This window comes from Corythoichthys intestinalis, chromosome 11, assembly GCF_030265065.1.
Source record: "Corythoichthys intestinalis isolate RoL2023-P3 chromosome 11, ASM3026506v1, whole genome shotgun sequence".
Taxonomy (NCBI): Eukaryota; Metazoa; Chordata; class Actinopteri; order Syngnathiformes; family Syngnathidae; genus Corythoichthys; species Corythoichthys intestinalis.
In genome coordinates, this window is record NC_080405.1 from 11,433,953 (window position 1) to 11,574,610 (window position 140,658).

General features: G+C 39.1%; 6 protein-coding genes across 9 annotated transcripts; all 6 read left to right on the forward strand.

The window, feature by feature from the left end:
* Window positions 1–5,385: 5,385 nt before the first annotated feature.
* spon2a (spondin 2a, extracellular matrix protein) lies at window positions 5,386–39,569 on the forward strand. 4 transcript variants are annotated; one of them, XM_057850362.1, is made up of 8 exons: window positions 5,386–5,461; window positions 9,511–9,592; window positions 11,060–11,168; window positions 18,556–18,784; window positions 23,238–23,458; window positions 37,448–37,639; window positions 37,777–37,948; window positions 38,893–39,569. In XM_057850362.1, exons 4-8 carry the CDS (start codon window positions 18,556–18,558, stop codon window positions 39,078–39,080), a joined length of 1,002 nt encoding a protein of 333 aa, XP_057706345.1. In that variant the 5' UTR covers window positions 5,386–5,461; window positions 9,511–9,592; window positions 11,060–11,168; the 3' UTR covers window positions 39,081–39,569. The 4 variants fall into 4 exon arrangements, with proteins under 4 accessions (XP_057706345.1, XP_057706348.1, XP_057706349.1 ...); XM_057850363.1 differs by having other exon boundaries at window positions 5,400–5,461; window positions 9,516–9,592; XM_057850365.1 differs by lacking the exon at window positions 11,060–11,168.
* Window positions 39,570–49,040: 9,471 nt separating this feature from the next.
* On the forward strand, window positions 49,041–55,939 carry atp5po (ATP synthase peripheral stalk subunit OSCP). Its single transcript, XM_057850370.1, has 7 exons — window positions 49,041–49,147; window positions 49,443–49,493; window positions 49,579–49,689; window positions 49,768–49,897; window positions 51,620–51,732; window positions 51,830–51,916; window positions 55,659–55,939. Exons 1-7 carry the CDS (start codon window positions 49,079–49,081, stop codon window positions 55,767–55,769), a joined length of 672 nt encoding a protein of 223 aa, XP_057706353.1. The 5' UTR covers window positions 49,041–49,078; the 3' UTR covers window positions 55,770–55,939.
* A 376-nt stretch (window positions 55,940–56,315) lies between these two features.
* LOC130924053 (UPF0461 protein C5orf24 homolog) lies at window positions 56,316–57,966 on the forward strand. Its single transcript, XM_057850371.1, has 2 exons — window positions 56,316–56,496; window positions 56,698–57,966. Exon 2 carries the CDS (start codon window positions 56,701–56,703, stop codon window positions 57,370–57,372), a length of 672 nt encoding a protein of 223 aa, XP_057706354.1. The 5' UTR covers window positions 56,316–56,496; window positions 56,698–56,700; the 3' UTR covers window positions 57,373–57,966.
* Window positions 57,967–59,635: 1,669 nt separating this feature from the next.
* Window positions 59,636–110,516, forward strand: nsd1a (nuclear receptor binding SET domain protein 1a). The gene is made up of 24 exons (XM_057850347.1): window positions 59,636–59,786; window positions 60,529–60,676; window positions 64,476–65,257; window positions 72,613–72,754; window positions 72,830–73,002; window positions 75,179–76,898; window positions 76,973–77,097; window positions 84,284–84,521; window positions 84,587–84,684; window positions 86,011–86,103; window positions 86,183–86,371; window positions 86,458–86,550; window positions 91,282–91,405; window positions 91,506–91,706; window positions 93,798–93,977; window positions 97,772–97,928; window positions 101,429–101,634; window positions 101,709–101,821; window positions 101,898–102,167; window positions 102,233–102,349; window positions 104,467–104,608; window positions 104,689–104,795; window positions 105,291–105,489; window positions 109,426–110,516. Exons 3-24 carry the CDS (start codon window positions 64,493–64,495, stop codon window positions 110,106–110,108), a joined length of 6,135 nt encoding a protein of 2,044 aa, XP_057706330.1. The 5' UTR covers window positions 59,636–59,786; window positions 60,529–60,676; window positions 64,476–64,492; the 3' UTR covers window positions 110,109–110,516.
* A 1,796-nt stretch (window positions 110,517–112,312) lies between these two features.
* On the forward strand, window positions 112,313–127,419 carry slu7 (SLU7 homolog, splicing factor). Its single transcript, XM_057850348.1, has 14 exons — window positions 112,313–112,614; window positions 118,761–118,914; window positions 118,983–119,063; window positions 119,150–119,314; window positions 119,486–119,551; window positions 119,641–119,772; window positions 120,424–120,521; window positions 120,763–120,830; window positions 120,952–121,091; window positions 123,971–124,132; window positions 124,205–124,306; window positions 124,388–124,468; window positions 126,791–126,916; window positions 126,990–127,419. Exons 1-14 carry the CDS (start codon window positions 112,460–112,462, stop codon window positions 127,167–127,169), a joined length of 1,710 nt encoding a protein of 569 aa, XP_057706331.1. The 5' UTR covers window positions 112,313–112,459; the 3' UTR covers window positions 127,170–127,419.
* Window positions 127,420–131,621: 4,202 nt separating this feature from the next.
* On the forward strand, window positions 131,622–139,106 carry c1qtnf2 (C1q and TNF related 2). The gene is made up of 3 exons (XM_057850369.1): window positions 131,622–132,000; window positions 132,139–132,396; window positions 138,293–139,106. Coding segments are annotated over exons 1-3 (861 nt in total). The 5' UTR covers window positions 131,622–131,999; the 3' UTR covers window positions 138,895–139,106.
* Window positions 139,107–140,658: the final 1,552 nt, after the last annotated feature.

A 140,658-nucleotide genomic window follows, 5' to 3' on the forward strand; every position in this document is an offset into this window, starting at 1 on the left:
CTCTGTAATTGCTATTAGCAATAGTACACGCAGTATTTCTTAAGGATTTAGTGTAGGTTTTCGGACTGTGGACTGAATATTTGGAATTATAAAGTATTCCTATGGGAAAATCCTGCTCGACTTATGACCATTTCGACTTACAAACAAGGTGCTGAAACGATTTAACTTCATATGTAGCTGTACCACTGTATATTTTAATCTGCATACATACTGTACATACAGAGATCTGAGATAATATTCAAAAAAAGAACCAGAAAATTCATTAACTGCTCATTTTTATTAAAAATTGGGTAACACTTTATAATAACTATCCGTTTTACTAGTTAATAGATCATTAGTAAACTGTTGATAAATGATTTATTGTTGATTTGTGAAGTATTTGTTAACAGTTTGTTAAGCATTTACAGGGTATTCTTAACTTGAAACAAAGTTTGTGTAGAAACGTTTCAAGTTTTTGTGTGTAGCGTTTGGCATTTCTATCTTTCAGGTTAAGAAATGCCCTTTACTTCAAAAGAAAAGGCATTTTTATAAGGCATTTTGCAGGCAGCGCTCATGTTACACATTTATGAAAATCTGCCATAGAACCAACAAATATTCAGACTTTTCTTTGTATATTTAACCAATGAAACTTATGACCTTCAATATAAAGTATATATAGTTTTATTAAGATCCATCAACTAGCATGGGCATTTAGAATGGGGTCAACCATATTGGAACACCCTGTAAATGCTTACCAAACTATTAACAAATACTTCACAAACAACAATAAATCATTTATAAACAGTTTACTAATGATCTATTAACTAGTAAAATGGATAGTTATTATAAAGTGTTACCAAAATTGTGCAGAATAGGAAAAACAAGCAATACAATTGACTGCATTGTGAACGGAAGCTTAACAAACTCAAAAACTCCCAAAACTTTGCTTGATTAATAGTGGATTGCCAGCAACTATCAAGTGCATACCACTACCTACTGTACACAATTGTGCAGCACCCATCTGAAGGCCGCTGCTCTCACTGTTTTATTTTATCTTGTTCACCTGCCTAATCTTGCTTGTATTCGTGTTGCTGCCTCTAGTGCTCAATCATGGTATAGTCGCACAGGGCTTATTGATCGCTCCAGATGTATGAAAACGGAACTATCAATTCACAATGAGGGAAAAAAAGAAAACAATAGAAACGTAACACAGGCCACAATTTGAAGAGTAGTACAGTAAAAAGTACAAATATGTGCTGTAAAATGTAAAAATTACCACTTCATATTTGTACTCAAGTACGGATACACAAAAACGTACTTAAGTACAGAAACAAAGTACTTTTACTTTGTTACATTCCACCACTGATTATAGCTGCTCTACTATTGGCTATTGCCTAGCATCGCATCATCCTGGCGCCCAAGTGGCAACAAGGGACCTCTACTGTGTGGTATGTGTGTATCCCAACGTCCTCTTCATTTACCCTTTGTGTTCCGACAGCTTTATGTGAGTGTATTAACTTTAATTCCTTATTCTTTGTTTTTTTCATTATGCGCAATTCTCATTTCATTGCTATTGTGAAATATTCTAAGTGTTACATGTTTTGATGCATTTTTATGCTTCATGAAAGATTTATGTCTGAATTTTGGGGGGCTTGGAGTGGATTAGGGTATTTACCTGAAAAACACGTCTCTTCTTATGGAATTTTCAGTTTACGAAACTACTTCCAGAACCAATTTATTTCGTAAGTAGAGGTACCAATGTAATCCGAAACTTTGAGCAACCATCTTTCACATTGAGGTCAATTATACTTGTTTTTTTTCACCACTCATATACACTGCTGGCCAAAAGTATTGGCACCCCTGCAATCCAGTCAGATAATGCTCAAATTCTCCCAGAAAATGATTGCAATTACAAATGCTTTGGTAGTAATATCTTCATTTATTTTGCTTGCAATGAAAAAACACAAAAGAGTGAGGAAAAAAAAAATTAAATCATTATCATTTAACACAAAACTCCAAAAATGGGCCGGACAAAAGTATTGGCACCCTTTGAAAAATCATGTGATGCTTCTCTAATTTGTGTTATTAACAGCACCTACTACTTACCTGTGGCAGATAACAGGTGGTGGCAATAACTAACTCACACTTGCAGCCAGTTAAAATGGATTAAAGTTGACTCGACCTCTGTCCTGTGTCCTTGTGTGTACCACATTGAGCATGGAGAAAAGAAAAAAGACCAAAGAACTGTTTGAGGACTTGAGAAGCAAAATTGTGAGAAAGCATGGCAATCTCAAGGCTACAAATCCATCTCCAAAGACCTGTCTACCGTGTGCAGTGTCATAAATAAGTGTAAAGCCCATGGCACTGTGACTAACCTCCCTAGATGTGGACGGAAAAGAAAAATTGATGAGAGATTTCAACGAAAGATTATGCAGATGATATAAAAAGAACCTCGACTAACATCCAAACAAGTTCAAGCTGTCCTGCAGTCCGAGGATACAACATTAGCCACGTTTACATGCTGACTTTTATTCATACCGATTCAAATCATTCCGAATGGAAATTTCAGATCAGCTGTTTACATGTCACTTCATCTATTCCGATCCATCGTTTACATGCGTCTGCCTTTATTCCGAAAGGACGTTTGACAACTGCCGTCTGTATGCGCAGATTAATCAAAACAAAGCGTCACGTTGCAAAACATGGAGATCGATCGTCAGAGTGCTGCTGTTTTAACTTTAACCCACTTGTTGTGTTTGTGGGGTCGTATCCGCTTCTGCTGTTTTGCTCTTTTGCCTTGTAGTAGCCGGTTGTCAGCGTTTTCCACCGATTTCTAATCAGGTCAACGCTCCGGTCTATTCCGGCTTCGTGTAACCTCTCGTGAACTTTTTAAAATAGTTCACCGTTCCTCGTTTTACACCCGTCTAAGCGAGCAATTATATTCAATTCTTTTAAAGTTTGAATTAAATACAATCTTTCCGCCGGACTCTAATTAGGTGCGCTGTGCTTGGAAGCCATGTTGCAAGTGACGTTACTTACGTCACCAAGTGACGTCACCACGTCAGTACGGAGCATGTGCAGAAAGAACACAACCCGACACCATTCCACTTCCCTGTTTACATGATATAATTTTACTTCTAATCGGTTTGGGAAAAGGAATATTCCACCCCTGTGAATCGGAATGAAATTCCATTCGGTTTGGGCCTGTTCATTCCGAATGAGGTGTTTATATGGAACACATTTATTCGGTTTGAACAAATATTCCGATTGTAATTGGAATATTTGGCTCCATGTAAACGTGGCAAGTGTCAACCCGTACTATCCGTTGGCATCTGAATGGAAAGCGACTCTAGGAAGATACCCAGGAAGACCCCACTTCTGACCCAGAGACATAAAAAAGCCAGGCTGGAGTTTGCCAAAACTTACCTGAGAAAGCCAAAAACGTTTTGGAAGAATGTTCTCTGGTCAGATGAGACAAAAGTAGAGCTTTTTGGGAAAAGGCATTAACATAAAATTTACAGGAAAAAAACGAGATCTTCAAAGATTACAACACGGGTCCCACAGTCAAACATGGCAGAGGTTCCTTGATGTTTTGGGATTGCTTTGCTGCCTCTGGCACTGGACTGCTTGACCGTGTGCATGGCATTATGAAGTTTGAAGACTACCAACAAATTTTGCAGCATGATGTAGGGCCCAGTGTGTGAAAGCTGGGTCTCCCTCAGAGCTCATGGGTCTTCCAGCAGGACAATGACCCAAAACACACTTCAAAAAGCACTAGAAAACGGTTTAAGAGAAAGCACTGGAGATGAGTCCAGCAATGAGTCCAGACCTGAATCCCATAGAGCACCTGTGGAGAGATCTGAAAATGGCAGTTTGGAGAAGGCACCCTTCAAATCTCAGAGACCTGGAGCAGTTGGCCAAAGAAGAATGGTCTAAAATTCCAGCAGAGCATTGTAAGAAACTCATTGTTGGATACCGGAAGCGGTTGTTCGCAATTTTTATTGTCTAAGGTTTTGCTACCACGTTTTAGGCTGAGGGTGCCAATACTTTTGTCAGGCCCATTTTTTGGAGTTTTGTGTACATAAAATGATAATGATTTGATTTTTTTTCATTCTCGTTTGTGTTTTTTCATTGCAAGTAAAATAAAGGAAGGTAATACTATCAAAGCATTTGTAATTGCAATCATTTTCTGGGAGAAATTGAGCATTATCTGACAGAATTGCCGGGGTGCCAATACTTTTGGCCAGCAGTATACAGTACCTATACGTATGAACAATTCAAGTTCATTATTTGTAGTAAATGAATTTTTGAAAGTGAAATTAGATGATTTCCATCAGCACATCTGATGATCTCTCATGTCACAGTGGTTGGGGATTAATGATGGCGCGAGCTTGATCCTGGAACAAATTCGTCCATTTCATATGATTTCCAACTGTACCATTTGCTTTGAAAGGAGGTCGTCCAGCATTCAGGACCGGATTGTGTTGACCTCAGAGAATCCACTCTATTTTTACGTTCTGCCCGGAGGTCTGGAAGGTTTGTGGAACTGAAGCGTTGAACTAATTGATTAGCTTCGGTTTCCCTTGCGATGCTTCACTGACTTGGCTCCTGTGACCATGACGTGAGCACACCGTTGACAGGAAGCAACCTGAGAACCAGTTTGGACTTTTGCCTCATTCACGTAGTCTAGTGTGTGTGTACTGTAAATGACCAAAGTGTTCCAAGTAATCATTAAGATCTAAATGCCCACCATTTTGTGCCCGTGGACACTGGGGAATTCAGACAGTGAGTCATTTTGAGTGTGGATCTCATTAGTTTGAGATGCTGAGGTCATTGACATTCATCAGCAACGTGGGCTTTTATTTTTTTCTTTACGGATACTCTTACCTATTTTATAGAAACATTTCCACGCGCAGCCTCATTTAGTTTTGAGCTTTGACAAGATGATGAGTGAGGGGCGGCCTGTAACAAAACCTCCCTAGTTGTCCATGTGTGTAGCAGCTGTAGGAATTGGTGACAACACGTCTGACACACGCGTGCACGCGCTGACCTGAAGAAAAGCAGCTCCTCAGCTGGATCTGCCACATCATTCAAGGCTCTTTCTTCTCCGATCGGTAAACAAAAGCCGTTTGAATTTCACGTGTCTCCTGCTATATTTTGATCCAACCACCTGCACACGCATACATAATGTAAAGCGGTGTGGTGTTGATTAGTTTGTCATGATGAAGGTGATGAAGGAGCGGGACAGTGGACAAGAGGACCCCCCTTCCCATAGAAGGAGAGGAGGGGGAGGAGAAAGGCAGAGAAGGAGGTGGGAGACAGCGATGAGAGAGAAAGATGGGAGGAGAGTGTGGGGGGATGAAGCCGGTAAAGGTTGATAAAAGTTGCACCAGTGACAGCTTAGGCAACACGTGGATCTCGGGTTCTCCAAGAAGTGTATCGAACGGGTGACTCAACCGCTGACTGAGCTGAACCAACGCAGGTAGGACATATGAGTCTTCATTCATTCCTATGCATATGACAGTTTATTTCATCCCCACTAGGGATGCCATCTGGGGCTTAATTTGGAATTCCACTCAAGTGCATGCAAAGTTTTCACGTTGCACTGTGAAGAGTCTAAATGAATAGCACTGTTTATTTTTGTTATAAAAACTACTACATATAAGATTAAAATGTTTTTTTTTTTTTTTTTTGCGTTGATGCATAATGTTTGCACTTACAATATGTTTCTCAAGCATACCTGCCACCATAATGTCAAAGATCAAGTCAAAAATTCTATTGCATGGTTTTTCTAAAATTTGTCTACATTTTTTTGTATTTTTGTACTATAAACACACACGCAAATGGGCCGGACAAAAGTATTGGCACCCTTCGAAAAATCATGTTATTTTTCTAACAGCACCTGATACTTACCTGTGGCACATAACAGGTGGTGGCAATAACTAAATCACACGTGCAGCCAGTTAAAATGGATTAAAGTTGACTTAACCTCTGCCCTACAGTAAATGTACCTACATACATAATTACTGTGTGGAAGCTATGGAATCTGTCTATGGATCATGGCTTATATCAAAAATATCTTTTTTTTCTTCAGTTACATTGGACAGATTAATGATAACGGTACAGTGATCCCTCGTTTTTCGCGGTTAATGGGGACCAGAACCCGCCGCGATAAGTGAAAAACCGCGAAGTAGTGCCCCACTCCCCCCAAAATATTTGCGTGCGTTCAATGTATTTCTTCAGATTTATCATTGAAAAGAGATACATATAAGATGTTTTTTCCTCAAAGTGTAATTAAAAACTTTTATGTATACAATTATTTAGATAAATGGTTTTCAAGCACTTCAAATTTAATAATTACGATAAGTTTTAAACATGTTACTGTCCCACCAAATTATTTTTAAACAAGAAAAAATGTGGACGCCCAATCTATTAAAAAAAAAAGTTAAAAAATGCTTGTCTTTGTTCAATGCTTCATTGAGGGAGTCCACTCAAGCTGTTCACTTACACACAATGAGTTGCCACAGCAACTGTTTCACAACTTAAACGATGTTGATTCATGCGGCGTTTTGAAGTTACGGTTTACCAGCGTCTCAGGCAAGATCAAAGCTTAACTGTCTGTCAATCATCGTTAACTTTAATAAGAAACTCCAGCGCACTCACGACCTGACTGACAAATAGCAGAGAGAGGGAGGGAGGGAGAGAGAGAGACTACGCGATCGGCTCAGAACAGCTCATCTGTATTTTTTTTAATCTGAAAAAAATTTGCGATGGACTGAGGGTGCGAAGTTTGAAGCGGGAAGTTGCGAGGGATCCCTGTACACCGACTGAGCCAAATTCATAAATTTTGGAGGATCAGTCATTGGTCGATTACTAAAAATAGAACCGAGCTTGTCTGCTAATCGTATGTAGTGTCATTTAGCCACATCAGTCTGGTAGCATTTGGCCGTGGAAATTTGTGGTTATCAATTTTAGTATTTTAGTGCACTTGTTGGGTATTTTCATACTTTCACAAGCCAAACATACAGTGGCGCGGGAAGTGGGGTGCTGAGGGTGCTGCAGCACCTCCTGGTGTTGGGGAGGGGAACAAGGTGTTTTGGTAGATTAATTTTTTTGTTGTTGTTGAAAATAAAACATTGAAACAGTAGCGTATTTAACTTTAATTAAATATACTGTATGTGTTGAAAAAAGGGTGTTTTTTTTTGGTAATAACATGGACACCACCTGACACCTTGCTTGCAACCAGGTCACGTTGAATAAGGCGCTATTGGAACGGAAAAGTTAACTGTTGACAGAGGAGGTGTTAACATGGCGCAAAAACGGATTAGCGACATTTCTAAAATTCAATTCGAGGTCGAAAATGAAGATGAATATGATGGTTTATAATAGTGTCCAGTGAGGAAAAGTTAGCTTCAGATTTAGACCATGGAGAACTTCAAATAGGGAGAAACACACTTGCATTGTAGCTATATTATTGTTTGTTGTTGCTGTCGCTGCCGCTGTGCAGAGCGATGTTGGATATTCGTGGGCAATTTATTTGAGTGTGGTGAAAAGTGGGTGTTAAACCGAGGCTTATTGGACCTTTTAGTTTTCAAATGTGTTTGTGTGTCATTCTGCCCGCTAACTGCGAGGATTTGCATTATAATACACAGGCGCTTTTTATTTCCAATACAATAACTATAACACACACCGTAGGTGAAATAGAACGCTGTCTTTGTAGAAGCCTAGTAGTAGTACATAAACTATCCAGCATGCATGGTACTGCCATTGTGCACGCCTTGTTTAAGAAAAAGCACGACCATGACAAATTTGAACCGAAACAGCTGTTTTTGGCTGGGAAAAACAAAATCAGATCCTCAGCACCCCCTGCTGTGAGTGACTTCAAGTGCCCCTGCCAACATAACGTTAACGTTTTAACGACAGCCGCGCTTTGCTACGTTAACATTGGGAGGAGTGGAATTTGCTTTGGCGTTCCATATGAGTCACTGTGTAATAACGGTTTTGCGGCCGCTAAATGGAATCACTTTTCTTTCCTTTGTGAAGGAATTTAGTCAAAAAATAACTGTTGTTTAGGGAATGCTCACATTTGGCACGCATGAAGTTATTAAGATACATTTCCTCAAACCTTGTGATTCTCTTTATGTAAAGCAAAAATACTGCTGCATTTTATTTTTTGGTAAAGGAATATATAATTTTGGACGCTAATATAACATAATATATACTGTATAGCTCATTTGATAGATCAGGATTTGAAATTGCTGTGTTTTTGTAAGGCATTCATGATGTTGTAAACACTTATCGGGCACCTGCTTTATTTGTTAACATTGTGAATTTAAATATTCACCAACTAAAAAAGACACTGAAAAAAATGGATAAAAAGAAATAAATCATGTGTTTAAAAACATTGTTAATACTGCGGATTGACTGGAAGAAGTCAAATGGTTTTAGTGCCTGATAGTGAGAGGCACATGCTCCATTTAAATTCGAACATATGGTACCAGATATGGTTCCTTGCCCAAAAAATGTCTGCAAAATCCATAATGTGCTGATGTTGCACATTGCTCAACTTAATGAATACTGACCAAAGCTGTCAATACAGATTTAGCAGTATTGCTTTAAATTTGAGTCGATTTCTTTTGGGGTTCCTAATGTGCTTGCAATGCTTGCAATGGAGGCTTTGAAGCACTGCTGTTTTTTTGATGTTTTTTTTCACGTTCTTCTTTGAACTCTTGCCCGCTCCGTCATTGTTTCCCTTTCACTGCCTGTATGAGGCACAGTCAAGTTCTGTTCCAAACCTGAGTGTATTTATCTCCCTCCGTACGTCAACATTGGCCAACTTTGAGCACATCTGAGGGGGAACGCGGCGACTGACCCTTCTGACATCTCCTTGTTAAAAAACCAACATCTGAGCTGACTTTGCACGTGTGCAAAGGCCTGATTTTGCGTGCAGAAATCCGGGCCTTTGTATAAGAGCTGAGGTCAATGTGTGTATTATCTCTGCATGACTCTGCTGTAATTACACAGTGAAGGGGTGCCCATGAGGCGGCACATTTGGCCCCACGCCACATCCCCGCTTTTACTATGTCTTCTGTCAGGGGGAGGGGAGAATTGTTTTGTGCGCTGATCAGCTCTCAGCGTGTGTGTAAGAGTGGAATTAAAATAAGCACACCCCAAATACAGTCAAGATAGTGTAGTGGCTTATATTCTTAGCTGCAGTGACAGTCATCCGTCCTTGTCATGTCTGTGTTGACTGACGGAGGTCTGTGTGTCAGTGAGGAAATTCATGAAATGTCTCTTAAGTGTGTTATAGTGTTACAAGCTCACAGAGAAGGTCAAAAGAATATGATGGTTGTTGTTGCCGCCGAGGTCACGTGACGGCAGCCAATGGCCCTAACAGACTTGCTTATGCTGTTGAAAAAGACAAATTGCGCCGACAATGTTGCGGCCGCGTGATTTTCAAAGGAACGTGTGTGTGAGTTGCGAGGAAAAACAGCCTGACAGGACTGACCTCCTTTTCCGTCTTCAACACAGAACAGACAGGACAGTGGCTGTTAAGGAAAACCTCTGACTCCAGGTGGTGAACTTTGATTAACCTACATTGCTGAAAATCCAGGTCAGAACCCATTTGTTGTTACACTCACGCGCTCACCGTTTTGCCCTTGTCTGCGCTCTTTTCCTTTCTGCCACTGGTTGGATTAATAATGTTGTGAATAAAGATAAAATCTTACAGCATGTTCTCGGGTCTCCATATTGCTCATTCCTCTTTTTCCAATTATGGTAAAGTGTGTCCTGACTCCTGACTGAAGAGACTACAAAGTATATAGCAAGCTATAAAACACAAAATGAGATATCAATGGAGGTAGAAGTGTTCCTCGAAGATCACCCTGCTAACTGTAGCGTTATATTTTTGCCACTATTCTTATCGAGCATTGATAGATTTCAAGCACATAGAAATATATTGAGCGAGCAATAATAGATGCAGTAATAGATTTTGAGCACAGGAAATAATACTGAGAAAAAATATATATATATTCTCTGCTTTATAATTGTGTTTCCATGTTGCATGTTCTCAACCCCTGTTCTCGCTAGTTTGTTTTCTCTGCGCGCTGAGTTTGGTACACACGTTACAATGTGCCACAAAGCCAACCAATCAGAGACCTAGCGGAAGTACATCTTGGCTGTTTGTCAAAAAGCCCTCTTTTTCCGGGCGAATGCAACAAGTGATCTAATTGGAGGGCAAACAGCCAATCGGTGTACTTCCAACTGAGCAGTTACAATACGGTGACCATATTTTGATTCCCAAAAAAGAGGACACTCAGCCCGGCCTCGAGATACTTCAATTTTACTCGCACTCAAAGCTGCCTTTATCACTTAAGTAAATGGCGGAAAACACTCAGGTGACTTGAAGTTCCTCTCTGAGACCCCCAATTTTAACTTTCAAAATTGTCCGATATGCATGTGTGATACATCATTGGAAAGCTTAAAATCTCAATTTTCTGGGGAAAGAAAAATTTTAAACAGGAGTGCATTTAAAAAAAAAAAAAAATCTGTCTCTCATGGTTGAAGTTTACCCATGTTGACAATTACAGGACTCTCTAATATTTTCAAGTGGGAGAACTTGCACAATTAGTGGTTGACTAAATACTTATTTGCCCCACTGTAACATAAAACACGTACTCACTTCGTCATCCGTCCAATGGTCTCTTTATTGTCGGACTTGTTGTGCCCATTCTTCAGGATCTTTTGGAAATCCAAAAAGCCTCACACCACTCTCCCTGGTGTAGCAACAAATGCCTGCAGCACAAAATCAGCTGAATCTGCACTGCTTCTGCATACGATAATGACAATATGAGTAATGGCTGTATTGTGACATGTTAGTCCGCTGACGTCACATTTGCCTTCTTCCTTAAGCCGAGACGGTGGCTGGAAGTACCCCATAGTCGTAGCGTGGGATTAAAAAATTGAATAAATACTAGTATATCGATCACTTCCACACACATCCAAGCAGTCCATTTCATTCAGGAGCATACAATACCGTGTGTAATATGAAATAAACATGCTTTTTTTGTGTGTGTCACAGGCACTTTAAAGGGTTGATTCCGACATACTTGGAAATTCGGGTTACTCACCAGCCTAGGAACGGAACTTGTTCGTAACCCCAGGAATACCTGTACTTCAATAGCCTAGATGTGAGTATAAGCAAAGGAAAACCGTTAATTTCAAATTTATAACAGTTATTACACAAAAAAAGTAGGACTTATGTGTTCGAAAACAAGCCATTCCAAATGATTACTGTAAATGCGATTTTATTTTACTTTATAGTTAAATGCAACTGAACTGTCTTGAAAAAAAAAGTACTTTACTGAATTTTAAAGACTTGTAGAAACCCAATATGGTGCCTTTTTTCATCCTTCTGCTGTGAATTTGAATTAGTTTGTCACTTCTAGATATTCAGTCGCCGCCAACCCAAGAGGGAGTCGATGGTATCCACACTTCGAGAATCACTGTAACCCTGTACAGTGAAGTCCTGTTTATTGCAAGGGACACCCACCAGATACCCCCACAATAGGATAATATCTATGCTTAACTTCTTTGCCATTGCTCTCTGATGCATTTTGACTGGGTCAAATTTACAATTTAATGCTAACATACAAAGGAAAATATCTCAGGCCAATGAAAATTGGCATACATGTCACGGTACGGTTTGTGGCTTAGCATCTCACTGTTTGTTCTTCTTCTGCTGGTGAGGCGACCAAATGACATATCTTTTGTGCGTCTCCATCCCGCAAGCATTTTTACAGCAGTCTTAAAAGCACGACGTGCTTCATACGCTCATAGTGGAGCCCGGAATTAATAAAAGACTTGTGACGTGCAGGCCCGCGCCCATGAAAAAAAGTGTCAAGAGATGGAGTTTTGCAGCTTCAAGGACCGAGTAACACAATCTGACCCCTTGAAATAGACTTCAGGGACAATGTGCTGAAACGCGTGCTTGTTTGTGTGCTCGTCAACTTGACCAAATTTAACTGAGGGCATTCTGCAGCTGCTCCTAGATTTATAGTGCAGTAGCACGCAGAAACGGCGCAGCGGGTCGTCCAGAACCGTCACTCTCTTGTTTTTTCATCTCATGCGCTCACATGCATGGTGAAAAACTCAAAACATCTGCATATAATACGGCAAAAAAGTATGATCACATTACCTGAAGGATGCTTGGCCTGCATGGAGGCAGCAGAATAAAGGGATGCTACTTGTGTTGAAGAGGGAGAAAGGAGGAACATGGGTTATTTGAGGGAAGAACGAGAAGAGAATGGGGGTTTGTAGAAAAGGAATCAGTGGCTACGTTTACAACAATTCTTTCACACTGCTAACCACAACAATAAACACATTCTTGAAGTATTACATCCCCAAAATGAAGTACTTCTCAAATTTTGGGGCACACCTCCATGGGGGGGCCATACTTTTTTTTGCCATACTAGTATAAAGTGTAATTGCACATCCACTCAGTGGGTGGCAGCGGCGCTCTCAATTTCAGAGTGTGGGCAGTATTTTTTTAACCAAACAAGAGCGCGCGGTAAAGAGCAGGAGATACAAAGAGCTAAAATGAGGAAATATGACGACGCGTATGTTGCGTTTGGCTTCACTTTTAATACAGTGGGAGATGAGGAAGGACCAGTATGTTTACATTGTCTAAAAGAGCAAGCGCAGCCCATCCACCCTCCTGGGGCTAAGCAAAGGGGTCGTCGTCATCGCCCCGGGATCCAGGGTGGTCTCCCGGGCCATCTGCGCCCCCATCAACTAGCCTTCAGGGATGGAATAAGGTTACGCGCCACCACAATGCTACAATGTACCTGACTTACGTGATTTTGACTTTACGACGCCGGAGTCTTGTCCGCCATTTTGCCTCCAGTCGTTATTTATTTTATTATTTTTTTTCTTGAGTAAACAGTACCTTGTTGTACCTCACAGTATCATATTTTTAAAATTTTATTTTATTAATATTACTGTTCTGCCCTTTGGCGAAATGTGCATTTGACTACAGTGTTGACTTTTGTTTTGTAATGCATACTTTGAAGTTTGCAGTTAGTACTTCCGCACCCAAGCAAGAGCGCATGTGCACACGAAGAAGAACATATTTGCGCACACGAAAAGAACGCACACAAACATGAAGAAGAGTGCATTTGCGCCGACGAAGTCACGCAGCCGAGCGAGAGAGGGAGGTTGAAGATTATAGCATAGACTTCATAATGATATTGACAGGTCAGATTCGACCTTCAGTGCACCACGTCTTCAAGTAGGGGGCCATCCCACAATCTGCTTTAGTTATTCGCAGTTGGTTACAGCGATACATGCAGCGATCCAACGCCGGATTTATGTTGAAAAACTACAAAAGCTGTACCGCATACAAAGAGGAAGGATTGTTTCAGGAGTGATTTGTTCGAGGATTCAAGGTAGTAATTATATTTTTCGTACCATGCATGCATTTTGAAATGTTAAGAAAAAAATTAATGGGAGCAATTAGCCGCTACAGCATTGGCATGATACTTCGCAATATTTACTTTTTTTTTGCTTTTAACCAAGAATCAAGACTCTTTTACGTCCATATCTATAAAAAAATTCAGGGATTTAAGCATTTATTCACAAGAATTTTTAACAGAAAAAGCTCTTTGTTTACATTTGGCGACTTCTAATTTCCATACTGACTAGCCTCATAGTTCGCAATATTTACATAAAATAAATGCTACCTGCACGTTTTTTTTGCTTTTCACCAAGAATCGAGACTGTCTATAAAGAATTGAGGGATTTCAGCATTTATTAACAAGAATTTTCAACGAAAAAAGCTCTTTGTCTGTGATTCCACTCGGTCATCTTTGACGGTCACGCCAACAATGCAGGCTCGCTATTAATCTCGCGCCTCGTCAATATCACTATGAAGTCTATGATTAGAGCTTAGCTCGCTGTCTAGTTAGGACTTAGCTCCAATGTCTTGACGAGGACAGTACAATTACGTATAATACATGTTTTAGGATAGTTATTTTTAGATTTAGGGGGTATTTAAGGGTAATTAAGAGGTTAATTGCGATTTACGCGGAAATTCAGGTTACATCGCCAGCGTAGGAAGGGAACTCGTTCGTGACCCGGGGACCACCTGTAATGGTAGAGAAGAAAACTAGATAGTGGATTAATTGAAAGAGAACTGATGTTGATTGTTGGATGAACAACACAAAATGCCTTTGCAATGTTTAAATAAGTTCATTTAAATGAGTTTAAAGCATGTTGGAGGTGTAAAACTGCAATAATAATAATAATAATAATAATAATAATATATATACACTACATTGACCTTCCCTTGCAGACTGTGACTCATTTATGAATTTAAATGACACCATTCCTAATCCATAGGGTTTTTATACGACATTTGTCCACCTTCTCCAGCTGTAAAAATTTAACCCTTCTGAGAAGGATCGCATTTGATTTGGGATGTTTTTATAAAAGGTTTTGACCATTCTTTCAGAGGCGCATTAGTAAGGTCAAACACTGATTTGTCTGACAAGGCCCGGATCACTTTTTTTTTTTTTTTTGCTCTAATTTGTCCCCAAAATGTTCTATTGAGGTCAGGATTTTATAAAGAGCAGTCATCTTAACCTGCATAAAGAAATCTATGTTTCTAACTTACATTGTACACTGGTGCAAAGTTATTTTGGAACAGGAACAAACTTTTCCCACAAAAATGAGTGCATGGAGTTGTCAAAAGTTCTGGCCCGGGGAAAAGAAGACTGGGTTCTTCAACATTTTCATGCTTCAGAAAATTTGTGGGAACAGTTTGGTTAGAGTCCTGTGTGTGCCAGTACAAGGTCCATAAAGACACGGATTACAAATTTTTGTGTTAAATGGCCTGTAGAATCCATTGGGCCAAGGTCAATGTGAAGTGTGTCGTTTATTGATATGCTCCTGCCAAGAATCGATAAATTGTTTTAAAAAGGTGTTGCTGTTTAGAAAAAAAGGAACCAACAGGTTGCTAGCAACATTTTCCACTAGAATAGTGTCTATGTTCACTCATTGACTGTCATTGACGGTGCTAGAGATCCAATTCATTTTGGCTGGTAGGAGTGAATGAACTCATTCCTTCACTTCCTTTGACTTGGAACTCATGTCAAAGTAAGTAGACACACCCAAACAAAGCCACATAAAGCCTCTTCGGTGGAGATAACAGCAAAGAATAAGCATACAATTGTGCTGGAACATGCGAAAAGATGTGGTGAAGAATGTCCGAAGCAGAAGCAGTGAATAAACAAACGTTCACTCGCCATCTCCCTGTCAAATTGAATTGGACTTCTAGCAACGTCATTAGCACTGAAACCAGAGTATTCACTACCAGTCTTCTTGGTTTTGGAAAAAGTAGTGAAGTAAAAAGTAGAGATACCTGCTTTAAAATGTAGTGAAGTAAAAATAAAAAGTACGGCATCATATTTGTACTCAAGTAAAGTACAGATTCATAAAAATATACATAACATTCCACCACTGCAAATAAGTGAATGTTGTTTCACTGCCACCCTCCTACTTCAAATTGATTGGACGTCTACGAATGATAAACTCATTTCAATTCACAGCAAAAGGATGAATAGAGCTTGTTGTTCTGTTGTATTGTATAATATCATAGATTTCCTGACCCATGTATCGATAATTGCTGCATCGCCATATCGTGAGATAATCATCGTGGGCCTTGTGTCGCAAATCGTATCGTATAATGAGCTATCCAGAGGTTCCCACCCCTTATAAACACACTCCTAAACCTTGGAAAAAGCCTTCACAGAATAGTTGAAGCTGTTGTAGTTCCGAAGGACAGGCCGACCTCATGCTAAAGCCTATAGATTAGGAATAAAGTGTCACTTGTGTTCATACAGTGTATGTGAGTCAAGGCAAGTGAGCAAATAGTTTTGACAGTATAGTGTATATCCTGCAGAAGTGGGTAGAGTAGCCAAAACTTTTACTCAAGTATAGGTAGCGTTACTTCAAAATGATATTACTCATGGTAAAGTAAAAGTAGTCATCCAAAGAATGTACTCAAGTACAAGTAAAAAGTATTTAGTGAAAAAAAATATTCACGTAATGAGTAACATTGTGAGTAACTGCTTAAGATGCTTGATTTTTTTTTTTTTTCTAAACAATGGTATTTATTTTCTCAGCACAGTTATCTATATGAACTGTTATTATTATACTGTACTATTACATGACCACATTCAACCAAAGAAATACAAAAAAAAGAAACACTGAGTTCCAGAGAGAGAAAAAAATCTACAGAAATGAAGCATTATTCATCCAAAGAGGATGGTACCCTCTAGTAGAGAAGACATATTTCCTATTATGAAACTAAAAGGATCATATCCGGTTTTCCGTGGTCAATCTGTGCCATATAAAAACTCCACGCTTTCAAATCATGTTGACGATGGTGCTTTATGTCAAAAATTTGATTTTTTACAGTGCTTTAGAGACTCCACGTGATTGAACAGGCTGGCTTGATCATAGAACAGCAAGAGTCTGATTGGTATAATGGAGTCATGTGATTATTGTTGCGACATGTCAATGAGAAAACTGGTTTTGCCACTGCTGGCATCTGGAAGAAAAAAAAGTAAGATATCATATTTAGAATAAAAAGCAAAAACATATCGACTAGTGTAGCCCAAAGTAGCGAAGTAAGAGTAGTGTTTCTTCTTCACAAATCTACTCAAGTAAAAGTACATTTTTTTCTCAAAAAGTTACTCAAGTAATAATAACTCTTTACTACCCACCTCTGATATACTGTAAGATAATATTTTTACAGCAGTCACTGTGAATCTATTTTCATATTCACTCTTGATGAGCAATCAAGAACATCACAGTTGTTAACTCATTCACTGCCAGTGACGGTCAAAGATATCCAATCCATTTGGACTGTGAGGGCTAGGAGTGATTGATTCATTCATTCAATCGAAATTGATTTGACATCAGTTGCAGTCAAAGGCAGCGAATGAGTTAAGCCATCTTTCATGAGAGGATGTGCAACAAAAGTCCTCGAGTCACAATTATGAAAGGCAGCGCTTGCCTTTTGTCGAGCTTGGACATGATGAAAGGTCCAGTTAACCCAAATATATAAGCATCAAAGAGTCAGAAATGGTGGCCAGCACATGGTCAGTCGTTGAGGTCAATAGAGCAGCACAGCAGACTGGATTTGAGTCTATCATTAGGGATGTTATCTATGTTGTCTTATTTTGGTATGGCATCAGCGCCACTGTAGACACATACGCACACACAGCCAAGGACGATAGAGGAATTTAAAAAAAGGCAAAGCAGTTCATTCAGTTCACAAAGCTTAAATAAGATAGATGAGGTGTTTTGTAGAGCTCACAGCAGGATTTCAATTTCAAGCCTCCATTGATTCTCCTGTATCAGTTACCTGAATGTTCATGATGACATCATCTATTTATGTGCATGATGATTTTAAAAGATGTGTCTTTATAATGATCTATTTTCTTGCTATTTTTGTCTCGTCCCAACTTGCCAGGCGTTGAAAGTGTTAAATTAAAATGACAACTAAGTGTGTTTTTGAAGTGTATTAATAGACTAGGCCAAGTCCTGTGTTAGTGTGTAACCTTTTTTTTTTTTTTAAATTCCTTTATACACTTGGAAATTTGTAGAGATCAATTTTTTTTACGAACCTGTGAGCAGGAGATTGAACTGAAATGTGAATTCCCCGTCAAGCCATCTTGGCCTCATTAATGAATTAATCCGCAGTCAACACTCCACCCTTAACAGCCATATGTAACACCATCACCCAATGTCCAATATTCATTACATGCAATATACAGTACTATGTGTAATACTTACAAAGTGCAATATTCAATGCTTCACTGTCAACTTCTGCAACTTCTATTCACGCATATTCTATATGCAATACCTAATTATGTGCAATATTAATCTGCAATATTCAATGCCTTCACTGTCAACTGCTGCTACTTCACTTCAATTATTTGCACTGCCAGAACATAGGACTACCTCATACATATTTCATATTTATTTAGATCTTATACATTTATTCATGCAAGCCACTTTCGAGATTTTTACTTGTGCAATATTCAATGCCTTCACTGTCAACTGCTGCTACTCACGTCAATTATTTGCACTGCCTGAACATAGGACTACCTCATACATATTTTATATTTATTTAGATTTTATACTTTTATTCTTGCAAGCCACTTTCGAGATTTTTTCTTACTTGTCCTGCACTGTAAAGGGAGATGCTCCACAATTTCATTGTACAACCGTATAATGACAATAAAGGGCTATTCTATTCTATTCTATTCTATTCTATTCTATTCTATTCTATTCTATTCTATTCTATTCTATTCTATCAATGAAGTTGTGCAATGGCTGACTCATAAACATACTGACTCAAAAACAAAACAAGGCATGAAAACAAGAACTTCCAGGGACTGAGAATGTTTTTCTTTCTTTAAAGGAATTACCTTTCTTCTCAGAAGCAATAAACTATTATTTAAAAGACACACTGAGCTATTATTTGACCCTATTTCCTGTTGCTTTCAGATGATGTCATCACAACATTCAAAGACCATTTGGCTGAAGCAGCTTCTGGTTGTATTCTTGAAACTCTGCCTCACTTGTGCCAGTTCTTTGCGCCCACTCAACGGGACCGAATGCACAGCCAGAGGTCCGGCTTCCTATATTGTAGTATTTACCGGTCATTGGAGCCCACAGGCCTTCCCCAAGCAGTACCCACTGTTTCGGCCCCCTGCCCAGTGGTCCAAACTAATAGGTGAGTACATATTGTATGGCCATGAAATGCCACCTCTTGAATAACCTGCTTAAGGTTTGTTGTGAATTAACCTTGTTTTCACCATATCAATCACAAATTAATCCTTTTCCAGTCTTAATGTGCCACAAAGGAGTTTGATCTACTTCCTTTGTTATTGCCTAGATTGTGTTGTTTATTCAGAAAATTCAACTGAACAGAAGAGGGTTTATAGAGAGAGTGTGAAAAAAAAGAACAGAGGGAATCGTGATACAAAAACTTCAAGTTATTGCTTCCATAGGAGGGGCACAAAATATGAAATATGGTTCACTTACTTATTTTTCCCCCTTCTGTCATCGTTTGCATACAATCCTCATTAAAATATAAAAACTTGCAAATGTTTGGGTAGTTGTAGTTAAAGTAGACACTGTTTTTTCATCTGTGTGATTCTGACAAAGATCAGATCACATTTAATGGTGATTTTATGCATAATGTAAGAAAGTCCAAAAGGTTCAGATACTTTTTCATACCACTGTAGTAACCAACAGGATAGAAAGATGAAGATAGATCAGATAAGGGTGTGGCAGAGCAGGGTGAGTGCTCAAGCAATTAGTTATGTACTGTATAGAGGGGAGCCCAGTAAAATGACAAAGTATCTGTGAGTATTAGTGAGTGTGCATATTACTTTTAACTATGCACTTGCTAATTATGGCACCATTTGCAAGTCAAACAGGAGCAAGATATGCAGAGAATGTGTTCCCATTCATATTCTTGAAAAGTACCATACCAGTATTCATTCGTTCTACAAATAAAATACCATTTTCAATTTTCATGATAATAAGGGACAAAGCGCGTCCCTTGTAAGCCTAATACAGGACGCATAGTTTTGTTTCTGAATATGGGACAGTTCCGTTTTTCAAGGGACGGTTGGCAACCCTAGATACAAGATCCATGATAACGATTATCTCACGATATAGCGATAGAACAATTATCAATACATGGGTCAGGAAATCATTCTACGATATTCTACAATACAACTAATAAACTAAAAAAATGGTTCTTTTCATCCCTTTTAAGTGGATTGAAATGACTTTATCACGTGTAGATCTCCGATCCGTTTGAAGTGGGAAGGTGGTAGCGAATGAGTGAAGTTCATTCCTTGCCATCCCTACAACTTCAAATGGACTGGATGTCTACGGTTGTTAATGGCAGCCAGTGAGTTAATTTTGGGGCATTTCAGGTTATTTGCTGACTCAAAATATACAGGAAGTGACCGCAAAGATGACCGCAGGCTGTGAATGCTCTGGTTCAATTTATTTTGACTGGGAGGACAATTGAACAATGTTCATTCGCCTCCTCCCAGTGAAAATGAATTGGATGTCTAGTGCAGTCAATGGTAGCCAATGATTGAACATACAGTGAGGAAAATAAGTATTTGAACACCCTTCGATTTTGCAGGTTCTCCCACTTAGAAATGATGGGCGGGTTTGAAATTTTCATGGCAGGTGCTTGTCCACTGTGAGAGTCAATCTAAAAAATAAATGAATTAAAAAAAAAAAAATCCAGAAATCACAGTGTACGATTTTTTCTAAAATAATTAATTGGTATTATACTGCCGCAAATAAGTATTTGAACACCGGAGAAAATCAATGTTAATATTAGGTACAGTAGCCTTTGATTACAATTACAGAGGTCAAACGTTTCCTGTAAATTTTCATCAGGTTTGCACAGACTGCAGCAGCGATTTTGCACCACTGCTCCACAGGGTTAGGGTTAAGGTTACCCCCCCCCCCCCTTAAAATCCCACAATACATGGCCCTCGTCATCCTCTCCTTAATATAGTGCAATCGTCTAGTCCCATATGCAGAAAAAAAAAAAAAAAAAAAAAAAAAGCATGATAATACCACCCCCATGCTTCACAGTAGGGATGGTGTTCTTGGGATGGTACTCATCATTTTCGTCCTCTAAACTCTATGAGTGGAATTAAGACCAAAAGGTTGCATTTTAATCTCCTATGACAACATGACTTTCTCCCATGACTCCTCTGGAAAACTTAAAAGGGGGAAGAAGGGGAGCCTTCCATGCCATGCATCATTTTAAACCATGATGTCTTAGTGTATTACCAACAGTAACCTTGCAAATGGTGGTTCCAGCTCCTGTCATTGACCAGCTCCTCCCAGTTCTTGGCTGATTCCTCACCATTCTTAGGATCATTGAGACCCTACGAGATACATCTTGCATGGAGCCCCAGTCCAAGGGAGATCGACAGTCATGATTGGCTTCTTCCATTTTCTAATAATTGCTCCAACTGTGGATCTTATATCACCAAGCTGCTTGGCAATTGCCTTGTAACCCTGTCCAGCTTTGCAGAGGTCTACAATTCTGTCTCTGGTGTCTTTGACTGCTCTTTGGTCTTGACCATGTTAGGAATTGGAGTCTTCCTGATTGTATGGGGTGGACAGGTGTTTATATGCAGCTAACCACCTCAAACAGGTATAAATGCCAGACTCAAAAATCCTAACTCCATTCCACTTATCTGTTGGACTTTTTAAAGGTGACTAACAAGTCTTTGAGGCTCACAATGCTAGCTAATTGACAGATGCTCAAAAATTTATTTGAAGCAGTATAATACAAATAACTCATACACTGTGATTTCTGGATTTTTTTTTTCTTTAGATTTTCTCTCACAGTGGACAAGCACCTACCATGAAAATGTCAAACCCACCCATCATTTCTAATTGGGAGATTTTGCAAAAATTGCAGGTTGTTCAAATGCTTAAGTTCCTCACTGTAGACGCTATTCTAGTGAAAAGTTATGCTCTCAACCGGTTGCCCCCCCCCCCCCCCCCCAAACAGTGAAACCTTTTTAAATCGATATATCGATTGTTGGAAGAAGCATATCGATAACCATTTGGGATACAAATATTGTGATTTATCATCATTTTGATATATTGTCACACCCTGAGTTCAAATTGCCTACAGGGCTAGCATATTTGATGTCTTCGCTGTCAGCATGCACTTTTGCTCACAGACATGAGCAGTGGCGCATTGCTAATGAGTTAAGTGGTGAGGAGCAGACGACCTAAACACTACCAGATGGGTTTCTGTGTTTCTCTTACTGTCTCCTGACTGTCCAGGCATATCTATAATATTTTCATTTACCCTGCAACACTCCCTCACATTTCCACTGGTTTACCACAGCGCTGGCCATAAAGAGCGCAGCGGAGGTTTGGGGCTGAGAGAAGGTGGGTGATGACTGTCGGGGCGTGGTCGGGTCAGACCTCACCTCAGAACTCTGAGGCATATTTGGAAACAATTCCAGCTCTTCTTTGTGTTTTCCCCAAGCAGGGCTGGATGGCAGATGTTTATGCATGTGTGTATCCATGTGTGTTTGTGCCAGACCACGGTTATGCGTCAGTGCCTGTGGCCGCAGCGGCGTTCTTCAGTTTCAGCCGCACCGGTCCTGCTTTGCCAAAAGATGATGACCTACTTACTTCATGAAGAGGCAGGAACCAGATTTTGAGCCATCTGTAGTGGCAACAGTGTGTCATCAGTGGATTTAAGAGGGCATAACCCAATCCAATCCCATCAAGATGTTTGGTTTAAGGCTCCTTTATTGACGGCACAAGGACACTGCTAGGGGAGAATGGAATGTGTCAAAAAATGACGAGATGCCTTAACATCTTAGTGGGGTTAAAAAAAACAAAAAAACGTGATGGGTTATTGAATTTCAAGGCCTTGATGCTTGTGGGAACCTTGTTAGGATGGAAATGCAATTATGGGCATAAGTAATGACAGCGCTGGGAGAAACAGGATAGTGTGTAAAGTGTCCTGGTCACGTTGTGTGTGCGCTTGGGTGCTCTGTATGCATTAATACATGTGTCAAGGGTGTTTAAGAAAGAGTGCCTGCGTGTGCGTGTGTGTGCACCTCGTAGAGTGAGGTAAGGCAGAACCATCAGAGCATTTGTCAGCGTGTTTCTGGCTAACCCCGCTCTGGCCTTAAAACCACAGTTTCAGGCCAGTGGTTCTGTGGTTTTCAATAAGAAACTCCGTTTTAACCTAAATTTGAGCCCTTTTGTAGATCGCCACAATTGAGTATGGGAGTGTGAAACTAATGGTTGATTTTGCCCGAATAATTGGAAAAAAAAAACCCAATGAGATTGGGATTTTTGTTGGAAATGAAAGATTTGTTTACCTCAACCTCTAGCCATCAAACCACTGGTTTTATCTGCGCTCAATGAAGAACATATGCAATCATGTCGTGGCGATGGGTTTAGGCAGTTTTTCGGGGAATTATCTGTTTAAATGCAGGAAGCTGGATTCAGTCATTGAAATACCTACAGACTCCAGTACAGTGGAAATGATCTCAGCATCTGGCAGAGGCTCTGAAGTCCTTCACTGACATTGGGAAACATTCCAAAGAGTAAGAATCTCACTGCTGCCTTCTCTCCTTTCTTGTGTGTCTTTCTCACTTCAGCGGTGAGCCATAATCGCCATTTTCGGCTTTGGGAGGAGGGCGCTGAGGCCAGCGAAGGGGTGCAGAACTTTGCCGAAGTTGGCGTGACGGTGGAACTGATGAAGTCGGCCAAAGAGGCGAGGAAGAGACGCTCAGTCGGCACCATGTACCGGACGGCCGGCATCCCGAACGGAATCGGGCACAGCTCCACGGAGCTTCTCATGCTGCCCAGGAACTCACTGGTACTTGCAGCAAAACTCATTCACAAAAGCGCACACACATGTTCAGACGGCGTAAAAAGCCACATTTCCTACAAATGGTCCAGTTCAACTCAGAACGGAATGGTTTGGAGCCGTAAACTTTGAGCACCGCAGGGAGTGTTGAAGGAAAGGCAATCGCTGTGTCAGCTGTTTTAATAGTGTGGCATCATAAAAGTATGACACAATGTTACTGGGCTGTAAAGCCTGTTTAAATATGGCATTTATTGTTTAACATGAACACATTTCAAGCCCGAATCTGAGTCAGCCAACTTACTTTTGAGCAAGGTCCGATTTTCACGTCTCCTCAGGCAAAATCATATCTTTAATTTCTTCCATTAGCCCAGTCAAAAAGGACTGTATTGCAAGACCGCATGCATAAACAAGAATTTTGGAGTCGGGTGCTGCACGGTAGTGCCGTGGCCCACTTCGCCAGGAGTTCAGCGCTTGGGTCAAGGGCACCTCTCCAGCAATGACATACTGTATTTCAATCTGTAGCTGCTCAACCCATTGAGGATTTCCATTTTTCAACCTGTCAGTTCTCACTTCTCAGCCAAGTCTTTGTAACGAAAACCTAGCGACTGTGTTCTCTGAGAACCAATCAATTACTGGCAATCACTGCTTTGGGGCAACCTCGCACTACTGCTACCATGCTACTCATTTGTATCTCAACAATAGGGCCCCTGAAGGTGATATACAGTGTTGTTTTTGGCAGCCCTTTTAATTCCTGTCTTAATCTTAGTCTTTTGGACGAAAATACTTTTTAGCCTTAGTCATATTTTAGTCGTTTCATAATGTTTTCGTCTTCCAGTAGTTTTATTCAACAAAATCTCAACAAATTCCGTCTAGTTTTAGTCGACAGTTACTCAAAATATTTTCGTCTGTAAAATTAGAGGATTTAGTCCAAAAATAAAGAAAGGTTTCCAACATTGTTCGTCACCGATGACGATAATGAAAATATTTCGTCAATGAACAATTTTTTCATGATGATGATGTTACGGTGATACGCTGAAAACATCTCTTGGGAGACTAAAACATGGACACCATTTTTTGTCTGACGACACGAGAACAAGAAGAAAATTCACTGTAGTTTCCATCATAAATTCACAATGTGTGATATTTTCTTTATTGTATGTGTAGTTAGCACTCATTTAGCAGTGTTTGGTCGCCTCCCCCTCGCCTCACACACACGCTTATTTACCAGTCGGTGAGTAAGCCTGTGCCCATTCCAGGCTTATTTCGTGAAACATCTGTGTCATATTGGCTAGATATGCCATTTTGCTTTAGCCTTTAAAGGTCTGTGCTGAATGATCATTACATACTAAAATAACTTGTAGCGTTAGCATAGCGTTCACATTAGCATTACCATTTAGCGGGGTGACTCGGTGTCTTCTTAAACTCTTGGAAAACATTTTACATACAGTTTGTCGCATCCAAGTGAGTTTAATTAACTGTTAATAATGTGCTTTTTTCCTGCGGGGTGTGTATCATCATCATGAAAATGGTGATGTCCTTGTAGACTCTACAGTTATGTGCTCGTCTGTCATGTTCATTGGAAATTGTTGCAAACCTTTTATTTACTTATTCATGGACGAATACTTTTGAAGTTTATAGACGAAAACATTTGGAAAATTGTCGACTAAAACTAGTCAAAATTAGTCTGAGTTTTTGTTGACTAAAACTAGATGAAGACGAACATATTTTGAAATGACTAAAATAGACTTATGAGCAGGGGTGAAAGTGAGCGGGAACGGTCAGAAACGCAGTTCCGGTATAAGATTCACGGCAGGAACGCAGTTCCGGTATAAGATTCAGGGCCAGAATCCTGTTCAGGTATACTGTGCTTTGATTCCGAAAATATGACGGCATCTGTCAAAACGCTATGTAAAAAATTTTTTTTAAATACAAAGCTGCCACACATGCATTTCATCTCCAAGAAGAAAACAATCTACCAACATCAGATTTACATACACAAGTGTTAACAACAAGCATAATAAAGTGCTTGTGTAGTGTAATCCATTTCCAACGATATTTATCATTTATTTTATTCCATAGACGGCATTGAGGTTTCCCCAGCTGCTGTAGTTATCCGAGTCTGACGATGACGAGTCACGTCAATGTGCTAATGCACGCAGCAAAGAAAAACGCCTGGACTCATTTATCCGTCCAATTGGCTGAAATACTGACATGTGATCACCAGAGATAGTTAGCTCTGATTGGTTCAAATGTGCTTGTTTTCTGAAACTGTGAAAAAAAAAGGGCAATGCAGCAGAAAATGGATCAAATCTTTAAGAACAAGGAAAGTTGAGGAGGCTTATTTATCATATTTAGTTTTATTTGCTCTAATGGGGAAGTGCAGAACATCTTAGCTGTCCATGTGCACTTTGGACTTATATTTGTTCATTTATGTTGGGCTACTTATTAATTTCCTTATGATTTAAAAAAGTAAATGTTTGCGCGATCTTCAAAACATATTCCATTTCACTCTGCATAATATAAGTCTTTTGTACTTATTTTTCTGAACGTATGCTACTTATATCTGTATTATTAAAAAACACAACAAAAAGTAAATGTTTACATTATCTTCAATTTTAATATACATCCTATGTTCTTAAATAGTTAAAATTGAGATTTGGCATTTAGTATGTGAGGAAATGAGGGAAAATGAAAATTCGGAGATGGAGGTTGGGGCTCTCGCTGTTTTTGTTAAGTTTTGTTTTGTAACTCATTAAAAAAATACAATTTGGAATGAAAATCAGTTTTTGTATGTGTTATAGAAATAACTGAGCAGTAGTTTTGACCCCCCCCCCCCCCCAAAAAAAGTATAATATAATAATAATAATATAAATAAATAAATAAAAATTTCCGGCTCTTTGGCACCTTCACGTCGGGGAGTTCCGGCAAGAAATTCTAACCACTTTCACCCCTGCTTATGAGTATTTCGTCCAGAAGACAACACAAAACAAAACAGCTCTGTAAACTGAAGTCCATGTCCTAAAGCAGCAAAGTATAATCAACACACTGGCAATCAGTCTCAGTCTTCAAGTCAAATGAGATTTTTTTTTTTTTTTTTCTGTACACCAGTGTTGTTTTTGGCAACCCTTTTAATATTTTGTCTGAGTCTTAGACTTTTGGACGAAAATACTAAGTCATATTTTGGTCATTACAAAATGTTTGGTCTACGAAATCTCATACAAATTTCGTCTAGTTTTAGTCAACAGTTACTCAAAATGTTTTCGTGAAAAGCAGTTTCAAACAATTTCGAATGAACATAGATGAGCACATATTGTAGCATCTACAAGGACAACGCCAACTTTGTAATGATAATACACACTCAGCAGGAAAAACAGTACATTATTTTCAATTAAACCTACCTAGAAGCCACGAACTATATGTAAAAAAAAAGTTGTCCAAGGGTTAAACGTCTTCCAGACTTACTGACCAGAAAAAACAAGTGGTTCTGCTTTAGACTGGCCAGTGTTTTTTTTATTTTATTTTTTTTAATTCATTTCATTTCAGGCAGTTACATTCATCTTCACAAATACAGTTCTTTGCTTTCAAGAAACAACAGAGAAAAAAAAACAACAACAAAATGCCTGAAAGGGAGCGGAACGAAGAAAACTTATTAAATCCCACCCCGACTTCTCAATTATCATGCAGACAAATAAAATATTTTCCTGCAACCTGTTTTTGTTTTAGTTACATAGTAGACATCCTCCCCCGATACATGTAACGGAAGAACAGAACCCGCAATGGCGATTCCCTCAGTCAGCAAGAGGATACTCGCTATTCTCAAGCTAATGCTAACGTGAATGCTATGCTAATGCTAGGATTACATTTAGTGTCTGATGATCACTCAGCAAAGACCTTTAAAGGCTAAAGCAATATTTCTTATTCTCTCTTGCCAAGATAAGAAAACAAGTCTTACCATGCTTCCAAACAAGCAATATGGAGCGCAGCCTAGCTTGACAAACATAAACTCCGGTGGGGAGGGAGAGGCGCAACACATCTCACATGAGTGACATGACTAAAACACTGCCTCGATGCTAGCTGACGTACTCTATGTACTATTTGAAAATGTCAAGCATTGTGAACATATAGAAAAGAGGCAGCATTTTAGTCTCGCAGTCGTCTGTCAGACGAAAACTGGCATTCGTCTCGTTATGTTCTAGTCTCCAAAGCTACATTTTTAGCTCGTCATCATCATGACAAAAATTGTTCTTCGCCGGAATATTTTCGTTATCGTCATTGTTAATGAAAACAACACTCGTGATATATTAGTACCATTATCTTGGTACCTTTCACACCTTTTAACAAAAGAAAATGTGTGCACAGTCCTGTTGAACTGTATTACCGGGCCTCCGTGACCACTGATTTCCGCCTGCCAATCAGACTTGTGTTTAACCAGCGCTGAGGCCCTGGAGCCACAAACGCCCACGTGCATCCTGCGCAGTCTGGGCTGTGCACGCCTGACGCCTGTCCCACTGAATTCGGTCAGATTATGAGATGACTTAAAAGCAATAGTCATCAGCTTTCTTGCGAGTCTCATTGCAAGATAAATACAGATAATTTCTTGGAAATTCTGGTGCTGTAAAAGGTTTTGAGACAGGCTTTACTTACCCAGGACTATATTTACGGTAGGTATGAAGACTGACACCAATCTGATTTTTGGTTGTGCAATAAAAAGGCACAACCATAAGTCTACAAAGATTGTGTAACACCTCAGGAAATAGAAATGACCCCACTGTGATAGCTTTTTGTGTACACAAGTGTCAACACTTGTGTTATGTCGCACTGGTGTGCCAAAGTCGGGTAGTGTTACAGGATTACTAGACACCGACGGGACCTGGAATCAGATGCGGTGCAGTATTGGTTGACTATAGTAATAAATATCCGCTTTGTGCTAATTTGACATTAAAATATTTCTTTCGCAGTAATAAGAACATGAACATTTCTGTAATATTGAGTTAAAAGTTTTGGATTTTTTACAATAATTTAATGTTATTTAATCAGATTTTTTTTACTCGGCTAATTCAGTTTTAATTTGTTTTTCACTGGATTTGCTAGTTTTTATGAGTTTTAGTTTTTCTTAAAAAATCTTTTAATATTAATGTTGGTATTTTGTTTTAGTTTTCATACGTTGAGTTAAAACAGGTGACATTTAAAAAAAAATTAGTTCAGTAATTTTGAGGATTTAACCATAGCTGGAGAGCAACGCGTTACATGTACTCCGTTACATTTACTTGAGTAAATTTTTGAGGAATGATGTACTTCTAAGAATAGTTTTAATAAGCCACACTTTTTAGTTTTATTTGAGTAGATTCGTGAAAAAAAAAAACGCTACTCTTACGCGACTACTTTGGGCTACACAAGAGACGTTATCTTATTCCTCTTTATTGTACTTATTGGATTTATTATTTTTTTTGCCAGTGATGCTAAGAGTAGCTCTACCAATTTAACCAATGAGACGTCGCAAGAATAATCACATTATACCAATTAGACACAAGCTTACCATTCTATGATCACGCCGGCCTGTTCAATCCCGTGGCGTCTTTAAAGCACCGTAAAAAATTAATGATTTGACGTAGAGTGCTCCCCTCAACATGACTCGAAAGTGCGGATTTTAACCTCTCTCCCAGTTTTATTTGGTACCGATTGACCACGGATAACCGGAGATGCCATCCTTTTACTTTTATAATAGTAACTACAAAAGAAGTATTCACTATTCAAACTAGGAACTATTTTCTCCACGAGAGGGCACTCATGCTCTTTGAACAAATAATGCTTCATTTCTATCATTTTTTTTTTGTCTCACTTTTTTTTCAATTTCTTTGATTTAATGTGGTTTTGTAATGGGTTATAGCACAGTATCATTGTAACAACAGTTCATATAGAAAATTTTCTGCTGAGAAAAAAATACCATTGTTTAAAAAAAAAAAAAAAAAAAAAAATTCAAACAATAATGTAAGCAGTTACTCACAATGTTACTCATTACTTGAGTATTCTATTCACCAAATACTTTTCTACTTGTACTTGAGTACATTTTTTGGATGACTATATTTACTTTCACTTGAGTAATATTATTTTGACGTAACACTACTCTTACTTGAGTAAATGTTTTGGCTACTCTACCAACCTCTGCATAGCTGCCTAAATTGCAAAACGTGTTGTAAGCAGTGGTGGTTCTGGGATTTTTCTGGAACTGGGGCCAACTCTCCATAACATTCATTCATCTTCTGAAGGGCTTCCTCACAAGGGTCACGGGGGTGCTGGAGCCTATTACAGCTAACTCCAGGCAGAAGGCGGGGTACACCCGGAACTGGTTGCCAGCCAGTCGCAGAACACATATAGACACACAACCATTCACGCGCACACTCACACTTACGGATTATTTGGAGTGTTCAATCAGCATACAATGCACATTTTTTGGGGGATGTGGCAGGAACTCGGAGAAAAATGCTTGTCTTTATTGAATGCTTTGTTGAGTGAGTCCACTCAAATTCACTCAAGCTTTGACACTCACACTGCCGAGAACAACTTCTCACTTACACAATGAATGACTTGCCACATCACACTTCAGACTAGTGTTTAACAAACCTAACGATGGTTAACACATTTGTGCCTTTGATCGTAGAGCTACCGAGTCGTCTCTGGCCAGATTAAAGCTACAAACCTGTCAATCAGTGTTAGCTTTAAGTACCAAATGGCAGCTGCACTGGTGACCAAGAAAAAACGTTTGGTCGCATTGCTTAGCAGGAGGGAGAGTGAGAGGCTGTGGCACAGTACAAGCATGAAGCACAAAAACAAGTTTGCGTGTTTAAAATAAATAAATAAAAAATTAAATATCGCACATCCTTGCGAAGCGAGTATTGCATATCCGCACAACGCAATGACGATGTTCAAACGATATATCGTTCAGGCTTACTCTAGAAACATAATTCTCTCATTCTCTCTCACTTCAGATAACAAGGATTCACGGATTGTCATGCTGTGTGCTAAAATGGAACAGGGGCACTTCGGGGACATTCAAATTAGCGCACTGTGGCCCCACCCCTAAAACCGCCACTGGTTAAAAATCATCACCCTCTTAAAATGAGTATTTTTTATAATAAAACATATTCAATATATTCTATAGATGTATATACTGGACTGTCTCAGAAAATTAGAATACACAATATTCTAATTTTCTGAGACAGTCCTGTATATTGTTCTATGTAAAGGACGTCAGACAAGGTCGGCCCCCCACATTTTTACCACGCCAAATCTGGTCCCCTTTGCAAAAAGTTTGGACACCCCTGCTTTAAATGGTGGATTAATGTACAGGACTGTCTCAGAAAATTAGAATATTGTGTATTCTAATTTTCTGAGACAGTCCAGTATATTATATAATTTTATATAATAAAAAATATTTTAACTATAAGTTCCGTAATACCAAAATTTTCGCACTAGAGGGCACACCTGACTATAAGCCGCCACCCGCCAAATTTGGCACAAAAACGGCATTTGCTCATAGATAAGCCACACTGGACTATAAGCCGCAGCTGTTATATTAGCCATATTATGAGATTTACACCAAAAGATATTAACCAGTAACACTTCATTTGACAGCGGCATCATACGACTGTCACAAGACCAAATGAACCACCATGAACCACTATTCATTGCTTCTTGAAGCTTCATTTGGCCATCATTGCTCCTTTGGGGGAGACAGTCAACCTCTGCTGCTACCTGCTATTAAAACAGTTGCTGTCCAACATGCCTCCTTGCATGCATTGCCACGCTACAGATATAAATAACAATCAAAGTTCATGTTCTGTGCTAATTATTTTTTCAATTAATGTTCCAGTTGTTTGATTAATTGCTATTTATGGTATTTGGTAACCCTTTATATGTCAGTGGGCGCCATAAAACTGTCATAATTATGACACGACACTGTCATGAGCATTATTGAATGCCTATAATAGATGTCATGCAGTGTTATCCGGCAAATTATCTCACTTTTGAATAGATGTAAAAGATCCCAGCTGGACATAAATGGAGTTAGCGACATAATTTGCCGGATGACACTTAATGACATCTGTCATAAGCATTAAGTAATTCCCATCATAGTGCGATGTCATAATTATGACGGTCTTATGACAGTCTTATGACGTCGCTGTCAAATAAAGTGTTACTTATTGACCCAAATAAATCAACAAATAAGCCGCAATGGACTATAAACCGCAGGATTTTAAATGAAGGAAAAAAGTCGCGGCTTATAGTCCGAAAATTACGGTAAAAATGTCAACAAATGGGTTCAGGGTTTTTTTTTGTGTTTCCTGAAAAATGACAGTGTCATAGATTTAATAAGGCATCGGTATACTGCTTTAAAATATAGGAAATGTATTTCATTTTTAAATTTCAATTCTTAATGATATTTTTGGGGATTGCAATATAAATTACACTTTAGATTCAATATGTGGACACTAACAGCACAATTAATTTCAGCAGGTCAGCAAATATCTTGCAAGGTACAAGCCATACAGTAAGAAAACAAGCCCAGGCTATTTCTTAATAAATCGGTTCAGGAATTGACTGTGGGACGAAGATTGCAAATTTGATTTCCTGCAACTTTGTTTGTCACGACTAGGCTGATCTACTAAATTTGAATTACAGAGGTCATTCATGGACTCGTTTGTGGTTTGGACAAAATTTGAGTGCTCCGGTTTAAGGAAAAAATCGAGTGTTAAACACTAAAAAATATATATTGTAGGCACAGAGGTTAGTATTGAAATAAAACTGTACTTTATGTGTATAGTATAGCCCATATGGCTCATTAATAAGAGTGACAGGGGTGTGTTTTTACATGTCTGGTGACCTACATATCTTTATTGGTTATTCCACTGCCTGAACTTCGGAGCCATGAAAATCATAAACAATATCGCACGAGGACTTTTTTGTTGTCAGCTTTTTGTGTGTCTGCAATGCCTGTGGCTGCTTTCAAATGGGCGGAAAGGCAATGCGGGGTCAGACAGTTGTGTGGTTTGTAGAACATGACAGAATGTTGACAGCACCATCTATCATTCAGATTTTCTGCATGCATTTTTTCTAAGATATTCTTCCTCTGTGAATGTACAAAGCCACAAATGTCCGGATGAGCTTCCTGGTATTTATATATATATTTTTTTCGTTACTTATTGCAATTGGGAGTCCAGCTGGCACACAACACTAAATAGCTGTAAAATGAGATCCACAACTGGGACCGAATCTTCGACATAGAACCAGTCACGCGATGGTCTTGAGATGACACCTTATTGAGTTGACCCAATGTTACTGGCTCAAGAGAATCATTCTTGCTTGTTGAAGTCACAAATGTTTGCCCTAGCATTACCCAATTGTCCAAAACATCCTTTCCAAACCATCCAAAACAACTGATGTCAAGCCATCCTATTCCAAGTAGCTCCTCAGGTATACCGAAGTTCTGCTTTTTGGGTGTCAGCCAGTCCAGCATGTGATGACCCCAAGGCCACTTCCTGGATGAAGTCATAAGCTCACGCGAAACATTCATCACATGAGGCAGCCCTCTACAAGTTAGACGAGAGGGGACATACACGTGCGTCTGGTTTTTTGTTGTTGTTTTTTTTCTCATCGGCTTTAGGTTCTCCCAAGGGGAGAGTTTTGTTTTTTGTTTTTGTTTTTTTACTATACAAAGATGGCCAAAAGTATTGGCACCCTTGCAATTCTGTCAGATAATGCTCAATTTCTCCCAGAAAATGATAGCAATTACAAATGATTTGGTAATAATATCTTCATTTATTTTGGTTGCAATGAAAAAACACAAAAGAGAATGATTTTTTTTTTTTTTAATGATGACATGATCATTTGACACAAAACTCAAAAAATGGGCTGGACAAAAGTATTGGCACCCTCAGCCTAATATTTGGTAGCACAACCTTTTGACAAGATAACTGCGGACAACCGTCTCCGGTATTTTCTAGGAGAAACTGAGCATTATCTGACAGAATTGCAGGGGTGCCAATATTTTTGACCAGCACTGTAGGTTTCTAACGCACCAAAATCCCTCATAACATGAATAAAATTGAATCCATGCGCGGTCTAAACCCTTATGCAGACCTCTCCCAAGGCCAGTAAATCCTAAACATAACTGTCAGACTTGTTTTATTGAGCAATCAAGAAGGGAGAGATCATAGTCTGTCACTCCTGAGCTACAGATGTGCATTCATCTGCTCAATCGGGGTAGTCAGTTAGCCCCAATACGAGTGCACTTTCATAGCAAGAGGTAAAAATAGTACATTCTTTGACCTCCATCAAAGAATCAAAAGATTCCACCACTACCAAACAGTAGTATTCTACATATTAAGTTGTGTTTTATTTTTGCCAGAGATGCACACAGTGGCTATAGCAGTTTCACCAATGAGACGGCGCAACAATAATCACATGACTCCATTTTACCAATCAGATGTAACAATACAATCACATGACCACACACAAGCTTGCAGTCAGTCTGAAGTCATATGATCACGCCAGCTTGTTCAATCATATGGCGTCTTTAAAGCACCATAAAAAATAAACTATTTCACGGACAGCACTGCATTATTGCATCAACATTACTCGAAAGCGCGTATTTCAACTAGTGATGCACGATAATGCATTTTTCAGCCGATACCAATAACCGATAATTTCCTCCTCTTTCCAACCAATAACCGATAATGTCAAGCCGATAATTTTATTAAAAGATTTATGTAAAATTTTAAAGTATACACAAGAGAAAATATTACTGTGCAAAAATATAATTGCTCTTTTTTCCAACATCAAATGTGAACAAGTAGTAAATTCCAACATCTAAATAAAGACAGATTGTCCGACATTGTGTAATGGTAAACTTTTGGCAACAATTACTTAGAGTAAATACATAAGTTGCACAAAAATGCCTTTAAAAGTAAGCCATTCCTAACGTATAACATTACTACGCAGCAAAAACACAACTCCTTAAAACTAGTTAAATTTCCTTGTTTTCAGTGTAAATCTATTGGAAACAAGTGAAATTAACTGCCAGCACTTCAAGTATATTTCACTCATATTTCTTGAAGAAAAATAGCCAGCTGAAAATAAGCTTAACAGCCTTATTTTAAGCAATACATTATTATACATAATCCTAAAAAAGAAAAAAAAAAACATGTCAGAAATGTTCTTTATTCAAGAATATGTATGGTCCAAAACATTATTTGAAAGCATTTTTTTTCCTGATTTAGGTGAAAAATGACATTTTTTAAAATATGTTTGGGTTTAATAAGAAAAAATGGCAATATTTAGTTCAAGTCAGTGGAATAATCTGGCGCATTCATCTGTTAACTAGTCTTCAACACTCAAACAAGATGGGGAAAATTATTTCACTAGATTTAAGAAGAATGATCTGATTAAGACGCCATAAATTTAAAGCGTACTGAATGCATTACTGACTGGAGGACTTCTTTGTGTGGTTTGGTGCATGTTATAATGATCAACTAACCACTGTGCCGTCATGATAAACATGCTTTCTTGACATCACTTGTGTAAATGTCCGTAGTAAAACTGATGTGATTGGCATGTCTTTCACGATGAATCGTGGTCGTATAAAATGCATTATTTTTTCATCCAGGGGTTTGGCTTTCGGGTCATTTCGGGAATTTCCTCTCGCCTGTGCCCTTCAATCCGCCCGGCTGCCAAATTAGCACCCGCGCCAGGCCTGTGTCTTGAACCGGAGTGGCGGTGGCAGCTAAGTTCGTACCGGATATCCGCCCGCCCCGGCCGGCTCGCTGCGGCGTATTCGGTGCAGGGCTCTGCTCTGCTCTGCTCTGCCCGCCTAGGGCGAGGCGGCGGCAGCCTGCCAGAGCGGCGGGCACCGTCGGAAGACAGCTACTTGTCGACTATCGGTCTCGTGAGGTGTTTAGCCATAGATGGGAGTTTACCACCCGCTTTGGGCTGCATTCCCAAACCACACGACTCTGGGAGGACCGCAGCGTCTTTGTATCGTCACAAGCCCCGTAGCTTCCTTTATAGTTTGTGTTTACAATAACTTTAGCATTCGTGCTAGCAGCAGCCTCGTATTCGTTCCAAAAATCTTTGTGATGCAGTTTTAAATGGCTGCTGGGTTAGTGGTGTTCAATGAGGACGCTTTCTTTACGCCTCGTGGAACTGTTTTGTAGATGGCGAGAGCGTGGTTTATTTCATTTCACACACGGGAAAAGCAACGCACGCTAGTGAGAGTGCCTCAACACTGATGTCTAACACCGCCTCCTCTATGACGCAGTACTCATGAACCCCTCCTCCCACAGGGGCTTCAGAGAGGGGAGGGGTTGAGCAGGCGGCGGTGGAGAAGTGGAGAAAACTGCTTGGTTGCGCACATTTGGAGGCTAAATCAAGTATATAATTATCGGATTGCATTATCGGTTGATTTTTTAAAAATCTGTATTATCTGTGTGACGTCATAATTGCCATTATCGGCCGATAATTATCGGTAACCGATATTATCGTGTATCTTTAATTTCAACCTCACTCCCAATTTTTATTTGGCACCAAACGACCACGGAAAACTTTAGATATGATCGTTGTAATTTCACAGCTACAAATCAAATCAGAAACCTTGGCATAATTATTGGCTCAGACCTAAAATCTGACAGCCATCTAAAGTTCGTCACTAAATCTGCCTATTACCACCTAAAAAATATAGCCAGAATTAACGGGCTTTTGTCTGAACAAGACATAGAAAAACGTATCCACGCATTCATTTTTAGTAGATTGGACTACTGCAACGGTACGTATATTTACGGGTCTTAATAATAAATCAGTCAGGAAGTTGCAGCTAGAGTCCTTACAAATATAAGGAAACTGGACCATATTACACCAGTTATGAAATCGTTACACTGGCTTCCAGTGAGTCAAATGATAGACTATAAAATACTACTGCTTGTCTACAAAACAACTTAATTTCCTTGGACCAAAATACATGCTTGATTTGTTTGATCCCTATGAAGCATTTAGACCCCTAAGGTCGTCTGGAGCTGGTCTCGTGAATGTTCCAAGAACATGAACCAAGTAGAGTGAGGCAGTATTTAGTTGCTATGCTCACCTCCCAAACAAGTTACCTGAAGGTCTGAAGGTTGCTCAAATTGTTAGCTCCTTTAAATCAGGGTTAAAAACGCTATTTTTTTACCACCGCATATTCCTAACATATTTTAAATTTCAAGGTATTCACTTTTTATTCATTTTTTTTTTTGGTTTTATTTCCAATTTCAATTGATTTTTTAAAATGTGATTTTTACGTGTAATTCTATTTCCTGTTTCAATTGTATTTGTTTTTAACTTTCTTTTTGATTTATTGTGATTTTTATGAATAATTTTATCATTGTGGATTATCATGTGATGTAAAGCACTTTGAATTGCCTTGTGTTGAATTGTGCTATACAAATGAATTTGCCTTGCCTTGCCTTCATGTTTTCTCCCCTAGATGGAAATTATGCCCTTTGGATGGGTAAAGTTTCACTTCTGTAGATATTTCTAGTCGGAAATCGGTGATTTTTTTTATTTGCTTGGCCTAATAGTGTCTTGTAATACGTTATAGTACTGTATGATAATAGCAGTTCAAGTAGATGTTGTTGTGCTGTGGGATAAAAAGACCATTGTTAAAAAAAAAAAAAAAAAAAGACATTATTTCCAGTTACTCCTTACTTGAGTATTATTTTTACCGAATACTTCTTTACTTGTAGTTGAGTACATTTTTTGGATGACTACTTTTCCTCGAGTAATATTATTCTGAAGTAATGCTACTCTTGAGTAAAAGTGTGGCTACTCTCCCCACTCTGCCTCTGGCATTACCGAATTCTTCTTGACAATTTGAGAGATTTATTGATATCTGGAACTAAATGGGAACCACAATATTGTAAAACACTTCTCGGTGTGATGCAGGCACCATCAAAGTCTTATGTTATTTTTCAGCTGTCTCTGATGGTCAAGATGATCCCCAGCCCTGACTGGTTCGTTGGTGTGGACAGCCTAAACCTTTGCGAGGGCAGTCACTGGAAACAGGACGTGACCATAGACCTGCAACCTTATGATGCAGGAACAGATAGCGGCTTCACATTCTCCTCCCCAAACTTTCCCACCAGCCCCCGAGAAAACATCTCAAAGGTAAATCAGCTTCTGTACAACCTGTTCCTACTCACATATAACAGTAATGTGTTTAAATGTAAAGAAGAGCTGTTGGACATGTGTTGGCTCTTTCTGTGAAGTATGCCTTATTATATGTTTTTGTTTCTGTTCTCCAGATCACCTCTCAGATGCCAAACCACCCTGCCAACTCCTTCTACTATCCTCGTCTAAAACAACTTCCACCCATTGCCAGCATAAAGATCATGCGGCAGAGCAGATCTCTTCACCGCCAAGTGCCAATGTCCAACCATATCCTCCCGAACTCCATAAGTCCTCAGAGATTCTCAGGTGAGCCCAATAAGATAAATTAAAATGTGCACAAATGAACACAATATTGAATGATTGTCAAGAACAGGCAAGTTGAGTAACCTTAAAGCAGTGCCATAGACTTGATGGTCAAGTCTAAGACAGTTGTTCTGAATTATTTTCAGTTACGATATGTCAAACATATTGCCGTATAGTGTCATAACTGACCGTTACCATTCTGCACAATTAGCATTTGTCATCAGAATATCCAAGTCTGTCTTTTCAAAAATGTCGCTGTTGCTAACAGAAGACACTGGGAATTTAACCCAGATTTTGTCATCAAGAGAAACAGAAGACAATGAGCTGTTCTCCCAGTATGAATACTACTCATTATTAGCTAGTGTCACTCGAGGTCATTGATTTGTAAACTGCTGACATTTCACCCGTGAGTTAGCAACAGTATACCAATTGTACTGTATGCACAATGAACATGTACTTTCTAAAAACAGCTGCAGGATACAAACACAAAGGAACAAAATTCTCACATCCTCACAAATATTTTGGACTATCGCAATGCATCCCTTATGGTAGGATAATAAACATTCATCCATCAAATTTAATTATCAGATATACTGTATACATTGAGGACAGCTGCGGCTTATAGTCCGGTGCGGCTTATCTATGAACAAATGCTGTTTTCGTGTCACATTTGGTGGGTGGTGGCTTATAGTCAGGTGTGCAATATAGTTCAAAAATTACGGTAGATTATTTCTTTTGATCTAACTGCTCGTTCAAAATTCAAATTGTGTTTGCATACAAGCAGTCTTTTTCTTGAATACACACAGGATTCTGATTATTATTATAAATTGTATTGATATACATGAATACTGGGAAAAAAATGTGCTCATTTTAATTTCCATGCTCCCTAGTTAAAAGTAAAAAAAATTTTGTTTCATCAACATTTCTCTGTTTTTCCACTAACTCAGTGACGCCACTGGACTGTGAAGTGTCTCTCTGGTCATCCTGGGGCTTATGTTTGGGCCCCTGTTCCAAAGGCGGCATCCGCCATCGCACACGGTACATCCTTCTACGGCCGGCCAATGCTGGCGACCCATGCCCTGAGCTGGAGGAGCAAGCAGAGTGTGTACCACACAGCTGCATGAAGCTTCATTAACCCAAAGAGCACATTTGCTGCCAGTATTCAACACTGGGACTCATGTTATTACTGCTGGACTGAGAAGCCCTCCTGCATTATACCCTAGGTAATGCAAAGGATTTTCCACCCTGTCAAGACTGCATTTATTGTGTTGCTTATGGTTTCAGTGCTTAATTTTGCTTTGATTGCAAGTGTTGGACCAACAGGGAAAAAAATCTATTTTGATGTGCTGAGGTGGGCAAAAGTCAAATGCATTCAAATATGTCTTTTGTAGCCTTCATCATGCCAGTCAAGTGCACAGTCACGACACAACAAATGTAACAATCACACCCACATACAATTAAAAACATACACCAAATTCCTCTAACTGACCGCTAGGTATTAAGGTATAACTTAACCTAAGCTATACATGCTGGACACGTGCAGCTCTGTTCAAAATAAGCAAAAAATGGCTTGAATCAGTAAAGAAGCTGGTTTGTTTTATAATAAGATGCCATTTTTATAAAGATAGAGTATTTGTACGTTGTTGTATTTTATTATTTTATTGTTGAAGTTTTGTATATACTATGTTATTGTAACTCATGTATTACTCGTGAATAAAGTGGAGTGTTTTACAAACTACGATGCATCTGTGCGACTTTCAGTGTAGGGGTAAAAAATTATAGTGAAAAAGCCTCATTTTAGGTTTATGTTCAACAATATAAATTTCCACATTCATCTAATATCTGTATTTTGGACTGCTTCTTATCATATTCTTTTCATATACAGTGGGGCAAATAAGTATTTAGTCAACCACTAATTGTGCAAGTTCTCCCACTTGAAAATATCAGAGAGGCCTGTAATTGTCAACATGGGTAAACCTCAACCATGAGAGACAGAATGTAGAAAAAAAAAACCTTTGTTGGCAATAACAGACGTTTTCCAAACGTTTTCTGTAACTCTTCACAAGCTTTTCACACACTGTTGCTGACCCCGTGGCGTCAAAATGATAACATGAACGGTGAGCAAAAATCCCAGAACCACACAGGAGGACCTAGTGAATGACCTACAGAGAGCTGGGACCACAGTAACAAAGGCTACTATCAGAAACACAATGCGCCGCCAGGGACTCAAATCCTGCACTGCCAGATGTGTCCCCCTGCTGAAGAAAGTACACGTCCAGGCCCATCTGTGGTTCACTAGAGAGCATTTGGATGATCCAGAAGAGGACTGGGAGAATGAGTTATGGTCAGATGAAACCAAAATAGAACTTTTTGGTAGAAACACAGGTTCTCGTGTTCTGATCTGTGTAAAGGAAAGAATGAATGGGGCCATATATCGAGAGGTTTTGAGTGAACATCTCCTTCCATCAGCAAGCGCATTGAAGGTGAGACGTGGCTGGGTCTTTCAGCATGACAATGATCCCAAACACACAGCCAGGGCAACAAAGGAGTGGCTTCGTAAGAAGCATTTCAAGGTCCTGGAGTGGCCTAGGCAGTCTCCGGATCTCAACCCCATAAAAAAATCTGTGGAGGGAGTTGAAAGTCTCTGTTGCCCAACGACAGCCCCAAAACATCTCTGCTCTAGAGGAGATCTGCATGGAGGAATGGGCCAAAATACCAGCAACAGTGTGTGAAAAGCTTGTGAAGAGTTACAGAAAACGTTTGGCCTCCGTTATTGCCAACAAAGGGTACATAACAAAGTACTGAGATGAACTTTTGGTATTGACCAAATACTTATTTTCCACCATGATTTGCAAATAAATTCTTTAAATATCAAACAATGTGATTTCGTGTTTTTTTCTCTCCACATTCTGTCTCTCATGGTTGACGTTTCGTAGTAGTGGTTGAGGTTGTGTTATACATCCACTAGATGGTGCTGCGCTAAAAGGAATGTCATGCCATGATTAACCAATATTGATTCATATATAAGGCGCATCGGGTTATAAGGCGCACTGTCATAGAAAATTGGAGGCTTTTAGGTGCACCTTATAGTGCAGAAAATAGGGTAATATTAGAGTATAATTTAATAGGGATTCATAGAACTCATAGTTTGATAACACGGTGGCCTAATGGCTGTCACAGATACCTTGTCTCTGTTTGCATGTTCTTCATGTGTTTTCACCCAACAACAACTCCAACCCCAGTTTTGTGGGTTTGTTCCCCATCTTCTGTGACCATGTCAAAGTTTCCTTGAGCACCTTGCTCCTGCACTGCATCATAAAAGTGAATGAAGAGACAGTGCAATGCACTTTGAGTATCTTTGAGGTAGAATAGTGCAATACATATGAAAGTTTATTTACCACATATCAGAGGCGGATAGCAGCCAAGCATCAACTCTGTCATTCAATGGCGTTTTTTTGGCATGGTCAAGTTGGGCGTTTTTTTGCGACTGTTTTTTTTTTTTTGTTGTTGTTGGGGGGCGGCACAAAGCGTCTTGTCGCACCGGGCACCATGTTGACTACGAACGCCACTGCTGTCATCTCTCCCTCTCTCTGGGTCCGTCTCTCTGTCTCGCTCGATGGAATATTCAACAGGATAATCAATTCAGCCTCTAAAAATACTGTACTTGAATACTGGGAAAGGTTAAATATCAGAACATATGGTGTCACACCATAATAAGCGAAATAACTGAAAACACCTGCAAAGGTTTGCTGAGTCTTTAAACTGTCTCTCAGTCGGCGTCAGAAGGCTACTAATTATCGTGAAGACTGCTGACTTGGCAAATGTCCACAAGACAGTCATCAACATCCTTCACAAGGAGTGTATGCCAAAAAAAAAAGAGAGAAAGATCTTTGCTAAAGAAGCTAATAGTTCGCGGAGTATTGTATCTAAGCATCTTAACAGAATGATTCGAAAGAAAAAATGTGATCTGAAAAAGTGGACCAGAGATGACTGGAACCTTAACTTGTCAAGCTTCACAAGTCGAATGGGCCTGGAGTCAGTGCACACTGAAGAATACTTAACATTGGCTTGCAAATATCGCATTCCTTGTGTCAAGGCCCTCAAGAAACAAAGATGTCAGAAGTGTCATACCTTAAAATGACTGGACTGTTGTTAAATGGACCAAATGCTCTTCTCAATTTGAAGTACATTTTTCATTTCATTCAGACATCAAGGTCTCAGAGGCCGAACGATCACTTGAGATACACAAAATCCACACTGCTTCAAGTCCAGTGTCTTTGGCTTGTCATCTGCTGCCATTTGTCCACTGTGTTTTGTTAAGTCCGCATTTAATGTAATCATTTGCATGGAAATTCTGGAGTAACTATTCGTTCCGTCCGTGACAAGCTTCATGGAGATGCTGTTTTTATTTTCAAGCAGTACTTGGCAACTGCTCACACTGCCAAAGGTAACAAAAGCTGGTTTAATGACCATTGTGTAGTTGTGCTTGATTTATCAGCAAACTCACCTGACCTAAACCCTGTAGAAAATCTATGGGTGACATCACACCCAAAAATATAAATGAACTGAAAACAGCTACCAAAGCAACTTAAGCTAGCATTAGACCAATGAAGGGATATACTATAGGTTGCCTCCATGAATTAATTGCATTAAAGGTATTTGTGCTTACTGTAAAGCATTATTATTGATTGCTCTCATGTGATATTCAAAATTTTGGAAAAACTGAATTTTAAGTTTTTGTTATCTTCCACCTCACAGTTCTGAGATTGTTATCGATTCAAGGTGTACCCAGCCTAATGCCCATAGTTAGCTGGGATAAGCTCCAGCACCCCCGCGGCCCTGTTGAGGATAAGTGGCTCTGAAAATGAATGAATGAATTATCTTTAAGACGTAGTTGCCAACATTACATGAAAACCATCATGCAGCATACAGTACATAAATAAAGCATTTTAATGTGGATATTCAATGTGGTTTAGTAGAATAATTTTCTCACACAACCAGTTTCCGTCTTTGTCACTGTTTTCCCCCATGCAACCTCCACAACGCACTGCCATTATTGTCTGCTGTCAAGAGCTTGCCTGCCGCCCCCCCACACATTTCCTGTATGTTGCTTCTGAACGTCTGCATGAGTATGTTGGCGTCAAGTGAGAATGTTGTACTGTATTTAAGTGGAAATAAGGTCTATCTAAGCATTTTAGAATCAGAAAGTCATAGAAGAGCTGGCATCCAGACTGAAATACGCCTCTGTGCATGCACGAGTGCACAGAACCCTGCTAAAACAGGAGTGTCAAGTGACAGAATATTTAATTTTCGTGTAATTGTGACATAGCCAAGGTTGGTGTCATTGAAGCCTGATTGTAGTCCACAATGTGTTAAAGTCACCACGCACATTGATAGTGCCAACAAGCTTCCTACAGATACACCCACTCCACTGACAGCCAATTAGAGCAAAGAGTTGAAATTTAAATATTGAATATACAAATTGGACCCATTCGGCTGCATATTCATTGGAATTCAACTTTTACAGAAACTAAGCCAAGAGGACCAACTCAATAATTTCAAAACACTTTTAACTGAAATTGATGTGCAAACCTGGTAAAATGACATCCAGGGTTATCAAAAATAATGTAAAGAAATAAAACTTTGGTGCCACTTTTACATATGGTGGAAAAAATACGAAAGACTGAAAAAGCTGTTTCTGCTCTTGCACCCCTCTTTAAGATAAACTGCTTTATTTTAAGCCAAAAGAACTGTTGTGTTTGATAGAACAATATGTCTATATGCTGCCATAGCAGATTCATGGTGCATTAAGCCCCCGATCTATTTTTAATTTGTTCATTTTACCCTGGAAAACCCTGTATACAGATGTCGCGCAACCGCTTTTGTTTCAACCCAGCCATAAAACGGAGGTAATTAATTATATTTATTATTCAAAATGTCTGTCATTTTTAGCTTAGAATCATAATTGATGTCTAATATTTTGTTCTAAAAAAAAAAAAAAGAACAACTTTAAAAAAATTATTCACTCGCATATTTTAAACTTTTAAACAAATGACGTCACAATGAAATAAATGGTGTCTGTAAAAAAGTAATGGATATCTAGCTCATAACTATCGCTTAATTCTATATATATATTTTTTGTTATTGCTGCATTTTCTCCAATACGTTAGATGATCAATAGTCGATCCAAACAAAGAAAAATAAAATAAAAAACGTTTAAAAGGGTAAATATATGAAAAAGAAAATCTCGACCACAACTTGATGTATGCGATTTTTGCACCGTGACCATTGTTATATTACCATGTTTCACCCATGAAATCCCCCCAAAAATCCAGCTGTGGCCATTCACAGCTGTGTCTTGACACTTGGTGATACATGCTACATGGAGTTTTTGGATGGAAACAAGGTAAGTACGCGATAATATCTTGTTAAAGTCATGGAGTCTGTAATTCTGCTCTCGCGTGCTCTCACCTCCAGATCGGGTTTTGCTGTTTAAATTTTTTATTTTTTTTTTTTTAAATGCACTCCTGTTCAAAATTTTTCTTCCGCCAGAAAATTTAGATTTTAAGCTTTTCAATGAGGAATCACGAATGCATATCGGACAATTTTGAAATTTGGCCAAATTGGGGTCTCAGAGCGGAACTTCAAGTCACCTGAGTGTTTTCCGCCATTTACCAGTACTGTATTTTGGTCATTTATTTTATTTTATGTTTTACGTTTTACAAAATTCTAATTGTACAAGTGCGTGATGCTGCACCTGTATGTGATTGAATGCAATCATTCTATAGTGTTCACTGCATTTGGCTCAATGTGACTTGGGACTAGCTGACAGCAAGGACAAGCGAGTACTCCTGGATATGGTGGCATGGAACGTGCGGGTTATGTCAGAGTTTTGAGTAGTTTCAAGATGACCTCTGACTGAGTCTCTGACCCTGCTTCCATAAGCTTTCACAGTTGTTGGCATACTCAAAAAACATGAATGACTTATTGTTGCGTATTGATCATATTTCTCATTATTAAATGATGAGTAGTTGTTATCTTTACTTTGCACTGATTTTCATTACCTGATTTGCTTAAAATAAAGAAAAAAATAAAACACATTATTGCGGACCCTGAAGATGAGTACAGTATTCTGTAAAACGTTGTATCTTCTGACATCTAGTGGTAAACTATATCATCGTTCTGCCTGACACTACTAGATGGAGCAGCATAAATAGATAAACATACTTCTACAAAGACCTCTATTGCACAGGCATGGATGTTCTGAGAGCCTGGAACACCCAAGGTCACAATGCCATGTGAGGTTTCAGTTAAACACGTACAGTATTTCTTCTTTCTAAAATCAATGGCGTAGGTTTGCATAGGCACATGACACTACCAACTTTTCAGGTTGCTCAAATTGTCCACACCAACTTTTAAGCAAACTTACGTGCATTATATAATAAATTCAGTTATATAGGTCATTTAGATTGTCATCCCGTATGTTGTAAGTATAGAATTGAGTGCATTATTTTCATTATGTTCAGACTTACTGTACATTTACCCTTGAGTGCATTATTTTCATTATGTTCACTTACATTTACCCTTTTTTTACTTGCTGAATTTGACAGTCCATTTTTTCCCTCAAACACGTTGGATGGCTGATGACTTGCATTTAATTAATTTAAAAATACATATATTTTCTATATTATTTATTTTAAAAAAATATATTTGCACCTATACCGACATTTTTTTTCCCGATAATCATACATTAATCGTAGTCAAGGTAAAAAAATAAAATAAAATAAAAGTTTTGCTTAATTTAGGGTTACCTGTGGACAAAAGCAGTCGTGTTTTACCTGAAGGAGGGGTCCATTTTTATTTATTCTTCATTCTTATTCTTGTATTCTTACTAAAAAGTCTTTTTAAAGTTATATTTATTTATTTAGACAATGTTGAGTGGTCTTTAGATAAATGTTTATTTTTTGCATTCCTGGGTAGTTAAGAGAGTCTCAACAAGTGTGTTTTTATTGTGCAGGTTTATATAATTTATATTCAAATATTGCAATTTAAATCACACACCAAATGGATTGCATGTCTTATCTTCATCAACGGCAGTGAAATGTATTCCAACAGTACTTAATTTTTGGTTATTGATGTGTGTCCTTTGTCTCTGTCTTTTAAAAAGTGATATGCCAATGTTACTGTGTGGTCAGTGGCATAACTTTGGTGAGAATGGTGAGGGGTAAAAGCAATTTTGTGTGTTGATAGGCAAAGCAATATTTTTCGAATGGGTTCTCTCAAGTCGTCCCAACCTGAGTTCAGTTAATGCAACCCCCCACATAAACCTAGTAAAGTGGTTTTGTTAAGTACATTCAATTGTACTTATCTTTTCCGGAAAAATTTACATTTACCAGTAATCATATCATATCCACGGTTTCTGTATGTCAGTAATTTATAGGTCAAGCACTTAAAATAATGACTGAGGAAGAAAAAAGTTGATTTTCTCTTTTTACAGGTATTTTAATTCTCTTAAATGAACAGGAGATGACGACACACAATTTGTAACAAAATAAAATTGGAATTATGAATAAAATATGGAACGAATTATTGAAATAAATAGGAATAAAAAGACAGGAAAGAATGATTTTAGAAAGTCCAATTGTAAACCAGCCTGGGTCTCACAGCCCTAGTGAGGATACTGTATTGGCAAAAGGATGCTGAATTTCCATATGCCAGGCAGGAGGTCTAGAGGACGACCAAAGAGCAGGTTGTTGATGTAGTTAATGAGAACATGAAGGTAGTTGGAGTGAGAGCAAAGGATGCAGAGGACCGGGTTAGATGGAGACAACTGATTCTCTGTGGTCGACCCCTGAAGGGAAAAGCTGAAAGGAAAAGAAGAAAATTTATCTATTACAGCAACGCTATGTAACTTTTCAGTTTTGGTCGACTTTAGCGACTCTGGTGGACAAAAGTAGTAGTGTTTTACCTTAAGAAAGAGTGCGTTTCCCATGAGGACCAGTGCACACCCGCACAGTGTCGTAATAATCTCCCGGTCTCTTGCAGATGGATTAAACGACAAGTCTGTTTCCAGCGGCTATGCGAAAGATGAATAGTAATAAGGTAATGAATTCATTTGTGGCTAAACAATAGCATATGATGGTTAGCAACTGTGTGGCTTAGTGGCTAACCCCACGACACCACCTCAACTCGTCAGCACTGACGAGGTGGTTGAGGGGTGGTGGTCACGCCAGTGAGTGAAAGCCGGGCCAATGTTTATTCTTGAGTATCCTTTTATCCCTGGTGGCATCCCTTTTTTCCCCCTGCTCGAACAAAACTTTTTGTCTCTTTTGTTTCTCTGCCATGTTTGCAGAATTCACACAGAGGCATTCGCATCGACATCCATCTTTATACTGAAAGGGGGAAGTGACGTATGCAGTTAGCACATTTGTATTTTTTTTTTGTGTGTGTGGCCACCCTCCTCAAAGTTAATTAATACAGACCTCCTCAAGATATAAAAGAGATGTCATTCAACTAGTTGTCAGTAGAGCTTAGATCTTGAGCTCGAACACAACAGGACCCAAATTTCGGGCCGGGTCAGGCCCAAAATGTCAATTATTTCCGTTCGGGTTGGGTCGGGCCGAACTTCTCTTTCACTAACTTTTTAAAAAATAAATATATATTCATATATTTATACGAGAACGATGTATGGATGTTAAACTAAGGAATACTTGTTATAAAATAAATAATTTGGATAAAACTGAGAGGGCGCTGTGCATGCCAGCGCACACGAACGCCGTGGCCCCACCTTCCTTTTAATATTCCCCTCCTGCCCTGGCGCCCTCCGCGAGTTCGCATCCTGGTATTTCCTTTTCGATATGAAGCAGCAAGAAGTGAAAAACATACTAAAAAGGGGGGAATAGAAAAGAAAAACATGAACTGCGGTAGGAGTGGGGTATGGAAAGGCTTAAAATTGATTGTTGAAGATGCTGTACAGAAACCTGTGTCGGCTTCGCTGAATGTAAATGAATGTGGCGCTTTGCTCTCATACGAGAAATAAATTTGACAAACTTTTCCACCGTTATTTCGTTGTGTAAATGAATTTATAATGATCATAAAAGTATGTAGACTATTTAAACATTGAGAAAATGTTTTTTTGTCAACTCGAAGAGATTAAAATAAATGGCAAATCCACTATACGCTTGATAGAACAGACACACAAATATAAAATATATAAATGTTTATTGAATACCCATCTCACAGTCTTGTTTAACTGGGAGAATTCGTTACATAAGACGGGCTTTAATTTCTTATCATTATGCACAGGCATCGTCACAAATGTGATAACACAAAACACAACCACGCATCGCATCCCTGCATTTCTTCCTTCTCTTGAGTCCTCACACAAAAAAAAAAAAAAACGTTGTTTTTTTTTCGGGCTCGTGCCTACAAATAAAACATATAATTTTGGGGGTTTTCGGGCTTGGGCCGGTTGGGGTCGGGCTGGATTTTTTTAGGCCCAATCTAACCTCTAGCTATCAGTCGGCATATCATCACAAATGTTATGAAAATAGTTTATATAGGTTGAAAAGTTACCTAGTGTTGCTTTAACTTGTCTTCAACACGCAAAACAAGATGGAGAAAATTATTTGACTAGATTTAAGAAAAACAGCCTGATTAAGATGTTATAAATTTGCAGTGCAGTGCTGATGCATAGAATCGCACATGGTGGAAAGGTACAGAAAACAATAAAAAGTAAATACCTCAGTCCTCCTTATTGTGATAAAGATGAGGAGGATTCAAATGTTTACAGAAAGGAGTGCAGGCACTTTGTGAATAAACCTGAAAACTACAACAGAAGATCCATGAATGAATATGTGTCATAATAATGAATGATTATATGAAAAAATATTCCATCATGACAAAAACTGTATATTTGTTACATTTTGTTCTTCGTTGTAATGTTATTATTATTGTTATTATTATTATTATTATTATTATCATCATCATCATCGTCATTACTTTATTAGTAGAAGTAAGAGGTTGACTTTACACTAGTAAAGCGCATTTTATTCACAACCCAATGTCCGTGCTCGGGTGGTTTGTTAAAGGACTACCTCTCCCACAGGGGCGAGGACTTCCTTTCCTTTGCACATGCGCAGTTGTTACATCCACTCTGGACAGCTGGAGGAGAAAATGGCAGCGCTCATGTTAGGACAGCAGGTAAGACGTTAAATGATTTCACGCATTTCATTTGTTAAACCATAGTTTGAACTATATTTTCATGTGTTTCAAAGTCATTTTAGCTGACTGTAAGTGGCATAGAAGTATTACGTTGATGTTAGATGTCACGAAAAAATACACGCGGCTTTGCACTTGAATGACTGCTAAATGCTAGCCTACCCGCTTCTATTCAGTCTACTGCGAGTTATCGCTCCAAAGTGAACAAAAAATGTTAATGCACTGACGTCCTTGATATCTTTGTTAATGTGATAATTTTCTGCTTATTTTGCTTCAGGCACGCCAGTTTAGCACGTCAGCCATAAGGCCTGCAGCTAAACTGGTCAAGGTAAATATTAATTAATCCATGATCATATTCGGTATAACTTAGAATATCTTTTAATTTTGTCTCAACTATTGGAATTTCCCTGCAGCCCCCGATCCAGGTTTATGGAGTTGAAGGTCGCTATGCCACTGCCTTGTTCTCAGCAGCTAGTAAGCAGAACAAACTGGACCAAGTCGAGAAGGAGTTGGGAAAAGTCAATGTCAGTAGTGTTTTATTAATACAAGTAGAGCTGTCATACAAAATCTGTCCGATCAATCAAAAGTTTTTCCCCCCTCAGGCCCTCATCAAGGATCCCAAACTTTCAAGTGTGGTCATGAACCCACATGTGAAGCGCAGCCTCAAGCAGAAGACTTTTCACGATGCTCTGGCAAAGGCCAAAGTGTCCCCTATCACAGTGAACCTCATCAGTGAGTTGTCGCGTAGTTAAAACTACATTTTCAGTTATGCCAGGGGTCAGAAAGTTTTTTTCACGGAGTAATCCAAAAATCCCACACTTTAAAATGTTTTTCCAAAAGAACCATACAGTGCCTCTATATATTCGACAATCCCTCATTTTTCGCGGTTAATGGGGACCAGAAACCCCCTGCGAAAAACAGCGATGTAAGATTTGCACCCCCGCAACCACCTTAAAACCAAATCAAAAGATTGATGTAAACAGTATTTATTTAAATTTTTACATTTTGTTTACTTCACTTATACTGTACAATACAGTATTTAAATCTACAGTGTATCACAAAACTGAGTACACCCCGCACGTTTCTGCAGATACTTAAGTATATCTTTTCATGGGACAACACTGACAAAATGACACTTTGACACAATAAAAAGTAGTCTGTGTACAGCTTATAAAATAGTTAATTTATTTTCCCCTCAAAATAACTCAAAATATAGCCATTAATATCCAAACCCCCTGGCAACAAAAGACAGTACACCCCTTACTAAATGAGTACATCCCTAAATGTCCAAATTGAGTACTGCTTGTCATTTTCCCTCCAAAATGTCATGTGACTCGTTACAGGAGTGTTGTCAGCATTGCTGCAGAGATTGAAGGGGTGGGGGGGTCGGCCTATTAGTGCTCAGACCATACGCCGCACTCTACATCAAATTAGTGTGCATGGCTGTCACCCCAGGAGGAAGCCTCTTCTGAAGACGGTACACAAGAAAGCCTGCAAACAATTTGCTGAAGACAACGTCAATAAAGCACATGGATTACTGGAACCATGTCCTATGGTCTGATGAGACGGGCGGGCTTTCTTGTGTACCGTCTTTGGAAGAGGCTTCCTCCTGGGGTGACAGCCATGCACACAGACTACTTTTCATTGTGTCAAAGAGTCATTTTGTCAGTGTTGTCCCATGAAAAGATATACTTAAATATCTGCAGAAATGTGAGGGGTGTACTCACTTTTGTGATACACTGTATATACAGTACCTGATACTTTCACTTTATGGGAGGGAATTTGGCACACCTTCTGCATGTTGTGGAGGTCCACCGGCGAGCAAAGTGAGCATCTAGTGGGGGTATGATGCTTTATTTGCGGTTAAAAAAATAATTAAATTCCCCGGGAGATGTTGGATATTAGGTGGTTGGGTGCTGTCAAAGCAGGTGAAAATTGTGAAAAGTACCTTGGAGGTCCTGGAGGTGTTCGGCGGAAATAGAATAGTCCATTTGCGGGCAAAAGTTGTTGAAATTCCATGGGAGGTATTGGACATTTGTAGCAGGCTTTGGCTGCTCTAAATGCCTGGTGAAAATAGTCCTTGCAGGACCTGGAGGTGTTTGGCGGGATAGAATGTCGTGTTTTCGGCTAAAATATATAAGGTTAAAATTTCCCTGGAGGTTTTAGGGTGCTCTCAATTGTGGATGCAATGTGCGCAGCCATACTGAATATACCCATTTTTGAAAAAAGCCTCTTTTATTTAGAATCAATGTTCACATTGTGCACACAAATTAGATAACAGCAAATAGAAACTGTGGCATAGCGCATATTGGTTGGAAGTGGGATAGAAAGAAGTAACAATATGCAAACTACAAGATGTTCTTTCGCTGAGTTGCGCTTGTTTACATACCAGTATGTTTTCAAAGAAATTCTATAGAAATGTACTTGTTGTTAATGTATTTTTTGATTCCTCAGATGTTCTGTCAGACAATGGTCGTCTGACCCTAACGGGTGATGTCATCAGTGCTTTCGGCAAGATGATGAGTGCACACCGTGGAGAAGTTATCTGCTCAGTAACCACTGCTCAGGTAGGTTTTGCAAATGTTCTTCCTTATTTATTGTGCTGTCTGTGAGTCTTTAGTCATAGATACATGCATGCACCTAATCCATATGTATCCATTCCAGCCTTTGGACCAAGCCAGTTTGGCTGAGCTGAAAGTCGCACTCAATGGATTTCTTCAGAAGGGTGAGACCATCAAGCTGGAAACCAAGGTAGAGTTTTAGCATTTATAATTCACCTCCTTTGTGACCATAGGTATTGAGATCAATTCCGAACCAAATTAGGAATAAAATCTGATTGCAATGATGTGGAAGTGCCAAATTTCAATATTGGTGATTAAAAAAAAATAACGCAAAAAAATTGGGACAAGTAGCAGTCAGAGGCTGGAAAAGTAAATTGCACGTTTAACAAACAGATGACTCATTCCCACTACTTAGGTTCATTGGCAACATGATTCAGTATAGGGCTTCTCAGAATGGTAGTCTCTCAGATGCCAATATCAGTAGGGATCCCCATTTTCCCTAAATGTTAAGCAGAAGATAGAGCAATGTCAGGAAGGTGCTTCCCAGCAATAAATTGTTAAGTTTGATGTGCACGTCATCTACTTTGCATAACACCATCCAAAGATTCAGAGAATCTGGAAGAATCTCTGCGCGTAAGGGTCAAGGCCCCCCAAAAAACTCCATACTAGAAGCCCGTTGTCATCAGGCTCTTAAATGGCCAACAATTGCACCACAAATAGAAACTATGGTCGGTGAACACAGTCCACCGTGCCTTCCACCTTTGCCAGCTGAAACTCTACAGCACAAAGAAGATATCTAAACAGGGCCAGAAGCGCAGGTGTTTCCCCTGGGCCAGGGGTCATCATTCAAGTTTGGAAAACTGTTCTGTGTTCAGACAAATCACGATATAACGTTATTCATGGATAACTAAAACACCATGTCACCTGGACTAAAGAGGACAAGGACAACTCAAGTTGTTATTAGTGCTCAGTTCGGAAGCCTGTATCTGTGGTGGTATGGGGTTGCCTGACTGCATTTGGCATAGGCAGCTTGCACATTAAAAATGGCACCTTCAATGTAGAAAGGTGGTACCTCAACATACGAACGCCTCGACATACGATCCGTCGACATCCGACGTAAAATTTGGCCCTTTATTTGTATCGACAAATGACGAGATGCTCGCAATGCAACCGTGTCGCGATTTCATTGTTTTCCCTCAAGATGGCAGCACGGCAGATTTTCTTGTGAGAGAAATCAACATGGGTCCCCAGAAGGTTTGTACAGGTGGTGAAAAAAGGAAAAAGGTGACGCTTACATTGAAATTAAGATGGAAATGATAGAATAATAAAAGCGTTGTGTGCACGTCAGTTAACTGGCTCGACAATACGACCGGAATACTGGTATGTCTACGATCTCAACGGTCCGCCTCTGTTCGCCTGTCTTTATAATGTGATTTTTTTTTTTTTTTTTTAAACATAGACAAGGAAGTCGCCAACTTCGTCAGGTTTTTAATCATTTATTTCAGAACTTGTGCAACACAACACGGTTACTGTCCGCTGTAGCCGACGCCAACAACAGAATATGAAAAGTAAAAATTTCCTACTCCTCCGTACCTCTCTCATCCTCTCGTCAGTCACACGGTGCCTTCAGAAACAGCATGCAAAACACAACTGCCGTATTAGAACCTGATTCATTACATTATTATTATTATTATAATAATAATAATTGTAATTATTCCAATTTTAGTTCTAATTAATGTGTTTTTCTATGTTTAATTGCTATATGTCATTGTATCTGCAGTATTTATAAAGGATTAAGTGTAGGTTTATGGGCTGTGGAATGAATCGATCAAATTTTAATGTATTGTTATGGGGAAATCCCGTTCGAAATATGACCAGTTTGACTTACAAACCAGGTCCTGCTCCCATTCAGACGTTGTCTCCTTCAGAGAAGACCTTGTATTTTGCAACATGATAAAGCCTTCTCTTCTCGGTCACCAGATGTTTGCAGACTGTTGTAAGAAGGGACGCCTCACAGTGGTTCGAAAATGGCATTGTCACAACTTTTTCAGAGGCCACCCCACTTAATTTATAATTTTTTGGGGACCTGTCATATAGGTTTTATTATTAATAAAATATTGAAATTTCAAATGTCAACATCATTGCATTCATTCTTCAAACCTTTTCTTATATCCCAGGCAATAGTATAAAAGAAAAGGTTTGATGAATTTATAAGTGTAGGCAAAATGAACTCTATACAACTATCATTGCATTCAGTTTTTATTCACAATTTGTATAGTGTACCTTTTTGGGAATCTGGTTTGTATTATAGAACATTTTTCACAACGTGGTAACTACTCAACCTATCAGTCATCCACCACCCGGACAGTTCTTGAGAACATGAACATTGTTAACCCACTCCGCTCTCATATATCTCAATTTTAAATATTACTCAAAACGTAATAACATCTTGTTATTCTTCATCACTGACAATTGTTTTAGGATTTTATTTACCTGACATGTTTCGGCGACTACTTCGGTCTTAATCAGTGTCACTGGTGTTGGTGTGATGCGTCTTTATCACCTGATGGAGTAGGGCGTGACTCACCTGTCAGATTTGACAGGTGAGTCACACACTCTGCTGACCATTCACTCCTCCAGGATGCTGGTCCAATTAGTACAGAGCATGTAAGCCCCCTCGTCCCTGTTGATAGTCCTCAGGCCCCGCAGGTGAAAAAAAAAAAAAAACCTAAAACAATTGTCTGTGATAAACGAAAAACCCAACTAAAAATTAATTTCCCCATATTACTATGGGCATGACGACGATAGGTAGGGATGGGAATTGATAGGATTTTTACGAGTCTGATTCCACTATCGATATTGCTTAACGATTCGATTCTAATTTGGGGAAAAAGAACAATCATTTTGATTGGCATCGAGTTTGTTTAATCAGAAGTTACAACCTTACAAACTCACAACGAGTTCAAAAGAGGCCCAAAGCCTCAAAGTTAACTGTGGCATTATTTAACTGTGGCAAATACACAGGAATGTGTAACATTTTACTGAATTCGGTTAGGCAGGTGATAGTTGAGAGACTGGCCCAGCTTGCTCAGAGAAATTAAAAAAACAACAACTCCTTTTTAAAAGGACATATGAGCTGATAGCACTCAAAATAATAATAAAAAAAGATAAATACTGTCAAATACAACAGAACAGTGTGTAGTGCAGATATGCTAAATTAACAATTCTTTTGCAGAAAAATAAGCAGGTCTGCTTTTTCAGGAAGAATACGCGATCTTTCTGGACTTATGGTGTCTCCAGCAGTGGAGAACACAGAAGTTACGTGACGTAATTCGTGCTGGTTGGAAGTGATAAGAGAATTGTTGGATAAACTGCCAAACGATTCCATAGAATTGAAACACACGGATCCGGTTCTCTATAGGAACCGGTTCTCGATTCCCCTCCCTAACGATAGGGCAATTTCTTGAAATGTTAAAATTCTCCTTTAACATACTTCGTATATTTCCTTTTGCTCCCACATTGTGAGATATTTATTATGTTTGGGCAATGATAGAACCTGTGCGGTACTACTAATTTTTTTCCTCGACCAGCGTGTGTTCATGTTTCGATTGTCCGGCAAGAAAACAAATGATATCCTGTATTGTCATGCTACCAAATTTCATTTAGTTATCTTTCCCCCGAAAATCTGAATAGATCAATTTGTGAATTCTAAACAGTATACATGGGTGTCCAATGTATTCTCAATTCACCGATGGGTGTATGTGCCTTTGTATTTGATTTTGAAGTCAGATAAAATATATTTTTTTTATGTTGTGAATTGTGCTCATTTCAGGATTAAAATAAGGGTTTAGCACAACCTTTTTATATTGTGCCACTAGGATTGTGGAGTGATAACAAATGACCTAAAATCACTTAAAATGTCCTCTTTACAGTCCGATCCTTCAATCCTTGGCGGCATGGTCGTCAGTATCGGGGACAGATACGTGGACATGTCCACAAAGACGAAGATACAGAAGCTCACCAAACTGATGAGAGAATCCTAAATCCTGTGGACTTCATCTTCGATCTGTTTAGATATATACAAGTGGGGCGTTGTGGAAAACGCCTGTCAATGTACATTGCTGCATGTTCTACCGTTGAGCTTGCTCCAGAAGTCTGTCTGAACTCTGTTCATTTGGATGTTAATAAAACCTCAATAATATGCCTGTGTTTACTTGTTGTACAGTGTGGCTACATTTTGAGAGCTTTCACAAACACACACAACTGTGGGGGTCTAGTAGAACTGACATTTATCCTTTAGTTGTGACAATGATATTTTAACGGACATTAACGTATTAACTTTTTGTTTTTTAATGTGGCTCGTGTTTCAAAACGGCATCGAACGCTAATACGTTTTTACAGTTTTAATCAAACTCGTAAACTTAGTACAGTAAAAACGCCAAAATAGTGTAGCGTGTAAAGTAACAAAATCAAAAATGCATCAAACAATGCAATTTTGCAAATTCCTTTGACGATCCATTTTTCCAATGGTGATCCTCCCGGAAGTGTGACGTCGAGAACTGTGCGCATGCGTCGTTTATCCATCTTGCTACATAGATTTTTTTTTCCCAGGCGAAAATGGCTTCCTGTCTCATCTCGCCCACTGTTTGAAGGATTAAAGAAACTGCCATCGCTTGCCCTTATTTGCAGATTTTTGGGCGTGCTTTGCAGACATGAAAGTTGTGAAACAAATAATACTAAGATTTTGTCGCCTGTTCTCCCAAGACTGAGGTACGTGAGGTCGTTTCAGCTAATCTAGGTTAACATTTCTTTCAGAAAACTACGTTACTTGTATATGCGTGCTATGCCGATTTGAGTTGTCGAAAATGGTTGTTGCAGCGTTAAAATCATTTCGTTTTGACAGAAATAAAACGGATTTGTGTGTAACATCAGTCTGTGTTATTTTGGGTGCCCCCACTACCTCCCTAACAGAAAATGATGCATCAAGTGACCTGTAGCAGCAGCAGCAGCAGTAGTGACTTCTGTATGAGTGGACCTGCAGACGACTGTCATCCGACAAGCCGTTTTGATCTATGCAACCTCCAATCTAACAAGTTCTACCCCTGCTCCCCAGCAAACTCTGGCTTGCACCTTTCATTTGCAGGCCTGGCTCCATTGCCACAGAACATGCACAAGGTGATGGCAGGTCAGACACAGGAGACCCAAAACGCCTTTCAACTTCAGCCGTTGACTGTCGATAGCGTTGAGGTTGTAGGGCCTGAAGGTACCAAGAAAGGTTCAAGCAAAGTGAAGTCTGGAAGGAGAGGCAGACCACTGGGGACCACCAAATTGGCTGGTTATCGCACAAGTACTGGACGTCCACCTGGGACAACAAGAGCTGCCGGTTTTAAAACCAGCCCGGGCAGGCCTCTCGGGACCACCAAAGCAGCCGGCTACAAAGTGAGCCCCGGCAGGCCCCCCGGTAGCGTCAAGAGTCTGGCGAGGCTCAAAGAACAGGAAAGTGTGGGTGATGTGCCCAAGAAACTCGATTTCAGTGCAACCAAACTGGACTTCACTGGCTGTGATATTCCGCTGCTTGCCTATGCCATGGTGGAGAAAAGAGACTTGTGCGAGTCTCTCGTTAAAGCAGATGAAACCAGTTCATAATGTCGGCGTTTTGAGGGGGAAAAGATGGCACTCAGCCAAGCACTTGTCTGATTTTTTTCTGACTTTATTTTAAATGTACAGTATCATCAATGTCAACAAATTACCTTTCACTGAAATGCATTTTGCAGAAAATCATGCATGTTATATCATTTTGGTTGTTAAAAAAAGGCTTTGTTGTGATGTAATCCTTCCTTGACAGTATCATGTACAATTTTTTACAGTAGTAATTCAAGTATTTTGTGATAAGCAGACAATCACATCCATGCGTCTGTGTTGATGTAAAAATGTGTCATTTACTTGTTTAAATAATCATGTTTTTTTTCTTGTAAAGATGGGACCTTCGGTACAGTTGGTTCAATTGTGAACGTTTTAATAGTATTGTTTATGATACATGTAGAGTGTCATAAACTACATTGGAATAATTGGTTGAATACATTATTGCAGTTGTTGGGAAAGCCAGCATTACCATGTGTGTCAGACTGAAAGCGTTTATCAATCCTGACTTACTTTTCACTATGTCTTGTACCCGTATTGCTTGCCGAAAGCATGTTCTTGCACATTGTTGGGAAAAAACAATAAAATTGTATTGCTTCATACATTTTCCGCACCGTTTATCCCAGTAGGTTAAAGGGAAAGATGACACGTACAGTGGGGAGAACAAGTATTTGATACACTGCCACTGTATATCACTTCCATCCCATCAGAATGTTGTTGAATAAATTGAAAAAAAAAAGACATTTTTATGACTCGTAATAGTGGATAAAATTGTGAATAAAAGCCAGGAAGTGGCCATTGACATGGAGGCAGACACTTGATCAATGCGGTAATATTTTGGCCAATCAAATGTGGTATCCCAAATTCACTGCCCTTCCTTGTTATGAGTCAGTGTGTATGTAGTTGGGTATAACTGACATCACAAAATGGCCGCGCCTGTCAGTGGTGTCATATATATGACACTTTTTTTTTGTTTTGTTTAAACATTATTTTCTCCATGATCTGAGTTCTAAGAAATTCACCATTTACATACTTAATCCTTTCATGCACAAATTTTGTTTTTTATGTTTAACCCTTACATGTCACTCATTTAATTAATTGGCTGCCACTGACAGAACGAGACGTCCAAACCATTTTGACAGGAAGGGGACAAATGAGCGAACGTTCGTTCCAGTCAAATTGGATTGGTCGTCTGACGCTGTCATTGGCACTGAAGCACATTCATTCACAGCCCGTCTTGAGTTAAATGCTATGAAAAACAATACACTTTCAAGTGTTACTCGGGGCCGTAACCAGTATTTCTGTTTTATTCATTTAAGTTGTACTTTTTTAAAAACTTTGTGTTCAATTGTAAATGTATTTTTGATGATAAAAATATCCGATTAATAATGACAATAATTTCTAATATTTTAAAAATATTAATATATCATGATATAAGTAAAGGGGTTAAAGGTCTTGAGTGTAGGGCTGCAGCTATCAATTCTTTTAGTAGTAGATTAATCGATTAACTAGTTCGAATAATCGAGTAATCGGATAAGGAACATAGAAAATTAAAATACCTGTGCTGAGCCTCAAACGGTATGAAAAAATAAATGAAGATCTAAGTATAACAAAAGAAGAATCGGCTAAATTACATAGCAAAAGTCCGCTAGCTTAAATGGTATAAAATGCTAACTTTTTTTTTTAACAATGCTCTTAACAAATGGTTCAAACACATATTCCCACAAAAAAACGGCTAGATATACCAATAAACTAAATTACGAATACATTAAAAAAAACATTAGCTCAAACAAAAACTTAGTTTATGTTGTTCTTAACAGGGAGCGGCTGGATTCAGCCATGTGAAATGAGTTATGTCATATTCACTGTCGCCACTAGAGGGCGGTGTAAAAACCCAAATCAATAAAATAAAATGCAAACACTTAATGAACAAACCATCACAACGCCACGTTAATTGTAATAGAATAGTCGAAGCAGCAAAATTTAATTTGAATCTTTTTGTAATTGTATTACTCGAGTTAATCGATTAATTGTTGCAGCAGAACTGAAGTGTAAACTTTTGAATAGCTGTCCACTGTAGTAACCAGTCCTTAAAAGGGTTATGGTTCGAGCAACCATCTTTTACATGAAGGTCATTTTTAAAATGGTTTTCTTTCCCGTTAAATCAAAGGCGTAATTCACATAGTATACACTAGAGGGCGCACGTGTCCAAATAGAGCAATTAACCTGTAAAAATAAACACTTTTATTTCTCTCAATGAAATAGCAACACATTCATATTTTTTTGTAATATCGCACACAAAGTGGTTGTGCTGTGAGTGAAAATAGAAACGATAAAAGGTTCCACTGAGGGTTTTAACAGTACTCGAGCGAGGAGAGTAAACTGCTCCTGTTTTTCCAAAATGTTTCATCCATTAACACGTGAGTAAACGTAAAAAAATGTTTTTGGTGCTTAAACCTCAAATCTCATACGAGTTATGTCGGTGTGGCGTCAAGACGTCGTGAACAGCTGGGCTGTCTTTGTCTCATTCTTTGGCCCGCCGGTCTTTTGTACTGCAAAGTCGGAAGGGGTGTTCAAGTCCCCGCTTGTGTCGGTAATAATAATAATGCGAGGTGAACATTTTCATCGTAATAAACGTGAACTTTCAGTACGAGGTCGTGTTTTTTCCAATTTGAACTTAAGCGGCCTCCCTCCTCCTCCTCACGTCGTGCTGAGAAAGCAACATGGCCGACCGTGATTGTAGAAGTGCACACACGGGCCCACCGCAGACAGTACGCCCTGTGTTAAATAGCCATTCATGTATTACTTTATTGACTCTTATGCCAGTGTTGTGTCACGATAGTTCACCTTGGGGCGCGCACGAGTCAGACTTTTGTACGTGCGCGCGCGTCGGGAGACTGGGGTGTCACGGCCTGTGCAGACTGGGGGGTTGGGTGGTAGTGGCGGTGCCGAGCCGATTGGCTGCAGCTCACCAACACACTCGCTCGCTCTACTCAGGGCTTGTTTCAACACAAACCGGAGGCCAACCAAGCGGGATCATGTAGTCAATAAGCTAGCAGGAGTGCCAGAGGGGGAACCGCCGATGCCTCGCTGACACACGCTAGTCGTCATGGAGCTCGCTTGGCGTTGATCAGAAAGTGCCACTTTTGTGTTCTATTACAGTGGTTGCGCGGAGAAGGCCGCCTGTGCAGAGAATGAGCGCCTTGCCTCGGCCTGCTGCTGGGATTGTGCACATCTGCGCACCAACACTTGCTTTGTGCCTCGTGATCACGTATCCGTTGTTGGTTTTAGAGTGACCGACCAGCACATGGTGAGTTTTTCACCCCCTCCACGCGAGCTTGATGTTTGGGAGTTGATTATAGCTTCCTACATCTGTCTTCTCCAATGTGTGTGTGTGTTTGTGAACTGGTTCAGTGTCACCACCTCCTTGCAGTACAACCTCCTCCGCCATAGCAATGGCCCTCAGCAGTCAGTTCAAGCGGTGTTACTGTGCCAGATTTTTATGAATGAAATGTGAGAACTGAAGTGGGGTTTTGTTGTGACCCGCCTCCTGCGTGGAGGCCACTTCTTGAAATCAGACGTCGGGGAAAACTTTAATACCAGTCGTGTTTAAGAAGTTCTGCAATGATTTGTTCAATTTTTGTCAGCTATTTTCAGCATTATTATAGGAATTTCAACATTGGCAAGGGCGTAGATTTGGTCTCAACATTGGCAGGGACGATATAAAAGCATAACCTGCATATACACTTTTTTGCTGGGGACGGGACATTAATAAAACAGATTATTGGGTCAGGACTACATTTGTCAAGAAGTATATGTATTGGTTCAGGTGATAGTTCAATTAAAACCTTTGTTTGCAAAAACTACTAAATAAACATTTTGAAAACTTCTAGAATAAATGTCTGGATTTTATTAGCAAATTGAAGCAGCAATATTTGAACATAAATTATATAAAATACTTGTTAATAATCTTCTTTATAAACTTTCCAGAAATGCAAAAAATAAACATTAGTCACTCAACATTGTCTATCTAAATAAAGAAATTAAATATAACTGAAAAAATGTCTTATTCAGAGAATAAAAAAATGGAGCCTTCCTTCAGGTAAAACACTATTGCTTTTTTCCACAAGCACAGCCAAACTTTTTTGAAAAAATGAAAGCTGCAGTGGCTGCTGCTGGCCGAATTTTTTTTCTAATATCCCTCCCCTTTGAAGGTGGTGGAGGTGGCGGCATCTTGTTGACATATGTTTCTGTCAGAGCTTTGAGTGCATGTGTGTGTACTGTGTGGAGGGGCAATGGGGGGGGGGGGGGGGGGGCAAGTCATCAGCCAATCAAACGCGCGTTTGAGGGAAAAAATGGACCGTCACATTCAGCAAGTGAAAAGGGATAAATGTAAGTCTGAACTTAATGAAAACAAATCACTTAATAATCTATCCTGACAACATACGGGAAGACAATCTAAATATTCTATATAACTCATTACATAATGCAAATAAGGTTGCTTAAAGATTGGTTGGGACAATTTGAGCTTCCTGAAAAGTTGGTAGTGTTATTTCCCTCCCGTCCCTATGCAAACCTACGCCCTTGGATTCAAACCATTGTTTTCAAAAACTACTAAAGAAACATTTTGAAGTGCAAGTCCCTTTATAAAAAAAGGGGGAACTGGGACACCCTTAGACTCAAACTAAAGTACTGAAACATAAAAGTGATTGGGAAAAAAATTATGAAAAAAATCTGAGTTATCCAAGGACCAATCGACATCTGAGGCATACTACAATACCCCGAGACTCAAACCAAAGTACTTTAAAAAAATTCTGATGTGTGCTTGCATTTCACAAATTTTTTTTCATGTCAGTTCATGTTCATGTAAGTATCCCCGGGAAGTGGAACCATTCTTGGATAGCCCCCCGTATTTTTAATAAAGGGACTTGCACTCTGAAGCCACCGCATTGCATTACCGTAATGCACATAATGAAAACAATGATCCAAATGAGCGATGGCTAGCTTGACTTCCTTGTGGAAGCTGGCCTGACCGGAGTAGTTTTGCAGGTTAGCAAGTTCACACATTTTCATGTAATGCTAACTCTGATGCAGGTCGAACTTTAAGTAGCAAGATTAGTGTTGTTTCCCCCATCTCCACAACATTGACGTCTTTTTACATTACTTAAAGTGGCTGCTGCTGGCCAAAAAAAAATCTAATATCCCTCCTCTTAAAAGGGCGCGGAGGAGGCTGCATGTTGTCGACGTGAATCTGTCCGGGCTGTGTGTGTGGGTGTGTGTGTGTATGTAGGGTGGGATCTGGTCAAATCATCAGCCAATCAAACGTGCCGTTGAGGGGAAAAACAGATCAGCACATTCAGCAAGTGAAAAGGGATAAATGTTAGTCCGAACATAATGAAAATAATTCACTTAATAATGGTAGGGTCTATTCCAGGGTTCACTAAATCCGGACCTCGGAGCCACTTTTCCTGTCGTGTTTTCCATGTCTCCCTCCTCTAACACACCTGAACCAAATAATCAGGATCATTATCAGGCTTCTGGAGAGATTGCTGATGACATATTCATTTGATTCAGGTGTGTTAGGGGAGACAGACGTAGAAAACACGACAGGATTGATGGCATCGAGGTCCAGATTTAGTGAACCCTGGTCTATTCTATCCTTACAACATATGGGAAGACAATCTAAATGACCCATATAACTGAAGTCATTATATAATGCAAATACGGTTGCTTAAAAGTTGGTAGCTACAATTTGAGCATCCTGAAAATTAGGTAGTGTTTTGTCCTAACCGTCCCTATGCAAACCTGTGCCCTTACTGCCTGCCAGTGGCAACGATAGATGTCCAATTAATTTAAGGTGGGAGGGTTGGCAGTGGATGCTTATCTTGCAATCACATCAATGCTGCTAGACGTCCAAGGCATTTTGACTGGGAGATATGGCAGCTAATGACCGTTAACTTGGCAATGGGTTAACTGCTTTTCCTAATTAGTCAACATGTTAGTGTGCTGGAGCGTACACCAGCAAACTTTGGGCGAGGCGAGGGGCAATGGTTGCCAAACAGTACATAAAGTGAAATCCACCGCTAAGTTTAAGTGTACATCTATTCTGTAACCAGACACAGTGCAGTTCAGCTTCTGGCTAGAAGATATGACTAGTCATAAATAGACCCAGTGCCAATATTAACTCTTTATAGGGAATGTTACTTTTTTGGTAATTAAAATAAAATTACCTCAAAAACTTAACATATACCAAATGTTAATATGGTGGCCTACAAGACCACAAATATTATGTCCACATATGTGGACACTAGCTGTAGATTACAGTATATACATATATACTCTAAAGTTGATTTTTTTTTTCATAGTATTTGACTGATTGCTTGCTATTTAAATATTAGACTTCACATTCATCTAAACTGGGAGGATTTCCTGTAGATCAGGGGTGGACAAACAGGTCGTCGAGGGCCGCAGTGGGTCCTGGTCTTTGTTCCAACTGATTCAGCACACACAGTATAACCAATGAGGTTTCAGTGGAAACAAGGAGCACCTGACTGCAATCAACTGATTGCACTTGTAAAAAAACAGATTGGTGAAAAGCTGTCCTCATGATGGGTATGAACAAAAACCCGCACCCACTGCGGCCCTTTGTGGAATAGTTTGCCCACCCCTGCTGTAGATGCTCATGTTTCAGTGCCATTATTTTAACTGGGAGGCCTGGCAGCGATTATTCAAAATGCATTGGATGTCCAGGGTCGTCAAAAGCAGCCAATCAGTTAAATGAGTCCCCTGTAAACAGTTAATGTTGTTATCAGATAAATAATTCAGATGAGTCAACCTGTTACTGTTGCTATCCATCTATATTTCCTAACAGGATTAGTGTACAAAAGATTAATGTTGCCTTTCCTGAAAATAAAATAATTAGGCTGTTGCTTACAGTATTTTAAATTCATATGGTTTCATTATCATGACTGCTGCTTTGAAGGCAAAAACAAATTTGACGTATAGTAGGCTCCCCACCAATGCTCTGTATTTACAATATTACCCGGCTTTCTTTTCCTTCACTTTTAATGAACATAAGACTAAAACTGCCATTTGTATTTCCTTGGCAGGGGCGAGCCATGACAACATGAGTCAGTCGTACAGGCCGACTTTTCGCTCAGCATTTGGCTCTCCCAGCCAGCAGGAGCTGAGGCCCCACAATGGCCTCTTGGGCACCTCCTACAGAAGGCAGTTCGGCATGGCGAAGCTTGGATCAGAGCAGCCATCGGTGTCCGACTGTTACAGCCCATTGAAGACGCTGCGTGGCTTCAACTATGTTGTCAAAAAGGCTAACCTCCATGCCAGGAACCACTTACGTGCTTCAAGCCCAATCAGGGATGTTGACGACGAGGGGCTTGAGCCACCGTCTGGCCTACTTCCTGCCTCGCCGTGCAACGATGACACAAACTCATTTGAATCCCTGCCACCCTTCATCAGGAATGGCTTCCCCTCTCACAGTCCGGACAGCTTAGAGCATTATTCTCCTGCCTCAGATGGCTATCTGCATTTTGGAGCGACTTTGTTTGACAGCAGTGCCACAAAAGAGCAACAACAGGATCATGCTGCTTACAAACAGAGCGAGGCCTTCACCCCTTATCACCGGACTTGGGGACGTACTGTTAAAGGCTCTCAAGCCACAGCCATTTCAGGCTCAGAGAAAAGGACGTGCCAACCTAATGTTTTTAATCTGATGTCTAAAACTATATCGGAACTCCACCCTACTCTGAGCCCCAGCGCACTGCCTGATATTACCACGAGAGATGGGTGGAGCATGGACGAGGAATCGGAAAGTGATGGAGAACTTGCCTGTACTGATCCTGGGCTGATTTCGCCATCTGGCACGAACTCTGATGTAAGTTGCAAGCACTGTAAATGTTATTCAGCACCTGAGAAAAAAAAGACACGGCTAGTACAGTGGTATGAAAAAGTATCTGCTCCTTATGGAATTTCTCACATTTTTGCTTAAAAGTACCATCAAATGTGATCTGAACTTTGTCAAAATCACACAGATTTAAAAACAGTCTGCTTTAACTAAAACCATCCAAACATTTATAGGTTTTCATATTTTAATGAGGATAGCATGCAAACAATGACAGAAGGGGGAAAAATAAGTAAGTGAACCCTCTGCCTAAGGAGACGTAAGAGCAATTGAAACTAATTTTTACCATACAATTTAAGTCAGGTGTGTGCCCAATTACTGGTGAGTGGTTTAAAGCTGCCCTGCCCACTATAAAACACACGCCTGGTAAGAATTGTCTTGACGAGAAGCATTGTCTTCTGTGCATCATCGCCGGTCAAAAGAGCTGTCTGAAGACCTGCGATCAAGGATTGTTGATTTGTATAAAGCTGGTAAAGGATTAAAAAAAACATCTCCAGAAGTCTGGATGTTCATCGATTGACAGTCAGAGAAGTTGTCTACAAATAGTTTGGCACTGTTGCTTCTCTCCCAAGGAGTGGCCCTCCACCAATGATGACGCCAAGAGTTCAGCGCAGAATACTCGATAAAAACAAAAAAACTATAGTGTCTGCTCAAGACTTACAGAAATCACTGGCACAGTCCAATATCTCAGTCCACACGTCAACTAATATGTATAAGTATGGCCAAGAATAGTATTCATAGGAGGACTCCACGGAGGAAGCCACTGCTGTCTAAAAAAAAACATTGTTTCTCGTTCAATATTCGCAAAAAGGCACTTGGACACTCCACAGAAGTTTTGGCAAAATATTTTGTGGAGTGATGAAACCAAAGTTGAGTTGTTTGGGTGTAACACACAACATCATGTGTGAAGGAAAAATGTAACAGCTCACTAACATCAACCCCTCATCCCCGCCATAAAGCATAGTAAGCATCATGATTTGGGGCTGTTTTGTATCCTCAGGGCCTGGACAACTTGCAATCATTGCAATGAATTCAAAAGTTTATCAGGATGTTTTGCAGGAAAACCTGAGGCTGTTTGTCAGACAGTTATAGCTAAAAAGAGGATGGATGCTGCAATAAGACAAAGATCCAAAACAAAGAAGTAAATCAACTTCAGAATGGTTTCAGAAGAACAAAATACGTTCTGGAGTGGCCAAGTCAAAGTCCAGACTTGAACTCCATTGAGTTGCTGTGGCATGACCTAAAGACAGCGATTCATGCCAGACATCCCAGGAGTCTGACTGAACTACAGCAGTTTTGCAGAGAAGAATGGGCCAAGATTAGTCCTAATCGATGTGCCAGACTGATCTGCAGCTACAGGAAGCGTTTGGTTGACGGGAGGGGGGCACAAAATATTAAATGTGATGGCTCACTTACTTATTTTTCTCCTTCTGTTATTGTTTGCATTAGGGCTGTCCCAAACGACTAATTTCCTCCCGATTAGTCAGTCGACTATTTTTACGATTAGTCTACTAATCTAATAATTTTTTTTTTTTTTTACTAATTTAATAATGACATTTTTGGTAAAGCTTATTAATTCACAAAAAACATTTTGGAACACCTACATTCTTTATTAACGTATAAATAAATAACATAAATATCAATAATAAATCACAAACAATGAGGTCAAATGCTGCTGGCATTAACTGGTGCAAAAAAATAAACGGAAACACTGTGACGTTACCTTTTTAACAGGAATCAAAACAATTCTTACTCTTTTTGCGGTATGTCATTGTCTATATTGTTCTAAATGTTAAAATTAATCGCACTGTCCTGGACAATCATTTTCAGAATACTTTGTGTGAGGTCAGACGCTCTTTCTGGTGTGCATTCCGCATTTTTTGGGGAGGGGAAAAACTGTTCAACTTTTTTTTGTTCTAACCTGAAAATAGATAAAGCCGAGGGCGCACTGAAATATTACCACAATTATTTTGAATGAAAGGCACACATAGTCATAGTAACAAAAATTAAATATATAGTATTAATTTTACAGTATACTACTATATGTATATACACAATAATACAATAATACTTTATAATATAAAGTAACTAACATTAGTGCAGTCATGGATTACAGTAAGCAGGCCAGTGTTGTTTCCATATAGATTTTGAATTATATTATGTATATACAGGATATATATATATAATTCCCCCCCCCCAAGTGGGACCTTTCATGACCCTAATACATTTAATGATAATAAAATATATAATTACATTATATGTATATATATATATATATATATCTCATTATTATTATTATTATTTTATTTGAAAAAAATTCACGTTGATACGACTCACATAAAGGCAACTTCAATTAAAAAAAAAAAAAAAAAAATCGTTAGAAAGTTGTATGGACTTAAAATCTGCTAGCTTGTTGTTTCTTGTTGTCTTCCGATATACACTTGGGTGACGGCGCTTCAAGTGTTCGTTCATAGCCGACGGGCTACCGTGGTATGCAGCTCAGCTTAGCATAGAGTACACACAGTAGCACACTCCATATTTTCCTTGAAATAATTTCAGGCTCTGGCTAGTCTGGTCCTCTTTTTTGGCTTTATGCCGCTTTCACCGTGTTACCAATTCTGCCCTTCTTGGTAATTGGCGTTTTCAACTGCTCGCCGTAGTGAGGAGATTCACTTGACTCGTTGTCGTCGATTCGTCCGATTTCCTCCTCAGGAAGGCGGCGGCGTGCATAAAAACACCGAGAGAAGTCGGATGGCTTTTTATGGATACTTTTATTGACCAAAACAAGAACAGCCACTTAACTCCGCGCTGCCCGCGCACTTTTCCAACTTTCACCGATCTCGTTCCCTCCCTCTCTCTCGCTCGCCCACTTTCTTTCCCTCCGCTCAGTTTGACAATGCCGGTCACATTGATAATAACAGCAGCCTCCTTGGGGGTGCCGGTAACTACTGCTTGCATCGCGATCGTCCGCCATTCTAAATTTTATCTGCATGTAATTTTTTTTTAACCCGTCATTACCCGTGGACGGTATGTTTTACCCGTCGACGCATTTACGTCATCGATGACGTCGACAACGTCGACTAGTCGGGACAGCTCTAGTTTGCATAACATCCACATTAAAAGTTTAAACCTATTGATGTTTGGGTGGTTTTAGCTAAAGCAGATTTTTTTCATCTGTGTGATTTTGACAAAGATCAGATCACATTTTGATGGCGATTTTATGCAGAAATGTGAGAAATTCCAAAAGGTTCAGATACTTTCTCATACCACTGTACTAATTTTCTCATGGTTATAGAGCATCATCACAGCAACATGGCCTCTTCAAAATCTGGGTAAGAATCCTCTATGATCAGCTGAGAACTTGATGTAATCCAAATGACCTCATACATGCCAGTCATGAAAAACAAAACAACAACCGCATAGATAAACTACCGCTAGCAAATGAATTAGATACAGTGATCCCCGCTACTTAGCACTTCAAACTTTGCGCCCTCAGTCCATCACAGAATTTTTATTTTTTATTTATATTTAATGTAAATAAGCTCTGCCTCTACTTCGCAGATTTTTGATTTTCACGGTGGGGGGGGGGTGGTCCCCATTAACCGCGAAAAACAAGGGATCACTGTATTTTATAAGTATGCTACATAATTGGCGTGCAAACATACAGGTGTAGTAAAATGAATGTATTTCAATCAATGGAGAGTGAGATAATAGAGGCCAACTGAAACAATCAAGTAATATGTAACGCTTATTATTTATTTTCTTGTTGTCACCTTGTGCCTTGGCATTTTTGGAGTCATTCCTGTACAGTTTGTGCATCTACACATACAGGTCAGTTCATGTATCTCTAAAAATTGACTTTGAAATGGACTTACAAAAACTCCAGCTATATTAAGTTGTGACTGGGTAATTGGTGTGCAGTTTAAAACGATTACTAATGCATTTAGTTTGTTCCTTTGTTAGAAACGCATGTATTCCAAATTGTTTTTGGACGTTTTGAAAGTTAATAGGGACTATGGGTTTCACAAGGATTTCAAAAAAAGCAATGTTACCTGATGGTAGCATTAGGCAAAATATTGTTTTTTTGCCTTGTATTATAGTAGCTCTCATTAATAAGTGAAAGGAAAGTTCAAGGCCAAAACAAATGTACGAGTATATCCCCTGTGTCTTGACAAATGCGATTAGCTATAAATGTTAGGTGTGTCGGAAAAGTCGCAGGTGCTGTCACAAAGTATCTATTTCAAATGCAAATTATGAGGTCTTCCCCTTTTATTGTGAGCCAGACTGTCAACCAGCATGTCTGACAGCCCTGTCTGAGAAAACCATTGCCACACAATGTAGCTGTGTGCGATTAATTAATTAATTTCCAAAGTAGTACTCATTTTGGAAATTTGGGACATGTAGATCGCTGTAATGATGGAGCTGGGATTAATTTTGGAAGTGGTGTTACTTGACGGTAACATTTGAATAGTCTACATTTAGTTTAGATTTTAAATACAAGTTTCCAAGGTACTTCCGCAAGTCTGCTCGCAACTTCCGTTTTAGAATTTCTCCATACAAAGCAACAGTGGAGCTGGAGTAACATTACTCAACAAAATCCCTTAAAAATGACAATTTGGATTTTGGAACTACCGCATCCATCTTCCAACATCACAACAGGGGAGGACAACATGTTCATCAAGGCAGATGTGGAACTAAGCCCGTGCCACCACACAGACAGTTTTTGTAGCCATGTTGCAGCTTTGTCATGTAAGGTATGTTCTTCCCATCCCTGCATTTTAATGTGTCCGGTGCTAAAAAAATATTAAAGCTAAAATCTTGTGAATGAAACGACTTGTTGCGTTTGATATTGTCATTGCGATGATGACTGTAATTATGTTGATCTTTAATATTATTTACTAAAACTACTGTACCTGCTGCGAGCCTGTTGCTAATCTGTACGTGTTGGATGGCACAATTATGTCAACACATGAATGCAAGTCTTACAAGTTTTTTGTTCGTTTGTTTACAGGTGGAAAACGCTCTTAGAAAAGGGAAGACAGGTTGATGTGCCTCACAACACCGCTTATTGTACGTTGATGAACTGGAGACTATGCCAAGGGTCTTCGTAATGTCGGGTGAAAGTTTGTCGAGGCTCCGGAGCTCTGCTGTCTGAACTAACATTCTCGTATGCTATTTTTCTAATAATTTTATAAATTGTGATTTATTGACCTGTTTTGCACATGCACCACTTGTTTGAAATAAAACAAGAAATTGAATCATGTTGTTCAAATGTTTTATTGTGATTAATACCAGCACTAAAAAAAGAATGACATACTACTTTTGTTTTATATGTACATACCTTGTAGTATTTCCTTGTAACAACAAAATCCATGTCAGTTTTTAATTCCACCTCTTTAATTCCACCTCATTTTGGTCACTTCAGTGGCCGGCGTATAAATTTACACCGGCTGACAGGTTGTTATAATTTTGTCTACGAATGATCAACGACGTGATAAGAACAATCATTCAATCTTTTAAGTATATCCTTAGGTTTAAATCACATCCTTAACTTCTTGTCTGCAGCTGGTTTCGATTTAAGGCATTTGGCGAGGTAGATCCTCACTGGCACTCTGAAGCTGGAGGATGTTCAAAACATTCCACTTCAAACTAGGGCTGAACGATACTGGAAAAAACTTACATTGCGACTTTTGGGGGATTGCGATATATTGCGATATATATTGCAATATTAAAACGAAGAATTTTCACCAGATGACTTGAATAGATGTTTTTCCTGAGTTGCCCCCTTGTTTCCGTATCTATCCCTGCATTCTTAAATTGTCTCTTTGTTTTAAATTCTTTAAATTAATCATATTCTTCACTATTAAAAAGTTTTTTAAAAAATGATTGCATTATCGATTTAAAGCAACACTTGGTAATTTTTCAGTCCTGATCAATTTAACGACACCGGTGGGCAAAAGTGGTACTGTTTTGCCTTCAGGAAAACTGCGTTTCCCTTGAGGACCAGCACACACCTGCATAGTGTCGTAAAATCATGATAGCCGCCTGCAGATGGATCAAAGCAATATTTCTGTTTCCAGCAGCTGTGTGAAGGATGAAAAGTAATAAGGTAATTAATCCAGTTGTGGCTAAACAATAGCAGATGACAGTTAGCAGCCGTGTTTCTTAGTGTGGCTAAATCCCCCCCGCCCCGCCCCCCCCCCACCTAAACTCGTCAGCGATGATAAGTTGGGGGGTGGCGCCAGTGAGTAAAAGCCAGGCCAATATTTATTCTGTATATCCTGGTAGCCTCCCTTTCTTTTTCCTCTTCCGACAAAACTTTGTCTCTTACGTTGCTCTGCCATCTTTGCCGAATTCACGCAAAAGCGTAACCATCGACTCTCCTCTTTATAATGGAAGGGGGAAGTGACGTATGCCGTAAAGCAGTCAGCAGATTTGTAGGTTTTTTTTTTTGTGTGTGGCAGAGTTCCTGCCACCCTCTTCAAAGTTAATCAAAGCAAAACATACCCCCTCAAGATATAAAAGACGTGTCATTCAACTAGGTAGTTTTTAGTCGACGTATCATCAAAAGTCTTATGACAATATTTTATAAAGTTTGAAAAGTTACCTAGTGTTGCTTTAAGGTGCTTCAATTTAATTGTATTTATACATTTATTATTCATTTAGGAACTGAAAGTGCAAAACCGTGATATGAGATTGTATTCCTCTAATAATACAGTTTAATCCAGGCTAAATCAGTTTATCTGTGAATGATTAAGATTGCTGTATGTAAAAGGGATAAAGATAGCCATTTCGCGGCAAACTTGCTGCTTTTATGAAGCAAACTATAAGTTTAAGCTTAAAAAAAAAAAAAAATCGCACATCCTGTGATAGGACTATTGCATGTGCGCACATTGCGATGGCGAAATTCAAATGATATATTGTGCAGGCCTACTTCAAACCATGTATATAGGCGCTTCCAGGAGTTCACGCATAGCACACAAAGTCTGAGTGTCATCTACGTCGTGCTGAAACCATTTTTGGAGATCCCGTGGGTTCCTCTGATTTGATTTTGCAGTTTTGACTTTGTCAACACACTGCTTACTTCAACCGCAATTCATGTTGTTCTTTCTAAACCGGAAGTTCGGAGCAGACATTTTCCAAGATGGCGCTGCCCATATTTTGCTCAGGAAACATGTCTATAGCATGTGTAATATTGACCGTGGAATTTCTTTTTTCCATACACAGCCCAAATTATTTTAGAAATTGTAAATGTTTTTGTGTTAATGCAATCTTTCATCTGTTTTATAAATACATTTTAAATGAGTGGTTTAATTCTCCCTGCTTAGCCCTACAGTCCAAAAACAAGGCCTCATCCATCAGTTCTACATTTGGAAGGCGAGCTGGTGTGGGCAAAGTTCAACAGACGGCCCTGGTGGCCCTGTCGAGTTCTCTGTGACCCTCAGTTAGGCCTTCACACCAAAATGAAACGTGAGATTTCCTACAAAGTATCCCACTGCAAATGGTAGTATTTTATGTTATCATCCCAATTCTGTTTTGTTTCAGTTCCCAGTCCTCGCCCCTGTCGCATGTACTTCCTGGAGACCATTGGCGAGATAGTCGAGTGTGCCTGGGTCCCTGGGAACGCTGTTTTTCCTTTCAAAGGGGGCTATCAGTTTGATGACCTTCCCATGCTTAGACGGAGAGGGAAACAAAAGGAGAAAGACTACAAGTACTCGGTAAATGATCACATTGAATTAAAAGAAATGTATAACTCTTAGTTACACTGTGTGCACTGAATGAAAAACACATGAATAAACATCTGGGGGAAAAATAAGAATCCTTGAGGGCTTAGAACCTTTTTCTACTCGTTAAATAACAGTGTATTTGGGAGGGTAAAGGAATACCTATGTATGTTGGGAGGGAAATACTGTTTTCCCAAGCAATAGATTTAAAAAATGCCATCCTATGTACACCGTGTCCTTGAGGCAGCAAAAATAATTGGAGCAAAGACAAAAGACGAACCTGTTCATATGTTGTCAGTTAAATAAGCTTCAGAGGTCAAATGAAGTCAAACTTAATCAAAAGCCAAAATATTAATCAGAAGGTAAATATGTATTTTGCTAGTACACTCCCTTTTGAACAATGTTGACATTAATGTAGTAAAAAGTCCAGGGGCATGACTAGTTTGTTGTCATTGAATTTTTTCAGTCATTCAAAGTAATATCTGTTGGCAGTAGTAGTGTGCATATTTCACCAACAATGTGAAAGCCAGAGGTGGGTCGTAAAGCGTTACATTTACTTTTTGAGACGTAAATATATGTACTTTTTGGAGTAGTTTCACCATGCCATACTTTTTACCTTGCGTAGATTTGTAAAGAAGAAACTTCACTACTTTGGGCTGCACTAGATTCGTTATATTTTTCCTCTTTATCCTACATACAGGTATAAGATTTTTGCTCAGCCCACAGTGGCTGTCTCAGTTTCCCCAATGAGACGTTGCAAGAATAACCACATGACTCTATTTTACCGATCAGAGGTAACAAGGTTTTTCTCCACTAGAGGGCACTCATAGTCTTTGGACGGGTGATCTTACTTGTGTTGTTCTGGTCTGAATTTGATTGTTTTTGTGTCATCTTTTTGGCCTAGAATGATCATGTAATATGTCTTAGTACAGTATAAAAATAACAGTTCGTATAGATGAAGTGCTGAGAAAATAAATACCATTATTTAAAATCAGACATTGGAAGCAGTTACTCACAATGTTACTCATGATTTGAGTATTCTTTTCAACAAATACATTTTTTTTTTCAATTTTTGGATGAATACTTGCACTAGAGTAATATTTAGAAGTAACGCTACTCTTGAGCAAAATGTTTAGCTACTCTACCCACCTTTGGTGAAAGCTCATGCACGAAATATATCATTGTTGGAACACAAAACTGTTGGGTACAGTGATCCCTCGCTAATTCGCGCTTTAACCTTCGCGCCCTTAGTCCATTGCAGATTTTTTTTTTTTCAATTAAAAAAAAAAACAACAACAATAAATACAGATGAGCTGTCCTGATTCGATCAGGTAGTCTCACTCCCTATTCTGCTCCTTTTCTTGGTCAGGCAGTGCACTGGAGTTGCTCATTAAAGTTCATGATGGTTGACAGTTGTTGTGGTTTGATCTTGCCAGAGATGCCTGGAAGGCGAGACTTCAAAGCGCCGCATGCATCAATCATTGTTTAACTTGTTAAACAGTTGCTGTGGCAACTCATTGTGTGTAAGTAACCGGCTTAAGCGGATTTGAATGGACTCACTCAATGAAACATTTAATAAAGACAAGCATTTTTCTACCTTACTCTTTTTTAAATAATTCAGTGGGACAGTAACATGTTTAAAACTTATTGTAATTACAGTATTATATTTAAAGTGCTTAAAAAACATAATAAAATATATTTATATATACAAGTACATAGTTTTTTTTAAAAATTTTAATTATTATTTTATTTATTAAACATGTCTTATATGTATCTCTTTCCAATGCTAAATCTGAATAAATACATCATTTTTTGTTTGTTTGGGGCGCGACTTCGTGTTTTTTAACTTATTGTGGCGGGTACTGGTCCCCATTAACCGCGAAAAACGAGGTATCACTGTAATTTCCAACGGAGCGGAAAAAAAAGATTAAAAAAAAAAATCTTGCTCAGTCAGTATGTTTTTAGCGGGAATGACTAGGAAGTATTTACAATACACAACTTGGACAAAATATCATGTTTTTGTACTTGCTATCTGATACCGGGAATCTCTATACTGTTTCATACTGAAACTAATTGACCCTTCTACTATATTTTATATATATTACTATATATTATCTCATGCCTACTTGAAATGTTGAACGCTTTAAAATGTTGTCTCTACTCTTTTTAGGTACCCAAAAGTTTGCAGTCTGCCTGGAAAGCTGCCGTCACGGAAGCTGAGCAGATGCTGTCTGCGGGAGAACGGGATGCCAAGACTTTGCCTGCAGTGTGCCTCAATGGAGACGAGGCCATACTAAGCCCACCTCAGGAGCCTCTCTCTTCCAGTGTGGAGGCTTGTCAGCACTCACGCTTTAATGTTCCCAGTAGAAATGAGCATGTGATCAGAAAATCTGCTGGGACACAGTCCAATCAGAGTAAAACTTGCAAAAAGAAAAAGAAATGTCTGTCAGACATATTTGGTCATATTATCAGTGGGTCAACTGAGTCATCGGTCATCACTTCGTCGGGCACATTGGACCTTCGTACAGAAAGCCGTGCACTGAAAACCGCACCAGAAGACTCCCCATATGCTGATCTGGATGCTGTTCCTGTCTTACATTGTCCAAAACGTCTAACAATGTCTCCATTACGGGAACTAGACAGGCCCAACACGCAATTAAAAATGTTTACAGAAACAGTCCAGAAATCTACTGACTCATGTAATTCTGACAATGCTTTTGTGGACACATTGGACTGTAAAAATCAGAGACTAAACGACAAAAAACAAACTGCACACATTCCACACGAAAGGCTCCCTGATAATTTGCTTGCCAGAAGTCTCCTTATGACGACAACCGTGGAAGCAGAAGAAGAGGTTGAATCCCAAGATGCACTGGCTGCGCGCCAAATATTAGCTGACTCTGATGATTGTCATCCAAATGAACCCAGTGACACAACAGAGTTAAAAGTGGAAACTTCTCCTTGCAGGGAATCCATTTCCAATGCATCACCCTGGTTAAATCACAGCACTCCAAAGAGGCGTACAAGGAAGCCGGACAAGATGAAAGAAAATGTTGGCATATTGACAAAGTTTCCTCGTATGGACCGAAGTGATTCCTATACTCCTCCTGTTCAAATCGAGATGGAGAATGTTAGCTCAGATCTGTCATCTTCGTCATCCTCCTCTTCCTCACCAATGTGTCCCATGGATGTTTTCCAGGATGTGAAGGAACTCACGTTTAAGTCTCTTCTCGACGAGAACAGCGACTCCCAGGTGGCTTCATTTTTTCCCGATTCCAGTTATAAATTTAGTACCTTTCTTATGCTGCTTAAAGACATTCATGACACTAGAGCAAAAGTCGGTAAGCCCCTGGTTATTCCTCCATCACCGCAGCTGATCAAGGAGGAACCCTTAGTCATGCCATCGCCTTCCTGTAGTGATCTGCCGAGGTGGTCTTCTGCCACTTTAAGTCAAGAAATTAAAACAGAAGCAGCACAACAAACAGGAAAAACCAAGTGCAGGACTAAATCTTTAATGTCAGCAGACACCTACCACTTTGAACATTTTCCCTCACGGATTGAAAATTCTGACAAACAACGGCGAAAACAAAGACTTCCTGCTAAACTGAAACTTTCTCCACCTGACCTGTCGCCCAACACTGCTCCCAGAAGGCAATTTGTCATTGGCGACGCTGATTTAGTGAATTCTGATAATCCCATTCCCTGTGAACCTGCGGCCACCTACCTCAACAAGAGCTCTGAATCCCCCATTGCCCCAAAGAAGCGCTGGCAAATGGTTGAGGAAAATGAGGCGAATGCCTCGTACACAGTAACAGCTTCTGCAGATTTTCCTCTGGGAGCTAAGAAGCTGCTAGATACAAACTCATTCTCTGAGGAAAGCAGTGAAGCCGGTAAGATGCAATCCACTGTTGGGCCACGCGTTTGGTTAAAAACGAATCCAAAAGGGTTTTTGTTTGTCTCGTAGGGCATTCTGAGAACAAACGCCTCCGGAAACCAACCAAACGACTTCTGGAATCAGCAGAAGAATACCAACAAATATTCGTCCCAAAAAAGCAATCGAAAAGAGACGCTTTAGACCTTTCCGATACGGTAACAGCACTCCTAGACGGTACACCACAACCAAGGGCACAAAAGCAGGAAATCTTCAAACATTATGTCACTACGATTGGATTAATTTGTTAATCCTTTTTAGAGTGTCAGACAACACCTATTATGAATGACTATACAGTGGTATGAAAAAGTATCTGAACCTTTAGGAATCGCTCACATTTCTGCATAAAATCACCAAATGTCAAAATCACACAGATGAAAATACAGTGTCTGCTTTAACTAAACCAAACATTTATAGATTTTCATAATTTAATGTGAATAGTATGCAAATGGTGACAGAAGGGGGGAAAATAGGTAAGTGAACCATCACATTGAATATTTTGTGGCCCCCCCTTTGGCAGCAATAACTTCAACCAGACGCTTCCTGTAGCTGCAGATCAGTCTGGCATATCGATCAGGACTAGTCTTGGCCCATTCTCTACAAAACTGCTGTAATTCAGTCAGATTCGAGGGATGTCTGGTGTGAATCGCTGTCTTAAGATCATGCCACAGCATCTCAATGGGTTTCAAGTCTGGACTTTGACTTGGCCACTTGAGAACGTGTATTTTATTCTTCTGAAACTATTGGGAAGTTAATGATACATGTATTTCTAGAGCGCTTTTAAACCACACAAAGACACTTCAAAGTAGTTGATTTACTTCTGTGTTTTGGATCATTGTCTTGTTGCAGCATCCATCCTCTTTTTAGCTTTAGCTGTCTGACAGACGGCCTCATGTTTTCCAGCAAAATATTCTGATGAACTTTTGAATTCCTTCTTCCATTGATGATTGCAAGTTTTCCAGGCCCTGAGGAAGCAAAACAGCCCCAAATCATGATGCTCCCTCCACCATGCTTCACGGTGGAGATGGTGTTGATGTCGGTGAGCTGTTCCATTTTTCCTCCACACATAACGTTGTGTGTTACTCCCAAACAATTCAACTTTGGTTTCATCAGTCTACAAAATATTTAGCCAAAACTTCTGTGGAGTGTCCAAGTGCCTTTTGCGAACATTAAACTAGCACCAATGTTTTTTTTTTTTAGACAGCATTGGCTTCCTCGGGAGAGTGCTCCCTTGAACACCATTCCTGGCCATAGTTTACATATAGTTGATGTGTGCACATATATATTGGACTGTGCCAGTGATTTCTGTAAGTCTTTAGCAGACACTCTAGGGTTCTTTTTTACCTCTCTGAGTATTCTGCACTGAGCTCTTGGCGTCATCTTTGGTGGACGGCCACTCCTTGGGAGAGGACCAACAGTGCCAAACTCTCTCAATTTGTAGACAACTTCTCTGACTGTCGATTGATGAACATCCAGACTTTTAGAGATGGTTTTGTTTCCTTTCCATGCTTTATACAAATCAACAATCCTTGATCACAGCTGTTTTGACCGAGCCATGATGCACGTCAGACAGTGCTTCTCAACAAGACAATTCTTACAAGGTGTGTGTTTTATAGTGGGCAGGGCAGGTTTAAACCACTGATCAGTGATTTGGTACACACCACAATTGTTTGGTAAAAATTGATTTCAAGGTGTGTGTTTTATAGTGGGCAGGGCAGCTTTAAACCACTGATCAGTGATTTGGTACACACCACAATTGTTTGGTAAAAATTGATTTCAATTGCTCTTAAGTCTCCTTTGGCAGAGGGTTCACTTACTTATTTTATCCCCCTTCTGTCATTGTTTACATGCAGTCCTCATTAAAATATGAAAACCTATAAATGTTTGGGTGGTTTTAGTTAAAGCAGACACTGTTTTTACGTCTGTGTGATTATGACAAAGATCAGATCACATTTGATGGTGATTTGATGCAGAAATGTGATAAATTCCAAAAGGTTCAGATATTTTTTCATACCACTGTAAGACTGTTGCTCAAAGCATTTAAGTATGCAAATCACAAATTTTTTAGACACAAAAAAACGACAACCCCTTACGATCGCAGTCATTAGGTGACATCAATTATACGCACACACATAGAAACTGATAGACTCAAAACACAAGTGCATGTGACAGTGGGTATTACTGACATCATGAGGAAGGGCAATCTGGGATACTCCCATTTCATTAGCTAAAATAGCTAAGGTAAGGCAGTTTCTAGAGATGCTGGCTGTTATTTACGCGTTTCTCCACTATTACACATAGGAAAATGATTTATTTTTCAAATTCATTGAAGATTTTTCACGCTGGGATGCACATGATAAAGGTGTTTTGTCCCTTTAAAGAAAGATGCTATTTTTAAACTGTAAAACAATCCAGAGCAGTTGCACTTCTCCTTAGAATGATTATTGCCGCCGCCTGTATCCTGTTTTCACTTTTTAAACTGTTTTTCAATGACGGATTTGTGTTTACAAGGTTGAGAAATTAAATGAAATCTCTACATGACCAATTTCTAGCAGAGAAATAACACAAGAAATAGAGTATAAAAGTAATGCATCTTAAGCAGAAAAAAATGTATGTGATTATGATTAAAGTGGGACCATTTACACCAGGGGTGCTCAAGCCCAGTCCTCGAGAGCCCCTATCCAGCTTGTTTTCCATTTCTCCCTCCTCCAACACACCTGACTCAAATAATCAGGCTCATTATCAGAGGCTCTCGAGGACCGGACTTGGGCCCCCCTGATTTACAGTATTCCTGAGCAGCAAAAATGGTAAAAAAAAAAAAAAAGTGTCTTAAGTGTCATGTTTTTGCTAACGTGACGTAGTAATCATCAAAGGTGGGTAGAAATGCGTTACATGTACTCCATTACATTTACTTGAATAACTTTTTGAGAAAAATGTACTTCTAAGACTAGTTTTACTAAGCCATACATTTTACTTTTACTTGAGTAGATTAATGAAGAAAGGCTACTCTTACTCCGCTACTTTAGGCTGCACTAGTCACATTTTTTTTTCATTATTCTTCACATAAGAGTTTACCTTTTTCTTGCCAGGAGCTCTACCAGTTTCACCAATGAAACGTCACAACAATAATCACACGACTCTATTGTACCAATCAGATTCAAGCTGGCCATTCTTGGATCACGCCGGCCTGTTTAATCACGTGGTGTCTTTAAAGCACCGTAAAAATTTAAGCATTTGACATAGAGCGCTGCCCTTAACATGACTCGAAAGTGCGGATTTTAACTTCTCTCCCGGTTTTTATTTGGCATCGATTGACCACAGAAAACCGGAGATATGATCCTTTTAATTTCATAATAGGAACTATAAAGGAACTTTTCACTATTCAAACTAGGAACTATTTTCTCCAGTAGAGGGCACTCATGCTCTTTGGAAAAATGATGCCTCATTTCTGCATTTTTTTTTTCTCTCGGCAGAATTCAATGTTTTTTTTTTTTTTTTTTTCGTATTTCTTTGGTTTAATATGGTTATGTAATGGATTATTGTACAGAATAATAAAATACCATAAAGATACAATTATTTATAAAAGAAAAATCAAATATTGTAAGCAGTTACTCACACTGTTACTCAATACTTGAGTATTCTTTTCACCAAATACTGTACTTTTTTTTTACTTGAGTAAATTTTTTGGATGACTACTTTTACTTCAGTAATATTATTTTAACATAACGCTCCTCTTAGTTGAGTAAAATTATTGGTTATTCTACCCACCTCTGGTAATTGGTACATATACGTCGGTGCCCTAATTTACAAGTTTCTTGATGTACTCCTTACAGTGGAATGAGGGGGAATTAATTACATTTGTTATAAACCCCCCAAAAGATTAAATAAATTATTATTTTTGTAACCTGTTTTAATCCAGTAAATGAAGCTTTGGGTTGTAAAATATAGGGCTGAGCGATATTGGAAAAAACTGACATTGCAATTTTTGGGGGGTTGCGATATATTGAGAAATGTATATCATATAAATATTAAAACTAGAAGAATTTTCACAAGACTTGAATAGCTCTGTTTGGAAAGACTTTGGTTGACTCACTATGACCACATTGTATTCATTAGAGATGTCCGGATCTAAACAAATGATCGGAAATCGAGCCGATCGTGCCTTTTTTTTTTTGAGAATCTGAGTCTGGTTAAAAGGATTGGGTTTTTATTTAAAGAAATATATTTATGTTTTACTGCTTCATGCTCGTACAGCCTCTCACCCTCCCCTGAATAGCAGTGTGACAAAACTGACAAAAAGTGTGGGACCCACCTACCACCCTATTACTGTGGCTGCCAGGTTCCCGGCTGGCAGCCATCACCCAGCACCGTGATGGGATTGTGAGGGGAGGGTAGTGCAATGTATGCATTAAAATAGGAGAGCTTGGCTTGGGGCAGTGGGACCGCAGCATGGATTTCTGCCCAGCCGCCCGTCCCACCGCCCTTTGCCGGAGCTCTCCTGTGGAGTATGATGTGTGTGGTGCATTTAAAAAAGGTGCAGGGATGGCGGGGCCTGTCGTGAGGGGGCAACCGTGAGGTACCCCCCCCCCCCCCCCCCAACAGGCAACGCAAGGCAAGGCAAATTTATTTATATAGCACAATTCAACACAAGGCAATTCAAAATGCTTTACATCACATGAAGATCATAATCACATTTAAATCAACACAACGTAGAAACGAAGACAAAAGATCGCATTTAATCACAGAATAAAAATAAATAAATAAAATAAAAATAAAACAAAAACTACTACTACTAATAATAATTGAATAGAAAGCAGGTAGATTGAAATATATAGACAGTTATAGATATGCAGTGCTAAACAAAAGCGTTTTTAGCCCTGATTTAAAAGAGCTAACAGTTTGAGCATACTTCAGACGTTCGGGTAACTTGTTCCAGAGGTGGGGAGCATAATAACTAAATGCTGCCTCACCCTGCTTTAGGTCTGAGTCAATAATTACGCCAAGGTTTCTGACTTGATTTATAGCTGTAAGTGACATTGTGCTAAGTTGGCTGCTTATCTTTGACCTTTCCTTTTTTGGCCCAAAAATGATCACCTCTGTCTTCTGCACATTTAACTGGAGAAAATTCTGGCACATCCATTCATTGATTTGATGAATGCATTTGCTCAGGGTGACTAAGGGACTATAATCATGTGGGACACAGAAATGTACAGTTGTGTGTCATCTGCATAGGCGTGATAGGAGATGTCATACTGTTCCATTATCTGAGCTAACGGAAGCATATAGATGTTAAATAAGAGTGGTCCAAGAATTGACCCTTGAGGGACTCCACACGTGAATTTGGTTCGTTCTGACTGATGGTTTCCGATTGACACAAAGAAATCCCTATCATGTAAATAGGATGTGAACCACTGAAGAATAGTGTCAGTAAGCCCTACCCACTGTTCCAATCTGCTGAGTAGTATGTTGTGATCAACCGTGTCAAATGCGGCGCTGAGATCCAATAGTAGCAGAACAGATGATTTGCCTGCATCGGTATTCCGACGAATATCATTTAGGACTTTGATAAGCACAGTCTCGGTGCTGTGTTGTGGTCGAAATCCAGACTGAAATGAGTTAAAAAGATTGTTTTGCATTATATAATTCTGGATCTGTTCGAACACAACCCTTTCGAAAATTTTCCCCAGGAATGTCAGATTTGATATTGGCCTGTTATTACTAATTTTTGAGGCATCCAGATTAGGTTTTTTTAGGAGAGGTTTTATTACTGCAGTTTTTAAAGTCTGAGGAAACTCTCCTGTTTGGAGAGAAGTATTTATAATCTGAAGTATGTCTGGGGCTATGCAATGAAAAACAGTTTTGAAAAAGTTTGAAGGAAGGATGTCAAGGCAGCATGTTGTGGGCTTTAATTTCAACACAATTTCTGTTAAAGTGGCATAGTCCAAGAGGCTAAACTGTCTAAGATTGACATGGGGGACATTTTGGGAGGCATTTAGTGTAACATTTGTTAATCTGGAGTTGCACACAGTCTGTCTAATCTTTAGTACTTTGTGTGTAAAGAATGCTGCGAAATTATTACAGGACACCTCAGATGCCAATTCCTGAGGTATTGATGCTTGTGGGTTTGTCAGTTTGTCAACAACAGAAAATAGTGTGCGGGTATTGTTCGTGTTTCTACTAATGATCTCTGAAAAATATGACTGTCTAGCATTTTTCAGTTCCTGGTTGTATTTGCAAAGACTGTCTTTGTAGATATCATAAAAAACTAGGAGTTTGTTTTTTCGCCATCTGCGTTCTGCTCGTCTACAAATTTGCTTTTGTTTTATAGCTAGTATGGCATTTCTCCAGGGTGACCTCTTCTTTCTTGACAAAGATTTTGTCTTAATCGGGGCAATAGTGTCAATTACAGTCATCACACTGGAACTGAAACTATTTACAAGTTCTTCCACTGGAGCTATTGTAGGGGTTAATGGTGAGGCATAGACCTGTGTGAATAACGCACAAGTGTTATCACTTATGTAACGCTTCCTAATTACCTCTGTTTCCCTTTTCAGAGGATGGACGGGGGTGGTCATTTTAAACATAATGCAGTAGTGATCAGACAGAGCAACATCATTCACTGTGACCTCAGAGATGTTAAGACCTTTGGATATTATTAAATCCAGTATGTGCCCTCTGTTATGTGTTGGAACTGTGACATGCTGAGATAAACCAAATGTATCCAAAATATTTAAAAGCTCTATAGCACATCCTTCTTCAGGATTATCAACATAAATGTTAAAGTCACCCACTAGAACAACAGGTCCCAACCATCCCACAACCTTGGTGTGTGGTGCATTAAAAACAGGGGGGAGCCGGGCCGGGACTGTAAAGCCCGTCCCAGATGGGTTGTTGCTTTCTATACTTAGTAGAAGTTAAACATCCAACTTTTGTGTTCCAGCCTCACTTGTATCCCACAAAACCAGATCCGTAAGCTAATGCTTGGATGAGTTTGGCAGGGAAGAACTTTTAAACTGCTTACTGCAGAATGTAGGCAAACCTGCTTCATAATGCTTTGTTCACTTCCTTGAAATGCCATTCCTGTGTATTTCTGCGGCCTTTCATTTTCCATTTCAGTGCTATACCGCTTAACCACTTTTCTGAAAACATTTAATATTTGTTTTCTGTCAAACCAAAAACCCAGTTTCAAAATAATAACTCTACTCATTTGCTGAGTGCAAATGTTTTAGCAGTTTTAAACCATGCTACAAACTGGCACAGCAGTTTGAAACACAAATATCTCGAATAGGGTATCTTTTATAATGCTTCAGATAGTAATTCATACTCTGCATGTGTACCTCTCAGGTTCTGAGTGATACCAATGAAATTGTGTCGCCAGTTCTTGATCTCAGCATTACATCAGAGACACTTGCCTCAACATCACTCTCCATAGCACCACCTACGTCTCCAACTACAGAAGCATATGATCAACCTCATCATCAACGCTCCCCTGAAGGGACCTCCACAAGCTCCTCCTCAACTTTACCACAACCCCTTCTTGATGTGGTTAAAGCCGAAGAAGCTGATCTACCTCTAAACCCTGGTAAAGTGTCTAAAAAAGTTTGTTTTCATTTTGGATATTACTTCATGATATCATTTTGCTCGTAGTTACAAAGTTAACAGCGGAAAAACGAAGACCTCGGAAGCTGTCTCAGGAGGTTTTGGTTTGTACTATTGAAGAAGTGTCAGCCCCTCCAAAGAAGCAGGTAAGAAGTGTCTGATCTTTGTGCATTCACATTGTAGGCTCACTAGGGACAACTCACTAATGGGCAGCATCTAAAGCAGACATGTCCAAAGTCCAGCCCGGGGGCCAAATGCGGCCCGTGGTCAAATTTCATCCGGCCCCCAGCCTCTGTCATAAAATCAATAACATCTGGCCCGCACACAGGCTTAATAAATTGGTCAGCAGTACTGCAACTAGCATATGAAGTAGCTTACACACGAAATGCTGCTCCTCATTTACCCACTAAAAAGCAGCAGCACTTTAACCCTTCATTGCCAAATGTATCACATTTGATACACCTAAAATTTCATGATTTTCAGACTAATTTAGAATTTTGACATTTCTTTTTGGGGAGAAAAAAAATGATGGATGCAAGTCAACACATGCGTCTGCAGGTTTCATAAGAAAAAAACATGATTTAGCATGAGTTATAGATATTAGAGCGCTTATTACACATATTCATTTTGACTTTTCCTTTCACAAATTTGAAAAAAAGGTTTTATTAGGACCTTATTTGTCAAATTTTGGGATTCTCTGATAATTGCTTCATGTTGCATGCATTAAAGGGCTAAGCAACATTACTCCGTGTGACCATCTACTTCCAATTTTCTAAAATGGCGACAATCAACAAAAGAAAGTTGACTGTGACAGCCGACGCTTCAAGGATAGATGGAAATTGCACTATTTCTTCACTAAAATACGCAACAACTATGTCTTGCCTCATTTGCAAAGAGACAGTAGCTGTTTTAAAGATTTCAATGTGAGGCGATATTACCAAACAAGACACGCTGACATGTACGACAAGATTACAGGGAAGATAAGCAGCGAGAAATTGAAGCAACTTGAAGCTAGTTTAATTTCACAGCAGTAGTATTTCGCAAGAGCACGAGAGTCGAAAGACAATGCTGCAAAGGCTAGTTGTGAGATTGTTGAAATTATTCATTGAAAAAAATAATAAAGCAAATGTGACACACTGAATGGCTTGCTAAATTTTGCTTAAATATATTGTTCTACGTAAAGGACATCAGCCAAGGTCGGCCCCCCACATTTTTACCACCCCAAATCTGGCCCCCTTTGCAAAAAGTTTGGACACCCCTGATCTAAAGTATATCTAGCAAGTAGATGGCAATGAAAAAAACAATTTTCCTGCTCTATCCCGTTTCTACCACGGCCTGTTACGTGGCAGATCTTTTCGGGAACTACTTTTCTACCAGTTAACTAACAACATACTGCAACAATTAACAGTCATGTTATACACTGAAGATGGGATGGTTGCCTATTTTTTAATGCTGTATATTTTTTCATACAGGAGCCAAAGTACCCTCCTAAGATTTTCTCTGAAGTAAAAGTCTTGGTCAAGAAAGCTGTGATACCTCAGAAGTTCAAAATGAAAGAAGATACGGTAAGGATTCGTCACAACTCACAACTACCAAAATCCTCGTTATTAAATGTGTTGTTCAAACTGAATTTGTTCTGTACAGCTTGCATCTGTAAAGAAAGGGAAACCTGTCCCCAGCACACCTTCTATCTCTGTTACTGTTTCGCCATCCTCTGAGACTGAAGATGATATCAAAGTTGTCGCTCCAGTTAAGTCACCTGAGCAGAAGGCTGAGTTCATTCCATGCAGCACTGAAGAGAAACTTAACTCAGCCACTGAGCCCAAAGCTGAGGTGATCATGTGACTAGCTTGTCTCTTTTCAAAATAGAATACATATTTATCTGTTTTTCAACATGATGAACGTTCTTATTATTGTAGGTGCTAGATGACAGCATGATGGAAAGCCCATCTTCCCAAGTAGACAATAAAGGGAAAATAGGTACTACTTCCTTTAAGGAGAATGTCTGCCAGGTAAGAAAGAAGTTCTACGCAAGCCAGCTCCACCTCTAAATTTATTATTTTTTCCCGGCCTTGCTCCACCAAAAATCCACTAAAATAAATTTGATTAAAAGGAAAACCACAATGTGGTACCTTCAGGGTTTTCAGTCTTACCCTTTCTGTTAATTTTTTAAAAACTTTCATCTCTCAGTCCGAATACAGTACAGTGGTACCTCGACATCCGATTCCTTTGACATCAGACATAAAATTTGACTCATCGTTTGTCTTGATATGACGACATGCTCGAAATACGACGATTACAACAGCGATGCAATTCCGTTTTCCCTAGTATGACAGGGTCCTTACAAGATCAATGCAGGTTAGAAAAAGGTGGTACTTACTTGAAATTAAGATGGAAATGATGGAATATGTCTACAATCTCGACGGTCCTCCGACGACCTCCGTTCGCCAGTCTTTATAAGTTAAGGTGACAATCTTTATTATTGTAACATCGGCAAGGAAGTCGCCAGCTTTGTCAGGTTTTTAAATTATTTATTTCAGAACTTGTGCAAACAACACGGCTACTGTCCGCCATGGCCGATGCCAACAGCAACATGCAAAGTGAAAGTAAAACGCACCTCTCTCACTCTCTCGTCAGTCTGTTCAGCGTGCAAAACACAACCGCCTCATTAGAACCAGATTTGTTAGAATATTATGATATTATTATTCCGATTCGTGTTTATATTTTGTTTTGCTATGTGTAATTGTATCTGCAGTATTTATGAAGGATTTATCGTAGGTTTTTGGGCTGTGGAACGAATTAATCGAATTATAATGTATTGTGATGCTTCTCTGATTTGTGTAATTAACATCACCTGTTACTTAACTGTGACACATAACAGGTCGTGGCAATAACTGAATCGCACTTCCAACCAGTTGAAATAGATTATAGTTGACCCAACCTCTGTCCTGTGTCTTTGTGTGTACCACATTGAGCATGGAGAAAAGAAAGAAGACCAAAGAACTGTCTGAGGACTTGAGAATCAAAATTGTGAGGAAGCATGGGCAATCTCAAGGCCACAAGTTCATCTCCAAAGACCTGAATGTTCCTGTGTCTACCGTGCGCAGTGTCATCAATAAGTGTAGAGCCCATGGCGCAGTGGCTAACCTCACGAGATTTGGACGGAAAAGAAAAATTGACGAGAGATTTCAACGAAAGATTCTGCAGATGGTGGATAAAGAACCTCGACTAACATCCAAACAAGTTGAAGCTGTCCTGCAGTCCGAGGGCGTCAACCTGTACTATCCGTCAGGGTCTGAATGAAAAGGGACTCTATGGTAGGATAACCAGAAAGACCAAACTTCTGACCCAGGCTGCAGTTTGCCAAAACTTACCTGAGAAAGCCAAAACGTTTTGGAAGAATGTTCTCTGGTCAGATGACACAAAAGTAGAGATTTTTGGAAAAAAAGGCATCAACATAGAGTTTACAGAAAAAATAGGCCTTCAAAGAAAAGAACACTGTCCCCACAGTCAAACATGGTGGAGGTTCTCTGATGTTTTGGGGTTGCTTGGCTGCCCCTGGCACTGGACTGCTTGACCGTTTGCATTGCATTATGAAGTCTGAAGACTCCCTCAGAGGTCATGGGTCTTCCAGCAGGACAATGACCCAAAACACACTCCAAGAGTACTAGAAAATGGTTTGAGAGAAAGAAGTGGAGACCTCTGAATTGGCCAGCAATGAGTTCAGACCTTAATCCCATAGAACACCTATGGAGAGATCTGAAAATGGCCGTTTAGAGAAGGCACCCTTCAAATCTCGGAGACCTGGATCTGTTGGCCAAAGAAGAATGGTCTAAAATTCCAGCACAGCATTGTAAGAAACCCATTGATGGATACCGGAAGCAGTTCTCAGTTATTTTGTCTAAATGTTGTGCTACCAAGTATTAGGCTGAGGGTGCCAGCACTTTTGTCCAGGCCATTTTTGGAGATTTGTGTACAATGATAATGATTGAATTTTTTTGCCCTCTTCTCTTTTGAGTTTTTTCATTGCAAGCAAAATAAATGAAGACATTACTACCAATGCATTTGTAATTGCAATCATTTTCTGGGAGAAATTGAGCATTATCTGAAAGAATTGCAGTGGTGCCAATTTGGCCAGCAGTGTAGAAGTACCACTGTATTCTGAATTCGAAATGGCTGCTGCTTGCGACATGAAATCACAAAGGAGGGCTCCTACAAATTTAGCATAACTCTTGTTGGCGATTGACCTCTTAGACAAACGCTGAACGGTCATTTTGTTCTAACCACTAGGAGTGGGAACCTCTTGGTATCTCACGATACGATACGATTTGCGATACAAAGTTCACGATAACGATGATCTGACGATATGGCGATACAACGATTATCGATACATTGGTCAGGAAATCATTCTAGGATATTTCTACAAACAACTAATAAACAAAAACAAGCCTCTACTGTTAATTGGAACGAGTTCATCACTAGTAGACGTCCAATCCATTTGAACTGGGAGGGTGGCAGCGATTGAACGTTCGTTCATTTGCTGCCATCCCTCCCACTTCAAACGGATTGAACGTCTATGGCGGTCGGTGCAACCAATGCCAGGCAATGAGGTAATTTTGGGCCATTTAAGGTCATTTAACTGTTGATTTTCAGTTACTTCCTGTTGATTTTGGGGTATTTTAGGGGTCTCTTCCTGTTTATTTTGAGTTACAGAACAGGAAATGACCTGGGAATCACCCAAATGAATAGGCAGTGACTTAAACTCAACAGGAAATGACCTGTAAATGCCCTAAAATGAACAGCAAGTGACCTGTAAATGCCTGAAAATCAGACAGAATGACTGTGAATGCTCTGGTTTCGAATGAACGAACGTTCCCACCCAGTCTAAATGGATTGGGCGTCGAGCACCGTCAATGCAGCCTTAGAGTTAACTGTGACACTATCATGGTGGAAGATTTTGGTAGCAACTTGTTGGTTCATTTATATGTATATTTTTTAGACATTGACACCTTTTTTTAAACGATATCTCGATTCCTGGCAGGAGCATATCGATAACCTTTTAAGATACAAAGTATCACGATATATCACCATTTCGATATTTTGTCACAACCCTACTAACCACTATAAGGCTCCAAGAACGCTAACTTGAATGAACTGAAGAAAAGCTCTAACAACGGCTGTCCTAAGCGTTGACGACTTATTTCAAGTAGAGAACAGTAAAAAAATAAACAGGATCGAGCAACAAAACGGCAAGCAAACAGAGGGAAAAGCTGGGATCAGGGCCCAATTGTAGCAGCTTGCATGAGGCATCCAGAGAAGTGGCCAAGTTTGACAGAATTGTCTTTATGAAGGGGGCCGAGACACCGGATCTAATTGTGTTGTCCGGGGGTGGCATCAGTCTTTGATTCGGCATTAGTTTGTCCCTGTGGTCAGGGCAACGCTGATTATCTTCTGTCAGCCCACTTCTGTCCGTAGTGGGCGCAACGTCAGCTTAAAACGTTATGCCCATCAGTTATCAAACGGCGAGGTTGTGACATGGTTCCGTCAGCTGTCAGCTTACTGGCCTGTTTTTATCACGTTCTCATTTTTTTTTTTGCATACAGGGGCTTATTTGTCCGCCAACACAAGCATTCCTTAATTCCTTTCATATATTTTATTGTTTGCCGCACTATAGATTTAATATCTTTATTTCATTATATACTGAAGCAATACAAGCAGGTCCGTGAATATTGATTAGCGTGTTAGCAAAAATACTATTATACCTTTACTCTGAATGCTTTCACAAGTTGCAAGATATCCCATTCATTAGAGTATTAAATGCACGTTGACATGAGTGCATTTGGTTATGGCTACAATGAGCTGTAAATGAACTATACTGTAAATTAGTGCCGCAACGATTAATCGAGTAACTCGAATAATTCAATTAGAAAAAAGCTTCGAATCAAATTTTGCTGCTTTGAGTATTCGTTTAATTAGAGTGGTGTTGTAATGGTTTGTTTTGAAGTGTTTGCATTTAGTTTGATGGATTTGGGTTGATACACTGCCCTCTAGTGGCAACAGCGAATATGAAATAACTATGTAACATGGTTGAATCCAGCTGTTCCCTGTTAAGACCAACATAAAGTTGTAATTTTTTGTTTGAGGTAATATTTTTTTATGCATTCGTAATTTAGTTTTGAGATGTATTTATCGGTTTTATTTTTTGAATGATTTGTCAAGAGCATTTAAAAAAAAAAAGTTAGCATTTAATAGCATTTAAGGTAGTGAACCTTGGTATGCGAGTTAGCCAATTGTTCTTTAAGATCCTCATTTAATTTTTTTTATACCATTTGAAGCTAAGCTCATGTATTTGAATTTATTTTTGAATGAAAGTGCAATTATGCATAGTTTGAAGAAACATTTTACATCTCCTAAAATATATTCTGCAACGCATTAAATATTTCTAATCCGATTACTCAATTATTCGAACTAACTAGTTGATAGACTACTAAAATAATCGATAACTGCAGCCCTACTGTCAATAGAGTAATGGAAATACAATGTTCTTTTTTTTAAGCAAATCACATTTAAATTGTGCCCGGTTTTGTGACATTAAAATTAATACAAGTGTCAAAACAACAACAATCTAAAGATAAAATTTCCACTCATTCAACATGAATAAATGCTTGATGCATACAGGAAATAGGAGATTTGTACTTGTCTGCGGAGGCCATTATACTTGATTTTTATAATGCTTTGTGTAGGTATGTGAGAAGACTGGTGACCTACTGGTTTGTGATGGCCATTGTTATGGAGCTTTTCACCCACAGTGTATTGGTTTGCCTGTGGCACCCAAAGGAAGATTCCTCTGCCAACAGTGCACATCTGGTGAGTTATGGTGAAGTGTAGCTATAATGCCAAGACTCACAATAGTTTGTCTTAGCTTTATTAAATCAACTGAATGCACATTATTCCTCTAATTTTTCAGGTGATCACACATGCTTTGTGTGTAAGAAGCCTGGCAATGGTGTGAAGCGATGCATTATCCCACTGTGTGGAAAGTTCTATCATACTGACTGCATCATGGCCTTTTCAGCCACGCAGCGATGTAACAAAAGCTTCCGTTGCCCCCTGCATGTTTGTTTGTCGTGTCACATCACCAATCCTCTCAATGCCTGCAGCTCCAAAGGTAAAAAGCATCACATGTTTATTATTTGTTTTTTATTGTAATTTTTATCTTTGAACATTTCCACAATTTGTGCGTCTAGTTGTTGTTTTTGTGGAAGGTTATGCTTGTGTACTTTGTAAATATGCAGTTGGACATACTATCTATACTGTACTATCAGTTGACGGGACACGGGGCCAATGCGTGTGGGGGCCTATTTTCAAAAACCTAAAATTCAAATATTTTCAAAACCAAAGCCGCTAGCGACCTAAAACCAAAACAGGCTCATCCCTTAGGCATATATGTCTCCATGACCAGCGACACTTAAAAATTCAAAGTCGTTCCCTAAAAATATCCTGATTAATTATTTTTTATACAAGTGTAACAAAACTTAAAATGGCTATACAGTTCTCAAGTTTTACACTAGATGCACAAACATAGCTAAATGCAGAGATAATGACCTATATTTTCAGGATCAATAGCAATATTTAACATATCATATACGTTTTTGCCCAAAATGGCAAATTAATTTTTTTTCAATCACTCAATTTTCACATTAGAAACTTAATACTTGAGGAAAACATGCAGAATCATCTTAATTTTACTCAACAAAAGCAAAATTTGCATTTTTCTACATAAAATCACAACTTATTTAGGTTGAATATCGATGTTACTATTGCCTCAGCATTGAGGCATGTCTTGCTGGCTATCTGGCGTCGTCGTTTTTAGATTGAAATATTACATAAAATTCATAAAAGTTTTTTTCTTTGTATGGACGCAGAAATGTTTAAATTACTACTTCTGTTTACAAAAAGCGTGCGAAAATTACCTGATCATTTGAATGTAAAGTAATGGCTACTGTGTATGGATACAACATTGCGGCCATCACAAAACAACTTTTTAAGTTGAAAATTCGTGTAAATAAATGCGTACATTCTGCAATTTCTATAGATATGAACATAGAACAGTCTAGATTCTTGGTTAAAAGCAAAAAACAGGCAGTCATCATTCATTTTACGTAAATATTTAGTTTTTCCATCGATTTTTTTTTTTTTCACAACGTTTCAAAGTGCATGCATGGGGCTAGTTCATATAATAATTATTTTGAATCCTCGACCAAATCACTCTTGAGACACTCCTGCCTGCTTGTATGCAGTAAAACTTTTGTCTTATTTCCACCTAAATCTGGGGTTTGAATGCAGCTTGTTTGAGTTTATAACAGTGAAAGCCAACTCAGCTCTGCCTGGGTCGGCCCCTAACGGGAAGGCGTGCCGCAATGTTTGTGGGAGCTGTCTTGTCAACTGACGGTGAAGTATATGAAACTTTTAAAAATCGGATTCAACCTTTTGTGTACAAGAATAAAGGGGAAGTCAGCAATGATACGCTTATTAAAATCACAAAACACGAGTCATAATCCTGTCCGTGGTGTGAGATGATCCGTAAATGTGACACTCGTTGTTCAAGCCGAGCTAAAACCAAATATTGTCATCTGGTAACTCGCAATGGAATGGGCTGAGAAGTCAATAATGACCTGTTAGCTTGCAAAAAAAGTTTGTTAACCAAATGGAGTGAAAAAACATCTTGTGTGGAAAAGGTGAGATAGAGGCCCCTAAAATTTGACCTAATGCCAGTATATTTCTCATGCACTTGCTTGAGTACGACCAGTAAATTTCCCTATTCTTTAAAACCTGCTGCAAGTGCTGACAAGTCATTAATGTCCATTCTGCCTTGGGCCCTTTTGCCGCAGAAATCATGGAAGCCTAAACTGGTCGTCAGTCAGTTGTAGGGCACACACACACACAGAGACAAACGATCATTTGCACCCTCAATTGCACCACCACTGAGTGGGACTTGATCCCACATCGCCTGTGCCAAAGTCGGGCGAATGCACCACTAGGTCCATTACACCTATCATTGTTATTATTTAATTATATCCTGAATGTTTTCGTAAGCAGCTAAAATAACAAAACCTGTCACTGTCCAAATTACTTTAAATATGTTATGCTAGCTGGTTGAACCGATTGTGTGCTGTATGTGTGTTCTTGGGAGTAAAAGTAAACAAATTTTATCTTTTGTGATGATAAATCTTGCCTTTGTTGTTCTCATTCTCTGCAGGACGTTTGGCCCGCTGTGTGCGGTGTCCAGTGGCTTATCACGCTAATGACAACTGCATGGCAGCCGGGAGCGTCGTGCTAGCCAACAATGGTTTTCTGTGTCCAAGCCACTTTACTCCTCGTAAGGGCTGCAAAAACCATGAACACATCAATGTTAGCTGGTGCTTTGTGTGCTCTGAAGGTAATGTTTTTTATAAATAACATCTTTATTCATTCATTCATTCATTCATTCATTTATAATTTATTAATTTTATTAGGCTTGATTGCGAATGGTTGCCTTGGGATTTTATAGCACTTAATTGAGGGTGTAAGTGTAACGAATCTCTCACCAAGAGTAAAATGGGATCACTTCTATCTCATCCTTGGTCCTGAATTAGTGAATCAGTAGAAAATGGATAATTTAATTCTCTTCTGGACTCTGAGAGGTTTGGACTGTAAAATGGCTTCCATTCAGAGGAGACATGAGGATTTTTCATTTAATCACAGCAACAGCTACCAGATTGTTTATTTAAGATGCCCATTAGCAGAAGCAGCGCACCACTTTAGCTACTTTTCCTTGGGTCGAATCACATATCACACACTTACAGAACAAGGAGTCATATTTACAGATACAAGGAGGCCTATACAGTGGGGCAAATAAGTATTTAGTCAACTACTAATCGTGCAAGTTCTCCCACTTGAAAATATTAGAAAGGCCTGTAATTGTCAACATAGGTAAACTTCAACCATGAGAGACAGAATGTGGGGGGAAAAAAACAGAAAATCACATTGTCTGATTTTTAAAGAATTTATTTGCAAATCATGGTGGAAAATAAGTATTTGGTCAATACCAAAAGTTAATCTCAATACATAGGCCAAACGTTTTCTGTAACTCTTCACAAGCTTTTCACACAGTGTTGCTGGTATTTTGGCCCATTCCTCCATGCAGATCTCCTCTGGAGCAGTGATGTTTTGGGGCTGTCGTTGGACAACACATACTTTTAACTCCCTCCACATGTTTTCTATGGGGTTGAGATCTGGAGACTGGCTAGGCCACTCCAGGACCATGAAATGCTTCTTACGAAACCACTCCTTTGTTGCCCTTGCGGTGTGTTTTGGATCATTGTCATGCTGGTCTTGGCCATAGTGGAGTTTGGAGTGTGAGTGACTGAGGTTGTGGACACGTGTCTTTTATACTGATAATGAGTTAAAACAGGTGCCATTAAAACAGGTAACAAGTGGAGCCTCGTTAGACCTCGTTAGAAGAAGTTAGACCTCTTTGACAGCCAGAAATCTTGCTTGTTTGTAGGTGACCAAATAATTATTTTTCACTCAAATTTGGAAATAAATTCTTTAAAAATCAAATAATGTGATTTTCCGTTTTGTTTTTTTCACATCTCTCTCTCTCTCTCTCTCTCTCTCTCTCTCTCTCTCTCTCTCTCTCTCTCTCTCTCTCTCTCTCTCTCTCCCCCCCCCTCCCCTCCACGTTGACAATTACAGATCTCACTAATCTTTTCAAGTAGGAGAACTTGTACAATTGGTGGTTGACAAAATACTTATTTGCCCAACTGTAGAACAACTATTATAGCCTGTACAACTATGAGCATTCTTTTATCATAGTACACTTTGAGTAGCTTCTTATATCCATAACCATGAAGGTAGTTGGTGTGAGAGCAGAGGATGCAGAGGACAGGGCATACACTTCATAACGGTATTGACGGGGCGCGGGGCCGATTAACAGGAGCCTATCGCCGTCAAAGCTGACCGAGTGGAAACTCAGACAAAGAGCTTTTTTCGTTGAAAAATCTTGTGAATAAATGCTTAAATCCCTGAATTCTTTAAAGATATGGACGTAAAAACGGACTCGATTATTGGTTCGAAGCAAAAAAAAAAAAAAAAAAACGTCCAGTTAGTGTTTATTTTACGTAAATATGTCGAAGGACGATGCTCGTCAAAGAGCTTTTTATGTTGAAAATTGGTAAATAAATGCTTAAATCCCTGAATTCTTTATAGATATTGACGTAAAACAGTCTCGATTCTTGGTTAAAAGCAAAAAAAACATGGGCATTTACCATTTATTTTACGTAAATATGGCGAATGTGCTGCTAGTCTTTTAAACACTGTGGCGCCGCCTTATCACCACAAAGAGCTTTTTACGTTGAAAATTCTTGTGAATAAATACTTCAGTCCCTGAATTCTTTATAGATATTGACGTAAAACAGTCTCGATTCTTGGTTAAAATAAAAAACAAAGCGCACAGGTAGAATTTATTTTAAGTAAATGTCGAATGTGCTGCTCATCTTAAAATCACACTGTGGCACTGCATTACCACAACAAAGAGCTTTTTACTTTTAAATTCTTGTGAATAAATGCTTAAATCCCTGAATTCTTTATAGATATAGACGTAAAACAGTCTTGATTCTTGGTTAAAAGCAGAAAAAAAAAAAAAAAAACAAAAACAAAAACGTGCAGGTAGAATTTATTTTAAGTAAATATGTCAAATGTGCTGCTCGTCTTCAAGTCACACTGTGGTTCAGCCTTACCACAACAAAGAGCTTTTTACGTTTCAATTCTTGTAAATGAATACTTAAATCCCTGAATTCTTTATAGGTATGGACGATTGGAAGGTCTCGATTATTGGTTAAAAGCAAAAAAAAAAAAAAAAAAAAACGTGCCAGTAGCATTTATTTTACATAAATATGTCAAAGGACGATGCGAGTCCGTCGCAGTTAATTTCTCCCCTAATTTTTTTCACGTTTCAAAATGCATGCATGGTACGAAAAATATAATTACCTTGAATCCTCGAACAAATCACTCCTAAGACAATCCTTCCTGTTGGTATACGGTAAAGCTTTCTTACTTTTTCAACTAAATCCGGCGTTACATATGCTGCGTGCGAGTGTTTGTGAATAGCTCCTCTTGATGTGGGCGGCCCCCTGCTTGAAGGGGGGGGCGCAGTATGTGCCCGATGTGACCTGTCAATACCATCATGTAGTCTATTAACAGGGTTGTGTGGAGACAACTGATTCGCTACGGCGACCTCTAAAGGTAAAGAAGAAGATTCATTTTCAGGTTGAGCTGAGTATTTGCTGTTAATGAGTAGTTGGTACAAATGACTATATTTGTAGGTTTTTTTTTTTTTCATGTTTAAGATGACTTTTTTGCTTTTAGCCCAGTTAACAATACTTAAAGGTTCTCGCTGTAGTTTTGCCTTTACTTCATGGATTGACTTCCCTGCTAAGTACAGAGTTGTCGTACGTAAACATTGAAATGCCGTCATCCATCATCACTGATCGTATATCATTTGTAAGTATTGTGTACAAAAGTGGATCAAGGCGACTGCCTTGGGGCACGCCGTCTTTTACAGTTCTTACATCTGAGTAACAGCCATTTTAGTAAACTAGTTGTTTCCTGTGATGTAAGTAATTGCTGAGAAACTGAACAGCTGATTGGGCAAAACCATAACATTCAAGCTTTTTCAACAGAATATTATGATCAATTAGATCAAAAGCTGCAGAAAAATCCAGTAGTACAGCACCAACAATGTTATTTTGATCCATTTCCCACAACCAGTCGTCCATCATCTTGGTTAATGCAGTCACAGTTGAATGTTTCTCACTGTATGCATGTTGATAATTTATTTTCAAACTATTCTCTTTCAAATAAGAGAATAGTTTGAGTACAGTCACAGCTTTATTTTGATCCCGTTCAAATGTCGCCAGGTTGTTACAGTCTCTTTTTCATCGTTGATGAACTTGTACATATTATTCAAAAGACATTTTTTCTTTGATTCAAACAGGATAGTTTTTTTTTTTTATCAACTTCTATTGTACATACAGTATACAGTTACAAAAATAACTTGTGAACATGCTTTTTTTCTTTAAATATTCCTCCTCACATAGTCAGAAATAAAGGATAAAATCCTTAAGTCAAGAAAACCACAATAATATATCAGCACATTCCAGGGCTTTGAATGCTTTTGGTGCGATTTTTCAGGAGGCAGCCTGCTTTGCTGTGAAGCCTGTCCTGCTGCTTTTCATCAGGAATGTCTCAATATCGAGATGCCTCAAGGTAGCTGGTTCTGCAATGATTGCAAGGCAGGAAAGAGGCCACGGAACAAGGACATACTGTGGGTCAAATGGGGACGCTACAGGTAAGGGTCAATGTTTGGATATATGTAAAATAAAGTAGAACAATGGTTCTTGAACATTTTACATCAAGTACCACCTCAAAAAGTACTTGGCTTTACATGTACCACCATCATAGTGGGGCCAAAAGTTTTAATTGATGTTTAATTATTTTTTTCAAGCCACAGACTGAACATTAACCATTTATAGGGCACTCATAAATACTATGAATTTTTAAAACAAAAAACCCCACAAAAATAGAGTGTAATTGGGTGCCATATTTCTGTTTTTCTACATTTATTTTATTAATTTTGGTTTTACCAACATTTATTGATTTATACTATCATTCATTCATTAAAAAATGTATAAAAATACCTTTAAAAAATACAATAGTGAATTTATATATATATATATATAAAATTGAGACCTGGCGTCCACATATTTGGACATTTTGGGTCATGTAGAACACATAATGTCACTGTATGTGCATAGACTTCATAATTTATTGACGGGGCGCGGGGCCAGTACATAAGGGTCCTGCATTGTTGGGGATGCCATCAAAGCTGATCGAGTGGAATCACAGACACAATTCTTTATGGATTTCGACGTAAAAGTCTTGATTCTTGGTTAAAAGCAAAAAAAAAAACAAAAACCTGCAGTTAGCATTTATTTTACGTACAGTAAATATGTTGAAGTACAATGCTAGTGTGTTAGTGAATGTAGCTAGTGGCCGCCTTATGTAAACATAGCTTTTCTGGTGAAAGTTCTTGTGAACAAAAACTTAAATCCCAGAAATCTTTACAGATATGGATGTAAAGTAATCTCTATTCTTGGTTAAAAGCAAAAAAAAAAAACATGCTGTTGGCATTTATTTTACGTAAATATTGCGAACTATGATGCCAATGCAGTAGCAGCTAATTTCTCCCATTGATTTTTTTTCACAATGTTTCAAAATGAATGCATGGTACGAAACATTGAATAATTACCTTGATCCTCGAACAAATCACTCCTGAGACAATCCTTTCTTTTTGTATGCGGTACAGCTTTCGTACTTTTTCAACAGAAATCCGGCTTTAGATCGCTGCGTGCATGTTTTTGTGAATAGCTTCTCTTGCACTGGGCTGCTCCGGACTTGAATGTGAGGCTCAGTGCATCACCGATCGGCCGCGTCAATACCATTATGAAATTTATGGTATGTGGACTGCAGGTCTTTATTAGGTTAATTTTTTTTTCTGAGTTACGAAAAGAAAAAAGTAACTTTGCCTTCCCAAAGGGTTAACTCCATGTTTAGATATCTGGAGAAAAGCATGTAAAATATTAAATGTCAATCTTTTGTACGTTAAGTTAAATACAATTCAACTGTACTTTATAAATGCACTGTTGTGAATTCAATTTGAAAATTTAATTCATTCTCCTTTCATTTGTATATTTGAAAAGGTTCATTCATTTTTCGTTCTGCTTATCCTTGCTAGGGCCGCAAGGATATTTGATAAAGATTAATATATATATTGTTTTAAAAAGTGTAAATACAGTGTATTTACACTATTTCAAACAAATGTTACACAAACGTTCACGGCCGAGATGCTGGCAAGATAGTCACAACCTATTATTTGAGATTTGCTTATCTCCAGTAAGTGCATATTAGGTATTCCTGGTTAATATGATGATATTCATTGCAAGTACAGTCTCAAAAATATTGGATATATCTGACAATTTGAAAGCAATAATACCTTGCACCTAGGCCTGTCGCAATAACAAATTTTATTTGACTACAGGGTGACCCCAAAAAAAAGTTTACACTGCCGTAATACAATTTAAATGCCATGTTTATTCATCTTAGAATTAGAATTTAATCACAAATTATACATTATTGTAAAGAACATGTACAGTACACTCTATTTTTCAATGTGTCCTCCCTTAAGTGTCACAACAGCCTCCAGGCGCCTGCGGAACGCTTCTTTATGTAGGATGCTGTCATCTTTTCCCAAGATCTAACAATGGACCTCTCCAAGGCTGCCACAGAAGTTTGTGGCTTCTTACAGGCACTGTCCTCCACAATTGCCCATATGCTATAATCCAGGGGATTGAGATCTGGACTCTGGGGTGGCCATTTATCACCTTGTCAATCAATTTTTTGGTCCGCACAGATCGGGTTTTCCAGACCCAGGTTTTCGTGAGGCTGTTCCAGTATCTTTCAGCTTCTTTTTAACTTTGTAGACTGCACATCTGGATATTCTCAGATTTGCTGCAATCTCAGTAGGTGTCAGACCGGCACGCAGCAATTCAGGTACAGCTAAAGTTTTCTTCATTTTCAGCCGAAGCACAGGAATTGTAGAGACGAGAGATTACCAGCTGCATTGAGTGACCTTAATGAATCACTTAAGCATGACAAACTATTTAGATATGTTTCAATGGCTTTTAAACAAGCAGTCAACTGAGTGTAAACTTTTTTTGGGGTCACCCTGTATATATTATCTCTTAAATTATTGCCAATGTGATATTTTTTTTTAACCAATTCAACCACTAATGCAGTGACAATACATCCTAATAAATCCCCCATTAAAATGCAATATATTGTTGTTCTTAAATAAAACACAAACTATATTAAAAATATTTTTTTAAAAACACAAAAAACACACACACTCAATGCATAACAAGTCATTTGAAAGCTAGCTCAGTGCAAAATATGAAATAGATGAGAAACCCAATTCCTTTTTTGTTCTGTCAATTAGAGCCCATCAAAAGTGTTTATTTGATCCAAAATAACTGTCATTTTGTCCTGCAAAGTGTGCATACAGATTTGAAGCCAAATTATTCATTGCCAAACAGATTTTTCATATTGTGTGTCATTTTAAAGCTATTCTTAGCGTAAACTCTAAAGTATATGAGAGTGACTCCAGAAATCTTTGTTTACATTTTGAACATGACGTGCTTGTATTTTGAAATGTTCACCAGAAGTATGTTCCCTAAGCCGCTAACTGTACGCTTTACACTCCATTGGAAAAAAAAAAAAAAAAAAAAAAAAAAACACTTTTCATTATGCATGGGAGGTCAGTAATCGATTTTTTTTCTCTCTCATTGTTTGCAAATGCTGTAAAACGGCGAGTTTTCATGTTTAAAGTGTCACCTCTTAAACACAATTTTGTGATTTGGACAAAACTGCCAATGTTTTATAGCAGGGTAAAGTGGTTCGTACATTGTCTTTTTTCCATTAGCCCATTGTAGCAATGCTAACATTTCTACAATTTTTAATCTAGCTGTGTTTCCTTATTTTGTATCGCTGAACTTTATTTCTATGGCGTGTTGATGACCAATAAACATCTGTAAAAGGAACTAGAGTCTCATATGGAATCAACACACACATTTGCCGAGTGCATGCAGCACACACAAGGGGATAAATTACAGCCAGGAAAATTGCCGCCTGATAAATCGACTTATTGCATATCGCGACTGGCTTACTTGCACTAAGTATGATATTTGCTGATTTTGTATTTGTCAAATTCAATCCTACTTGAACTCTGTTTAGGTGGTGGCCTGCTGAAGTGTGTCTTGACAAAGATGTCCCAAATAATATCTTGAGGATGAAACATGAGGTCGGAGAGTTCCCAGTGCAGTTTTTTGGCTCCAAGGATTTTGTATGGACTTACCAGGCCCGTGTGTTCCCCTACATGGATGGTGATACTAACAACATTGAAAAAATGGGAAAAGGGGCAGATGCGGTGTACAAGAAGGGTAAGCTGAGCGTTTTAGCATTTTAAATTGGAAAGCATTATTTGAATGTTACCAGTAAAATTGCGTCTTTTTAGCCCTGACTGAAGCAGCAAAGCGGTTCAAAGAGCTTCAAGCAGAAAAGGAAATGAAGCAGCTTCAGGAGGACAGAAAGATTCATAAAAAACCTCCTCCATACAAACACATTAAGGTGCTTTTTATAAATGTGTGTTTTGTTTGTTACCAGCAGTTCATAATAAATTAAAGTGCATGTCTTGCCTTTTTAGGTAAATAAGCCAATTGGTAAGGTGCAGATAATCACAGCTGACCTGTCTGAGGTCCCACGCTGCAACTGCAAGGCGTCAGACGAGAATCCGTGCGGCGTGGATTCAGAGTGCATCAATCGAATGTTGCTGTACGAGTGCCACCCCCAGGTTTGCGCTGCAGGGGAGCGATGTCAAAACCAGACCTTCACAAAACGTCAATACACAACTGTTGAAATATTCAGGACGCTGTCACGTGGCTGGGGTTTACGCAGCGTGTCTGATATTAAGAAGGTGGGTCCGTAATGTGTTTTTTTCTCAGTGGTTTATCACTAATGCGCTGTTGTTCCTCTTCACAGGGAGCCTTCGTGAGTGAATATGTCGGGGAAGTGATTGATGAAGAAGAATGTCGGGCCAGAATCAAACATGCTCAGGAAAAAGACATCTATAATTTCTACATGCTGACATTAGATAAGGTAAGAAACTCAGACAAGTTCATAAACAGCTTAAAATTATTTTAGGAGCAATCCCTAAGCATTTCAGAACCAGATTTTGCTGTAGTCAGGCCTTCATTTCCTAAAGATTGATTATAAAAATTGGCTCATTTCCTGGTTTTCTGACAGAGGGTTGCTGGCACACATAATAAAGCTGAACAAATTTAATGTAAATATACAGTAGTATTAAAAAGTGTCTGAACCTTTTGGAATTTCTCACATTTCTGCATAAAATAACCATCAAATGTTATCTGATCTTTGTCATAATCACACAGATGAAACACAATGTCTGCTTTAACTAAAACCACTCATTTATAGGTCTTCTTATTGTAATGAGGATAGTATGCAAAAAATGACAGAAGGGGGAAAATAAGTAAGTGAACCAACACATTTAATACTTTGTGCCCCCCCCCCTCCTCTTTGGCAGCAATAACTTCAACCAAACACTTCCTATAGCTGCAGATCAGTCTGGCACATCAATCAGGGCTAATCTTGGCCCATTCTTCTCCAGAAAACTGCTGTAGTTCAATCAGATTCCTGGGATATCTGGCATGAATCGCTGTCTTAAGGTCATGCCACAGCATCTCGATGGGGTTCAAGTCTGGACTTTGACTTGACCCTCCAGAACATGTATTTTGTTCTTCTGAAACCATTCTGACAGACGGCCTCGGGTTTTCCTGCAAAACATCGTGATAAACTTTTGAATTCATTCTTCCATTAATGATTGCAAGTTGTCGAGGCCCTGAGGCAGCTAAACAGCCCCAAATCATGATGTTCCCTCCACCGTGCTTCATGGTGGGGATGAGGTGTTGATGTTAGTGAGCTGTTCCTTTTTTCCTCCACACATTTTATGTTACTCCCAAACGATTCAACTTTGGTTTAATCAGTCCACAAAATATTTTGCCAAAACTTCTGTGGAGTGTCCAAGTGCCTTTTTGCGAACATTAAATGAGCAACAATGTTTTTTTTAGACAGCAGTGGCTTCCTCCATGGAGTCTTCCAATGAGCGCCATTTTTGGCCATAGTTTTATATATAGTTGATGTGTGCACAGAGATATTGGAGTGTGCCAGTGATTTCTGTAAGTCTTTAGCAGACACTCTAGGGTGCCTTTTTTTACCTCTCTGAGTATTCTGCGCTGAACTCTTGGCGTCATATTTGGTAAACGGCCACTTCTTGGGAGAGAAGCAACAGTGCCAAACCCTCTCCATTTGTAGACAACTTCTCTGACTGTCGATTGATGAACATTCAGGCTTTTAGAGATGGTTTTTGTATCCTTTCCAAGCTTTATACAAATCAACAATCCTTGATCGCAGGTCTTCAGGCAGCTCTTTTGGCCGAGCCATGATGCACATCAGACAGTGCTTTTCATCAAGACATTTCTTACCATTTGTGTGTTTTATAGTTGGCAGGGCAGATTTAAACCACTCATCAGTGATTGGGCGCACACCCGACTTAAAATGTTTGATAAAAATTGGTTTCAATTGTTCTTTAGGTCTCCTTAGGCAGAGGGTTCACTTACTTATTTTTCCCCCTTCTGTCATTGTTTGCATGCTATTCTCAATAAAATATGAAAACATATAAATGTTTGGGTGGTTTTAGTTAAAGCAGACACTGTATTTTCACCTGTGTGATTTTGACAAAGATCCAAGCATATCTGATGGTTTTATGCAGAAATGTGAGAAATTACAAAATGTTCAGATACTTTTTCATACCACTGTACATATATTTGCATTAGTTTTTCTTTACTACCATACATGCGAGGTCTTTAGCCAAATAAAATATAGAATAACTAACCAAAGACACACCCACTCGTCCAACTGCCAATCGGAGCAAAGAATTGAAAACTTATTAATGAGAATCCAGCTGTTTGCTGAGGCAAGGGAAAAATGAAGTAAAATAGCTTGAAAAACAACATGGGCCTTTTCAATGTAAATTGTCTAACACCCGATAAAAAAATGACATCAAAGGTTAAGTAAATTAATGTAAAAAAAATAATGCAAGGTCACTTGTATTTAACAGAAAATGCAAGGCAAGCACAAGTGCTGTTATATCTGCAATAATGCATGTTCTTTTTAAAAAAAAAAAAATTCCATTCCAGGACAGAATCATTGACGCAGGACCCAAAGGGAATCAGGCACGCTTCATGAATCACAGCTGCCAGCCAAATTGTGAAACTCAGAAATGGACTGTGAATGGAGACACCCGTGTGGGACTGTTTGCTCTACAAGACATCCTAAAAGGTTTGATCAGTAGTCTGCAACTTGTTATTGTAGTTTGTACAATGCAGAGTGCAGTGCTAACATGAAGTATGTTACTGTAGGCGTGGAGCTGACTTTCAACTACAACCTAGAGTGTCTTGGCAATGGCAAGACTGCCTGTAAATGTGGCGCGCCCAATTGCAGTGGCTTTCTTGGTGTTCGACCCAAGGTAAAAAAAATTGAAACTCCAAATGCTCTCATTATGAAAGTTGTCAGGGTTTTAGGACTGTGTGGCTTGGGCTTGTTCGACTTGATTACACCAATATTGATTTTGCCGTCTTCTACTCTTCTAATGAAATAAAAATACTCAGTCCTATAAGGCAGGGATCCCCAACCGCCGGGGACCGGTACCAGTCTGTGGCGCATTTGTTACCGGGCTGCAGAGAATTCATATTTAATTTTCTAATGACCACAATCTGGCCTGTGCATTTTGACACATCAGTATGTCTACTCTATTGACTAATGCGAGTAGAGATTTGTGTATGTCGCCCTCTAGTGGTTGGCCGCCATTTCTGGGGTGTTTGCACGCCTTCAGTCAATGTAAACAGTAACATTAGCTGCTGTTGGCTGTGTGCTGCGGGTGGTCATAAATCCTTGACTAATTGAGAAAAGAGTTAATAAATGACCTGAAATCTTACCTTTCGCCCACCTCCTTGTTGTTCAGAATCAGCCACCAGCTGAGAAGTTGAAAGAAGGGAAGAGGAGAGGGGGCATGAAGAAGAAGACCAAACAAGTGGTGACCAAAGAAAGGGAGGACGAGTGTTTCAGCTGCGGTGATGGGGGCCAAATTGTGTCATGCAAGAAGCCTGGTTGCCCAAAAGTCTACCACGCTGACTGTCTCAACTTGGCCAAGAGACCCGCAGGCAAGTATTCATGTGCAATACACCATCGAGTGTACATACAGTAAGAAATAATACTTTTTTTAGCTCTCATTTTTGCTCAAAGACAGAGCAATCCAACAATTAGGTATGTATGGCACATGTGAGGGGGTCCGCCAATATGAGAGCTCTACTTCAAAGAGTTGTCCTCAAAAAGTGAGATTATTTTCCTTACAATAGACAATGGCATAAAAATAATTTTTTGATCAAAAGCAATTTTATTATGTATTGCAGTGTTACATTGACTTAAGAGCTTTAGTTTGTTTCGTTACCAAGCTTGTAAATAGTTTACTCATACAGTATATCAAATCTATTGAGCCGCCATTTAATTTTTGAGCTACTCGAAAAAAATACGTATTTTATTATAGAATAGTGCTGTATTGTATAAAAAAATAAGAAAACACAAAAGAGAATGTAAATACATTTTGTTGTAACTGTTACTTTTGCGGTATTCATTAAAATCTCATATGAATACGCTTAAGAGGACAAGGTCATAGTTTTGAGTTACATTCAGCATTTGTTTAGCTTGTTCAACAGTGGCACACTCTTTGCCCTCATGCAAGAGGGTGTTAGAAATAATACCATTAATAGTATTACACCCCCCAGAACCAAGTGACAGGCTCTAACTTGAAAAATAGCTCCTCCTTGGGCTAAATTGCTTAAATGTTCTAAAACATTTATGTCTTTAATCCTAGAGCATTGTATTTTTTTCTTATACAATTAGGGTTAAGGTGCAAATTGTACAAGCAGCAATCTTGAGGTTACATTCATACAGTATGCTTGGGCTTGTTGTTGTCTAAACTCAATTGCTCTTCAAACTGCAATGTTTATGGAGTACCAAAGTGCCAAAAATATTACATTGTTAATTAAATATTGTTGTTTATTGTTTATTGTGATCATCATCGGTGTCATTGACAGTTACAAGATAGCATTGTAATAAGATTAACCCGAAGAAAACCGAAGAAAAGACAAGGGCTGACAGGAGAAGCCTGGGCTTGACCTGTATCCTTATAATATTATTTCAATATTTTTTATTTCAAGATTTATTTATGTAACCTGAAAATTCCGTAAGTAGAGACGCGTTTTCCATGTAAATGCCTTAATCTGTTCCAAGCACTACTGAAACGCCACATTAAATTTTATAATCGGGATAAAACAGGAATAAAACAACAGCCAAACACATTTGAATCATTCCATATATACATAACCTAACCGTTAACACCTGTAATGAAGTACATAATAAAACATAATGTAAAGGAAGAAGTAAAACAATATTCAGTGAGTAAAAATAAGTATTTGAACACCCTGCGATTTTGGAAATGATGGGCGGGTTTGAAATTTTCATGGTAGTTGCTTGTCTAGTGTGAGGGACAATCTTTTAAAAAATCCAGAAATCAAAGTGTATGTTTTTTTTTTTTTACAAATTATTTGTATTATACTGCTGTAAATAAGTATTTCAACACCTGAAAAAAAAACAGGTTAATATTTGGTACAGTAGCATTTTTCACCAGGTTTGCACAGACGGCAGCAGGGATTGTGCACCACTGCTCCACGTAGATCTTCTCTAGATCAATCAGGTTTCTGGGCTGTCACTAAGAAACACAGAGTTTGATCTTCCTCCAAAGATTTTCTCTTGGGTTTAGGTCTGGAGACTGGCTATGCCCCTCCAGAAGCTTGATATGCTTTTTTCAAAGCCACTCCTAGGTTATTCTGGCTGTCTGCTTCTGGCCATTGTCATGTTGGAAGACCCAGTCACCACCCATTTTCAGTGCTCCAACTGAGGGAAGGAGGTTCATTCACAAAATCTCACAGTACATGGCCCTGGTCAGCCTCTCCTTCATAAAGTGCAGTTATCTAGTACCATATGCAGAGAAACCCCCAAAGCATGATACTACCACCCCCATGCTTCACAGTAGGGATGGTGTTCTTGGATGGTACTCTTCATTCTTCTTCCCCCAAGCACTATTGGTGGAATTAAGACCAAAAGGTTCAATTTTGTTCTCATATGACCACATAAATCTCTCCCATGACTCCTCTGGATCATCCAAATGGCCACTGGCAAAGTTAAAATGGGCCTGGACATATGCTGGTTTAAGCAGGGGAACCCTTCCGTGCCATGCAAGATTTTAAATCATGACGTCTTAGTGTATTACCGACAGTAACCTTGGAAATAGTGGTCCCAGCTCATTGACCAGCTCCCCCTGTGTAGTTCTTGACTGATTCCTCACCATTCTTAGGTTCATTGAGACCCTATGAGGTAGATTTTGCATGGAGCCCCAGTTTGAGGGAGATTGGCCATCATGTTTAGCTTCTTCCATTTTATAATAATTGCTCCAACAGTGGGTCTTATACCACCAAGCTGCTTGGCAGCTGCCCCGTAACCCTGTCCAGCCTTGTAGAGGTCTACAATTTTGTCTGTCATGTATTTGGACAGCTCTTTGGTTTTGACCATGTTAGGAATTGGAGTCTTCCTGATTGTTTGGGGTGGACAGGTGTTTATATGCAGCTAACAGCCTCAAACAGTTCAAACAGTCAGACTCAAAAAGTCCACCTCCACTTACGTATTCATTAGACTTTTTAAGGGCGACTATCAGGTCTTTCAGGCTCACAATTCTAGCTAATAGACAGGTTTTCAAATAATTATTTACAGCAGTACAATACTAATATATTGTTAAAAAAATCACACAGTGATTTGTGGATTTTTTTTTTACATTGTCTCTCACAGCGGACAAGCACGTACCATGAAAATTTAAAACCCACCCATCATTTGTAAGTTGGAGAACCTACTTATTTTCCTCACTGTATATCTAACCTTTCGAGTAAGGCAGTGTCCCCTATTCAATGAGATCGATGGTGCCTATCGCCTGTCTCACTCTTCGTGACACAAAATGTGAGGTGACCTGTGCTCTCATCTGCTACTAGTCTAGTGAACCACATGTGGGCCTTAAAACTCATTGTGAGACAAAAACGCGAGACTTGTGCTCTTGGCTTGGATGTCGGCCCACGCCTGTGCACGTCATCATACTGCGACACCCAAATTGAGATGTCATCAGTAATAGGCAAATAGGAGAGCAGAATCCCATTACTTAAGCATGATGGGAAGGATTACGACCAGTAGCGCAGCAGAATCTTATGACGCAACATTGAAAGCAGAAAGTACATACAGTGATACCTCAGCTCACGAACATAATTGGTTCCCAGAAAGTGTGTGTAAGCCGAAAAGTTCGTTTTCCGAACATTTATTTCCCATAAGAAACCATTAAAATGAGAATAATCCATTCCCAGGTCCCCATAAAACATAATTTTCTACTAAATAAGCCTTAAAACTACACAAAAATATACCTTATTTTCTTTAATGTCTTCTTAGGCTTAACACTAGCCTGTGGTGCGGTCTTTTTCGGTCCCATAATAGCAAAAGTACACTCAATATGGTCCAAAATGTCTATCAAACACAAACCACGTCCGCACTCAACGAAAGGGAGGGGACGAACTGGGACGCCGTGAGCGTGCGTCAGCTTCTCGTGGCGCTGTTCGACCGCGTGGTTTGGGTCGTCCGCCGAAAACTAGTTCGTCAGCAGAGACTATATGCTCGCGAATTTAATGTTCTTGAGGCGAAAAGTTAGTGAGCTTAAGCGTTCGTGAGCTGAGGTATCACTGTATGTATATTTTACAGTATTGTATAGTATTATTGCCTCTCGTGAACTGAAATTTCTTAAACAAGAGGCAATATTTTACCATTTAGGCATGTCGTAACATGAAAATTATGTTTGTAGAGATGTTCGTAAGTAGAGGTACCACTTCCGGCTACTGTATATAAAAATGGAAACAAATTAATAAATGTTGAAATCAGTAAAAGTTGAAGTTTTTGAAAAGTTTTAAAGTAATCAGAACAAAATGTAAATGACCATGATATAATTCCAGGACGATGGGAGTGTCCGTGGCATCAATGTGACGTCTGTGGTGAAGAAGCATCTTCTTTCTGTGAGATGTGCCCCAACTCTTTCTGCAAAGCACACTGCAACGACATGCTCTTCGTCTCCAAGCTAGATGGCAAAATGTCCTGCAGTGAACATGACCCCTGCGGGCCTGACCCCTTGGAGCCCGGCGAGATTCGCGAATACGTGCCATGTGCCACAGTCCCCAAGCCCACCTCTGTTGCTGCGCCACTCGCATCCCTTGCAGTCTCAGGTCCTGGAGGTTCAGCCCTGACTCCCTCACCTCGCAAGCCCCCTCCTCCTCGTCTCTACATAAACACAAAGACTGCTACCTCCAGCTTCATCCCGTCTTGCAGGTCTTATATCACAGACAGGTCAGGAGAGAAAGCTTCTTGGAGCTCGACATCCTCCAAGGATCAGAGCGAAGATGGCCAAATGGAAGACGGGGAGGTGCGCGGGTTAGAGGTAGACAAGGACAAAGAGGATGATAACGATGATGATAATGAAGAAATCGTGCTTGGAGAAATAGAGTTAGTGGAAGATGAGCCGCTGTATGAAGACAGCCAGGAGGAGGAGGAGGAAGAAGATGTGTTTGACAGTTGCAGTGATGACGAAGAGGAAGAATCTGGCGATAATGATGAGGACGGAGAAGAAGATGATATCAAGTGACTCGAACAAAGTTACCTACTGTACTGCAGTGCAACTTTGCATTTCCTCAGTACAATGTTGCCTTCTCTGTCCCAGACTGCTGCACTGACAAACAGGACACATATTGGTGCTTTGGACTGAGGGGCGCCTTCATTCAGTTTTTTATTTCTGTTTACATTTGTGTCTGGTGCTATTAGTGCATTCTCCTAAACATTGTTTACATCTTTGACTTGCTTGAACACATTTGAAATATAGTAAAAAAGCAAGAATTTATATCTGACTAATCACAAGGGCATTTTGTAGATTTTTACGGTTTTAATCGTGTTTTAAAAAAAATAAAATAAAAAAGTGGAAGCATTGTAATACTCCCACACCAATGTTTTTATGTTATACTGTGACCAAAATGCAAAAATAAACACACTGGAGTCATTGAGCTACATGAGTAATGGTACCTGAAATCACTATACACTGCTGGCAAAAAGTATTGGCACCCCAGCAATTCTGTCAGATAATGCTGAATTTTGCCCAGAAAATGATTGCAATTACAAATGCTTTGGTAGTAATATCTTCATTTATTTTGCTTGCAATGAAAAAAAAAAAAAAAAAAACACAGAAGATAATGAAAAAAAATTAAATCATCATTTAACACAAAATTCCCAAAATGGGCCGGACAAAAGTATTGGCACCCTTTGAAAAATCATGTGATTTGTGTAATTAACAGCACGTTACTTACCTGTGGCACATACTGTAACAGGTGGTGGAAATAACTAAATCACACGTGCAGCCAGTTAAAATGGATTAAATTTGACTCAACCTCTGTCCTTGTTTGTACCATATTGAGCATGGAGAAAGAAGACCAAAGAAATGTCTGACTTGACTTGAGAAGCAAAATTCTGAGGAAGCATGAGAAATCTCAAGGCTACAAGTCCATCTCCAAAGACCTAAATGTTCCTGTGTCTACCGTGCGCAGTGTCATCAATAAATGTAAAGCCCATGGCACTGTGGCTGACCTCCCTAGATGTGGATGGAAAAGAAAATTGACGAGAGCTTTCAATGAAAGATTGTGTGGATGGTTGATAAAGAACCTCGACTAAAATCCAAACAAGTTCAAGCTATCCTGCAGTCCGAGGATACAACAGTGTCAAACCGTACTATCCGTTGGCGTCTAATGGAAAGGCACTGTATGATAGGAAACCCAGGAATACCCCACTTCTGACCCAGAGACATAAAAAAGCAGGTTGGAGTTTGCTAAAACTTACCTGAGAAAGCTAAAAACGTTTTGGAAGAATGTTCTCTGGTCAGATGACACAAAAGTAGAGCCTTTTGGGAAAAGGCATCAACATAAAGTTTACAGAAAAAAAATGAGGCCTTCAAAGAAAAGAACATATTTCCCACGGTCAAACATGGCGGAGGTTCCCTGATGTTTTGGGGTTGCTTTGCTGCCTCTGGCACTGGACTACTTGACCGTGTGCATGGCATTAAGAAGTCTGAAGACTACCAACAAATTTTGTAGCATAATTTAGGGCCAAGTGTGAGAAAGCTGGGTCTCCCTCAGAGGTCATTGGTCTTCCAGCAGGACAATGACCCAAAACACACTTCAAAAAGCACTAGAAAATTGTTTGAGAGAAGGCACTGGACTTCTAAAGTGGTCAGCAATGAGTCCAGACCTGAATCTCATAGAACACCTGTGGAGAGGTCTGAAAATGGCAGTTTTGGAGAAGGCACTTTTCAAATCTCAGAGACCTGTAGCAGTTGGCCAAAGAAGAATGGTCTAAAATTCCAGCAGAGTATTGTAAGAAACTCATCGATGGATACCGGAAGCAGTTGTTTGCAGTTATTTTGTCTAAAGGTTGTGCTACTAATTATTAGGCTGAGGCTGCCAATACTTTTGTGATTTTTGGAGTTTTGCGTAAAATGATCATGCTTTTCTTTATTCTCTTTTGTGTTTTTTCCATTGTAAGCAAAATAAATGAACATATGAACTACCAAACAACAACTATGATGAATGATGAAATGAACTACCAAAGCGTTTGGAATTGCAATCATTTTCTGGGAGAAATAGAGCATTATCTGACAGAATTGCAGAGGTACCAATACTTCGGCCAGCAGTGTAGTGGATTGATGTGGCCTGGCTTGCCAAGTTAGCTAAATGCAGACAGTAGCTGAGTTTTGACCGCCACCTCACTAGATGGCGCACACTAGTTTCAAAATTACCGAGAAGAATTTCTACGTAATTTCCTTAGTCTAAAATGGCGTATCTTGTAAACTAGCTTGGTGTTTATGTCACTAAAAAAACAATTACGATTTATACAATATTCCGTCCTCTCTATACGTTGTGTTATATCGGAGTTTTGACTCGGAACGTTTGAGTCATGACCGAGCAGAGCAACGGCAGCGCCGCTGTGGAGGGCGTCGTGGACCTAGATGAACCCAAAAAGATGACACGAGAGGACTGGAGGAAGAAAAAAGAACTCGAGGAGCAGAGAAAGCTGGGAAATGCTCCAGCTGAGGTAGACGAGGAGGGCAAGTAAGTTTAATCAAGAAACGGAAACTGTCCACGTCTTTGTCAGTAGTGTTTGCGTTCTGGAAATAATGGGGGCTGTTACAATTTGCCTTCTTACTGGATGTTATTGCATGCTGATTTTAACCGCTATAAAGCTATGGTCAGCTCATTTTATGTTGTTACACGTCCTTAATGCCATTTGTAAAATAATAAAACTTGCTTGTATGCTTGAAAAAATAAGTTATAGGGGCGTCACTAGGTTTTAAGAACAAGAGGGGTTGGCCCCCAGGAGATGACCAGGATGTAAGTGAACGTAGAGTACAAGCACAAAACTTCACAAACAGCTAACAAAGATTAATAATTTATTCATTATTATTATTGTTTCAGTCTATTTTTTAATAGTGTAGAACAACAGGGAAAAAATGGCTACAATTGCAAGTTACCGTATTGGCCCGAATATAAGACGGCCCTGATTATAAGACAATCCTCTCTTTTTCAAGACTCAGGTTTGAAAAAAGACTTTTTGAACACCAAATTAATTTTTGTACAGATAATAATTACAGTACATCCGAAACAAATGATTATAACAATATATTTCAGAGAAAAAGCACATTATTTTGACTCATTCAAATCTTAATATCTGAACATTTAAATATGTAAACTAAAGTGCAATCACATTCGTAAATGAATGGCTTCTGGTTTTTGAAATGTAAATGAACACATCTATTGTGATAAAACAACAAAATTGCAATAACTGCATTAACCATCAAAGTGAAGTCTAACTTTAACTAGTCTTGAAACAAATCTGATTAAGGAAAAACACTGCAATAAAATGACACAAACTGGTTAAACTTGAGAGTAGCTGAGATCTGTCATGACAGAACATCGCTTCATTGATATCTGGCGCCATCAAGCGTCATGAATGGGGAGAGTAGCTGAGATCTGTCATGACAGAACATCGCTTCAATAATATCTGGCGCCATCTAGCGTCGTGAATGGCTATAATGTCTAGACCGCGAATATAAGATGACCCCCTCTTTTTCAGTCTTATTTCAATGTAAAAAAACACCGTCTTATATTCGGGCCAATACGGTACTTGGTAGATGGAAGCATCAGAAAATGCCGTCAGTTTTTAAGGGTGGCAGATTGGTCTATCACTCTGCTCTGACTCCTACAGGTCAATAAAGGTGGTGGAGTGATTATTATTAGTGTATTATTATGACTATCCATTGATGATAATCATATGTAAATGAGCTCAGCTCCTTTACTCACCTATACGTAAAGTGAGAAACACTGATACTTCAGAAGGAAGTCACCCCCAAAGATGGTGGTAAAAAGAGTGCACACTTAACTCTATGAACAACCAGGAACTTCACAATGCATTTCAGATTAACTAGCTAGCAGCAGCTAAGTAGTAGTGTTATTTTAGAGCTGGGATGTAACCTTTGACTTCAAAACAGCAAAGGTAAGACGTGCGCAGAGATTGTCTATTGTGTGCAAGCCAGGTTTTTATTTGTCAAACACTGAGCAGTTGGTCTATTAATTATATGATACTTTCTGCTGTTAGTCGGGGACTGGAGGTTACTGTTATTAACAGCAGTGATAAATACTCACTTTCTTGGAAAACCTTCTTATGTCCATACTTCATCCATCTATTCACCCTCTGCTCTATCCAGACAGCGGTCAAAATCATACAACTCCCCTTTCATTCAGCCAAATTGTAGAAACGTGCCCCTTCACATTCTCAGTAACGGTAACGGCTTTGCAAATATGGGAAAAGTAATTAATTAGATTACTCACGAGTGTGAAAAAAAAAAAAGAAAAAACTAACGCCGGCCCAGTACTGACTTCAAGCAAGGTCACAGGGAAAACGTGTAGTAGATTTTCAGCGATGTGGGCATTCTCTATTTGAGCAAGTGGAATGGATTGGATAATTACGCACTGAAGGGGCTCTCTACCTTACTCTATGAAGTAAGGGGAAACTGACAAATTTTTAATCATATTTAATTTAATAATGACAGGTTATATTATTATTATTATTATTACAAAGAAAAAACTGTTATGCTTGCAATAACATTTATTTTGACTTGCCAACAATACATATGAATACAAAATACAGTACCTGAGTGTTTCTTCAAACGATCTAAAATTGCACTTTCATTTCACAAGAGCAATAAATGCGTTTCAAAATGAATTAAGACACCTGACCTTAGGCTCAAACGGTATCAATATTAAAAAAAATAAACAATTTAAATGTGGATCAAGGTACAACAAATGAACAATTGGCTAACTTGCATAGCAAAAATCTGCTATCTTAAGTGCTATAAAATTAAGCTAACTTTTTTTGTTATTCAAAACAACACTAGGTAACGTTTCAACCTTCATGAAATATTTTCATAACATTTGTGAATATATGCCGACTGACAACTAGATGAATGACACCTCTTTTATATCTTGAGGGGGTCTGTATCGCTTTCACCGGCATATGCTGAGTTTGACTTTTGGGGCGGGGGGCCACAACATATTGAAGACCCCGAAACGCAGTGTCAGCAATAAAATTAACTTACAAGAATATTTATAAATTGAAAATGAGTGTTTTTTGTTTCAGCTATACTTTTCGCCAGGATCGTCAGCCATTGAACATGGTACGCCCTCTGGTGTCGTGCTAATGTATTTATCCCTGTCAAAAATTGTATCCCCTGGGTGGAGCCACTGATTTGCTTGATTTCAGTGTTTTGGTGATGTAGTTATCTACGAGGGTTTAAAACATGGTCCATCCATCAAAAAAAAAAAAAAAAAACTTTTTTTTTGTTTTTTTGTCGTATAACGTAACATATGTACTGAACGTAAGAAAATAGGCAATGTTTTACTGTTTAACTCATAGGATGACCTATAAATGCTATTACTGTAATTCAAGTCCTTTGTGGAGTTTTCTTCAGTTTAATAATTGTTGATGTCCAAAATATATAACTGTGGTTCTTTTCTGGCTTCAATTAATTGTTTAAGTCGACATAGGTCATATCTAATGTGTGTGTGCGCGCTCCTGTGGCCAGGGCATATGATTTTTGACAGGGGTAATTACATTGGCATGACACCGGTTGTCGCTCTGTTGTACAATTCACGTCTTTAGTGGGGCAAATTGAAACTCCGCTCACCATTTTGACAGTGGTCTCTGGCGTTTCATGGTCCACATTTTCAATCCTTGGTTCTAGCTCCGTTGTTGTCGTCGCTTTTGAGAGGTTTGTTTTGAAAGAATTATGTATATCCATCTTGCCGCTTCGGTCCTCGGGTGGTTTTGGCAAAGCAAAGCAAATGACCGTCTAGGGTGCTAGTGACCCATTTTTTTGTTCATTTCATTCATTTTTGGTGTTTTATTGCTTTACAACCTTTATACACAATATTTTACTGGAAAACTCTTCATTTTAAAATCATATATAGGGAAGTCATACATGCAATGACACTTTTCGGCCACCAGTGGGGGCCTGACCTTCCTGCCTTTGTCCACCGGCGTCGCTAAAATCGACCAAAACTGAAAAGTTACCCAGTGTTGCTTACCATTTAACAACTCCTTCAAATATATATTCCCACAAAAAACTGTATAATACCGTATAATGTATAATACTGAATGCACAAACATATTAGCTCAAACAAAAACTTACCTTATGTTGGTTTTAACAAGGAGCAGCTGGATTCAGCCGTATTGGATTAGTTATATCTGATTCACCGTTGCGACGAGAAGGCAGTGTATCCATCCACCCAAATCAATAAAACTAAATGCAAACACTTTCAAAACCAACAATTGCGCCACTCTATATGAATCCTTGAAGCAGTCAGTGAAATTTGATTCTAAGCTATTTTCTAATCGCGTGTACTCATCAGGGGTCGCGTTAACCGAATATTTTCCGTCGTTGAGCGTTTTTTTAAAACAGTGACGGAAAAAAATGAAGTCCATCCGTCATTTTGACAGGTTGCAATTCACACCCCAGACCACAGGGTGGCGAGTGAGCATATTAATTAGCTATTGTCTCTCTTGATGCATGACGTCGTTGGCCTTACTCAGAAAAATGTCAAGGCAACTGAGTGTCCGAAGTTTCTTCAAAAAGCCCCAAAACGACGATGGTGTTGATAAAAGAGGTGAAAAAAGAGTGTGGCCGCAGAACGCGGATTCAGCCTCCAGAACAACATCAAAACGGCCATGAGAAGTCGTCTGTCCGAGGCAAAAGTCCAAAACCTCATGACAATAGCCTCTGCAGCAATCCCACTTGAGACATTTGATGATGCACAAGCGGGCACGCAATGGCGTACCGCACGCAGGCTATTTTTAGACCGTGACGTCGCACCGTAAAGCCGAAGTGGGACATTATAGACCCGCCCTCGCATAAACACAAGGCAATTAGTGCTACTTTTCGCCGGTAATCTTTCAAAAACGAAAATGCCGATCACGCATTGCTTTTTTGGAACTTGTAGAAACGACTCTAGACATTACGACACATGAAGGATGTTTTCTTCATACGTTTCCGGAAACCAAAAACTCGGGAGGTAAAAATGTGAAGGCCGAATCAACTTGCGCGGACTTTAACACAAGCTCGGTGAATTCATTCACATTTCATATGCAGTAAACATTATGTTGGGTTGGCATGGTCTTTCAGAGGACAAAGAGGTAAGCCATTTTTATATTTTTAACTTATTTTTTTAACGTAACGTTGTGCCGTACTGCTTCTGTCTGACAATGAATGACCTGAAAAGAATTACAATGGTATCTGACTGTTACAGTTTCTGTTATATACATATATATATATATATATATATATATATATATATATATATATATATATATATACATATATATATATATATATATATATATTAGGCCTGAACGATATTGGAAAAAAAACTATTGCTGCGATTTTTTGGGGGTTTGCGATATATTGCGATATTATATTGCGATTTAAAAAAATATATATATATATTTTTTTTTTAAAAAGACATTTTTGCTAGATGACTTGAATAGCTCTTTGGAAAGACTTTGGATGACTCATCATGACCATAGTGCACAGTATTCCATTGTTTTTCGCGGTTAATAGGGACCAGAACCCGCCACGATAAGTGAAAAACCGTGAAGTACCGCATAACCGCCTTGCGATTGGACTATCGCGCATGCGCACATCGCGATGGCGATGTTTAAACGATATATCGTTCAGGCTTAATATATATATATATATATATATATATATATATATATATATTTATTTATTAAAAAAAAACAACATTAGTAAGGGGGAAGTGTAAATAAATCATAGGATTAGGATGTGTTATCAGTAAAAAATTAAAAGTGTTCGTTGGCTGTCACTGAGTAGCATTTGCGATCGCTACACAAAGGTAACTAAATTACCCCCAAGAACGGTAAGAGGCGTTGGACAACCAGAGGATATATAAGAAAGACAGGGCTGATGGTAAAGGATAGCTTGTTGAAACAGGATAACGTCAATGTCAGTCGCGTCGATAAAAAAGCTAAAGCTTTGCTTAGGTCGGCTCGTTTTTTTCGTCTTTTTCAGCCTTCGACACTAAAGCCATCTCTTTAACTGAACATTTTTATGTTCTTCCACATCTTTGCCAGTGAATTTGGTACCAGACACATCATTTTTGGAGAGAATTGGTTGGTTTAACTCTGTAAACATCTCCTTCGTACACGATTTCCATTCATTTCCTATTAGGGACAAACGGTGGCTTGTCCCTACTTAGCAACAGTAGCTAATGTCATGAATATTAATGAACGGAAGTGACGTGTTGCTTGCGGTACACCATTCATGTCCATGCGCACCAGGAGGAAGGTGTGAGACTGCGTTCAGGCCACAGCAGGTGAACTGGTAATTTCATTGTTCCATACGTAGCCTACCTACTGGGGCCACAGTCAGCTGTTTTTGTCACTGCGGAGAAAACGTTACATATTCATCTGCTTGATGTGTGATGGCACGGTGTGGATTCTCTGTTAAGCTTGTTCGGACAGAATATTAATTAAAAATGAATGGAAACTAAATACTATTGAATATGTCATTATTATCATTTTAAAAATTTAAGTGACGGGTAAAAATAGATTATGACCGGATTTTAAAAAACAAGTTTTTAGTCCAGATAATGATTGTGTCCTCTTTGTTGCATTACTTTTCCAGAGACATAAACCCTCACATCCCTCAGTACATTTCCTCCGTGCCATGGTATATCGACCCATCCAAAAGGCCAACACTCAAACATCAGAGACCACAGACTGAACTTCAGCAAAGTTATTCTGCAATTGGAGAATGGTATAAGAGAGGAGTACAAGAGGTGAGAAGAGATTATTTAGATTGCAAAGAGAACCTTCACGTGAGTTAACGTGTCAAATTTCCAAACAGAACATTGTTACTACTAAATTCCGCAAAGGTGCTTGTGAAAACTGTGGGGCAATGACTCACAAAAAGAAAGACTGCTTAGAGGTAAAATGACCAAATATCCCCTCATTTAAATAACGTGATAAAATGTTGCACTGTGCCTATTTAAATGATTGCTTTTCTGCTCGCAGCGACCCAGAAAAGTCGGCGCAAAATTCACAGGCACAGGCATTGCTCCGGATGAACATTCTCAAGTGCAACTCAGACTGGATTATGACGGAAAGAGAGATCGCTGGAATGGCTATGACCCTGAGGAACACCAGCGCATAGTGGAGGAGTACGCCAAAGTTGATCTGGTGAGCAGTCAACAGTCTATTAATGAAGTTATGAAAAAAATAAATCCAATTTAGAGTGCTACCTGGAGCTCACATGTTGTATTTTACTCACATTAGCATTTTCCCACCTACCTACAAATGTAATTTGAATTTGCCAGTTATTTAATCATGTCCTTTTTATTTATTTCTTAGGCCAAAAGGACGTTAAAGGCTCACAAACTTCAGGATGAGTTGGCTTCAGGAAAGCTGGACCAGTCGGTAAATGTTTTAAATCCCTGTGGTCAACTAGCGTTTTCCAAAACTAGCCATGGAAAGCACATTTGATGTGTAGCACTGTTTATTTGCAGGAGCGTGAACATGACAGCGAGGATGAGGATGAAGATAAATATGCAGATGATATTGACATGCCCGGTCAGAACTTTGACTCCAAGAGACGAATTACCGTCAGAAATTTGCGTATCAGAGAAGACACAGCTAAGGTATGGCCGGCCTTGAAGTTAACAGCTTCCTGATTGCTTGTGGCAACAATGGCAACAAAAAAAAAAAAATCACACAGCAGTTATTGTACAGTATGAAATATACAACTCATCCAGACGAGGGCAGCATATTGCAAGATTAATTTATAATGAATACCAATTTCATTTGGCTTATTATTTATATAACTTCAGTTTTATAAATATTGAGTCATAAAAACAAACTTTAGTTCTTTTAGAAATGCCTGTAAATAACCCAAAGTCAACAGAAATTGGTCTGTGGGCATTTTACCTACCAGCATTTACTCGTAATTTCTCCCATAATGGCATTTTCTACTATTAATCACAACATTTAACCTGTATCCAGTGTGATGTTGGACATATTGTTGAATTTTTTTTTTTTTTGTCTAATGAATAATACTGAAGCATAGACTTCATAATATAAAATACATTATGAAGTCTATGGCTGAAGATAAACCCAAATAATGGCGTGATAGATCGCAGTTGCAATACATATATATTTTTTTAAATGTTGATACGGTAAAATATTTTTCCACATCACTGGCCCTCATCACGATTGATGACTTGATAGTTTCAAGTAAGTAAGTACAGTAATATATATTTTTGTTCAGTAATATATATTTTTGTTCACCACAGTATTTGAGGAACCTAGATCCAAACTCTGCCTACTACGATCCAAAAACACGAGCAATGAGAGAGAACCCATACTCCAGCACTGGCATGAACCCGGATGAGTAAGTTGCAGGAAATACTGTCACTGAAATGGTTTTCATGAAAAAAATCCTTTCCAAAATATACAAATATAAAAAGTTATAAATAAGGGAAAATAATAAAACTTATCCCTCTTGATATTTTAAATTCTCACTGAACAGAAGTGTGAAATCACACAATATATTTTTTTTTCACAAGAATGTTCTGTTTAAAGGTCAATTGAATTGGCTCAAGTAATATGCCATGACTTTCCATTGTTCACAGAGTTGGATATGCTGGAGACAACTTTGCCCGCTATAGTGGTGACACCATTACCATGGCTCAGACACAAAGTAAGTCACAAAGAGACCATCAATAATCCAACTGAATTAAAGTACACCGCAATGAATGTTATGATTGAGAGAACCTGTACCTTCTGCACCCTGTTGGTTAATATGTATGTTTTTGTTCCAGTGTTCGCTTGGGAAGCCTACGAGAGGGGCTCAGAGGTGCATCTGCAGGCTGACCCCACAAAGCTGGAGTTGCTTCATCGTTCTTTCAAGGTCAAGAAGGAAGATTTCAAAGAGCAACAGAGGGAGAGCATCTTGGAGAAGGTACATCGCTTGCATTACTTCCACTTTTTTTTGTTGTTGTTGTAAAAAACCTGTCCTGTTCAGCTATTTGACACGGAGAATGGAAGTTTAATACCCCTTTCCCACTGGCCAAAAAAACCCGTGTCAACCCGCTAACAATCGGATTTTGGTGGCAGTGGGAAAGGTGCAGCGACCCGCCTCGACCCGTGTCAATCAACCCGCCAAGCGACCCGCGTTAAAATCACCTCGGCTCTGATCGCCATGCAGTGTGAAAGCAAAACCCCGGGTCAACAGTCAACACCCTAATCTACGTGGTGACGTAGGCTAGTACGTGATGCGTCACAACAAAAAAAAAAAACCATGTGCTCTAGCCCGGATCCACATACGGCGAACAGTTGGTGTAGCAGCGTTAGCAATAGCCATAACAGACGAAACAAAGGCTCTTCTCCTCCTCCTGTGATGTACACGACTCCTTTCATTTTCAAACCAAAATTTAAGTCGCCTACGTTGCCTCAGCACAAGCACAGTGTTGATCCTTTGCTGCATTTCGACCATTTTGCGGGCAGTAAAACGCATGAAAACAGAGAACACAAACGGAAAGTAGGCTTCCATGTTGCTTTGCATTGTTAACTTCCTTGAACTGAATGAATTCTGTCGCACTTGTCGAAGCGCATCTTAGCGTGGTGACGTCACGCACCTTACGCACGGCTGAGGAGGGGTGGGGGTTAGACGGGTGAAAAAGAAAAAAAAAAAAAGACAAGGCTTTTTTCGTCAATGGGAAAGGTGCCAAATGCCAATTGCTAGTGGGATGCATCGGCTTGGAAAAACGCGGGTTGACCCACTAGTTTCAGTGGGAAAGGGGTATAAGTGTCCGGTTGGTCTGAACAGTTTTAATGTTTCACATTGAGAGTATAACATACTCCCATTGTGATCATTCAACATACAGTGCCCTCCATAATTATTGGCACCCCTGGTTAAGATGTGTTTTTTAGCTTCTAATAATTTTTTAAAATTCAAATAATATGGGACCTTAATGAAAAAAAAGAGAAAAATCCAACCTTCAATACAAGTGCATTTATTCAGTGGGGGGAAAAATCCCATATAAAGAAATAATTATTTGACATCAAATAATGTGTGTCACAATTATTAGCACCCCTGGTGTTAATACTTTGTACAACCCCCTTTTACCAACAAAACAGCCCCACAGCCCAGGCTTCAACTGGGACCGTGTGCTTTGGTCAGATGAGACCAAGATTGAGCTTTTTGGAACAAAACACTAAGTGGGACTGGCGTGCCACGAAAGATGCGCATGCTGAAAAGCACCTCATACCCATTGTGAAGTATGGGGGTGGGTCAGTGATGCTGTGGGGTTGTTTCACTTCCAAAGGCCCTGGGAACCTTGTTAGGGTGCATGGCATCATGAATGCTTTGAAATACCAGGACATTTTAAATCAAAATCTGTTGCCCTCTGCCCGAAAGCTGAAGATGGGTCGTCACTGGGTCTTTCAGCAAGACAATGACCCTAAACATATGGCCAAATCTACACAGAAATGGTTCATCAGACACAAAATAAAGCTCCTCCCATGGCCATCTCAGTCCCCAGACCTTGTTTTGTTGGTAAAAGGGGGTTGTACAAAGATTGTGACACACATTATTTGATGTCAAATAATTACTTCTTTATGTGGGATTTTTTCCCCACTGAATAAATGCACTTGTATTGAAGTTTGGATTTTTCTCTTTTTTTCCATTAAGGTCCCATATTATTTGAATTAAAAAAAAATATTAGAAGCTAAAAAACACATCTTAACCAGGGGTGCCAATAATTATGGAGGGCACTGTACCTCGTTTATTGGTATGACAAAGCAGCGAACAGTAAGGGTTTATGAGGGAATAGAAGAAAAGAAAAACACAACACAAGAAAAGAAAGAAAAGAAACAGACAACAACAAGAAATAGATTGAATGCGTACACTAACTATGAATATGTTGGTGCTATTGTCAGCCAGATGTATTTCCGGTTGACACCATGTGTGGGGCCTGTTGACCAGGGAAAGAAGGGGTGGTGGAGTCTATAGGATAAGTGATTGGGAGGTGGCGTGTACACAAATCAGCTCAGTGATCTAGAAACCAGTAATCGTGTGAATCCCTTGTGAGTGTAAGCCCGTCGGCAACCCACCCTACTCTTGCATTACATTCACTACAACATGTTTAAAATAGTTGAACCGATCAAAACCAGTCATTTGTTTTGAGTCGGAATGTGGTCAAAGAACAAATTAAACTCATATCTCAAGGTGATTTTAGTGGTCTGCATTTACAGACGCAAAGGTTATGGATTTGAATTTCGGAGTTAACAGGTTCTCCTCTTGCTTCCTGTATGTGGGTTTTCTTGAGGTACTTATTTTTCCTCTTTCACCCCTAACACATTTTCACATATGGTAAATGGTAAATGGTGTTATACTTATATAGCGCTTTTCCACCTGTCAAGGCACTCAAAGCGCTTTACGCTATCTCACCATCCACCTACTGGTGACGCAGCACCAGGAGCAACGTGGGGTTCAGTATCTTGCTCAAGGACACTTAGACGAGTTCATCAGGGCGAAGAATCGAACCCACAACCTCTGGGTTGGGGGACAACTACTCAAACACTGAGCCACGCCACCCCACAAATATCTACATCAAAACTTAATTGAAGTCTCTATTTGCCCTGGGATTGGCTCCCGGCCAGTCAAGCATATCCCCTCCTTCTTGCTTAAACAGGGATAGGCTCCAGCAGGCTCCGAGGGCAAGCGTTATAGAACATAGATGCATGTAACCTATCGCCCTGTGTGAAAATGTCCCATTTAATGTCATCAAAAGATATAGTTGAGGAAGTGTTGCTGCATGACTCTTGTGTGTTGATTAGTATGGAGGCCAGGAGCATCTGGACGCACCCCCACGGGAGCTGCTGTTGGCTCAGACGGAAGACTACCTAGAGTACTCTCGTCATGGCGCGGTTTTGAAAGGTCTCGAGAAAGCTGTCGCTCGCTCCAAATATGAAGAGGATGTACTCATCAACAACCACACAGTAAGGACGGTTGATCGCACTTTGGCTGTGACTCACTTCTGTCTTTACTGACCATAATGCTGTATTTTTCAGTGCATTTGGGGTTCCTACTGGAAGGACGGATTCTGGGGATACAAGTGTTGCCACTCCATGGTCAAACAAAGCTACTGCACGGGGGCAACCGGCATTGGAATTGTGAGGACTGAGCACGCTTTCAGGCTCTTTCTTGTGCACGTCAACCTTGTAAGTCATGTACTTTCTGTTGTCTTCTTTTAGAGCAACTCTGAGTGCGTTCCATTCGAAGAGGGTGTGGACCAGCTGCAAGAGGATGAGGAGCAGCCCAAGACTCTGCTGGAGGCAAGAGATTCTAATACTTGTGGGAAACAATAGAGAACGCAGTGAACCTCCATGCCCAAAACTCCAACTGCCATAGATAATGTCGTGTTCTTCGTTACAACCGACTACTTAAGACTTATTCAAAAGCGCCTCTGATGGTTTGCAGAAAGGTCTGTACTCCCGTTTACCTTAATTGTAGAGATGATTAATTAATGATCGATGTTTTTAAAGGAGCCATATGTAAGAAATCCACTTCAATTATAAAAAAAAAACTTGTAACAAATATCTGATCAGTCATGACAAAATCAGAACAAAGACTTAGATCAGCGGCATCTCCAAGGCACAAAACTGAAAATGAAGAAATTGACGACAGACGCCAAATTTGCACGATTTCTCTTCGACAAGTGATGTGCGTTTGAGTTTTTTGATATTTTTTCTTGTTACTGTAAACTGACATTTAGAATATGAACAAAGTTGGCATGTTCATGATACATTGTTTAGCATTTAGGTCCATTGAGTGGGGTAAAGATAGCTTAAAATCATCTTTATTGAGGCTGTCAATTAGAGGTGGGAATCATGGCGCACCTCACGATTTGATTACGATTCAGAGGCTACAATTCGATTATTGTTGCTCATTGATAGGTTCGCTCGGAAGGTTCGCTACCTCTGAGCCTTCCTGAGAAGTCTACTGCTTTAAGATGGCGGCTCTTTACTAACGCCGGCGAGTCTGTCATTTTACATCTAATTCTCAATACATGTGCTAACGCCGCCGAGTCTGTCATTTCGCATTTAGTTCTATATACATGTGATATCTACCGTAGCAATATGTGGGCGTAGTTTGTAGCAATGTGGGTGACGTTTGTAACAACTGGGTGTTGTTTGTAGCGGCTGTCGGTGTTTATCTAGCGGCATGAGTTGTGGATGTTTACTCTCGGTCCGTTCCTCGTTGCATCCCAAAGACCACACTGTGTTTTAGTTCCTCATTACTTTGCATGGTTAAATAATCGGAATATGGATGTTTGTGAATTGTTCTCAGATGGTAAATGGTGTTATACTCTTCAGCGGCCGAATCGCAAATAACCTCTTTTCTTTTCTGATTGAAATACAACAATACTATGATAACTAGAGGTTGACCGATATGGGATTTTCAAATGCTGATGCCAATACGATATTCGGAAAAAAAAAAATCGGCTGATTGCCGATATCCAAAATTGATTTTGTAAGCCAATATTTGAGGCTCATATACTTTTTAAAAAAATTTTAAAATCACGATAGTTTATGAAAGACAATTTTAAAAAATGCTTGAACAGCTTCAAATTTACAATGATGACCTGAGCCTTAAGAGGATTAATTCGGTCTAGTGCTACCAAACCAACGAACGCAGCACTTTTTTTTTAATCATTATTCACACTCAGCAAGATTATTTTCAAGTAATTAAACCCACCAGGACATACGACAAGATGTAAACAAGTGAGAGTTTAAAAGGATGCTCGCCATGCTAAAGCTAACGCGAACGTGAATGGTACGTTAACACTACGAGTTATATTTTGAGTGTAAGGATCACTCAGTAAACACCTTAAAAGGCTAAAGCAACATTGCATATTCTCACATGCAATATTAAAAGAAAAAACTTACAATATTTACAAAACAGGCAAGCTTGAAGCTTCCTGTAGCAGCCTGCCTTCAAGCTGCAGCGGGGTCCTTCCGGGGTCCTACTGTCATTCAGCGGTGGCCACAGTTGCTGATCTAAATCCTTTTTAATCAGCTCATTCTTTTTGTTAATAGGCCAATGTTAAGAAAAGTCCATATATCGGGCTTATATATCGGCCGACCTCTAATGATAATTATATGAGGTCAAGGGATCGGAATGTGTGCTTAAATAGTTGATCATGGTTGCAGTACCATTTTTGGCCACCAATGCTACATATAGCTTCTTTAACTCAAAATTAATAAACATAACTGCCGCAGCGCAGTTGGTAGCTCGAGTTGATCTGGGACCGAAGAGTCAGTGGTTTGATTCCCGGCTACAACTGCCCACTGTTGAATTGCCCTTGAGCAAGACACTGAAGGCCAATTTGCCCCCAATGGGTTGGCAGCGCCTTGCATAGCAGCAGTACCATTGATGTATGAATGTGTGCGTGAAAGGGTCAATGTGTGCTAATGTAAAGCGCATTGGGCAATGGTATACATGTAGATAAATGCGCTATATAAGCACTCTCCATTCACAATTTATAATGTTTATCCATTTCGACAACTATACTTCACAACAAGTCCAAACCGACAGTTTGCTGTCCACAAGACACCCTCGTTCCTCTTATTTCTGTCACTACTTGCCACTTTCAGATTCATCGAGAAAAGATAAAAGAGAAAAAGAGGAAAAAGAGGAGAAATAGGAAGAACAAGAAGCACGTCAGCAGTGACAGTGGTGATTCAGAAGATGAGGAGAAAAAGAAAGAGAAGCTAAAGAAGGTAAAGTGTTTACTTGTGCTCAGTGTACTGAACATCGCTGTTTCCTGTCCGCTCATCCATTTCTCCTCTCCAGGCTCTGGAAGCAGAAGACAAGCGTGTGAAGAATGTGGAAGCAATGATGCAGCTGGATGAGAGGAAGAGGCCATACCACAGCCTGCAGGAAGTGAAGGCCCCTACTGAGGAGGAGATAGAAGCCTTCCGCATGAAACGCTGCCGGCCCGATGATCCCATGGCTTCCTTTCTTGGACAGTGACCTCTCCTTTTTTCCGCCTGCCTCCTCTAAACTTAAACCAAGGACTCTGCCAGAGTTGTTTGTCAGTCATACAATGTCCCTCACATACAGTATGCGCAGGTTTTTGCCTCTCAAAGGACCACATATGATTGGGCATTTCCAGTTGTTGACAAAATCACAGTTTCCGTTCTTTGTAATGCATACAAAACTGCTTCCAAAGTCAAGTTCAATTAATGATAGATTTTCTTTTCTTTTCTTTTTTCTTTTTTTTTTAAAATAAAATAGCCATTTAGTGGTGTATATTTTGATTTATTCATTTTTCATTCATTTTTTTTGTTTCAAGGAAAAACAAGCTACATGATTGAAATCAAACCCTTCATCAGAGGTGGGTAGAGTAGCCAAAAATTTTACTCAAGAGTAGCGTTACTTCAAAATAATACTTTAAAAGTAAAAGTAGTCATCCAAAAAACGTTCTCAAGTACAAGTAAAGTATTTGATGAAAGGAATACTCGAGTAATGGGTAACATTGTTAGTAACTGCTTACGATGTTAGATTTTTTTTTAATTTTTATATTAAACAATTGTATTTTTCTCAGCACAAAGTTATCTGTACAGTTACTGTTATTGCTATACTTTAAAGAAGATTATAACCTACTACATAACCACGTTAGGCCAAAAATATATATATACAGTGCCTTGCAAAAGTATTCGGCCCCCTTGAACCTTGCAACCTTTCGCCACATTTCAGGCTTCAAACACAAAGATATAAAATTTTAATTTTTTGTCAAGAATCAACAACAAGTGGGACACAATCGTGAAGTGGAACAAAATTTATTGGATAATTTAAACTTTTTTAACAAATAAAAAACTGAAAAGTGGGGCGTGCAATATTATTCTGCCCCCTTGCGTTAATACTTTGTAGCACCACCTTTTGCTCCAATTACAGCTGCAAGTCGCTTGGGATATGTTTTATCAGTTTTGCACATCGAGAGACTGACATTCTTGCCCATTCTTCCTTGCAAAACAGCTCGAGCTCAGTGAGGTTGGATGGAGAGTGTTTGTGAACAGCAGTCTTCAGTATCTCGGACCTGCCTGGTGTGTTCCTTGGTTTTCATAATGCTCTCTGCACTTTAAACAGAACCCTGAGACTATCACAGAGCAGGTGCATTTATACGGAGACTTGATTACACACAGGTGGATTCTATTTATCATCATCGGTCATTTAGGACAACATTGGATCATTCAGAGATCCTCACTGAACTTCTGGAGTGAGTTTGCTGCACTGAAAGTAAAGGGGCCGAATAATATTGCACGCCCCACTTTTCAGTTTTTTATTTGTTAAAAAAGTTTAAATCATCCAATAAATGTTGTTCCACTTCACGATTGTGTCCCACTTGTTGTTGATTCTTGACAAAAAAATTAAATTTCATATCTTTATGTTTGAAGCCTGAAATGTGGCGAAAGGTTGCAAGATTCAAGGGGGCCGAATACTTTTGCAAGGCACTGTATATATTTATATTTAAATCATTAAATTCCGATGAGAGAAAAAAATACAGAAATGAAGAATCATTCATCCAAAGAGCATCAGAGCCCTCTAGTGGAGAAAATATATTTCCTATTATGAAACTAAAATGATCATATCTCTGGTTTTCGGTGGTCAATCGGTGCCAAATAAAAACTTGGAGAGAAGTTAAAATCCGTGCTTTCAAGTCATGTTGACGGCAGTGCTCTACGTCAAATCTTTTTATTTTACGGTGCGTTAAAGACGCCATGTGATTGAACAGGTCGGCGTAATGATAGAACGGCATGCTCGAGTCTGGTATAATGGGGTCGTGATTATTTTTTTTAATTCTTGCGACGTTGGTGAAACTTTTAGCGCCACTGTTGGCATATATGGCAAAAAAAAAAAAGAATCGTATGTAAAATAAAGAGGAAAAATGTTACGACTTGTGTAACCCAAAGTAGCGGAGTAAGAGTAGCGTTTCTTCGTCACAAATCTACTCTAGTAAAAGTAAAAAGTATGGCTAAATAAAACTACTTATAGGAGTACAGTTTTCTCTAAAAGTTACTCAAGTAAATGTAACGGAGTAAATGTAACGCGTTACTACCCACCTCTGCCCTTTATGAATAGTCAAAATGAATTGGAATATATATACATTTAATTTCCTACAAAAATGTATCTCCTGCAAAATGTATTGAATTTGCTTGACAACTCATCATATTCTTCCTCATCTTTACAATTTTTTTTTTGTCCAAGTTCCATGCCAATAATAAAATCATTGAAGAACGATTAGTTCCTATGGCAATGGCGGCGCCTGGTGGTTGAAGTAGAAAACAATTTGTCTGATTGATAACTTTGTACCGATTTTTCGGCCTTTTCTTGACCAGTTACTTTAAAACTCCTTTTTCCTCTGCCCCAAATGCACCCTCGCAATAAATTTAACAACAGTCCAATTCATAGTTTCCCCATTAAGCCTGACAGACAGACACATTCAGGTATTGTACGAGATGAATGGTAATAAGAATACCCCCTCCCCTTTTTAAATAGTTTTTGTGTTTTAATTAATTAATTGAAGACTCGCAATTGTCCATAGGTGTGTTGTTGGTTGTTTGTGTGTGCCTTATGATTTATTGAAATTTTGGTTGTCCTCAGAGTTGAAGAGGCAGGGTATACTCTAAACTGGTTGCCAACCATTTGCTGGGTACACATTAACGCTTACATTTCCCCAGTGCTTAATTTGTAAATCATACTGTAAGGTGCCGGAACGCAAAGTAAATATGACAGTGCAAGGATGACTAGACGGGCACAGATGCCAGAACATACGCAGAAAATGGTGCTGAAAACAACACGCAAATGCCCACTTGCCATGCTGTGGAACCTACAAGCCTAAATTTCAGATAATATTCATGGTATAAATTTTATGACAACGATTTGGAATTATTTAGGCTATACTCTGCACAGCACGGGCAATTGCCCACATAACCAGAGAGGTGGGACTTAGTAGTACACAGTCAGCAATTAGTAACACATAAAAAAAAAAAATAAAATAAAAAAAAATCAGAGATTACAATAAATATCACAAACCCGATCTTTTGCGATTTTCATCCCACTCCCCTCCCCCTGTCTTCTCTGGCCTCAAAGTTCCCACCGCCTTACAAATTGTGCAGCTGCCCTGATCACCGGTTGTTGCTTTTCTGACTTGTTTTGGACCATCTTCCCTCTTCTTTGGAAAAAAAAAAGACTGTAAATGCAAGTCTTTTTGGCAAGTTAAAAAAACGTTTGATCCTGGCTGCTCGCTCCACAGATGCCGCAAATTTCCAAAGTTTTTTTTTTTTTTTTTTAAATGTCAGGGGCATGATTTGTTGGTCCAGGTTTTCAGTGCATCAACAAATCTCAGACTCTTTCAAATTATGTTAAATTTTTATAAACAACATGCAATTTGGGGGGATTTGTTCTGTAAATGAATTTATGAATATTATTATTTTATTTCATACATTTTAAAAATACGTTTTGATATCATTATTTTCTACACATGAGAGTGTCAGGGAAGTTCACTTTTGAAACCCAAGACAAGTATCAATCAATAGCTCAAATGAGAGAAAAGAATCAGACTCAGCCAAGGATTGCCTGCTTCGAAGACTTTATGAACAAGATATAAATCAAGGGTAGAAAATGATGTGATCCAGCCATGAGCTGTGATCACGCTGAAGTACAACGAAAATAGACAAGTCAGGGGTCTATATACTTGTTGAAAGGGCGTTGCTTATTCTGAAACGATACCTTCTACGAAACCTAAGTGAAAGTTATTACTGCCCAACTCTAGTGATTTTCCACAGAAAGACATCCTGAGTTACGACCTTGGAAACTAGCTCTGGCTGGTAGAAGAGGGAGTAAAATCAGATAAGGCAGTCAACAGAAACCCATTGTAAATTGTTCGAAGATATACATGTGCAGCGCAAGAACATGGATGGATACAGTCTCACAAGTGAATATAGTTTCACAGCAGTTAATAATTGTGTTTTATAAGCATGAATAAAATATTCTTTCACAGAGAGGTGCCGGATCTGCCCAAATAAGTCCCGGAACACAGGGAGGCCATAATCAAGAGGTGCCAGATCTTGTTCCGGCAGGATCCGACACAAATTAACCCTACCTGCAAACATTTTAGAGTCTTCAGTAAACATAATGCTCAGTGTTAGAGTCTTGGATGAAGCTGAAGTAATAGGCCATCATGGATTGTTGTTAAGCATTTAAAGAAAAAACTTTATTGTCTGTACTGATTTAGAACAGATAAAACGGGGGTGGGACTTTAGCTTATATACAGTATCCATAAATGGTGTCAAGAAATTCATTAAAATAAAGTGATCAATATAAGGATTTAACATCATAATCTGTTATTTTTGGTTTCTGATCAAATGCTGTTTCTGGTTTTAGGACATGCATCTGAACACCCCCACTAAACCCTGCAGCTGTACCATGTATGACGGTGACATACGTCAAGAGTCATTCATACAGCTCTTGCAGATGCCAAGAATTTGACATTTAAATTTTGCTTTCAATATTTATATTCATGCGGTCATAGTCTATAATGCATCCCTGTTTCAGCTGTGCAAATCTGTTGCTCTCACTTAAATATAATGACATCATGGTGAAAGCATTTGTTGTTTTTTGGAAAAGCTGAGGAGCTGGGCGGATGTTATCAACTGTGAGTCACTGATTTGCACATTTCGTGAAGTGCTCCACAGAAAGAATACACTGACTTGATTTGAAACAAATCATGAATGACCAATTGCTACCTAATTCAGAAGACGGACTGTGAGTGGATTGAAGAACCAACCTTCACTTTCAACGAGTGAGTGTTAACTGTAAAGCAATCACTGCATTATGGTCTTCATACAGCTTCAGTTCATTTTATATGTCTGAGCTTGCATGTGTTCATGGACTGCAGCGAATATTTGGTCAACATTTTTATCTTTTTATGATTTCCCAGTGGCAACTTTGCTTCATGTGTCGGTGATGACATGTCTCCTGTCAGTGGTCCTCTCCCAGTCCATTTATTCCTCACCCAAGAAAGGAGGCAACATCACTATCCACTCCTCCAATCTGGTTTGTAGCCTGCCTGGTCCGGCGGGGCCTGCGGGGAATCCAGGAGCTCCGGGGTCACCTGGGGTAATTGGGCCAATGGGGACGCCTGGGAAGGATGGTCCAGATGGGCAGGATGGAGACAAGGGAGAAAAGGGAGATGGAGGTACTTAAATTGTTGGCATGTCTGTGTTTGTTAACCATTTAACAGGCGGGGGGCTCATGGTCACATTTACTACTAAAAGAGGAAGCTCAAAACAAGAGTCAAACGCAATAGCAGCACAAGTTGACTCAAAAACAGACATTGATTGGAATGACTTTTCTGTTGCTAAAATTACTGGTACAGATTCTAGCATTAGCTAACACTTTCCATTATTTTATGTTTAATTACTCTGTGAAAACCAGACATGGGTAGAGCACCCAAACATTTTATTCAAGTAAAAGCGTTACTTCAAAATAATATTACTCAAGTAAAAGTAAAATTAGTCATCCAAAAAATTATACTTAAGTACAAGTTAAAAAAGTATTTGGTGAAAATAATATTCAAGTAATGAGTAACATTGTGAATAACTGCTTGCTATGTGTGATTTCATTTTATTTTTTAAACAATGGTTCTCTTGTTTCTCAGCACAACGTTATCTATATGAACTGCTATTATTATACTGTATTATAACCTATTACACAACCACATTGAGCCTAAGAAGTTAAAAAAAAAAAAAAAATTGAAAAAAATCTACAGAAAGGAAGCATCATTCGTCCAAAGAGCATGAGTGGAGAAAAAAGTTCTCAGTTTGAATAGTTGAAAAGTGAATAGTTCCATCACAGTTCCTATTATGAAATTAAGGCAAGGCAAGTCAAATTGATTTCTATAGCGCAATTCAACACAAGGCAATTCAAAGTGCTTTACATCAAATAAAGGTAATAAAAATCACATTAAATGAAAATAACGTTAAAGCAAAGGCAATCGAAACAGGAAATAAAATTATACATGAAAATCACATTAAATTGAAATCAGAAATGGAAATAAAGCAGAAAATGAATAAAAAGCAAATCGCTTAAAGTTTGAAATATGTTGACAGTTATCGATATGCTGTGATAAACAAAAGCGTTTTTAGTAGGGCTGTCAAACGATTAAAATTTTTAATCGAGTTAATCACAGCTTAAAAATTAATTGTAATTAATCGCAATTCAAACTATCTATAAAATATGGCATATTTTTCTGTAAATTGTTGTTGGAATGGAAAGATAAGACACAAGACGGATATATACATTCTACATACTGTACATAAGTACTGTATTTGTTTATTATAACAATAAATCAACAAGATGGCATTAACATTAACATTCTGTTAAAGCGATCCATGGATTAAAAGACTTGTTCTTAAAAGATAAATGTTAGTACAAGTTACATAAATTTTATATTAAAAACCCTCTTAATGTTTTCGTTTTAATAAAATTTGTGAAATTTTCAAGCAAAAAATAAACTAGTAGCTCACCATTGTTGATGTCAAAAATTACACAATTCTCATGGTGCTGAAACCCATAAAATCAGTCACACCCAAGCGCCAGCAGAGGGCGTCAAAACTCCAAAAAACACAAGTAACAAGTACACATGACACTGTGCTGTCATTTTAATCTGTTTGAGCGGGGCATGTGCGTTAATTGCTTCAAATATTTTAACGTGATTAATTTTGACAGCCCTAGTTTTTAGCCCCAATTTAAAGGAGCTAACAGTTTTAGCACACGTCAGACCTTCAGGTAATTTGTTCCAGAGGTGAGGAGCATAATAACTAAATCAGTGGTTCTTAACCTTGCTAAAGGTACCAAACCCCACAAATTTCACATGTGGATTCAACGAACCCTTCGGAATTAGATAATAAAGCTTGTTTTTCTTTTTTTTTTTTCCAAAATCAGATACCAAGCTAATAATTTAGCAAATTCCAATTCAAAATTCTGATTTTGACAGCATGTTTTATAAACTGGTCAAAATTTGAGACCACGCTGCCCATTGGTCTGTTGTTTTCCCTCAAGTGCAAGACAACCTTCCACTGAGCAAACCAGCTCGTCCTTCCATCAGATCAAGTACTAGCAGTAAAAATAAATAGATTGAGCCTGTAAATTGGGAGCAAAACAGTCCAAAACCTGGTTTAAAAAGGCACTTTGCCTAGATTTAATCAACGTATGAAAATAGGGCTCTGCATTTCTTTACCTTCGCCGAACCCCTTAGACCAGGGGTCCCCATACTTTTTCCTGTGAGGGCCACATAAGTTGTCTCTTCTCTGATGAGGGGCTGGGTGAGTTTGTAACAGAAAAAGTGTGACGATTGCAGGAGTGCCTAAATGTAAAAACGTATTGTTTTTCAGAAAGACAAGTTATACAAGTTATAGTAATTTTATATTAAAACCCCTCTTCATGTTTTCATTTTAATAAAATTTGTAAAATTTTCAATCAAAAGTAGAGTTAATATAATAATAATAAGAATAAAAATAACAATAATAAAAATAGAGTGACCAAAGTCTAAGTTTTACGTGTATTTTGCATAGCTATTTTGATATGAAATGCCAGTTCATTTTGCATTGTTGTTTAACTGTGTGTCACAATAGGGCCTCATTACTATAGACTGAAGTGCTTTTCTTTTTGTGAACATTATTTTTTTTGGAGAGATAGGAATATTATTTTTGTTGTGCTTATCTTACCCAAAATACAACAAGAGACACATAATTGCCACTAAAAGTAAGAAAACTTACCAAAATATGTTTGGAGCACAAATAGCAATTTGCATTGCATTGTGAATACAGCATGAACGTCTCACAACTACAAATTCTCCCACGTTTAGAAGAAATAACATGAGTATGGAACGGCGCTGCCCCCAAGCGGCCGGTGGCATTCTCTTCACTCTTAATGTCCATAAACGGCCTCATTGCAATCTGTTCGAGGCAATGTGCGAGCGGGTCATTTAGTGCATGCGTGAATTGCGTCAAATATTTTAACGTGATTAATTTAAAAAATTAATTAACGCCCGTTAACGCGATAATTTTGACAGGCCTAAATATAATATAATATAATATAATAACACTATTAAAGAGCATATGACATGAGAAAAGTCTTAAATGGCATTATTATGTGAATTAGAATCATATTTTGAGACGATTCGACTATATACAACAATTTAGCAAAGCACAGATGACGAGAAATTAGTCTTTTAATCTGCCGGTTAGCCTCGCCTACCATTATAGGGCTTTAGCGTCCCCAACAGGTGGATGACGTCAGCGGTAGACTGGGCTCATCGGTTTTACTATTCAGCTCATTGAGGGGGAATTATTCAGAACGAGGAAAACGCGACGAAGAGAGCCGCAAAATGTCATTGTTTCAGTCTCTCTACTCCAGTATTTTTACAGGATATTCTTTTTATCCAAGTATTTTCCCCAATTGCTAAATAAATGGCATGGTCATGACAAATAACAGTCTTGTGCTTAATGGAATATGAAATAATAAAAATGTATTTATTCAGGACGACATGGCAAAATTACTCCATAATGGTCAAAACTGTCGACTTCACCTTTACTGTCGCACCTCCCGAACGATATTTTATGACACCTAAATTGGACATACAGTATGTCATTTCCCTTCCCCGGCTTCGGAGAATGTAAACAAACCAAAAGGCGTGACAGCTAGCCGACATGCTAACCCGGACTGAGTGATGTTTCAAAGTCTTCGAAGCGGAAAATCACACATAACTAGCCTGGATTATTTGACATGACGAGCCGGTTGTCGATTGTCTTTGCGGATCGGCAAACCGCCCGGCGGAGAGCAATTTACAGTTCGTTCCCGGAGGAGGGTGGCTGGAGTTGTTGTGCAGCTAACGTGCTGCTGCTAATGAGCATTAGGAGAGCTTTTTACATGCCTATCAATGATCAAACTTAAGTAGTCCTTTATTTAAAGGAAGTTTGTAGTGTTTACTTTGTAATCGCTGTATTCGTATTTGACATAATACAAAACAAGATGTTGACTCACTTCCTCGTAAGTCCAATGGTCCCACAGTAGTAGGGCTTGGCCAATATCCACGGTGAATGGGAACCTTTCTAAACTCCAAAAAGGCACATACGCCTCTCCCTCATACAGAATGATTTTTCTGCAGCCGTTTGGCTGGCGTGATGCGAAAAATAAACGTATTAATCCGCAAAATCAGCTGAATCCTTCGTCCCCATACACAACAGTACACTGTAGCGTGAAGAGGACGTCTTCTACCGCACACGTCACAGCGCCCTCCTCCTCAATGCAAGACCGAAGCCGGAAGTCACTCATTTTCATGGTGCGGGATTAAAAAAACTAAATAAAAATAGCGATCGCTTCCACACACATCCAAGCGGTCCATATCATTCCGGGGCATAAAATATCGCGTGTATTATGAAATAAACATGCTTTTTCGTGTCACAGGCACTTTAATGTAATAGATAATAACCAAATAACCCTCTCTGGGTTCTTCACAGAAAAAAAAGCCAGGAAATAAATAACACTATTGGAAAAATATTTCTTAACAATTGTTCATGGGGCCGGACCAAATGTGGAGGCGGGCCGTATCCGGCCCGCGGGCCCTAGTTTGGAGACCCCTGCCTTAGACCTACGCACCGAACCCCTGGGGTTCAATTGAACCCAGGTTAAGAACCAATGAAGCAAACGCTGCCTCACCCTGCTTGTGCTAAGGTGCATGCTTATCTTTGACCTTTCCTTTTTTTGACCCAAAGATGATCACTTCTGTCTTCTCCACATTTAGCTGGAGAAAATTCTAGCACATCCATTGATTGATTTGATGAGTGCATTGACTCAGGGAGATGAAAGGACTATGTGAGGACACAGAAATGTAGAGTTGTTTGTCATCTGCATAGGTGTGATAGGAGATGTCATACTGTTCTATCATCTGAGCTCGGGGAAGCATATAGATGTTCAATAAGACTGGTCCAAGAATGGACCCTTGAGGGACTCCACATGTGAATTTGGTTCATTCTGATTGATGGTTTCCGATTGACACAAAGAAATCCCGATAATGTAAATAAGATGTGAACCACTGAAAAACAGTGTCAGCGAGCCCTCCCCACTGTTCCAATCTGCTGAGTAGTATGTTGAGATCAACCGTGTCGAATGCGGCACTGAGATCCAATAGTAGCAGAACAGATGATTTGCTTGCATCAGTATTCCGACGAATATCATTTAGGACTTTGATAAGCACGGTCTCTGTACTGTGTTATGGCCGAAACCCAGACTGAAATGAGTTAAAAAGATTGTTTTGCATCATAAAAACCTGGATCTGTTTGATATTGGTATCACATTTGATATTAGCCTATAATTACTAATGGTTGAGGCATCTACATAGATTAGGCTTTTTAGAAGAGGTTTTATTACTGCAGTTTTTAAAGTGGGAACTCTCCTGTTTGGAGAGAAGTATTTATAATCTGAATATGTCTGGGGCTATGCAATGAAAAAGTTTTGATAAAGTTTGAAGGAAGGATGTCAAGGCAGCATGTTGTAGGCTTTAATTTTGACTCAATTTCTGTTAAAGTGGCATAGTCCAAGAGGGTAAACTGTCTAAAATTGACGTGGGGGACAATTTGGGAGGCATTTCGTGTAACAATTGTTAATCTGGAGTTGCACACAGTCTGTCTAATGTTTAGTACTTTGTGTTTAAAGAATGCTGCGAAATCATTACAGGACATCTCAGCTACAAATTCCTGAGATACTGATGCTTGTGGGTTTGTCAGTTTGTCAACGAAAATCCGCGCTTTCGAGTCATGTTGAGGGCAGCCCTTTATTTTTTCATTTTTTCTAAAAAACTTACTTAAATGTAACTGAGTAAATGTCAGGCGTTACTACCCACGTCTAATAACAACCTATTCGTTTAAAAAAACATTCGGGGTGGAAATTGAAAACAACCAAGACCTTTGGGCCTTTATGACCTAAAAAAGTAATTGACATTTTTTTTTCAATTTAGGTCAAGAGTTGTCATTTAAGTATCATAGTGCTCCTGTATATTTCTAAAAAGCGACATCTCTTATTTCTCCCCTCAGGTGATCAAGGTAGGCTCGGAAATCCAGGCAAACCGGGATTAAAAGGTCGCGTGGGCCTCATTGGCAAGGCGGGACCTCGGGGACTAAAGGGCCAGCGGGGGTCGCCGGGGCAAGCTGGAGAAAGGGGGCAGAAAGGAGACGAAGGGGACCTAGGTCAGAGAGGAGAACCGGGAGGCTGCAATTGCGGCACCGCCGCCCGCTCAGCTTTCTCGGTGGCCGTGTCAAAGAGTTACCCCAAAGAACGCACGCCTATCCGCTTCAGCCGCATCTTGCTCAATGAGGGCAACCACTACAATGCAAGCAGTGGGAAGTTTGTGTGCGCCATCCCTGGGGTGTATTACTTCACCTATGACATCACGGTGGCTAACAAGCACTTAGCCATCGGACTGGTGCACAACGGACAGTACAAGATTAAGACGTTTGACGCAAACACGGGGAACCATGACGTGGCATCCGGTTCCACTGTCCTCCATCTGCAGCATCTAGATCAGGTCTGGTTGCAGATCTTCTACTCAGAGCAGAATGGACTCTTCTTTGACCCTTTCTGGACTGACAGCACCTTCACAGGCTTCCTCATCTATGCTGATCAGACTGATACGTGAGCTAATTTACATTGTAACACTTGATATTTCTTTTCTCCTGTTTTGTTAAATTAATTTAATTTTTTAATCACAAGGTGCTGTAGCGAGATCCAATATTTAAATCAGTAATATCAAAAGTCGCAGTTGCATTAAAAAAAAAAATCATTGGTTAGCCACAAATTCAAAACTAAAATTTAAAATGTAAAGGTCCACATATTTTGTAACTATTTTAATGGGGGGGGGGGGGGGGGTGTTTGAATGTCACGAGTTATTACACATTTTTAATAATTAAAAATACATTTACAATGTGATATCTGATTTTTTTTTTTTTTTTTAATGGTAAATAAATATTTGTCTTAAAATTGACTACTTGCCTCTTTACTCGCACCTATTCAATATACAAGTACTGTATATAACGGCTTTACATATTTTTTAACCACCTGTAGTGTACACTGTTGGGTTGCTTTTAGCATATTATTTTACAAACAACTGACAAACAAAAAGATATGTCACTGCCAAGTCTTTTCATGTACAGTGGTACCTCTGCTTACAAAATGAATTGGTTCTGGAAGTAGTTTGGTAACTTGAAAATTCTGTGAGTGGAGACGCATTTTTTATGTGAATGTCCTCATCCGTTCCAAGCCCCCCCAAATTCAGACATTAATCTTTTATAATGCATAAGAATGCATTAACACATGTAACAAATACATGTTACAATTAGATTATTGCACAATAAAAATAAAACCAGAGTTGTGCGTAATGTAAAAAACCAACAATACAGTAAAGAAAAAAAGTTATTACACTAATGTAAAGTTGTCGGAACACCAGAAGCAAATGAAGAGGGCACTGGGATACAAACATACGCATACAGTAGAGGTCCCTTTTGGCCAATTGGGTTCCAGGAATGCAATGCAATTGCCTATGGGTATGCGAGTACCAGCCATACTGTATTTTTCCTATCTTGAAATTTCTTTAGTAACAAGAAGCAATATTTTTCTCATGAGGCATGTCTTAACCGGAAATTCTGTATGTAGGGTTAGAAACGTTCGTAAGAAGAGGTACCACTAGCATGTGTCCCGCAGTAAATTAAAGTTGGTACATCCTGCTGTGAACCTGCTCTAACACCAGATGGCGCTAAAATAATTGGCCACAACTGACTAATGACTGAACGTGAATCAATGCTGTCTTTCACAAACAGGCGATAAAAATTTTCACCAAAATTCTGTACATTTCCCAACACTGTTACCTGCTGTAGTCCTTCCACATTCTTTCACTGATTTATAGAAATCTATTTAAAAAAATATTTCCTGGATTCAAGACATTTACCCCCCTGACCCCCCCCCCCCCCATCGCCCCCCCCCTAAATTTGTATATGCCAATGCTTCCTCTTTTACATGGATAAATAAATAAATATAGTTGAAATTCATGGAAACGTTTTCAATTTAAGTCCTATTGCAGACTTGGCATTTTACAATTTATTCGACTGATACAAAACTTCCATTTAATGCATTCACTCTTTCAAGCGCCACAGAATATTGTGCTCTACGGTTAATACAAAATGTAGAAAAAGAAAGATTCAATTGCCATCTTTCATTATGAAAAAGGGTTTGATTCTGCTCTTGTTTTTTACTTATGAACTGTTAAACATCATAAACATTGTTATTTATACATCGGTGGTAACGAATGTATAGGTGTTCCCAAAACACATGAATACGTTTTTTGTTAGCGAATGAGATGTGTTATTACACATTACGAAAAAAATATTGTAACGAACACTAGGACCAT

What these genes read in the sequence shown, in the direction of transcription:
- spon2a (XM_057850362.1), top strand. Translation starts at nt 18,556, where the DNA reads ATGATGTCATCACAACATTCAAAGACCATTTGGCTGAAGCAGCTTCTG. An exon ending in CCCGAGAAAACATCTCAAAG is followed by an intron (nt 37,640 to 37,776) that starts GTAAATCAGCTT and finishes TCTGTTCTCCAG; the next exon opens with ATCACCTCTCAGATGCCAAA. An exon ending in AAGTCCTCAGAGATTCTCAG is followed by an intron (nt 37,949 to 38,892) that starts GTGAGCCCAATA and finishes CCACTAACTCAG; the next exon opens with TGACGCCACTGGACTGTGAA.
- atp5po (XM_057850370.1), top strand. Translation starts at nt 49,079, where the DNA reads ATGCGCAGTTGTTACATCCACTCTGGACAGCTGGAGGAGAAAATGGCA. An exon ending in CTGCAGCTAAACTGGTCAAG is followed by an intron (nt 49,494 to 49,578) that starts GTAAATATTAAT and finishes ATTTCCCTGCAG; the next exon opens with CCCCCGATCCAGGTTTATGG. An exon ending in CCATCAAGCTGGAAACCAAG is followed by an intron (nt 51,917 to 55,658) that starts GTAGAGTTTTAG and finishes TCCTCTTTACAG; the next exon opens with TCCGATCCTTCAATCCTTGG.
- LOC130924053 (XM_057850371.1), top strand. Translation starts at nt 56,701, where the DNA reads ATGATGCATCAAGTGACCTGTAGCAGCAGCAGCAGCAGTAGTGACTTC.
- nsd1a (XM_057850347.1), top strand. Translation starts at nt 64,493, where the DNA reads ATGAGTCAGTCGTACAGGCCGACTTTTCGCTCAGCATTTGGCTCTCCC. An exon ending in AGATGCGGTGTACAAGAAGG is followed by an intron (nt 101,635 to 101,708) that starts GTAAGCTGAGCG and finishes GCGTCTTTTTAG; the next exon opens with CCCTGACTGAAGCAGCAAAG. An exon ending in ACATGCTGACATTAGATAAG is followed by an intron (nt 102,350 to 104,466) that starts GTAAGAAACTCA and finishes ATTCCATTCCAG; the next exon opens with GACAGAATCATTGACGCAGG.
- slu7 (XM_057850348.1), top strand. Translation starts at nt 112,460, where the DNA reads ATGACCGAGCAGAGCAACGGCAGCGCCGCTGTGGAGGGCGTCGTGGAC. An exon ending in AGTACGCCAAAGTTGATCTG is followed by an intron (nt 119,315 to 119,485) that starts GTGAGCAGTCAA and finishes TTTATTTCTTAG; the next exon opens with GCCAAAAGGACGTTAAAGGC. An exon ending in GGGCAACCGGCATTGGAATT is followed by an intron (nt 124,307 to 124,387) that starts GTGAGGACTGAG and finishes GTCTTCTTTTAG; the next exon opens with AGCAACTCTGAGTGCGTTCC.
- c1qtnf2 (XM_057850369.1), top strand. An exon ending in GGGAGAAAAGGGAGATGGAG is followed by an intron (nt 132,397 to 138,292) that starts GTACTTAAATTG and finishes TTCTCCCCTCAG; the next exon opens with GTGATCAAGGTAGGCTCGGA.